General features: G+C 40.6%; 3 protein-coding genes across 6 annotated transcripts; all 3 read left to right on the top strand.

The window, feature by feature from the left end:
- Nucleotides 1–33,828: 33,828 nt before the first annotated feature.
- Nucleotides 33,829–65,486, top strand: TKTL1 (transketolase like 1). The gene is made up of 14 exons (XM_020977285.2): nucleotides 33,829–34,022; nucleotides 38,965–39,082; nucleotides 39,623–39,736; nucleotides 48,100–48,197; nucleotides 49,993–50,184; nucleotides 50,780–50,907; nucleotides 52,859–53,052; nucleotides 54,212–54,376; nucleotides 54,453–54,609; nucleotides 57,391–57,521; nucleotides 61,076–61,159; nucleotides 63,860–63,956; nucleotides 64,150–64,269; nucleotides 65,000–65,486. The coding sequence occupies exons 1-14, from the start codon at nucleotides 33,916–33,918 to the stop codon at nucleotides 65,170–65,172; spliced, it is 1,878 nt and encodes a 625-aa protein (XP_020832944.1). The 5' UTR covers nucleotides 33,829–33,915; the 3' UTR covers nucleotides 65,173–65,486.
- A 4,078-nt stretch (nucleotides 65,487–69,564) lies between these two features.
- On the top strand, nucleotides 69,565–113,003 carry LOC110201532 (protein bicaudal D homolog 2-like). Of its 4 annotated transcripts, XM_020977259.2 has the most exons (10): nucleotides 69,686–70,013; nucleotides 78,822–78,854; nucleotides 79,126–79,351; nucleotides 79,944–80,156; nucleotides 95,933–96,085; nucleotides 99,760–100,182; nucleotides 107,125–108,180; nucleotides 109,326–109,477; nucleotides 110,678–110,897; nucleotides 111,456–113,003. In XM_020977259.2, exons 3-10 carry the CDS (start codon nucleotides 79,148–79,150, stop codon nucleotides 111,459–111,461), a joined length of 2,427 nt encoding a protein of 808 aa, XP_020832918.1. In that variant the 5' UTR covers nucleotides 69,686–70,013; nucleotides 78,822–78,854; nucleotides 79,126–79,147; the 3' UTR covers nucleotides 111,462–113,003. The 4 variants fall into 4 exon arrangements, with proteins under 4 accessions (XP_020832919.1, XP_020832918.1, XP_020832917.1 ...); XM_020977260.2 differs by lacking the exons at nucleotides 69,686–70,013; nucleotides 78,822–78,854 and adding an exon at nucleotides 69,565–69,670; XM_020977258.2 differs by lacking the exon at nucleotides 78,822–78,854.
- Nucleotides 113,004–138,071: 25,068 nt separating this feature from the next.
- LOC110201544 (mortality factor 4-like protein 1) lies at nucleotides 138,072–140,185 on the top strand. Its single transcript, XM_020977283.2, is given in 2 exon segments — nucleotides 138,072–139,280; nucleotides 139,282–140,185. Coding segments are annotated over 2 exon segments (1,272 nt in total). The 5' UTR covers nucleotides 138,072–138,236; the 3' UTR covers nucleotides 139,510–140,185.
- The last annotated feature ends 2,874 nt before the right edge of the window (nucleotides 140,186–143,059 follow it).

The raw sequence follows: 143,059 nt of genomic DNA, 5'->3' as shown, positions 1-143,059 counted from the left end.
GCTAAAGCCTCTACTTCTTTAAGTAATCCTATTCTACCTTGTCTTCTCCAACAGATTGCTCCCTCTGTCATCTTCACTCTTTCATTTCTTTTTAATTTCTTCTTCTCTATTGTCTCCTTCTCTCCTGCCTACAAACATTCCGTTATTTCTCCCATCCTGAAAAACCCCCTCACTTGATGCTTCCATTCACACTAATTACGATCCTATATCTCTTCTGTCCCTTGTGGCTAAACTCCTTGAAAAGAATGTCTACAATGGGTGTTTTCCCTTTCTCTCCTTTCAGTCTCTTCTTAACTCCTTACAGTCTGACTTCTTTTTTTTTTTCTGGCTAGGCAATGGGGTTAAGTGACTTGCCCAGGGTCACACAGCTAGTAAGTGTCATGTGTCTGAGGCCGGATTTGAACTCAGGTCCTCTTGACTCCAGGGCCGGTGCTCTATCCACTGTGCCACCTAGCTACCCCATTCTTTTTTTTTTTTTTTTTGGTGAGGCAATCAGGGTTAAGTGACTTTCCCAGGGTCACACAGCTAGTAAGTGTCATGTGTCTGAGGCCAGATTTGAACTCAGGTCCTCTTGACTCCAGGGCCGGTGCTCTATCCTACAGTCTGACTTCTGACCTCATCATTCCACCAAAATTTCTCTCACCAAAGTTACTACTGATCTCCAAATCCAGTGGCCTTTTCTCAGTCCTCATTCTCCTTGACCTCTCTTCAGCTTCTGACACCATTGATCACTCTCTTCTCCTTGATTTTCTTTTCTCTCTAGGTTTTTGGGACAACGTTCTCTCCTAGTTCTCCGCCTACCTATCTGATAGAAACTTTTTGGTCTTCTTTGCTGGATCCTGGTACAGATCACACTCTCTAACTCAAGGGTTCTGTCATTAGCCCTTTTCTCTTCTCCCTCTATGATACTTTACTTGGTGATGTCATCACCTCCCATGGATTTAATGACCATATCTATGCTGATGATTCTCAGATCTACCTATCCTGCCCCAACCTCTCTGCTGACCTCCAATCCCACATCTCCAACTGTTTTTCAGACATCTTAAACTGGATGTTCAGTAGACATGTTAAACACAATATGTCTAAAAAAAGAATGCTTCATTTTTCTTCTTAAACCCTTCCTCTCTCCTACTTTCCCTATTACTGTTGAGGACAATTCCACCCTCTCACTGCTTAAATGTTATCCTGGATTCTTCACTATCTTTCACTCCTACCCGCCCCCCCCCCAATCTAATGTGTTGCCAAGGCTTGTTGATTTCACCATCTGAATATCTCTCAAATATTCCTCTACTCTCTCTTCTGACACTGCTACCACTATGGTGCAGGACTTCATCTCCTTATGCCTGAATTATTGCAATAGCTGCCGGATGAGGTGTCTGCCTGCCAAGTCTCTCCCCACTACAATTCATCTTCCATTCAGTCACTAAAGCACAAATCTGATCATGTCACGCCTCCCCCCTCAATAAACTCCAATGGCTCCCTATTTCTTCTAGTACCAAATACAACATGCTCTGTTTGGCATGCAAAGCTCTTCATAACCTAGCCCTCTCCTACCTTTCCAATCTTTTTACACCTTACTCTTTGATCCAGTGACACTGGCCTGCTGCCTGTTTCATGAACAAGCCACTCCATCTCTTGGCTCTGGGGATTTCTCTGGCTATCTCTTATGCCTGGAATGTCTTCACCTACTGACTTCTCTGGCTTCCTTTAAGTTTCAATAAAAATCCAATCTTCTGCACAGTGCCTTTCCCAATCTCTCTTAATTTCTAGTACCTTCCCTCTTGTCATTATTTCCCATTTATCCTGTATACAGCTGGTTTGTATATATTTGTTTGCTTGTTCTCTCCTCCATTAGATTGTGAGCTCCTTAAGGGCAGGGACTGTCTTTTGCCTCTTTTTGTAGCCCCAGCACTTAGCACAGGGCCTGACACATGGTAGGCACTTAATAAATGTTTATTGACTAAATGACTAGCTGAGACTACTTGTTGTCTTGTGGATTCATTTATATTAAAAATGTCAAAATTAGTATGATTTAGTTCTTCTAGTAGTTCATTCAAAAGCTACTGGACAAAGATCTCACATTTAGAGTGCCCACAGTCAAGTTCATGTTTATAGGTGGTCTAAGAACTATATGATCCTTAGCCCCCTTTTCCCCCTTTACTCTCACTCTGTCATTGTCACTGAAGAAGCATAAGGGGACACCCACGACTAAGTCATATTGTATTTGTCCTATAAATATAAATACATGAAAGATACTCCATGACTTTGAAGAGAGTTTGAATTAGAATTAGAAGGTATCACACGTAGGCAAACAATTTGTAATGTCCCTATGTAGCCACTTGGTGGTTCCTGTGAGCTAGTGTTCCTCGGCATTTCAAAGGTGGAGCTGATCTGATAGTATACAAAATTCACCCATGATACTTCCTTTGCCATTGATATATATATATATATATATATAGATATATATCTATATCTATATATATATATATATCTATAGATATATATCTATATATATATATATATATATATATATCTACAGCTAAAAACATAGACCTATCAATCATTTAGTTTTGCTTTTTCTCCTCATTCTGCTTAAATAGCAGTTGCGAATGATATGGTACTTGCATACCTCTCACTAGAGTAGTCATTAAAAAGTTTTAAAATGCTTGAATTTTTATATCACATTCATTTCCCAATAATCCCCTTTCCACAGTACCCTCTCTTATAACAGAAAAAATTAATTAACCAAAACCATCTGATACACTGATTGTGACTGAGGGTATGTAACATTCCACCTCAGTAGTCCACTAACTTGAAAAAAAATGTTCTAACATCAGTCATCTGAAACTAAAATTGATCATCACATTTGCTCCGAGTTCTGTTGTCTTTTAGTATTATTTTCAGTTATTTTATTGTAGTTAGTGTATATTTAATTTTCATTCTGCTTTCTGTATTTTATATCAGTCTTTTCATGTTTCTTAAATTCTTCACATTTGCCATTTCTTACAGCACAATAATATTCTATGTCATTCATATCCCACAATTTGTTCAGCCACTCCCCAACTGACAGGTGCTTACTTTGTTTCTAGTTTTGTGCTACCAGAAACAGTACTACTATGAATATTTTTGTTTATATGTAAACTATCTATGTCATTGACCTCCCTGGGTTATATACCCAGTGACAGGATCTCTGGTTCAACGAATAGTAACATTTTAGTCACTTTTTCTTTTTAGCTTTTCCCAAACTGCTTTCCAGAATAAACAAACCAATTCACAGCTCTATCAGGAGTGTATTGGTGTGTCTATCTTCCCACACCTCCAACATTTTGACTGTTTTCATCTTTTATTATCTTTGCCAATTTGACAGACAAAAGGTAAAACCTCAGAATTGTTTTAATTTATTTTTCTCTGATTAGAGCATTTTTCATATGGTTATTGATAGATTGTATTTCTTCTTTTGAAAATTGTTCATATCCTTTAGCATGGAATGGCAATTTTAGAAGGAATTCATATCTACCAATCATCTTTGGGGAGCACCTGGAACAAAATATATTACTTGTCTCTGCTATCTCCCTTCACTTCCAGTATTCTTATATAGGTGAAATCAGACTGAAATGAGCTCAAGGGCAAGCTAAGTAGGGAAGGATGTGGAAGGGGAAAAGCATGATTGCACACAACTCGCCTTTATTTTTATTTATTTATTTATTTTAATTAGGCAATTGGGATTAAGTGACTTGCCCAGGGTCACACAGCTACTAAATGTCAAGTGTTTAGTCTGAGGCTGGATTTGAACTCAGGTCCTCCTGACTTGAGGGCCAGTGCTCTATCCACTGCACCACCTAGCTGCCCCACAACTCACCTTTATGAAGAAATAAAAACACTAACATTAAACCAGCAACCCTTAGCATAGATAATACCCACCCCCTTCTCAGCTTTGTACAACAATCTTTTAGCCAGTAAAAAAGAAAAAAAAACCTTTGTCAAATTAGCTCTGTGTTATATTAGTGAGCATAGATATATCGGGTGACTGCATGTCACAGTTATCGTGGCCAGACTTTGGGTGTCACTTCCCTCTGGGAATCATTTTCTTTATCAAAATGAGGGAATTGGACTATGTGATCTCTGAAGACCCTTCCAGTTCTAGATTCTATGATTAAATTATTATTTTCTTTGCTTTGTAGCTTGGTGGGTCCTAAGAAGATATAGCTGAAAAATCAACACTAGATGGCTCTAGAGGAGATAATTTGATTGGCTCTACTGTTATGTTGCTAAGGCTTTCTGAGAAGAACATTTTTCTACAGAATGTAATCTCATTGAGAGCAGAGATAACTTTTTTTTAATCCCCAGCTTCTAACACAATGCCTTTCATAGAATAAGTACTTAATAAACATTTATTTAATTGAATTGCTCAACTAGACAGCCATTAGAGAGGCAAGAATCAATCAGCTATGTGCTGGCACTATGCAGGTGCTTGGGATATAAGTACAAAGAATGAAACAATCCTTACACTCAATGAGCTTACATTCTAATGGAGGAGTTTGAGCATGGCATTCTAGCACACTTCTGAGGAGTAAAAGAATGGAGATATCGAATTGGGGGCATTTATGTGTTGTCTTCCTGAATTAAAATATAAGCTCCTTGAAGTAAAAGACCATCTTTCTTTTTGTTTTTATTTTTATTTGTATTCCTGGTACTTAGCTGAGTGCCAGCAATATGGTAAGTGCTTAATAAATGCTTGAAGACATGGTCAATGAGAAAGAGAGAGAGAGAGAGAGAGAGAGAGAGAGAGAGGAGAGAGGAGAAGAGAGAAAGAGAGAGAGAAAGAGAAGAGAGAGAGAGAGAAAAGAAGAAGAAGAAGAGAAGAAAGAAGAAGAAGAAGAAGAAGAAGAAGAAGAAGAAGAAGAAGAAGAAGAAGAAGAGAAGCTAACTCCTTTTTCCAAGAGCAATTCCCTCTCAGAGGCCTGACTCCAACTCTGGAATCTTTAACTTCAGATCTCAGAGCACTTTACTGTTAACTGAGCCACTGCCTAACCCTAGGTCAGAGTTATGTCTGATTCTTTCAGCTCATCAAAATATGTTGGCTGTATGGTGTGTGAACCATTTTAAGCCCCCCATCCCCATCATCTGAGAAAGACCTAAAACTTGGATTGGCCAATCAAGAGAAAGATATTTTTGGCCCACGCTGAGCTTAACCTACCATAATGCCTTGTGTGCTCTGGTGTAACAGACATGCTTTGCTCTGCTCTCTGAGTGAACCCCAAATTCCCCTTCTTGTGTCAGCAACTACAAGGCTGATGAAGATGACCAGGAGCATTCTTCTGTTTATGGCTGCCAAGGACAAAGCACCTTGAACCAGACACTATCTTGAATAATGGGACTTTTCTTAACTTGGTATTTTATGGATACGTGTTATGTTATGTTATGTTATGTTATGTTATGTTATGTTATGTCATGTTAATGATAGAAGAAACACAGACATCCTGGAAGTATAATTTCAATCGACACTTTGACACCAGCTCAGAAAACCACCATGGGCAATGGCATTCTTCAGCAGTGAAATCACCCAGTGCCTCACCATAACTCTGGGAAGCACAACTCCAGAAGACAAAGCTCCAGGCTAACAGACATCCACCAGCAGCAAAACATCCCTGTGCAAGGCCCGGGTGAGCAGAAAAGAAGCTTGGGTAAGTGCCCCCTTCCCTCTAGCAGGAGAGCTCAACTTTTTTTTATAAAGTCAGGAAATAGGCAAACACCACGAACAAAAAGCAGAAATGGACAATGACCAAAGATTCTTATTATGGTGAAAGGGATCAAGATCAGGGAAATAAAGGGAAAAGATCAAGGCACAAACTCAGAAGAAGACAATATTTGCAATATGCCCACATCCAAAACCTCAAAGGGGAATATGAACTGGTCTCAAGCCCAAAAAGCCTTCTTGGAAGAGCTCAAGAAGGATTTTAAAAGTCAAGTAAGAGAGATAGAAGAAAAATTGGGAAAAGAAATGAGAGGTATGTAAGAGAGAGTCAATAGCTTGGAAAAGGAAGGACAAAAATTAACTGTAGAAAACAACTCCTTAAAAAGTAGAATGGGCCAAATGGAAAAGGAGGCACAAAAACTCACTGAAGAGAAGAACTCCTTAAAAAGTAAAATGGGCCAAATGCAAAAGGAGGTACAAAATCTAATAGAAGAAAACAACTCATTAAATATTAGAATGGGGCAAGTGGAAGCTAATGACTCTATGAGAGAGCAAGAATCAGTCAAATAGAAACAAAAGAATGAAAAAAATAGAAGAAAATGTAAAATATCTCATTGGTAAAACAACTGACCTGGAAAATAGATCCAGGAGCAATAATTTTAAAAGTATTAGTCTACCTGAAAACCATGATGAAAAAAAGAGCCTGGATAACATCCTTCAGGAAATCATTAAGGAAAACTGCCCTGAGGTCCTAGGACCAGATGGTAAAATAGTCATCAAAAGAATCCACTGATTACCTCCTGAAAGAGACCCCAAATTGAAAATGCCAAGGAATATTGTAGCCAAATTCCAAAATTACCAGATCAAAGAGAGAATACTGCAAGCAGCCAGAAAGAAGCAATGTAAATATCATGGAAGCACAGTCAGGATTATGCAGGACCTTGCAAGTTCTACATTAAAAGATTAGAGGGCATGGAATATGATATTTGACAAGGCAAAGGAGCTTGGATTACAACCAAGGACCAACTACCCAGCAAAACTGAGCATAATCTTTCAGGGGAAGAGATGGAAATTCAACAAAGTAGGGGACTTCCAAACCTTCCTGATGAAAAGACCAGAGATCAACAGAAAATTTGACCTTCAAATACCAGACTCAAGAGAGGATAAAAAGGTAAACAGGAAACAAAAAACAACAACATGTTATTAATAAGGACAAACTGTTTACATCACTACAAGAGAAGATAACACTTGTAACTCTTGAGAACTGTGATGTTGTTATAACATTTAAAAGGGGTGTACAGAGGGCATGGGTATAAGTTGACTTTGATGTGATGGTAAAAAATCTAATTAAATGGTGAAAAGGGATTGTACTGGGAGAAGAGGAAAGGAGGAGGCAGACAAGGGTAAATTACATCACATGAAAAGGCATAAAAGCCTAATACAGTAGAGGAAAGAAGGGAGGGAGATGAACATTGTTTGAACCTTACTCTCATCAGATTTGGTTCAAAGAGGAAATAACATAATCAGGTATAGAAATCTAACTTACCCTATAGACAGTAGAAGGGGAGAGGAAAAAGAAAAGGGAGGGGGTGAGAAGGGAGGGAAGAAGTAGAAAAGGTAAAGGGGAAGAAAGGGGAGGGGGCTAATAGAAGGGAGGGCAGACTGAGGGAGGTAGTGATTGAAAGCAAAACTCTACTGAGCAGGGAAAGGGAGAAAGGAGAGAGAAAAGCATAAATGGGGGGGGGGATAGGATGGAGAGGAAGACACAGATAATAATCATAACTGTGAATGGGAATTGCATGAACTCTTCTATAAAACAGAAACAGATATCAGAGTGGATTAAGAACCATAATCCTACAATATGTTGTTTACAAGAAATATATTTGTAGCAGAGAGATACACACAGAATAAAGGTAAAAGGCTGAAACAGAATATATTATGCCTTAGCTGAAGTAAAAAAAAAAGCAGGGGTAGCAATCCTGATCTCAGATAAAGCAAAAGCAAAAAGAGATCTAATTAAAAGAGATAAGGGTGGAAACTACATCCTGCTAAAAGGTACCATAGACAATGAAGTAATATCATTACTAAACACATATGCACCAAGTGAAATAGCATCCAGATTCTTAAAGGAGAAGTAAAGGGAGATACAGGGAGAAATAGACAGCAAAACTATACTAGTGGGGGACCTCAACCTCCACCTCTCAGAACTAGATAAGTCTAACCACAAAATAAACAAGAAAGAAGTTAAGGAGAGCAATAGAATCCTAGAAAAGTTAAATATGGTTGAACTCTGGAGAAAACTGAATGGGGACAGAAAGGAATATACTTTTTTCATGGCAGTACATGGCACCTACACAAAAATTGACCATGTACTAGAGCACAAAAACTTCACAATCCAATGCAGAAAGGCAGAAATATTAAATGCATCCTTTAAAGAGCATGATGCAATAAAAATTACATGTAATAAAGGGCCATGGAAAGATAGACTAAAAATTAAATGGAAACTAAATGAGTGGGTCAAACACAAATCATAGAAGCAATCAATAACTTCATCCAAGAGAATGACAATAATGAGACAACATACCAAAACTTATGGGATGCAACGAAAGTGGTCCTTTGGGGAAGCTTTATATCTCTAAATGCTTACATAAATAAAATAGAGAAAGAAGAGATCAGTTGAATTGGGCATACTACTAAAAAAGCTAGAAAAAGGATAAATTAAAAATCTCCAATTAAATACCAAGTTAGAAATTCTGAAAACCAAAGGAGAGATTAATAAAATTGAAATTAAGAAAACTATTGAACTGATAAATAAAACTAAGAGCCGTTTTTATGAAAAAACCAATAAGATAGATAAACTTTTGGTTAATTTGGTTAAAAAAAAGAAAGAAGAAAACCAAATTACCAGTATCAAAAATTAAAAGAGTGAATTCACCACCTATGAAGAAGAAATTGAAACAATACTTAGAAGCTATTTTGCCCAACTGTAAGCCAATAAATTTGACAATCTTAGTCAAATGGATGAATATTAACAAAAACATAAATTGCTCAGATTAATGGAAGAGGAAATAAAATACTTAAACAACTCCATTTCAGAAAAAGAAATTGAATAAACCATCAATGAAACTTCCTAAGAAAAAATCTCCAGGGCCAGATGAATTTACAAGTGAATTCTATCAAACTTTTTTTTCTATCAAACATTTAAAGAACAACTAATTCCAATACCATATAAACTATTTGGGAAAATATGTGAAGAAGGAGTCCTACCAAATTCTTTTTATGGTACAAACATAGTACTGATACCTAAACCAGGAAGAGCCAAAACAGAGAAAGAAAATTATAGACCAATATCCCTAATGAATATAGATGCAAAAATTTTAAATAAAATATTTTCAAAGAGATTACAACAACTTATCTCAAGGATAATACACTATGACCAGGTAGGATTTATACCAGGAATGCAGGGCTAGTTCGACGTTAGGAAAATTATCAGCATAATTGACCACATTAGCAACAAAACTAACAGAAATCATATGATTATCTCAATAGGTGCAGAAAAAACATTTGACAAAATACAACATCCATTCCTATTAAAAACACTAGAGATCATAGGAATAAATGGAGTCTTTCTTAAAATGATAGATAGCATCTATCAAAAACCATCAGCAAGTATTATATGTAATGAGGATAAGCTAGAAGCATTTCCAATAAGATTGGGGGTGAAACAAGGATGTCCATTATCGCCACTGTTATTCAATATTGTGCTAGAAATGTTAGCTGTAGCAATCAGAGAAGAAAAAGAAATTGAAAGAATTAGAATAGGCAAAGAAGAAACAAAGCTATCACTCTTTGCAGATGATATGATGGTATATTTAGAAAATCCTAGAGATTCAAGTAAAAAATTATTTGAAATAATAAACAAATTTAGCAAAGTTGCAGGATATAAAATAAACCCACACAAATCATTGGGAATTTCTATATATTACTAACAAAGCCTGACAGCAAGAGATAGAAAGAGAAATTCCATTTAAAATTACTGTGGACACTATAAAATATTTGGGAATCTACCTGCCAAAATAAAACCAGGAACTAGATGAACATAATTACAAAACGCTTTTCACACAAATAAAGTTAGATCTAAATAATTGGAAAATTATCAGTTTCTCCTGGGTAGGCTGAGCTAACCTAATAAAAATGACAATTCTACCTAAATTAATTTACTTATTCAGTGCTATACCAATCAAACTACCAAAAATTATTTTACATAGCTAGAAAAAACAATAACAAAATTCATCTGGAAGAACAAAAAGTCTAGAATATCAAGGGAAGTAATGAAAAGAAATGCAAGGGAAGGTGGCCTAGCCATTCCAGATCTTAAATTGTATTATAAAGCATCAATCATCAAAACTACTTGGTACTGTCTAAGAAATAGAGTGGTGGATCAGTGGAATAGGTTAGGTATGCAAGACACAATAGTCAATGACTATATGAATCTACTATTTGATAAATCAAAAGACTCCAGCTTCTGGGATAAGAAATCACTATTTAGCAAAAACTGCTGGGAAAACTGGAAAAAATGTATGGCAGAAACTGGGCATAGACCAACATATTATACCCTATACCAAGATAAAGTCAAAATGAGTACAGGATTTAGATGTAAAGACTGATACTATAAGCAAACCATGAGAGCAAGGAATAGTTTACCTTTCAGGTCTATGGAGAAGTAAAGAATTTATGACCAAAGAAGAGATAGAGAATATTATGAAATGCAAAATGGACAATTTTGATTACATTAATTTGAAAAGATTTTGCACAAACAAAGCCAATGCATTCAAGATTAAGAGGGAGGCAGAAAACTGGGAAAGATCTTTTACAACCAATGTCTCTGAGAAAGGCCTCATTTCTAAAATATATAGAGAACTGAGTCAAATTTATAAGAAAGAAGTCATTCCCCAATTGATAAATGGGTCAAAGTATATGAACAGGCAATTTTCAGAGGAAGAAACTAAAGCTATTTATAGTCATAGGAAAAAAATGTTCTAAATCACTGTTGATTACAGAAATGCAAATCAAAATGACTCTGAGGTACCACATTACACCTATCAGATTGGCTAACATGACAAAACAGGAAAATAATAAATGTTGGAGAAGATGTGGGAAAATTGGAACACTAATGCATTGTTTTTGGAGTTGTGAACTGATCCAACCATTCTGGAGAACAATTTGGAACCTTGCCCAAAGGGCTATAAAATTGTGCATACCCTTTGACCCAGCAATAGCACTTCTAGGGCTGTATCCCAAAGAGATCATAAAAATGGGAAAAGGACCCATATGTACAAAAATATTTATAGCAGCTCTTATTGTGGTGGCAAAGAAATGGAAATTGAGGGGATGCCCATCAATTGGGGAATGGCTGAGCAAGTTGTGGTATATGAATGTAATGGAATACTATTGTGCTATAAGAAATGATGAGCAGGCAGTTTTCAGAAAAACCTGGAAAGACTTGTATGAACTGGTGCTGAGTGAAATGAGCAGAACCAGGAGAACATTGTACATAGTAACAGCCACACTGTGTGATGATTGACTTTGATAGACTTGGCTTTTCTCAGCAATGTAGGGATCTAAGATAACTCCAGAAGACTCACAATGGAAAATGCCATCCATATCCAGAGGAAGAACTATGGAGTCTGAATGCATATGGAAGCATACTATTAGCTTTCCTTTTCCTTTGTTGTTTTGTTTTATTGCTTCATTCTCATGGTTCCTCCCATTAGTTCTAATTGTTCTTTACGTCATGACTAATGGGAAAATGTGCTTAATGTGAATATATAAGTAGAGTCTATATCAGATTGCATGCCATCTTGGGGAGAGAGGAGGAGAGAAAGAGGAGAAAATTTAAAACTCAAAATCTTATGGAAGTGAATGTTGAAAACTAAAAAACAAATAAATTACTAAAAAAAGAAAACCCCACATGGGGTCATGAAGAGTTGGATGTGACTTAAACAACTGAACAACATCTTTGAACCTACAAGCAGAAATTGATGTGTCCAAATTAACCTGAAGATATTGTACAGTATGCATGCATTTCCCATTCTCTATTGATCTTGGCAATAGCTTCATGTTACGAACAATATTTATACTGCTCCTTTAATTTCTGTGTTATTCCATGATATAGTCTTACTGCCTAGGGCTTTACCTTCAGCTATTTGTAACACTCTTACAATAGTTACCTTATTTTAAGCTTTTGGGCAATGATCCCTCTGGTTTACATGGTTCTCTTCTTTGCAATATTAAGGAACATATACTGAATTAAAGGGCAATGAGGTGGTGCTTCAGTGGATAGCACACTGGACCTGAAGTCAGGAAGACCTGAGTTCAGATCTGACCTCAGTCACTTACTGGCTGTATGACTCTGGGTAAGTCACTTCACCCTGCCTCAGTTTCCTCATCTGTAAAATGAGCTATGGAAGGAAATGGAAAACCACTCCAGTATCTTGGTCAAGAAAACTCCAGATGGGGTCACAAAGAGTCAGACAAAACTGAGCAGCAACAACTCAATTATAAGTCAGAAATACTATTATAATTGTTTTGAGCCCCAAATTAGAAACATTTCCTAACATTTAGGTAGAGGTTGGGCCCTTTGCCTTAATTTACATTTATATTTATCTCTTGCTAACACCTGTCCTCTTTTTTCTTTTTCTTTCTTTCTTTTTTCTTTCTTTCTTTTTTCTTTCTTTCTTTCTTTCTTCCTTCCTTTCTTTCTTCCTTCCTTTCTTTCTTTCTTTCTTTCTTTCTTTCTTTCTTTCTTTCTTTCTTTCTTTCTTTCTTTCTTTCTTTCTTTCTTTCTTTCTTTCTTGTGACAGAGGCAAAATTCAGGTTACCAAAAATGTTTGGGCAAAGAAATGGCAGAGTATATTACAGTATCTGTTAATAAGCAGGCACTGGAAGGAAGGAAGCTGAGGGAAAAGCCAGCCTTTTTTTTTTAGTACTTCCCTCAGTCCTTGAGAGGGTGAGGCAAACTGGTGTCATCAGTCTGAGTCTATTGCTTCAAGATATGTATAGATCCAGTCTTTCCCTTCTTTGCCACAGCTTAGTCCTATTTTCTCTTTCTCCTTTCATTATCTCCAGCTCAGGTCTTGATGCCTTTGTGGAGGAAATCTCTCCTCATTTCTAAATAAGTTCCTCCTTTCAGAAAAGCTCTTCTATAAGAAGCAGAGACCAGAGAAGGCCAGGGAGCAGCAAACCCTGACCGTACCCATGTCAGAGACCCACTCAGTCCTATGTCATATGTTTCAGACTGTATAGGTAGGAGCAGCATGAAGAATGGGAAAGGACAGTTGCTGGCTGGAAGTCTTCCTTGCTTCTCTATGGACCTGGACTTACATCCTTTCTGTGTCCATTAATTTGTAGATACAAGTATTTTATATTTTAAGTGTTTACTACAGGAATTCATTGATTCCCTTAGATACTGACTGCCTCATGGGTGCCCTGGGTGGAGACTAGAACCCAAGAAGCCAGAAGTCTTGAAAGTATACATAGGCCCTTTGTGTTAGGAGGGAGACTTTAATACAAAACATACATTGGGAGCCCACAAACAGTCCTTTGTTGTTTTTTTTCTCTAAGGCAGAAACAGAATGTCTCTATATAACAATCCCAGGAAGTAGGCTGACATCAAATTCTTCAAAGTGTCTGAAAGCAGGAATTTTAGGTACAAGTTGGTTCCAGGATGGAGTTACGATATTTGTGGTTGTCCACAAAAATATGTTGTGTTAGTTATCGGCAATTAATAAGCAAGAGTTGAGAGCTGAGAAAGCTTTCCACACAATATTGCCACAAAAATTGCCACAAAAGTTCTCTGGGCTGGCAACTTTAGAAGTCACTATAGATTGCATCTATGAGAAGTCAAAAGGAACAAAATATTAACAGGAACTCATAAAGAACAAAAATATGAATGTTGAATCACAGTGTCCTCATATAGATTAGCAGGAACTGGCGCAGCTAGGTGGCACAGTGGATAGAGCACTGGCCCTGGAGTCAGGAGGACCTGAGTTCAAATCCGACCCCAGGTACTTGACACTTACTAGCTGTGTGACCCTGAGCAAGTCACTTAACCCCATTGCCTAGCCCCCCCCCAAAAGAAAAACAGGAAATAAGACAGAAATATGTGACATTTACTGCGTTGAGTCCAATATAGGCTGCACCTACTCCTCCACAGCTGGCTTGTATAAGACCTGAATGTAACCTGTAATGGTTTTTGGTATAGCTTGTCTTGCTGGCCTCCCCCAAAGCAGCAAAAGCAATAGCAGTTTCCTCACAGTAAATATTGTTTGCGCTGTGAGATAAGAGAAACAGATCCATCCTGCTTTCACACTGGCAGTGAAGGTGGCCCTATATCTAAGGGACTCAAGAACAGAGATACAGGGCCACTTGGAAATTCAGAAGTAGCTGCGGACCTGTTCCAAGAGTTCAGATGAGGAAGAGCTTATTATTATCAGCACCAACCGGGGCTTGTTAGTAAGCTAGCATCGAGGAGCAGCTAGGTGGCGCTTGGCCTGGAGTCAGAAAGACCAGAGTTCAGATTTGACACTTATTAGCTGTGTGACCCTGGGCAAGCCACGTAACCCCTGCCTGCATAAAACTGGAGAAGAAAATGGCAAACCTCTCCAGCGTCTTCACCAAGAAAATCCCATGGACCCTTGGTCCCAGGGGTCACAAAGAGTCAGACACAACTGAATGACTGAACAAATAATGGCAGTCCATGAGCAAACTGCTACTTGCAAGCTCTTGAAAACCATCCGAATCCCAAAGAATTCCCATGATTTCTGGATCCTTCTTTGGCCAAAGGGTGAACACTCTTGGTCTGATCCTCTCTTGGCACTTATCATCATTTGTCCTTTCCAGTGCAATTATAACTGATTCTATGGCAAAAGGCCACAACTTGAAGCAAGGTTGGACTCCTTTTCCCCTCTTTCCCTTCTTATCTGTCTTTCTTCCCTACCGTTATTATACACTGATTTCCTTGTAAAAGACCATGACTTGGGAATCTCTGCCTCATTCCCTAATCAGTAGACATAGTAGTCCATGATGCATTGGGCTGAGCCATAACCACTGTTGCTTGAGGGGGCAAGGGTAGAAAATAGTCGCACCAGCTAGAAAATAAATAGAACTTCTTCCCTTTCTAGTATACAGGATTTACATTATTCTTTTTCTTTCTAGTTTTTTTCACTTCTTTTATTTAAGCCTGCTTACTGGGTGAGTTATTCACTTTGGAAAAACCATGACTAAAATAATTTATTAAGTACTTAATCAAATATGTTACAGTTGTAAGAGAAGATGCAATTCCTCTCTTGACAAATTTCCAAATGAAGAAGAGGTTTTGAATGCCATTAGGCTCCTCTCATGTGGCAAAGCACCTGGTGCTGATTCTATTTTAGCTGAGATTTACAAGGCAGGGGGTCCACTGTTCATACAAAAGCTCACTGAAATCTTCTGGGTTATAGGGCAAGAGGAGGTTAACGCCCAGGAGTTCAAGGATGCCTCCATTGTCCATCACTATAAAGGAAAAGGAAATAGGTTTTCCTGTGACAGTCACAGTGGGGTCTTTCAGTCACTGTTGGCAAGATTCTTTCCAGAGTCTTCCTTAATAGGCTGATCCTTCGTCTGGAAGACGGTCATCTACCTGAGAGTCAATGTGGCTTCAGAAAGTGTGAAGGAATGATCAATATGGTGTTTGCTGCCCGACAACTCCAGGAGAAATGCCAGGAGCAGAACAGAGGTCTGTACACAATGTTTGATGATCTGACCAAGTTATTATCACTTCTAAGGGCCTGTGGAAGATCATGGCAAAATTTGGTTGCTCAGAGTATATCAATATTGTATGCCAGTTCCATGACAGCATATTTGCATAGATTCTAGATAATAGACAATGCTCTCATGCTTTCCCAGTCACCAGTGGAGTGAAGTAGGGCTGTGTGCTTGCTCCCAAGCTTTTTAGCATGATGGGTTTTTTGTTTTTGTTTCTGTTTTTTCTTTCTTTTTTTTTTTGGCTAGGCAATGGGGTTAAGTGACTTACCCAGGGTCACATAGCTAGTAAGTGTTATGTGTCTGAAGCTGGATTTGAACTCAGGTCCTCCTGACTCCAGGGCTGGTGCTCTATTCACTGCACCACCTAGCTGCCCCTTGTTTTTTTTTTTTTAGCAATATTGTTGGATGCCTTCAATAAGGGCAAAAATAGCATCAAGGTTAGCTACCACACTGACAGTAAATTATTTAATTTGAAAAGGCTACAAGCTAAGACTAAAGAAGAGGGAGAGTTGATGCTTGATTTTTTTGTTTGCAGATGAATGTGCACTCAGTGCAGCCTCTAATGCTGAGATGCAACAAAGTATGGATTGATTCTCTGCTGCTTGGGCTGATTTTGGCCTAACAATTAACACCAAGGAAACACAGGTCCTCCACCAGCCAGCACCACCCCATCCATATGTGGAACCATCAGTTACAGCAAAGGGAGAACTTTTGAATGTTGTCGATAAGGTCACTTAGTCACTTATACTTTCCAGGAATATATACATAGATGAGGTTAATGCATGCATTGCCAGAACTAGCCCAGTGTTTGGGAAACTTCGAAGGAAAGTGTGGGAGATAATAGGTGTTAGGATGCCTACCAAACTGAAGGTCTATAGAGCCATTGTGCTGACCTTGTTGTATGCCTGTGAAGCCTGGACAGTCTGCCAGTGCCATGCTGGGAAACTGAATCACTTCCATTTGAATTGTCTTAGGAAGATTTGGAAGATCATCTGGCAAAATAAGGTACCGGATACTGAGCTCCTTTCTCAAGCTAAATTGCTTAGCATTCAAACTATATTGCAGAGAGATGGCCGTGTTGTTTGAATGCCAAATGCCTAAAAGATTATTTTATGAAAAATTCACACAAGGTAAGCACTCACATGGAGGTCAGAAGAAGTGATACAAGGACACTTTCAAGGTCTCTCTGAAGAACTTTGGAATCATTTGTGAGACATGGGAGACACTGGCACAGGACTACCTAGCATCGTGTTTCCACAGCAAAGAAGCTATGCTCTATGAGCAAAGCAGAATTTTAGTGGCTCAAAAGAAACGCCAGATATGCAAATTTAGAGACATCTCCACTCCCAGGGTTCAAAAATGTATTATTTGTGCCCCACTTGTGGTAGGGCCTTCCAAGTTTGTATTGGTCTGATCAGCCACAGTCATTCTGGTCCTCTTCAAGAACAAAGGACAACAATTAATCAATATGTATAGACACCCATATATGTAAAACTATACTGTGCATATTTCTGTTTATCAGTTCTTTTTCTGGAGGTGGATAACATCTTCATTCATAGGTCCTTTGTAGTTGACTTGAGTATTTACAATACTCAGAATAACTTAGTTGTTCACGGTTATTCTTCAAACAATATTACTGTTACTGTATACAACGTTCTCTTGGTCCTGCTTATTTTGTGTGAGGACTAGCCCTAAAGGAGTCTGATCTGGGTTTCACATCTAGGACAGGGTTTGACTCTCACCTGGTCTTGACCTCTAGGGCTCACATTATTAGGAAGCTGGCTCCCCAATTTCCCAAGCAAGGGAGGCTTTCTTGAACATTCCTTTCTCTCTTTGAACCCTTAGATTTATACACCACTCCTTTATGCAGGTAGCGCCAAGGTGCCTGGGAAAACCTTGGAGTTTACAGCCCAATCTAGGAACCCTGATAATGAGTAAATGTATGTTGTCACATCCTCAGAAGATGTTTGGAGGGTGTCTCACGGGGATGATCCTTTGAAGTTAGGCTAGCTTTTTTTCTATGTATGCTATACCCTCAGATGAATAAACTGGCTCAGTTCTTCACTGACCTGCCTGGCCCACGTCTTTCTTTATTTCACGCTTTCCCCTTTGGTGCATTGCTTGATTGCTGGCAACAATTTCACTCTTCATTATTTCATACAAATCTTTCCATGTTTTTCTAAAATCAACCTGCTCGTTATTTCTTACAGTACAGTAGTATTCCATCACATTCATATACCACAACTTGTTTAGCCATTCCCCAATTGATGGGCCTCCCTTCAATTTCCAGTTCTTTGCCACCACAAAGAAAGCTGCTATAAATATTTCAGAACATATAGATTCTTTTCCTTTTCCCCTGATCACTTTGGGAAACAGACCTAATAGTGGTATTGCTGGGTCAATAGTTTAATAGGCTTAATAACTTAATTAATACTTTAATAACTCTTTGGGCATAATTCCAGATTATTCTCCAAAATGACTGGATCAGTTCACAGTTCCACCAACAGTTAATCAATTTTTATCAGCAGTGTCCAAATTTTTCACATGCCCTCCAACATTTGTTATTTTCTCCTTATATAATTTTAGCCAATTTGATAGGTGTGAGATGATACCTCAAAGTTGCCTTAATTTGCTTTTTGCTAATCAATAATGACTTAGAGCATTTTTCATACGACTCTGTATTGCTTTGATTTCTTTCTCAGAGTTCTGAGAATCTTTATCCTAACTCACTTTCACAGACGAGTTTTGGGTCCTAAGAGCTTGGCTGCATTTCTCCTATATGATTTTAGGGGCAAACCTGAGTAGTCAGGAGTGATTCTGTAATATGATTAGTTTGAGCCCCACCCACCCCTCTACTCCTACCCCACCCCACCAGGGTGCTTCCTCCCAAGATTATCAATTGAGAATAATTCGATTCATCAGCCTTAAGCAGTTTTTAGAAAGAGGTATTTACTACAGTGGCACAGTGACAAGAGTGGTACAAAACATCCCTCCCTCAAAAGTCTGTGACACTGTCTCTCACACATATGTACAGAGTCTCGAGAAAAGTGGGCTCAAGATTAGAGGCACATGTGACGCAGGTTTCTTCGGGTGCTCAAGAAGTTCCTATAGGTGTAATAAAGTTTCTTTGCTGGTCCCCTTATGGCGCTGAGAATCCATGTTGAGTCTGTCTTTGACTACCAATGCTATCATCTGATCTGGTGATGCAATTAGGACACCAATGGGAAAACAGGGAGTTGAGCATTCTTTGTAGCCTTCAAAGTTTGCAAGGTCCTCATATGGCCAGCCAAAGTGAGTGGAGGAGACTCAAGGCCTAAGATGAGATCTCTCTTTCCCTCCAGTCTCATGATTCCTTCTCAGGGTTTTATTGAAATGCCACATGCATCCAATTTCTGGAATGCCTCTAGTTCAAACTGGCTTGAGAACCACTGAGGTGTGGCCAGGTTTTCTTGACCTCTTCTGAGCATGATTCTTGCACAATGTCATTCCAGTTCAAATGACTTTTAGCACTTAGTCTAAAGCCTATGATTGATTGATTGAGACATGTTCTCACCTAGTTAAGGCTAAAATTAGGCTACAAAAGGATATTTCACTATAAAAGAATTTTACAATCTAAGACTATAAGAAAAGAGTTATACCATCTAAGATGATATAAATATAGAAAACATGCTAAGGACAGGCAAAATTTTAGAAATGGAATGGGTTTTATTAAGGTTGAGGAAACAGATGTGGAGAGCTTACATGACTGGTTCAAGGTCACACCGTGAGTTAATTAGTGGTCAAGGGAGTAGAAGGCAGGTATCTTGACTCCCACTGCATTTATCTTACCATTCTACCATACTGTTTGAACACAATGAGGCATAGGGATTCAAAATGAGGAGAGACTCTTGAGTATCTTAGATATTTCACAGCCACTATTCTAAAGCCATCACCCTAGTTCAGACCCTGATCACCTCTTGCCTCACCTATTTCAATAGCCTCCTAATTGGTTTCTTAGCATTAAATTTCTTCTTTTCCTAATCTACCCTCCACATAACCATATACTTCTTTGCTCAAAAAGATCTGGTGCAGGAGTAGGGATCCTGTGGCCTTAAGGCCACATGTGGCCCTCCATGCCCTTCAGTGCAGCCCTTGGTCCACACATGGCAGGTTCCCTACCCTTGATCTGGTGGATCCCCATTGCCTGTAGGATAAAACATAAACTGTTATGTTTGACTTTTTAAAGTCTTTCCCAATCTAGTTCCTGTCTACCTTTCTGATCTCCTCATACATTACTTTCCTTCAGGCATTCATTCTCTCCTGGGAGAATATAATAGGAATTACAAATTACTACTTCATGTTTGTCTTTGTCAATGTGTGCTCCCTTTTGTGTTTTGAGCATTTTGCTGGGTGTGGAGGAAACAAATAACTGTTCTATACTTGATCTGCACTGTACGCGCAGAATCCCTTTCTGTTCTCTCTTTTGGGTTGATCCTAGATATGAGGCTAATCTCAGTTTTAAGTAAGTTTCTCCAGAATTCAGGGGGAGAGGCATAAAGATACAGAAAGTTCAAGAAATAGAATCTGACCCTTCTCTAAGGTCCAAGCTCCCATGTAACTATACTTAGTCCATGTACCCATAAGTCTGGAGGCATACCTACAGTTAGGGGCATGACATAGATGAAGACTCCACAAGGAAGACTGAGTAGCAGCCAGACACGGAGGAGGGAGAAGCAAAAGAGAGTGGTGCCACAAAACTAAGAGAGAGCCTGTAGAGAAGATCGGAAAACCCTGGGGAAAACTCAGAGGTAGGGGTGGGAAGTGCATGATGAACCTGCAATGGAGACCAAGAAGGATTGCTCCCACATGTTAGAAGAGAATTGGGAAAGAGCAGTGTCATGTGAACCCAGGGAAGAGAGAGGATTCAGAAACAGGGGGTGGTTACCAGTCAAATACTGTATAGAGATCAAGAAGCATTAGGATTGAGAAAAGTACCCTTAGGGTTAGCTATAAAGAGATCATTGGAGTCATTGGAAAGAGCAGTTTCAGCTGAGTTAAGAGGACAGAAGCCACAATGCAAGGGGTTGAGAATGTGAGCTAAGAACATGTAGGCACCAACATAGAAAGCGTTTTCTATGAGTATGGCTGCAGCTTGAGGAATGGTAGGGTCAAGTGAAGGCATGATTCAGTCCAATGCCTTTTCTATGTCTGACAGAGTTTGGGGTGGGGCTAACCTGTTCATCCTGCTGGCACCCTACCCCTTTCCCTATTATCTTGAGAGTGCCATCCTTCTAATCACTTGGGTTCAAAACCTTGACTGCTCAATCTCACTTGTCCACATATACAATTTGTTGCCCAATCTTATCCTTTCTACTTTCACTTTTCTCCTATGTGTCCCTTTCTCTCTAATTTCTACAAGGCTACAATCCTAGTCTGGACTCACATCATCTCTCACATCATCTCAGCAATAGCCTTCTAATTGATCTCCAGGACTCAAGGTTCTCTCAACTTAAATCTATCTTCCACACAGCTATCAAAATTATTTTCTTAAAATATAGGTCTGCAAGACACAGTAGTCAATGACTATAGTCATCTACTCTTTGATAAACCCAAAGACCCCAGCTTTTGGGATAAGAACTCACTATTTGACAAAAACTGCTGGGAAAACTGGAAAAGAATATGGTAGAAACTAGGCATAGACCACCTATATTTTTACACTCCATACCAAAATAAAGTCAAAATGGGTACACAATTTTAGATATAAAAACTGATACTATAAGCAAACCATGAAAGCAAGGAATAGTTTACCTATCAGATTTGAGAAAAGAAGAATTTATGAACAAATAAGAAATAGAGAAACATTATGAAATGCAAAATGGATGATTTTGATTACATTAAATTGAAAAGTTTTTACACAAACAAAACCAATGCAACCAAGATTAGGAGGCAAGCAGAAAACTGGGAAAGAATTTTTACAATCATTGTCTCTGATAAGAGCCTCATTTCTAAAATATATAGAGAACTTAGTCAAATTTATGAGAAGTCATTTCCCAATTGATAAGTGGTCAAAGGATATGAACAGGAAATTTTCAGATGAAGAAATTAAAGCTATCTATAGAAATATGAAAAAATACTCTAAATCACTATTGATTAGAGAAATGCAAATCAAAACAACTTTGAAGTACCGCAGCACACCCACCAGGCTGGTTAACATGACAAAACAGGAAAATGATAAATGTTGGAGAAGACGTGGGAAAATTGGAACACTAATGCATTGTTGGTGGAGTTGTGAAATGATCCAACCATTTTGGAGAACAATTTGGAACTATGCTCAAAGGGCTATAAAAATGTGCATACCCTTTGACCCAGCAATAGCACTTCTACTAGGGCTATATCCCAAACAGATCATAAAAATGGGAAAAGGACCCACATATACAAAAATATTTATAGCAGCTCTTTTTTTGTGGTGGCTAAGAATTGGAAATTGAGGGGATGGCCATCAATTGGGGAATGGCTGAACAAGTTGTGGTATATGAATGTAATGGAATACTATTGTGCTATAAGAAATGATGAACAGGCTGACTTCAGAAAAACCTGGAAAGACTTGTATGGCCTGAGCAGAACCAGGAGAACATTGTATACAGTAACAGCCACATTATGCGATGACTAACATTGATAGACTTAGATCTTCTCAGCAATACAAGGATCTAAGACATCTACAAAGGCCTCATGATGGAAAATGCTATCTACATCTAGAGAAAGAACTATGGATTTTGAATGCAGATTGAAGCATACTATTTGCTATTTTTTTCTTCTGTTTTCTTTTGTTTCTTCTTTCTTGTGGTTCCTCCAATTGGTTCTAATTCTTCTTTACAACATGATTAATGTGAAAATATATTTAATAGGAATGTATATGTAGAGCCTATATCAGTTTGCATGCCATCTTGGGGAGGGGGGAGGAAAGGGAGGGGGAGAAAATTTAAAACTCAAAAGCTAATGGAAGTGAATGTTGAAAACTAGAAATACATTGATAAATTTTTTTTTAAACAGCATAGGTCTGCCCAAGTCACCCCCCCCAACTCAATAAACTCCAGTAGCTCCCTATTATCTCCAGGATCAAATATCAAATCTTCTATTTGGCATTTCAAGCTCTTTACGAGCTGACCCATTCCTACCTTTCCAGTCTTCTTATACTTTACTCCCCTGTCTGCACTCTAGGATCCAGCCACAGCGGCTTATTTGCTGTTTCTCCTATACACCTATCCTTCATCTCTTTATGCGCTGGCTCAATCCATGAAAGTAACACTCTTTCTCTCATTTCTTTCTTAGAATTCTTGGCTTCTTCTTCTTTTTTTTTTTTGGCTAGGCAATGGGGTTAAGTGACTTGCCCAAGGTCACACAGCTAATAAGTGTCAAGTGTCTGAGGCTGGATTTGAACTCAGATCCTCCTGACTTCAGGGCACTGAGCCATCTAGCTGCCCCCTTGGCTTCTTCAAAGATAGTTCAAATCCTGCCTTCTCCAGCAGGCCTTTTCCAAATACCACCAGTTGCTAGAGTCTTCTCCCTCTTGAGATTATCATCCATCTACTATATATGTATCTTGTATGTACTTATCAGAATTTAAGGTCCTTGAGGACAGGCACTAATTATGCCTTTTTTTTTTTGTATCCTCAGAGCTTAGCATAGTGTTTTACATTTAGTAAATGCTTTTAATAAATTTTTGCTTATTAATTCTATGAGTTTTCTACATGTCTGCGTATGATAACTGCTTTCATACCACCTCAATCGAGGAAATTGTCATAACATTACCAAAGCCTGAATGAAGTTTTGAAGTCCAACAGCCTCTACTTCTGTCTCCAGCTAGATGTAAAGAATATCTGTAGTCCCTCTTAGGCACAGCTCTCTTCTGGGCTCCAAAATCTTTGTAAAGCTGCCTTTCCTTTAGAGTGTGTCTAGTTGGTCCTCAGCTCCTGAGGCTCCAACAGAAGCTGTTGGGAAGTCTAGATTTTCCCACTTTTTAAAGGTTACAAGGTCATACCTGGTCTTTGTGGTTGAAAGTGGAGATAGAGGGAGATTAGGTCCTTCCTCCTCTACCCCTTTAAGGGCAATTCCCTCTCAGAAAGCCTTCACCACTGGATTCCACCATCAAGCACTCAGCTCTCAATTGCTGGAATGTTCAAACTCCTAGACTGGTCTAGTGTTGTATTCATATCCCCACAGGGAGCACCTCATTCTCTTCAACCAATCATAAGATATTTCTTATGTGACATTTGCTTAAATCTGACTGGACTAGTAATGCCACCTTACCTGTTCTGGCTTGGACTGGGGGTAGAAGACCAGAATGCTTAATGAAACAGAATAGCAATAACAGACTAATTACTGATGAATTAAATGAGAAGCCTGTGTACTTGTCATTTAATTCCCTGTATAGCATTTGTAACCTTCCCCCCCTTCAACACAGGCCCTCCTATTGCAGTTGGACTTTTTATACCTCGACATGCCAAATATAGATTGTGTTGAGAAGGCAGAGTGACCAGAGTGCTCAGCTTGGCCGAGTAGGACCTGGCTCTTCATTCGTTTCAGACATGAGCTTTGTGATACTGGGCAAGTGACTTCATTTTAATTTCAGTTCCCTCACCTGTAAAATGGGGGAGAATGTCTACCTCATGGGATTGTTATGACTATGAGATGAGGCATTGTGTGTAAAGTGTTCTGTAAAAACTTAAACCACTATGGAAAGTTATTACTTAAGAGCCATTCTAGAGGAGGACTTAGGCAAAAAAAGCTATAAATCCAAGGGCATGATCTAAAGAAAAGAATTCCTGGGTGTTGGTGGCAGAAAATTACCACTAGCTGAACACCAGAGAACTGTCTTTTAGGGAATACCCTGAGCTTCTTTTATCCCATGCACTTTAAGGACACCAATTCCCAGAGCATGATACAGAGGTAGCATGGTCTAGTACAGGCGATGGTCTTCAAACTGGGGGCTTGGTATGACCCCAAAGGGTATGTGTTCAACCAATTGTAGGGTTGGAAGATGGGTCACATCCTACTTGCCCATGATAACCAATCTTGGGGCTTGTCTCCAAATCAGCCACACACAGTTTTTACCTTTTATCCTTCTAACACTCCCAACTCTGTTCTTTTCTACAGCTTTGCAGGCTCCCAACCTCCATTCTTCAGCAGCTGGATATTAGCCTCTCAAGCCAGTGGTAATCGAATTGAGACCTTTTCACCCACAGCAATACTAGCATAGGCAGCTGTCTTCCATTGAGAAAATCCTCTACTCTCTATTTGTAGCATAGGTATCCCCTGCTCCCTGAACACCTCATGGCTGTGGCAGGTGCCTCGAAGGGTCAAGATCTGTACTCAGGAATAAAAGCCTATAAGAACATTGTCCTATCCTTCCCTGTCCCCTTTCATTTTGGTCAGGGCAGACTACATTGCATAGGATGCCCAGGTATTGTTGGGTTGTGACCTGAATAGCACATCTCATTACATTATCTACACCTCCATCCCCAACTGTGTAATTATTTCTGTTGAGGTCACCACCATCCTTCTAGTCACCCAGATTTGCAATCTTAATGTCACCCTGGACAACTCATCCTAATTCAGCTCTGCCAAAAGCAGTTACCAAACTTTGTCATTTCCTTCTCCACAGTATCTCTCCTATCAATCTCTTTTCCACTCCCACAGCCACCACTGTAGCTCAGAAACTCATCCAAAGTGCACGTCAATCCCTTCCTTCCTCAATAAACATCAGTGAATCTCTATTGCCTCTGAGATCAAATAAAAACTCCTCTATTTGGCATTTAAAGTCCTTCACAACCCAGATCCAGGCCACCTCTACAGCCATTCCCTAAACATTACTCTTCCTTTCTCTTTTTCATACAAACACACAACTAAAGTATGTGAATACAATAGGAAATTCAAGTATCCATTAAGGAGAACCATGTGAAAAAGAAATAATGGATTTATAGCAAATTTTCTGTGGAGTTCGAATGAGAGGCTTTAGCTTGTTTTTAAGTCGAGCATGATGAATATCTACACAAAGAGAAAGAAGACTGGATGAAAAGTTGTTATATTGTTTATCTTTCAATGAAAAAGTATTGAAACAGGGGCAGCTAGGTGGCTCAGTGAATAGAGCACCTCTTAACCCCACTTAACCCCAATTGCCTCATAAAAAAACTATTGAAATAAAAAGAAATTCACCTGCTTGGTTCGCTAAATTGATAAATTAACTGAATAATTGATCAGTAACAAGTGATTATTATTTACAAGACTGCCCTTTCCCCTAGATACCCCCCCCCCCGGATTTTTTTTGAAAATAACAAAGAATATTTAATCACATTGCTTTCACTAAAGTATTATTTTTATTATTAAATGTTTCTGTGTTATTAATAAATGCAATTAAAATATTTTTTATTGGGGCAACTAGGTAGCACAGTGGATAGAGTGCCGGCCCTGGATTCAGGAGGACCTGAGTTCAAATCTGGATTCAGACACATAACACTTACTAGCCATATGACCTTGGGCAAGTCACTTAACCCCATTGCCTAGCCAAAAAAAAAAATTATTTCCATCCTTTTATTTTCTAGTGAAGTTGTGTCAAAACTGTATCTTGTTCTGGTCCCCCCGACCCCATTTTCTCCTCAGCATAGTAAGTTTATAAGTAACCAGAATGAAGTAGCAATAGCAGAAAGTTAAGATTGCAAAGGGAAAACCGGAAGTCATGTACAAACAGTCCCAAAGATCCAAGGAGCATAATTTACAAATTGTGTCATATATTAAACAAAAATCACATCCTGGTAATATGTGCTGAATTGGGGAAGCCATCTCGGTTTTGCTATCAGGGCCTTTTGGTCCCAATATGTAAATCTCAGATAAGTTCCAGACATCTGCAGTAAGACCAGCAGAACACCAAATGGGGCTGATAGTTTTGAGATGATGTAGACAGGTCAACATTAAAGCTTTACTGACAACTTTGAGACAATAAGGAAGTAACCCCAAGGTGGCATGAGTAGGAGTTAGTCTGTTCCCTACCAAAGGCCTATAAAAATGATACCCCACACTCCTGCCCCCTCAGCTGTCTTTAATTTCTGTCTGGGTCCGTGCTGCCAAGGGCTGTCAACTCTAATCCATAGTTACTTAAGTGGCCCATCCCCTCCCCATCCACTTCCCCGTGCTGCCTACCTTCCTTCACCACCGTATCCCCTGTTTCCACACCATCTGCTTCTGTACCCTTTCTGCCATTTGTCTCTAAACTTTCTTTGCCATTTGGCCCTGTACCCTGTATGCCTTATTAAAACGTGATTGCAGCCTCATTTCCCTTTGCCATCATGGTCTTTCCCAGCAAGTACCCAAAGAATTGCATATACCTATTCCATTTCATAATTTCATAAATTCATTAGCAATTCTGAAGTAGTGTAGAGGGAGAAAAGAAGAGGCACCAGGACAGAGCCCTGAAGGATGCCTATGATTAGACTTGTATGCCTATGCATACAAGTGAGATGAAGAACAGGGGAGAAGAGGGGTTCATGGCGAATGGCCTTTTTTGGGGGGTAGAATATGAGGCAAGGATCTCAGCTGAGAGAGTAGGGGCAGAGGGAGCCACAGGAAATTTGAGGAGGGATGAAAAGGTTTGGAAGAGAGGCTGTGGAGAGTGGGATAGATAGTTGCCAAGGGAGGTATAGTAGGATTGCCTAACATAAATGTGTAGTCGTCCTAGTCAGTATAGGTAGGTGAATTTCTCCCCCTTCATTCAGCAGCAAGTGTGTGGAAACAAAGGCAATGATTGGTGAGAGTGATTCAAGGCTGAGCCTTGGCAGTGCAAAATCAACACTATAACAAAGGAGTTAAGGATTCAAGAGATGAAGACAGTCTAGAGTTGAATTGCTTCACTAAGGGGTCAAGATGGAGAAGAGAGGAGAGAGTGGCTAGTTCAGGGGAGATGCCCTATAAGAGAACTGAAGGGTCAAGGAATTGCCAATGTGGACAAATAGTAGGGTTTTGTTAGGGAAGCAGAGGAAGAGGTGAAAAATCACCAGGTTATGATTGGATAAGGGGATTTCAGAATTCTTGAACATGGAGGTGGTACACTTGTAAGTGATAGAAAGATCAAGGGTATGACCATTTTTGTGTGTGGCTGAGGTGGGATGCAGTCACTTAAGGAAAGTGAGCAAGTTGAAGAACTGAGTGGTTAGAGTGTTTCAGGGAGAATCAATATGTATGTTGAAGGCCCCTACAATGAGGGCAGGAGTTGGGGAGGAGAGAATAATCGTGAGCCCTGTACTGCATTCATTGAGGAAAGAAAGGGAATGACCTGGAGGTCTATAGATAACAGTTACCAGGATTTTGATTGGGTGGTAGAAATGAATAGCATGAACCTTAAAGGAAGAGAGGTTACTGAGTGATGGAGGTAGGAGGAGAATCTGGAAATGGCAGTGGGGAGCAAGGAGTCTTCCAACTTCCCCACCTCAACCAGTGAGCAGAGGAGAATGAGTGAAAGTGCAGCCAGTACTAGAATGGGTGACCAGAGAAGCTGTGTCATCAGAGGGGAGCCAGGTTTCAATAAGAGCTAGTAGATGGAAGAAGTAGGAGAGGAAAAGATTTAGTATGAAAGGAAGTTTATTATCTATGGAACAGGCATTCCAGGGGGGACAGTAGAAGGACTGGGTGGAACTTTGGGGTGGATGATGATCTTCAGAAGTTCAGAATCACTGGGATGTGAAGGGTATGACGAGGTATGAGAATGTTTATTATTGAGTGGAAGGTACCACTCTTCTTCCCAACAGAGGCTGGAGATCAGGCGAGAGGCAAGTGCAATATGAGATGAGAGGTATGTGGTCAAATGGTCAGATGGGAGGCCCAGCTTCATTACTCCTCTTCCCTCTGATGGGTGGAGATTAGGAAGGAAAGTGTGTAGCAGAGGATGTTCGTCAAACCTACACAGTAGAAGGAAGATTGGCTCCCCACCAACTTTCCTCTTCTTCTTCCCTCAAGGGACAGGCATGCCTAGAGATGGAAGGCCTGAGGTCAAAGTGTGGGTTGCTCGTCTTTGCGCTGGAGGTTCTTCATATTCTGTTTGGGAGGTCTGGCTGGCAGCAAGTGGGGGAAATTGCCTTGCGGTAGTACTGATGGAAGTTGTTGCTTTGGAGTAGGGGGACGTCCTCTGAGGCAGATGGAGATGCTCCAAAAGTCCATCTCTTCACCACGTGGTTAGATGATTGGAACCAGTTACAGAATGTCCGTGCATGCTCCCAATTGGGGAGCAGGGACCTTTAACGAATCATCATCATATCTTTCTGAAAGTAGGCTCCCCAGCCTCTTCGACATTGGTGTGACAGTAGGTAGAACACACTGCACATGCTTTCAGAATGGATCTCCCATTGGTGAGGCCCCTGCTACACTATTCTTTGCTTATATTCTATAATGTACACATTAGTACAGTAGGACATGTATATAATTTATAAATTACTATGTACGTATATACATATATTGGGGCAACTGTGAGCCATCTTCTAAACATTCTGAAATGAGGCTAAAGATAACCTTAGTATTTATCTCATTGAGTTGTTGTGAGGCTCAAGTGAGGCAATGTCTGGAAAGCATTTTACCCCACCCTTAAATTGCTAGAGAAATCTTACTACCATGCTTTGATAGCCAACAGAATGGAATTGCTAAGGGGGCAGCTAAGTGGTGCAGTGGATAGAGCACCGGCCCTGGATTCAGGAGGACCTGAGTTCAAATCCAGCCTCAGACACATAACACTTACTAGCTGTGTGACCCTGGGCAAGTCACTTAACCCCCATTGCCCAACTAAAAACAAAACAAAAACAACAAAACCCAGAATGGAATTGCTGCTTCCAATTCGATGCTTCAGTTTATGTCCTGTAAACCTTAGATAAACAGGAGAGATCAGCATAGGGGCAATGTGGTGTAGTGGAAGGCATGCTAAATTTGAAGTCAGGAGACCAGAGTTTGAATTCCACTTGGACATTAATGAGCCCGAGCAGGTCACTTCACCCCTTAAACACCAGGTTCCTCACTTGTAAAATGGGAACAACAGCATGGTTGTCATGAGAAAAAGCACTTGGTAAACGCTAAAGTTTGGGAGACATGGGAGTTCATTCTTATGATCCTCATCTTGGCCTCCATGAGGCTGGCACCATGCTACGGACCTACTGTCATCAGGAGAATGCCTGTTTTTTTCCTCCTTACCTAGCTCTTTTGGAAACAGCTACATGTTTGTGAGACTGCAGCTTGGTTTCAAATCCTCCATATTCTGGTTCTATATTCTATATTCCAGGCTTGTTTCACATGGATTCCCTTTCACACATTCTGAATCACATCCAAGCTATACTACTAGCTGGCCCGTAATAATAAAAACAACTCACTTTTGTTATGGGGCTTTAAGGTTTCCAAAGCAACTGGCCCATGGCCACACAGCTATGACATGCCCAAGGTGGAATCGGAATCTACTTCCATGCACCGGTGGAGGCTGTTTGCTATGTCTAGGGGTCCAAGCGTTGTTTCTGATGCCAACAAAACTATGTGAAATGTGTGGAATTCACATCTCCTCTGTGGGCCTTGGTTCCCTCGTATGTACAATGGGGACAACAGGCTTGGTACTTCTGTCTCACAGGGTTGTTGGGAGGCAAGTGCTGGGTGAATATTACTGTAATTACTTTTGTAACTCTGGTGCTGGGATGAAATTCCTACTATGCTTTCCCGATCCAAGTAGAATGTTTATATTTTGTCACTCTGATCAAATTGGCAACCTGGAAAAAGCTGTGGGCCAAATGATAGTGATAACTTAAGACTAGATAGAAAGGAAGCTTTCAGTAGGCCCTTATTCAATCTGGTTGGCTGAAATTCACACCCCTCAATTATGCCAGAGTATGCAGAGCCACGGCTGGCTTCCAGGAGTTGACATTCTAACTATGCCACAGGCAAAGGGCACAACTGGATTCTTTGTGCATGGTGCCAGCCAAGAAAATCTGAGGGAATTACCAGCTCAGAGAGAGGCAGAGCCTGGGGACAAGCCGTAGGAAGAGGGAAGAGGAAGAGGGTCAAGGCAAAGGCACATTCTCCACATTCTATGCCAACTTTCTCATTTTAATTCATATCTGGAAGCATAGAGACACATCATAGAAAGAGGGGCTCCAGGGAAGTGTGTGTGTGTGTGTGTGTGTGTGTGTGTGTGAGAGAGAGAGAGAGAGAGAGAGAGAAACAGAGAGAGACAGAGACAGAGACAAAGACAGAGATAGAGAAAAAGATAGAGATAGAGAGAGACAGAGACAGAGAGACAGAGAGACAGAGAGAGGAGAGAGCGAGAGGGGGCAAACAGGAGCACTAGGAGATGAGTGAAACCCAGAAAGGCAAATACACTGGAGCAACTGGAAGGGACTGGCTATATGATGACAAAATACTTATATCCACTGTCACTTCAGAATACTACTGTCTTCAAAGGTCAATGAAAGAGCAAAGAAAGATAAATTCAGGATGTGGGTTTGGTTTTGTGCTTTTCTGAGTCTGATTTAAGAGAATTTCAAAGGAGAGGAGGAGACGACTACATAAGGAAGGAAATAATGAAGAGGGAGGAACTTACTCTTTCTCATAACAGGCATGTATCAGAAGAACATATAAAGATGGAAATGTGAGGAGTACAAGCATCCCATGAACCTCTCAAGCAAAAGATTTGATATTTGGTCCTGGAAGTAATCAAGAACTAATGGAGTTTGTTGAATTGGGGAGGGGGTGGGTATGTGAAGGGAGGAAGAGAGGCATTGGTGACATGGTCAGACCTCTGCTTTAGGAGGATTGACAGTTAAGTGCAAGATGGATTGGGGTGAGGAAAGACCCGAGGGACAGGGACACCAACTAGCAGGCTATTGCAATAGTCCAGGCATGAGGTGATGAGGGCCTGCCGCAGAGTGGTGGCAAGAGGTGTTAGAAGAGAGCGAGAGGCATATGAGAGATATATCATGAAGGCAAAATTGACAAGACCTGGCAACAGATTGAATATGGATGTATGTGTGGAGGGGTGGTGAGAGATAGTGAAGAATTGAGGATGACACTTAGGTTGCAAGCCTGGGTACCTAAGAGGATGATGGTACCCTGGAGAGTAACAGGAAAATGAGGAAGAAGGGAGGATTTGGGTGGGGAAAGAAAATGATTTCAGTTTTGGACGTGTTGAATTTAAGATGTCTATGAGATATCCAGTTTGAAATGTCCAAGATATAGCTGCAGATGCAAGTCTGGAATTTAGGGCTAGATATGTAGATATGAGAATGATCAGCATAGATATAATTGAATCTGTAAGATATGATGATATCACTAAGTGAAATAAATAGCAGAGACAGAGAAGAGGGCCCAAGATGACACCTACCTTTATGTTGACCCTCTTCCTGACAAATATTAGTCATACAAAAGAGCATCCTGCATAGCAGTAGCAAATAAACCTGTTTATCCAAGAGACTCAATAGAAGTGGATAGTAGAGTGACCTGGACAAAAATCTGACAAAGGAGCCTGAGGAGTAGTCAGGTAGTAGGAGAACCAGGTGAGAGTAGTGTCATGAAAACTTAGAGAGAAGAAAGTATCTTGGAGAAGAGGGTGATTGCTAGTATTAATGGCTGCAGAGAGGTCAAGAGGAATGAAGATGGAGAAAAGCCCATTGGGTTTGGCAATTAGGAGAGCACTAGTAACATTGGAGAGAGCAGCTTCAGTTGAATGATGAGGTTGGAAGCCAGATTGTAGAGAGTTTAAAAGAGAGTGAAGGGAAAGAAAGTGAAGGCAGTGATTGTAGACAGCCTTCTCAAAGAGTTTAGCCATAGAAGGGATGGATGAAGGGACTGAAGTTTTTTTGAGGATGGGGAGACATGGATATGTTTGCAGCTAAGTAGGAGGCAGCCAATAGACTAGGAGAGATTGACGATAAGTGAGAGGATGTGGATGGTGGAGGGTACAATCTGCTGGGATTGCACTCAAGATGGGATGGAACGGATCACTTGTGCATATTTTGTGCATTTACCAAGTCTATTTTGGTAAGGATAAGGGCCATATCCTGAGATAGGGGTGAAAGAAGGTAGAAGGCATCTAGATAATGTGAGATGAGGAGGAGCAGAGAAGAGAGAACTAATTTTTTTTCGGTAAAATATGAGGCCAGGTTCGAAGCTGAGGTGTTGGGAAGTGGAGCCATGGGAAGTTTGATGAGGAAAGATGAAAAGATTTGGAAAAGTTGCAGTGTTGAGTGGGACAAGGAGTTAATTAGGGATTGCTTTGTCACAATGAGGACTAGCTGAGAGACTGATCATCCCTCTTCCCAGTCTTCACCTGTTGCATTTTTTTTAAGGCAGTCGAAGTTAAGCGACTTGACCAGGGCCACACAGCTAGTAAGTGCCAAGTGTTTTGGTCTGAGGTCGCATTTGAACTCACGTCCTCCTGGCTTCAGGGCCGGTGCTCTATGCAATGCACCACCTAGCTGCCCCGAGCCTGTTGCATTTCTATGCACCTTTTATAACCCAAGTCCATTTTGCCTCCTCCATTAAGCCTTCTCTGATTCTTCCCCTCCTCCAAGTCTGCAATGGCCTTTTCCTTATTGAACTTCTTATAGTCCTCGGTTTTTCACCTTTCTAGTGTACTTAGAAATGTGTGATTTTGGATTATAACTATAAAGTCTTGGCATACACACACCCCTACTAGACTGTAAACTTTACAAAAGCCAAACTTTGTTTTCTTCCCTACGCGCAAATCTAGTAGTCTGCACACAGGAGGTGAATTGCAGAATTGTCCTGCACTATTTATTATTTATTTATCTTCTGTCCCCAGGTATTCCCCGCTGATCTCCACACTTCACCTAACAGGTAAGAAGTTCAAATAGAATTCCTGGGAGTGTGGATGGGGGAAGAACATTTCCTTAAGTGACTTGCCCATAATCCCACAGCAGGATATAAAAATTACAATACAGTCGCCTCCTTCTGAAGAATTTACTCTTTCACAAATGGCATGCATTTCCATGTGACGCAAAGTGTGCTTTGCAACTGAATTTGAATTAGGAACAATTCCGTTTGTGTTCTGAGAGTGGCTTCGGTGCTCAGAAGAGATGAGTTCAAATTTCGCCTCTGCCATTTACATGGCCGCAGCTCGGCTGAGGGGCTGCAATTCCTCTCTCTGGAGGTCCAGAAAGCAAGACGAGGGGCCAATTCTGCTGCGAAACTCGTCCCTGGCTCTGCAGCCGCTTTTGGCAGCATTCGCAGTAAGCGGCTCCTTCAGTGAGATGCGGTCCTGAACTCTGCAAGGGCTTCGCTTCTCCGCCACCCCCCAGCTGTGGTGAGATCATTTCCTCGAGGAGGAGGGGCCTGGGAGGCGTGAAGAAAAAAACGCAGAGAGAAGAAGGGGTAATTTGGCTCCTTCTGTTCTACGAGCAGGCGGCATCATGGCTAGCTATTCCCAGCCTCAGGAGGAGACCCTCCAGGCCCTCCGGGACATGGCTAATCGCCTGAGGATCCACTCCATCCAGGCTACATGTGCCTCCAATTCAGGGTAAAGTCACAAATTCTTTCTTCTGTGGGAAGGTTTAGCAAGGGAGAATGTGGTTTACCGTTGCCCTTCCCCTTACTATTACCCTCCCCTTCTCCCCCATTTTAGGTGGATCGATAGATTCGGACAAGCAGAGGGATCGAAAGGTCCGCTCTTTAGCATTTGAGCCGGGGATCTCTCCATCTTCATCCCCATGTTTTGTTTTATTGTTCTGTTGGATGCGGTGGATGGTGACAGATGATGGGAGCGGGGGGGGGGGAAGGGGTGTGCCATGTCGGCCACCGCCCCTTTAAGTCACCGCCTTGTGGAACCAGACGTGGGAAAAGAGTTTTATCTCCCTACAAACCCCGCTGCGGGCACGTTTTGGCCCATGAAAAGCCCTCCTGGGGGCGGCTGTCTTTGGCTGTGACTTGGCTTTAGCATCATCCCAACTTCAGTTGCCTCCTGACAAGGAGAAGGAAGCAGACTGGCAGCTTTCCAAGGAGAAACCACAGTTAATTTCATTCATTTTATTTCTTTTCTTGTTTTTAATTTTTTATATTTAGTTTTTTCTAGTCACATAATTTCATTCACTTCTGAGACGGGTGCGGGTTTCAGTTCAAATGCTTTTGGGGGGAGGCAGGGAAAACCTGTTTTCTCAGATATCTAAAGAGAGAACGAAAATCACCTTTATTTGGGATTTCTATCGAGATTCCTACTACTTGCCTAAGATAAAGGCAACTCTTGAGGCACTTTTGATAGATTTTTTTGATTTCTCTGATAAAGACTTTGCCTTTGGGCACTTCTACCTAAGATGGCTGCCGAAATAGAAAAAAGAAAAAGCAGGATGCTCACCTCCCTTACACCTACTGCTGCAAAAATCTGAAATCAGTTAGTCAACAAACATTTAGTAAATGCTTAGTATATTTCAGGCACTGTGCTAAGCACTGGAAATTTACACCACATGGAGCAATAATCAAGAAATTCAGTGAGAAACTACAGCAAGGGGCTTCTAACCCAGAACTGCACAAATAATCAGCCATTAGCCCACAGGAAATAGAAAAGGGACCCCTAGCAAGACCAACTCCAGTGCAGAGGGAGACTCCCAGTCCCAGTGACCAGAAAAAGGCCAGGAACATACATACATATACATACACAGCCTGCAAGGCCATTTCAGGAGGCAGCACAGGGTTCCCATGTAGGCCACGTAAGAAATTTGATATAAAAAAACAACTGATCTGGAAAACAGGCAAATGAAAGAGAATCACAGAATCGTTCGATTCCCTGAAAACCATGATTTAAAAAAACAAATAATAATAGCTAACATTTATATAGCACTTGCCATGTGCCAGGCACTGTGCTAAGTGCTTTGTATTTATTATCTCATTGGATCCTCACACCAACCCTGGGAGATACTGTTATACCTATTTTACAGACAAGGAAACTGAGGCAGACAGGTTAAGTGACTTGTCCAGGGTCACAGAGCTAGTAAATATCCGAGTTTAGCCCACCACTCTATTTATTGCCATCTAGCTGCCTAAAAAAAAAAAAAGCTTGAATACTATAGTTTAAGACATCATTAATGAAAACTGTCCAGATCTATCAGAACCAGAGGGCAAAGTAAAAATAGAAAGATTCCACCAATCACTTCCTGAAAGGAACCCCAAAAGGAAACAATCCATGTTAATGTCATAGCCCAAATCCTGAGCTCTCACATCAAAGAAAAAATACTGCAGGTATCTAGAAATAAGCTGTTCAAGTATCAAGGAGTAATAATAGTGAGGATCACAGAAAGCCTGGCAGCTTCTGCTGTATACCAGAGGAGAACGTGGAATATACTATTCCAAAGGTCAAAAGATACAGGCTTACAAACAAGGATAACTTGCTTGGCAAAGCAAAGTATAGTCCTATGGGGGAAATGGCTTTTTAATGGACCAGGGGACTTTTAAGCATTTCTGGTGAAGAGATTAGAGCTGAGTAGGACTTTGAAATGCAAACACAAGAATCCAGAGAAACCTAGAAAAGGAAATTTATTAGAGCAATTAGAAGGGGCTGTATGATAACGTACTGCTAACATTCTAAAAGGGAAAGGGTCCCTTCAGAACCTTAATATCTTCAAAGGATATTGAGGGAGTTGAATAAGAAAGACAGAAGACCCTGGAGGGGGGTGGGGGTGGGGGTGGGTAGGTTGGATTTGTTCTCAGGGTTCAAAGAGGGGATAGAGGAGGGAGGGTGAAAGGAGGAAGAGGATGGGACTTGCTGTTTCTTATAAATGAGGTAGAAGAAGAGTACCACAGAGTATTTTGTACACAGAGGAGAGGGTGGGGGAAATGGGCATCAGATGAACTTTACACTCTTATCTGAAATGGACAAAGAAGCATTGTATAGACACACATACAGACAAACAGTTTGGTGTAGAAATACATCAGACTCAACAGGGAAACAAGCAGGGATGGGGGAGTGGGGTTATGAGGGAGCAAGCTGAGGTAAATAAATGTAATATAATATTATTGCTCTGTAAGAAATGACACAAGAATCCTGGGTAGTATGAACTGATGCAGAGTGCAGTGAGCGGGACCAGGAGAACAGTTTATACAAGGACAGCAACATTGCAAAGAAAAGTGACTTTGAAAGACCTAAGAACTCTGATCAATGCAGTGAGCCATCATGTCTCCACAGAGAACCTATGATTGAAGCATGTTACTTTCTGACAGAGAGGTGATGGAAAGGTACAGAAAAACATACATTGTTGGATATGGACACCATGTGGATATGTTTTGCTTGGTTATTACAAGTTTTTTGTTTTTTAAATGGAGGGAGGTTTGGGGAAGAGAAGGGCTTAATAAAAGTGAAGCAAAAAAAAATGGGATCGATGAAACATTTAAAATGTACAGAAGAGAACAGAAGAAAGTACAGATCAACAGGATCAGTGGGCATTTTTTCTGGTTCTTGTCCATGTCTGGGATGCTTTCCCTTCTCTGCTCTTGACGACTGACCTCCCTGGCTTCCTTTAAATCTCAACTGAAATCCCATCTTCTACAGGAAGCCTTCCCCCCAACCCCTCTTTAAAAATGGGATCAATGAAACATTTAAAAAGTATGGAAGAGAGGGGCAGCTAGGTGGCATAGTGGATACAGCACTGGCCCTGAAGGCAGGAGGACCTGAGTTCAAATCCGCCCTCAGACCAAACACTTGACACGTACTAGCTGTGTGACCTTGGGCAAGTCACTGAACCTCGATTGCCTCACTAAAAAAAAAAAAAGTATGGAAGAGAACAGAAGAAAGTACAGACCAATAGGATCAGTCAACATTTATTAAACACCTACTATGTGCCAGGCATTATGCTAAGTACTGGGGGTACAAAAAGAGGCAAAAGACTGTTCCTGCCCTCAGAGCAGAGAAGGGAGGGTGTACCAAGCATGGGAGACAGCCAGACAGAATGTCTGGAGCTGAGAGATGAAGTATTCTGTTCATGGAACAGCTAGGAAGCCAGTGTCACTGGACTGAAGAGTCCATGTTGGCAAGTAAGGTTTGAGAAGACTGGTAAGGTAGAAGGGGACTCACTAAGTTATGAAGGGCTTTGAATACCAAATGGAGCATTTTGTATTTGCATTTAGGGTTGTGAGGATAAAATAATGTAATATGTAAAGCACTTTGTAAACTGGAAAGTACTATATAAATGCTACTATTTTTATTATTAGTAATAATGTTATATAATTCCATTATGTGGTAATGTAATTAATGTTATTACTTAATGTAAAAAATTACATTAGTAGTAATGTTGTAGTAATTAGTAGTAATTAGAGTTGAGTTTTGAACCTAGGTCTTTAGACTAGCAATCTTTCTGCACTACCACAAATTTCTTCTCAACATATTCAAGCCCATTCGAGTTTGTGGAGACATTTTGGCATCTCTGTCACCCAATGTGTTAGCTATTCTTCTATCTCTGTCTCTTCTAAAAATTGGAGAAGCGTCCTTGATGATAATCTTGATTCTCTAATTTAGGAGAACCTTCTCTCTGAACAGGCTGTACCTGGGTACAGGCTGAAATTCCTTACCAAATCGATGGTCCAGTTTTACAGACCCTTGGGGTACTTAGTACAAGGTGTGGTTATTTGCTTTATAAATATTTATCTAAATATAAAGTAGTATTCTACTCTCAGCCAATCAAGTGACTTTTAAAATTTAAAACACGACAAGTAGCCACTCTTATAATGCTAATGTATGAACTCTCCCTTCCTTTCCCTTCTTATCTTTGCAGAGAAGTTTTAATAAGAATGATGTGTTTTATGTAAGTCAGTGAACAGAAATAAAATTCAGTTCTCAGGATCGGATTTTTCCTTCTGTAGATTTTGAAGGGGGTGGTGGTTTTGCTCTTTTGTTCATAAATTTTGCCTATATAGTATTAGAGACCATTCTTAGAAACTTTCTAAGGACAAAACAATTAAAAGCACATTGATTTGTTAAGAAAGCTAGAGAAATATCCTTGATCTTCACAGTACATTCAGTACTTCCTGAAAGGTCAGTATTGTATATCTGATGTCATTCTAGTGGATTTGACGTTTCATTATATGACTGAAATAAATTTCTGGCCTTCTGAAAATGCCACAGATTAATTCCAGTGAGAGCAAACCCTTGATGCTTGTCAAGCTGTGTCCTAGAAGATGGAACTGCTTTGCATACTGTTGTTGCTTGATAAAGTTTTCTTTGATTTGAGAAGAATGCAGTGCACAAATTTGGTGTCTCATGATTTTAAAGTCCAAGGTGGTAGAGGCAGTAAGCTTATATTAGGGAATGGCTCTTGGTTTCTTGCCCCCTGGCTGGAGTCATCGTAGGCCTGGAGAAATGGCTTTTGTTAGTTACTCTGAGAAACCTTGTGCTGTATCAGGCTGATCAGTGAGTTTTTAGAACTTGTCATGAGTGGTTTAGTGTTGTATAAAAACGGAAAGAATTGTTTTCCTTTCAGTCACCCCACATCTTGCTGCAGTGCGGCTGAAATCATGTCTGTGTTGTTCTTCTACACAATGAAATATAAACCGACAGAACCAGGAAATCCAAGCAATGACCGATTTATTCTGTCAAAGGTAAGAGGGGCAGGGCACCTGGACATTGCTGCTAACAAGGGCTCTTTGAAGACAGATGAAGTTCTAGAAAAAAGATGTCTTAATAGCTGCAATGGACTATACCTTGCCCTTTTATGTTGATTTTAATAAGCATCTCTAAACCTGAAACCTTTCACCATCAAGTACTATTTTACACCAGTCCCTTCAATTTGACTGTTCCTACTTTGATTCTCTTAACTCAGATGAGACATACTCAGAAAGGTCACCTTCATCCAGGTTTTCTGACTTGAAATCTAGTACTCTTTCCAAGACCCCACAATTTTAGTTTTCAGCTGGAGTCTGAGAAATTTATGCAATGATATCTAGTCCTTACCTATCCTACAAGGATATTGTGAGTGTAATCCCTGTGATATTTTCTTAAATTAAAATCTTTATTGACCACAGAACTTTTTTAAAGTCTTCAATTTGGGCATGAGTGAACTTTATTACTCCTGGGATTCTTTAACAAATTCCACTAGAAGCTTTGAAGTGCTTTCCTTACAAATTCGAGTTCTTCTGCAGGGTCATGCTGCTCCTATCTTGTATGCTGCCTGGGCTGAGGCTGGCGATGTTAACCAAGATGATCTTTTGAACTTGAGGAAGATTGACTGTGACCTAGAGGGCCATCCTACTCCTGTAAGTTCTTTGTAAAGTCTCTGCTGGTTTGATCTGACACTCATAGTGGGGCATAGGGTACCTAGTGTTTGCTGATTCTTATAACAAGTTGGGGATGGGAGGAAAGAAAAGAAGTAACACACTCTGGCAGTGGTGCTCGTAGCAGGGAGATAAGAGAAGAAGTGGAACAGGAGATGTAATACAGAACATTATTTTGCCATTTAGGTAGTAGGGCCCTTTAAGCCATGGAAAGCAAAAGTTGGTGCTTAATCTTGCCACAGACCTCTTTCCTCCTAAATCTAAACAATAGTGAAATGTACTCTTGCATAGCTCAGCACAGCCTGTACCTCCAACGCAAATGGATAAGAAAGCTTGCAATATAATCGCTTTAGATAATTATGTTTATACCAGAGGCCAGGACACCTGGTCTGGTTTGTGTGATCTCTGACCTGTAATGATGGGGTGCTCGGGTGCTTGTGCTTGTACTTGTGCCCCAATTTCTCCCTAGTCTCAGAAACACTGTCTCTGACAACCACTCCCCAGCGCCAGGACCCTGTGCCTAGCAGTTATTCCTTGTGGGCCCCAGCACGACCCTTATCTCCCTCCCTGGTACAGCTACACAGAGCTGGGCTGCTCAGGCCCCAGCCCTCAGATCATGTCTCTGGAAGCCTCCCAATTCCTCAGTAAGTTCCTGTGTTGTGAGAAAGCTTTCCCTTATTGCAGAGCATGCTCTCATCAAGACAGAGGGAGAGGGGTGTCCTTGACCAGCCCAAGAACTCTTCCTCTTGTGAGACTTCAAAGATCCATCCCCCTCCCTGTCCTGTATGCTCCCTGTACTTTCCTATCCATAGCCCCAAAGACACCTGCATCTTTGGATTACCTCATCAGTGTTCCTCGCATTTGTTTCCCATGCTCTTTTCTATATAAACCCTAGCTCGACCCCTGATGGGGGCTGCTTGATTTGGATGTAAATAACCCTGGCAGCCGCATGCTAATAAATCCACATCTTAAATTACGCCTGGATTTCAACTCGCTGATTTCTCGGTACAACAGAGAAAATGTTTCCATCCCTGCCATTTGCTTACAAAAGCAGCAAAACGAACAACAAAAAAGGAGCCGAGCCAGGGTGTGGTTTGCTTTTGTACTTTGTGTTTTTGTTTTCATTCTATTTTTTGTTCTACAAAAAGGAAATTTCCCTCACCAATATTTTTTTTTTCTTAGTAACTTACACTTTTAAAAAGTGGCCTGGGGCACCGAGATGTGCCTGATGGGCTTGAACCCCAGTCTTCTTGACTCTGAAGCCTAAAATAGTGTTTTAGAAATCATCAGCCTTGGAAGTGTTATGTTACCACCCTGGCATAGTTTGTTATTTACATACTTACTTACATATTTTAATATTTACATACCAGGGATTAGCAATAATGCTTAAAGCACAGAATTTGTTTGTTGCATATCATGTTTCTTCCCAACAGCTTGAAATGCTCTGCATACAAGTTTAAACATTTAGCCTAAAATTACAAGTCGGGGTGATAACAAGAAAAGGGGGGGGCAATTATGGCTCACATTTTTATAGACTACTTCAGGGTATACAAAGTACCTTCTTTATAACCCCCTGAGAAGTAGATAGTGGGGTGAGGGGCAGGCACGGAAAAGAAACTGTGTAGTAAAGGTTCCCACAAGGAGAAAAGGTGGCAAAATTCAGGGTGTTAGGATCCACACTAATAAAATATATTGTAGTTGGAGTGCTTTCATTTGCCAAAACCAGGTCCCTGCATTCCTAATCGGTCCTCCATAGCTAAAGCTTGTTTTGCTTGCAACTTATTTCCTCCTCATCTACCCTTTTTCTTAGCAGCCCAGTCCTGCTCCTTCCTTCTCTCTATCCCATATTTCCCTGTTGACTTTAACATATTTCTGCACTTAACTCTCTGTGTGTGTTCAGCCTTCCTTTGCCTGGCTCAGATCAGCATGAGAGGTTCATGGGATGCTTGTACTCCTCACATTTCCATCTTTATATGTTTTTCTGATACATGCCTGTTATGAGAAAGAGTAAGTTCCTCCCTCTTCATTATTTCTTTCCTTGTATAGTCTTCTCCTCCTCTCCTTTGAAATTCTCTTAAATCAGACTCAGAAAAGCATAAAACCAAACCCACATCCTGAGTTTATCTTTCTTTGCTCTTTCATTGACCTTTGAAGACAGTAGTATTCTGAAGTGACAGTGGATATAAGTACTTTATCATCATATAGCCAGTCCCTTCCAGTTGCTCCAGTGTATTTGCCTTTCTGGGTTTCACTCATCTCCTATGTCTGCATTTCTTTTTTTTCTTTCCTTTTTTTTTTTTTGGTGAGGCAATCGGGGTTAAGTGACTTGCCCAGGGTCACACAGCTAGTAAGTGTCAAGTGTTTGGTCTGAGGTCGGATTTGAACTCAGGTCCTCCTGACTTCAGGGCCAATGCTCTATCCACTACACCCACCTAGCTGCCCCTCCTGTGTGTGCCTTTCAAAAATTCTACCCAACTCTGGTTTTCTCAACAGTAATGCTTTGAAGTCCTCTGTTCTACTCAAGGCCTTCTCCCCACCCCCCGAAACATCATATTCAATTTTTCAAGATAAGTTATTTTTATGACATATCCGGACCCACTTTTACAGAGTTAAAAGGAAGTAGATAGACTCTATCATGCCTCAGGTGAATCCATAGAAAGAGGGTTGGCAGTCATGATCTCAGACAGGGCAGTAATAAAAATAGACATGATTAAAAAAGATAAGTCTGGATCTACATTATGCTTAAAGACATGTAGCATAGCATATAAGTACTTAAAGGAAAAGATAATTGAACTTCAAGGAGAAATAGACTGCAGTTCAATAATTGTTGGGGACTTCAGTGGGCCCTTTCTCTTTTTCTCGAAAAGACTAGTAAAATAGATAAATCATTAGTTAATTTGATAAAAAAGAGGAAAACCAACTTACTAAAATTGAAAATGAAAAAGGAGAAATGACAAAAGATAACAAAGAAGTAAAGGAAATTGTTACAAAGGACATATGAAGGAAGATGCTATCTGCATCGAGAGAAAGAACTGATAAATAGAAATATATATAGAATGATTTTACACGTGTATGCATATTTGTGTCTAATGGTAGCCATTTCTAGGGTGGGAGAGAGGGACGAAAAAAAATAAATTTACACGATAACTTTATTGTATATTTAAAAGAATAGCAAATTGTACATAATAACATTTGCAGTTTCATGTGCAATCATCTTTTTTATTATACTGTGTTATGGAAATGCTTGTTTTATTCCATAAATTAAAAAAAAGAAATTTTGCCTAATTATGTGGCAACAAATCTTATGATTTAAATGAAATAGATGAATACTTGCAAAAACATAAAATGCCTAGATTAATAGGACAAGAAATAGAGACTTTAAACAACTTGATCTTAGTAAAAGAATTTGACCAAGCCATAAATGAACTTGTAAAAGAAAAAATCCTAGACCTAGATAGAATGCCCTTGTAAATGTCAAGAAGAATTAACTCCAATTTTATCTAAATTATAGATAGGGTGCCTTCTTTTCTCTATTTTTACAAACTCCTGTTAAACAAAAATGATGCTAATTCCCAAACTGGGAAGAAAGAAAGCAAAGAAAATGATGGACCAATATGTTTAATGAATACTGATGACTGTAGATATTTTGGAGGTCATTTTCTTTTGGGTTTGTTTCTTAGGTGCCCCTGTTTCCATCATAGCTCTTTGCTGTGGGAATCTTTTTTGGTTTATGTTTGTCTTCCAGCCTTTCTTCCTGAATTGAGACTTTGTGTTAGGTCCTGGCTCTGTTTATTTCTGGAGGGATATGTGGGCCTTATTTTGGGCCTTTCTTGTATTCTCCAAGCTTTTGCTGCTGATTTCTTCAGGGATCTCAGGGCTGACTCAGGGGAGGGACCTGCAGACTTTCAATACATCTAAATTGATACTGATTTAGGGCAAAATTTGATTGCTTTCCTGGTCTTTATTTTGCAAGCTCCTGACTCTGGTTTGGGTCTGGTTGCCCTTGCTTGGAGCTCTAACACACTTCTGCTGGCCCCATCCTCTTTTGTTTTCCTTCCACTTAATAGTATTTTATTTTTCCAATTACATGGAAAGATAGTTTTCAACATTCACTTTTATAAGATTTTGAATTCATATTTTTTTTCTCCCTCACTCCCTTCCCCCCTCCCCAAGACAGCATGCAATCTGATACAGGCTACACATGTACAATCATATTAAACATGTTTCCACATGTTGTGAAAGAAGAATCAGAACAAACAGGAAAAACCACGAGAAAGAAAAACAACAAAAAAAGAGAAAGTAGTATGCTTTGATCTGCATTCAGACTCCATAGTTCCTTCTCTGGATGTGGATAGCATTTTCCACCATGAGTCTTTTGGAGTTGTCTCAGATCCTTGTATTGTTGAGAAGAGCTAAGTCCATCAAAGTTGGTCATTGTACAATGTTGTTGTTACTATGTACGATGTTCTCCGGGTTCTGCTCGCTTCACTCAGCATCAGTTCGTGTAAGTCTTTCCAGGTTTTTCTGAAGTCCACCTACTCATCATTTCTTTTAGCACAATAGTATTCCATCACATTCATATGTCATAACTTGTTCAGCCATTGCCCAGTAGATGGGCATCCCCTCAGTGTCCAATTGTTTGCCACCACAAAAAGAGCTGCTATAAATATTTTTGCACATGTGGGTCCTTTTCCCATTTTTATAATCTCTTTGGGTTACAGACCTGGAAGTGGTTTTGCTGGATCAAAGGTATGCACAGTTTATAGCCCTTTAGGCACAGTTCTGGCCCCATCTTCTTTCAGCTGGTTGGATGGCTCTGTGGGTTCAGAGTGACAGAACTACAGGTTCCCTCATGGACTGTCTCCCTGCCCTGGTTACTTAGCTACAGGCCTAACACTAAGCTGGGTGCTGAATCTGGGACAGCACTCAGGGGTAAGAGCCACATGGCTGCTGCTTGTTTCTGTTCCAGCTCCTTGCCCAGTACATGTGCGGCTCTGGGTCCACAACCATTCCTTGCCGTAGTCAGGTACGGGTCAGTTGGGTCCCTTCCTCATCCCACTCTGGGTCCGCAACATAATTCTGAGACCAGAGGGACATGGCTCTTGTTCCTGCTTTCTAGGTAGTAGATCCATACCAAAAATATCTTCTTATATACTGTCTCAAATTCGATCAATTAGAAACTCACTTGGGTGAGTCCTAATTAAAAAATGCAAATACCTCTGGGGAAGGTTAAGGAAGCTTACTAATTCATATATTAGTGTAAATTAAAAAGACCTGTTTTCCTTCTAGGACCAAGATGAGATTAGCAACACTAAGATATTAAGAATTAGGTGATTTTGAAGCTTGAGGCACTTCAGGGGATAGGGAAGACTTAGGTGGACACATGGGGATTTAGATCAAAATAAAGTCACTGACTAGAGGCTGGAATTCTGGGTCCTGGAACAAAGGACCAAACTGGACAGAAAGGAGGAAAACAGCATGGGGCTGTTTAACGGTCAAATATGACAACATGTAAGGTACTTTATAAATGTGATATTAAAGTGCTATGCAAATGTCTTTATTCATATTAATGGTACTAATAATCAGGAGATCTGGGTTTGAATCCCTGTTCTGCCATCTCCAGGGTACAGGACACTAAGAGGTAGGCAGATAACCAAAGAAAAATAGTCTATTTCAAAATATTATCTAATGACAGTACTCTACCCAGGAAAGGGGAAGAAAAGACTGATCTTCCCTCCTGTGCTATGTGGTGCCTGGTGTCTAGGACCAATAACTTAGATAGTACTATTAGTACCATAGTTCAGCTGTATCTAGGATTATTATGTAGATAGACAAGCTTCACATACACCAAAATATATAGAGTAGCCCTTTTTGTGGTAGAGAAGAACTTGGATGTCCATCATTTAGGGATGGCTAAATAAATTGTTGTATGTGAATGTAATGGAATGCTATAAGAAATGATGAATATGATAACTACAGAGAAGCATGGAAAGACATGCATGAACTCATGCAGAGTGAAGTAAACAGAACCAGGAAAACAATATACATAATAACTAGAGCATTGTAAATGAAACTGAACACCATAATTATAATGACCCCAAAGTTGGCCCAGGGTGGGGAGAGACAGACACAGAGAAAGAGACGGAGAAATATGAGAGAGATAGGGAGACACAGAGACAGAAAAAGAGAAATATGAGAGACAGAGAGAGACACAGAGACAGAACAACATGAGAGAGAGGAAGCAGAGAGAGAGAGACAGACAGAGACACAGAGACAGAAAGAGAACTCAGAGAGACAGAGAACATGAGAGAGACAGAGTAATGAGAGAGAGAGAGAGAGAATATGAATATACTGTCAGTCATGGTTGATGTGTTAGTTGGTTTTATTGAACTACGTTTTTTCTCTCCTTTGTTAGATAGGATGGCTTGCCGGGCAGTGGAGAGGGGGGAGGGATATATGTGGAAATAAAGGCCATGCAAAAACAAAAGCTGTCACTAAAAATATTTCTTTTTTAAATCAAGGAAGGACATGTACATAAAGTGCTTTGTAAGTCTTAAGTCAGTCCATAAACATTTATTAAGTACTTACTGTGTGCCAGGAACTGTGCTAAATATAAGATTTATATTTTTATATGATAATCTACATTTTACTTAAAAACTTATGTTTTGTAAAGCAAAATTGTAACATTAAGGTATGATATGTGTCAGCTGTTGTTAAACAATAAAATATTAAACATTGAGTAGGAACTGTACTACTGGGAAAGAATTTGAAGGGAGGAAAGGGTCATGGGATAAAAGCCACATGGAATAAAACTGTGGGAGAGTAAAGGGGTCTAGGGAATAGCCAAGGCAGGGGGCAGATAAGAGGAAGGTGGGTTGGTAGGAACAAAAGTCCATATTAGCAATAGAGGGACTAGAAGAAAAGATAGGTAGAGAGATTGAATAGTTGGGAAAGAAACTAAAATGAATTATGTCCTATCAGTTGGTGGTGCTGACCCTAAATTTATGCTGGAATCAGGAAGACCTGAGAGTTCAAATCTGGTCTCAAACATTAGCTGTGTGACCTTGGGCAAGTAATTTAACCTCTGTCTGCCTCAGTTTCCTCAACTGAAAATAACAATAGCACCTACCTCCCAGGGTTGTTGTGAGGATCAAATGAGATAATATTTGCCAAAAGTGCTTAGCACAATGTGTGGCACATAGTAGGTGCTATGTAAATGCTTATTCTCTTCCTTTTCCCTTCTTGTCCTTTATCCTCATTTTGAGTTTTGGCATCAACTTTGCATCTGTGTCTGAGCTAGCTATCCTTGGAAATGGTGCTCTTGGCCTGCTTTCATACTAATTCCACATGCCTTTAACACACTGCTTATGTAATAAAACTCAGTTGTGCTTCATGCAGAGAATTGTATTCTATTGGGTGAACAGGTGAAAGGATGAGACTAAGACGATAAGATTGTCACATGACAGGCTGCACAGAAAGGAGAAGGCTATGCTCTCATTTCTGGAATAGTTATGCTTGTGTAACGTAAACTTCCAATATGCCATTTAATATGTGATTTTGAAAGTAGGCAAACGTGAATATGAGCTCTAAACCCTGCTTTCTTGAGTTCTTTTGGTTTCCATCTAAGAACCAAATTCTCTTTTAAAAACAAAAACCCAGGTGGCACAGTGCATAGAGCACCAGCTGTGGAGTCAGGAGGACCTGAGTTCAAATCCAACCTCAGACCAGACACTTGACACTAGCTGTGTGACCCTGGGCAAGTCATGTAACCCCAATTGCCTCAAAAAAAAAGAACAACAACAACAAAAACCTTTAACACACGTACTAGATACCTGGTTTGTGTGTGGTTGACTCTTGGGGAATCAGCAAGTATCTACCATGCTTTGCCTTTTCTTCTTGGCTTTTAAGTTCCATTTAAGCTGCCATCTGGAAGGGAAGCCTTGGGTTTGTGGAGGTGTGATGTAGAAAATGAATATCAATAGCAGTTTAGTGAGAGAGGGCATTTGGATTTTTTAAAAAAATGTGTGTATACAGAATACTGATCTATTGTGGGGAACTACTAGTCCACGAACTCTCTCTGCAAATGACAATCAGCAACTATTTCACAAGTCTTATAGTCCTCAAGAGTTTCCTGGGGTACTAAGAGGTAAAATTCCTTGCCCAGGGTAACACAGCTAGTATGTGCCAGTGCAGAGATTTGAACCCCAAACTTCCTGACTGTAAGGTCACTGTACTGCTTCTTTAGAATGAGCCAACCTATCTTGTCCACTGTGGCTTGGTAGTATGACAGCTGTGTTTCATAGCTGCCATTTAATTCATTTTGTCTTTCCTTCTTTCTATGACAGAGACTTTCATTCGTTGACGTGGCAACTGGTTCTCTTGGGCAGGGACTTGGTGCTGCCTGTGGAATGGCTTATACTGGCAAATATTTTGATAAAGCCAGGTGAGTGATTGTTTATTTGCTTCCTGAAAGAATTTTCCTTTTTATCTTTTTTTTTTCCACTGTGGATATCCAATGGATATCTTAAGGTTTAGATTATACTAAGTAAAAAGGTAATAAAGGGCGCTAACTCCTTAAACTGTTTCTAGAATCTCGGATTAGATTTTAAGTAATCTGTTTATAATGCAAAAGCTGGCTTCTGGGGCCATCTAACTCGCCCTGTATCCTTTCATTCTTGAAACATTGGCAAAGACATAGTTTAGACCAGAGATTCCCAAACTTATTTGGCCTGCTGCCCCCTTTAAAAAAATTACTCTGTCCCCTCCCCCTTAGAGATCTACTTTCTTTAACCCTTTAATGGTTATTTTGAAATTTGCATAATTTCAAAATATATATTTTAAAAATGACATATCTTAAATTTAGTAATTTCTTGTAAATTTGTGGTTTTTTCCCTGCATTGAAATTTTGATGGGGCAATATTGTGTCATGTAACCACATAGTACCATATTGTAAACAAATCATTACACTCACATTTTCCTGCCAGTGCATGCTGGACTTTGCGACAATATGCAATACTTGCCTGCCAACACTTGCTGTCGGTGGACTTGACCACTAATCGGTTATAACTTGCATTTTGTGTGTTTATTTGGAAAATAATGTAATCACTATGACTTTGAAACATATATGAATGGTTTTTCAAAATTTTCTTCTCTTCTTATGCTTCCATGGCCTCCTTATTTTTATTCAATACCCCCCAATTGTACCCTAGGCTACCGTCACCCCCCCTCCCCCCGGTCGTTCCAGCACCCCCAGGAGGTGGTATCGCCCACTTTGGGAACCTTTGGCTAGACTAAGCCTAAAAATATCACATCATGTTTTGTTAATGTATACAAGAGATGGCATAGTATAATGGAGAAAAGGCTGGCCTAGGGGCCAGGAAGACCTGGCTCAAGTCTTGCCTCTGACACCTGCTGGCTTTATGATCTTGGACAAGTTACTTAACCTCTCCTTGCTCTAGGTGACTCTTCAAGACATTACATTGCAAAGAAGGTGCCAGCCTGCATTGGTAGAGGAAGATTTCTTCATCTGGAAGCTCCTCATACCACTCCCTATCCTTATCTTTTGTTAATGTAGTACAAACCTCTTCTCAATTTCTGTCTTGCACTAAGGGGGAGTATGTACCTCTGTAGCTGAGTTGCTGTGGTCACAGGAAGTCATTGCCTAGCAGCCAACCTTTTGAATGCTTAGCTGTGCTGGTTTTCAAACAGCATAGAGTATAGTCTGTCACTATACTTGAACCTTTCTAGCTAGGCACAACCTCATGGAACTTACCCTCCATTAGACTGAAGTATATAGGCCCCTTAACATTTAAAGATAAGAAATACAAGGTGGTGATTTTCTTTTAAACCTGGAACTGCGTTAACCCAAGAAAAACATGTATAAATCCAACTGCCTTTCCTTTGTTCCTTATTATCATTTATAAGAATTGATTTTCTGGAGTATTGGATTTTTTTTCCCTTCCTTTGTGGCCCTGAAGTAGTAAAAACCCTAAGGATGAACTTTAGAATTCTGTTAGTAACTTAGAAAACAATCTACTTTGAGTGCCTAATTTTTTGTTTGCTAATATAGCTATTGAGTTTAAGCAGAGATGTCAGAATGGTAAAGAGCAGTGCGGGGTAAATGTCTTCAGGAAAGCAGCTTTTTGTAATCTGTTTCTGAGTTTTTCTCTTGGACTGAGTGACTCATCTTAACTTGGGTCCATGCAGGGATGATCTGACTTGTCTCTTTTGGGTTCTAGTTACAGGGTGTACTGCCTCATGGGAGATGGGGAATCCTCTGAAGGCTCTGTCTGGGAAGCTTTGGCTTTTGCCTCTCACTATGAGCTGGACAACCTCGTGGCGATCTTTGATGTGAACCGTTTAGGACAAAGTGAAGCTGCTCCTTTGCAGCACTGCACAGATATCTATCAGAAGCGCTGTGAAGCTTTTGGGTAAGGAATGACATTTCTTCTCCTCATTTCCTTTTCTTCTAGGTGCCATAAATCAACAAAGAGTCAGCAAACATTTATTAAGTGCCTACTGTGTGCTAAGAGCTGGGGATACAAAGAAAACAGTCCTGCCCTCAAGGAGCTCACAATCCAGTGGGTGTGGGGGTGAGACAACATATAAAAAGAAGCTGAAAGGGGGAGAAGGGGGACATGATGAAGTCTTGCAGCTGGGGTGGGAAATGATCTGAGGAGGTGAGAGTTTCAAGATTGAATTCATATTGCAGAATGATGAATTTTTTGAGATGATGAAGTCCAGGAAAGTAGCTGGGTAGGAAACGATGAGGAGAATTCCCTGGGTTTCTTCCTTAATAAAGGTGATCTGGGAGGAGGTCTCCAGTGGCCACCCTCTACCGTCTCCAATCAGGGAAGGAAGTTTCCAGGAGCAGGGGGCGCTGAGGAGTAGAATTCCGAGTTGGTTTCATCTTGCCAAATAATCAGTTTTTGAACATGATAAAGCTGGGTGGGCAATGCTAAGGCGAATCCTTGGTTGCTCTCCTTAAATGGTGGAGGTCTTCTATAACCAATTGTCTTTTATTAGGTGGAACACCTATGTTGTGGATGGCCATGACGTAGAGCAGCTATGTGAAGCTTTTTGGCAGGCAACTCAAGTGAAGGATCAGCCTACTGCTATAGTTGCCAAGACCTTCAAAGGCCGTGGTATTCCAAGTAAGCAAATGTGCCCTCTATCTCCACAACAGGAGAGAGTTGGCACAGGTTTGGCACTGACATCGACATTGGTTGTGTGACCGATTTTCCTTTGTGGCTATATGTAATAGAGCTCATAGATGCCATAGGTTATATGTGTATATATGTTTGCTGTTGGTATATACTGGTATTATCTTTCTATTTCTAAGATATGAGGGCAAACTCAGTTCCTGGAAATCAGAGGCTCACTCTATGCATTTAAGTAGAGAGAATGAATTTTTTTTTAGACAAACTGGTATTTCATATAGGTAGGGAGGTATTTCCAGAAATGATTGGCATTAAAAAAGAAGCATCAATAAAACTGACTTTAAATAGAGAGTAAGAGTTGCCTGGGACACTGAGTCACAGTATTGTACTCACACAATACCTCATTCTTTTTTTAAAAATTAATTTATTTTTCGTTTTCACCAATCACTTCCATATGCTTTTGAGTTTTAGATTTTTCTCCCCCTCCCTTCCCCCCTCCCTCCCCAAGACAGTGCAAAATCTGATATAGACTCTACATATACTTTCCAATTAAACATATTTTCACATTAGTCATGTTGTGAGGAAGAATTAGAACCAATAGGAGGAACCACAAGAAAGAGGAAACAGAACAAAACAGAAGAGGAAAAAAGAGCAAATAGTATGCTTCGATTTGCATTCTAATGTCATAGTTTTTTTTCTCTGGATGTGAATAGCATTTTCCATCCATGAGACTTTTGGAGATGTCTTAGATCCTTGCATTGCTGAGAAGGGCTAAGTCTATCAAAGTTAGTCATAGCACAACACGGCTGTTACTGACAGCACCCCATTCTTCTTCAGGCTCTTGCCTGCACTTTTTTTTTTTAGGCAGTTGGGGTTAAGTGACTTGCCCAGGGTGACACAGCTAGTAAGTGTCAAGTGTTTGGTCTGAGACCGGATTTGAACTCAGGTCCTCCTGACTTCAGGGCCAGTGCTCTATCCACTGTGCCACCTCACTGCCCCTTTCCTGCACTTTTGTGGGAGCCTCCTTGCTTCAAGTCTCGCAACTCCAAAAGTGATCCAAAGTATAGGTCTGGTTGTTGTCACCTCCCCTGCTCCATAAACTCCAGTGGCTCTCTATACTAAAGCCTTCTGGCATTTCAAGCTTTTTACAACCTAAGACCCATTTCCCAGCTCTTTGCCTTTTCACTAATTGTTTCCCATGCCTGGAGTGCTCTCTCTTTTTTCTCCTTTTCTTAGTTTCTTTTATTTCCTGTAAGACTCAGCTCAAATCCCATCTTCTTTCCGGGTTTACCTTTGCCTTTCACTATTAGAGTCCTCCCTCTAGATTACCTTTCATCTCCTCTGTAACTATCTTGCATGTACCTAGTGGTTTGTATGTTGTCTTCCCCATTAGAATGTGAGCTCCCTGTGGGCAGGGACTTGCTTTGAGCCTAGCACATAATAAGCACTTAATAAATACTCCTTGACTGACTAATGTAGTTGAAGTGGGCTGTTGGGAGCTCTGCCCCTTGGTGGGTGAGAAATGCAGATGTTTTATGTAATGATTTATAGCTTATCAGGTGCTTTATTTACATGTATTTTCATTTGAATGTCACAGCAGCCCTGTGTGCCACTTGTCCAAGGTCATGCAGATGGTAAATATGATTCCAAATCTACTACTCTTGCCCCTGCTAGCCCTGGTGAAGTGGTAACAAAAGAACCACGATTTCGTTGCTGAGCAGGCCACAGAGCTTTCTGCTCTTTTTTCTATCACCAGCTGCTGCTAGAAATTCTTGCTCATACAGCATCAAGCTTTTAAGCCTCAGTTATAGAGAAATATTCGGTGAGCTAAACTAGAAAACAGAGACCAGGTGACTCTTGAGGTCCCATCAATTTCTGACATTGAATAAAGGCTCAGTTTCCTGAACTAGAAAATTGGTGATCTGTATTTATTGTTTGACCCTAGGCATTGAGGATGCAGAAGACTGGCATGGCAAGCCTATGCCAAAGGACAAAGTAGATTCCATTATCAAGGCCATCAAAAGCCAGATACAGAGTCATAAGAACCTGATTCCTCAGCCACCTGTGGAAGATGTCCCTGAGATCAATATCATGAATGTGAAGATGCCTTCTCTACCTGCCTACCAAATTGGGGACAAGGTAGGCTGGGACTATAGTTGCTAAGGATTAACGGTAATCAACTAAGTCACGAATTAGAATTTAAATTCTTCACTTACCTCTCCCATTTGTCTTGTCAGTAGTCTACAGATGTTCATAAAGTATTCATTAGGATCTTTCACTACTGGTTAATGAACAATAAAGACAGCTCCTCCCTGTCTCTGTCTAGTATCTGCTCTGTGGGGTCCTATTTACTTGACTTTGAAATGTCTTTATGTGGATGAATTTGTGCATTCCTGCTGCTGGGTAGCTTCCTGCCATTACCTTGGGACCTAGAACCTGTTCACGTGCATTTAAACTCCTGTTTAAATGCTCAGGGCCCTGTCACTGCTGAGATGCTCGGGGCTCTGTTTTGATCTTTTGGAATCATATCTCCTACAGGAAGCCTTTCTCTATCCCGCCCCCCCCCCCACTTGCTAGCATTCTCCCTCCTCACAGGATCTGGAGGAATATTATATGCTTGACATGTTATAGCCCCAAGTTGACAGTAAGCTCCTCTAGGGCAAGGGGCCTGTATTGTCCCTTGTTTGACTCTGAATCCTTAATGCTGCCACAGCGCCTTGCACTTAGTAGGCACTTAGAGTTGGAAGGGGCCCTCCAGAGAAGGGAAGAAACTGGCCTAAATTCATAGCCAGTAAGTGACAGAGCTGATGCTGTGCTCCGTCTACTACCACTTGATGAGTTGAATCGTGTTGTCCAGGGATCAGGGAATCAAAACCAATTTTGATATCTGCCCTGCAGTTTTTGCAGCATGGGAGTTTCGAGGTTCCTATGTCAGAATTCTGCTTGTAGTAAGAAGTGAAATAAGCAAATATGCTTATTTCATATGCCAAGGACCTAAAGCAAATGAGTCCGTGACACATTAACATAAGATGGCACTGCTTTCTTTTCACATTTTTGTTTGCATGGAGAAACTGAGTATATTTGGTGTAGGCAAATGCTTGAATTTCCTTATCCCTAGTCATCTGGGTCATTCCTGCCCTAGTCATTCCTGCCACTCCCCCCACCTCTTAGAGCCTTGCAAATGAATGAATTTTAGTCGATTTTCTCCTAGATGGGGATTGACTAACGCTAACAGATTTAGTCTCTTGCTAAAGTCCCCTCAGTGTGCCTCTACAATTTAGCACCCTTTTTCTTCCAGGTGGCCACCAGAAAAGCCTATGGTACTGCCCTGGCTAAGCTAGGCCGTGCGAATGATCGGGTGATCGCCTTAGATGGTGACACAAAAAACTCCACCTTTTCAGAGCTGTTTAAGAAGGAGCACCCAGAGCGCTTCATTGAATGCTTCATCGCTGAACAGAACATGGTGAGTACATCACATGCTGCAGGTACCTCTCAGGGCACTCGACCTGTCCGCTAACTCTTTGCTTTTTGTGTTATAGGTAAGCGTGGCATTGGGCTGTGCCACCCGAAACCGGACCATTGCTTTCGCTAGCACCTTTGCTGCCTTCTTTACCAGAGCTTTTGATCATATCAGGATGGGGGCCATCTCTCAAACTAACATCAACCTTAGTGGTTCCCACTGTGGGGTCTCCATTGGTATGCACTGTCTTATAGCTAGTCAGAATGCTATCTTTTCATTGTCTTTTACTCTTAGTTACAGAGAACAAATTATAAAGTATATCCATTGAACCATGGGGCTGAATATGCTTTGTATTTTTGTGTGGGGGTGGGGAAGCTCCACTGTCCAGGACTGTGATTTTATTGATGCAGAGAACTCCTGAAGTGGAAACTCTCGCCACAGATATAGATCATCAGCTGATCTATAACTGAAAACCTCTCAGTACCCCTGGATGAGTCTCTAAGACTGTGTGATTTGCTCAGGATCACGCAGCTAGAATGTGTCAGAGGCAAGACTTGAGCCTGGCTTTTCTTGACTACGAGGCCAGCCCTTTAGCCACTATAGTATAGTATATATCTTTATGTTTTAACTAGGTCTTCTGAAAGAAGAAGCTATATGATCTTAGCCCATTAAGCTACAAGGCAGCCCATTAAACAGCCTATTCCATTATTTTCAGTAAATTATAAATTAACCTCTATTTATTAGGTGCTATATATGTGACCATTGCTGTGCTAGATCCTATGAATGGATAGAAAAGAAATAGGACAAGTCTCATGCTAGGTGGGGAGGCAGAGCTAAGTTAACAGTAGAGAAGAATTAAATATTTAAACTATTAAGGGATGGACTATAAGTACATGAAAGAGATCAATCAACAGAGGAGATGGGGTCTGAGCTAGGCCTTCAAGGCTTTTAGTTAAAGGGAGAAGGAAAGTAATCCATGTAGTGAAAATAGCATGACCAATGGCATAGAGGTGAACGTAGTGTTTTGGTGGGGAGGAGACCAGCTTTGTTGGAATGGTAGATATACTTCTGGTAGGGTAGAGTCTGATAATGGAGGCTAGAGGAAACCAAGTAGATGAGTTTGCACTCGAATGTGTGACAGACAATAAAAAGATATTGTAGACTCAAGCTAAGGAATGACATGATGGAAAAGGTGCTTTAGGAAAGTTAGTCTGATTGCAGAAGGGATGATAGGCTTAAGAAGGAAGAAGTGGGGAGTAGGGAGGCCAGGTGGGTAGGTATTACAGTTAGAAACTCTAGATTAGGTTGGTGGTGATAGGAATAGAGAACAAAGGGTGAATTTGAAACATGCTGGATAGATAAGATTTCTAGCCCAGGTTAATAGAAAAATGGCGACAGAAATATCGTTTGGAAGGTGAAGCAATTTTGATTGGGGCAGGGGAGTGAGTGATTGTGAGTTTAGTTTTGGAAGTGCTGAGATTAAGGTAATGGTAGGATATCCAAGAAGCAATGTCCTATAGGTAGTTTATGATCTAGAACTTGAGGATAGGTGAAGGAGAAGCTTTGGGATAGGGGTGGGGAACCTGTGGCCTTACAGGTCCTCGGGTGAGGCCTCTTGACTGAGTCTAAGTTTTACAGAACAAATCCTTTTATTAAAGGGATTTGTTCTGTGAAGTTGGGATTCTGTCAAAGGGCCGCACTCAAGGACCTAAAGGGCCACATGTGGTCTTGAGACCACAGGTCCCCCACCCCTGCTTTGGGAGGTCTCTCCATGGAAACTATGAGAGAAGATGCCATCTCCAGGTAAGGAGAGAAAAGAACAGAAGAGTAAAGACAAAACATTTGAGAACACTAGTTAGGTAGCAGGTGAATGGAGAGAGAAAAGAGAATATGGAGGAGGTAGGAAAATCAGGATTGTGCTGCCAAAAGAGGGAGATGGTGTGGTGGATATAATGCTATATTTGGAATCAGGAACTCCCGGTTTTGAAACCTACCCCAGACTCTTACTAGCTGTGTGACACAGATCCTCAGTTTCTTCATCTGTAAGTGGTGATAATAATAATAATTATTATTATTATAGTGATAATAGCTCCCTTACAGGATCATACATAGTCTCACAGACTTAGACTGGAATGAGAATACAACTAGTCTAGTATAGTCCCGCCCAGCCCGGAGAGGTGAAGGTGACATGCCCAGTCCCATAGAGCTGGGGTTCATCTCAAACATGGTGATTTTTTCTATTGTACCTACTGTACCAGCTTGTAAAGATCCACTAGGATAATGTATAGAAAGTGTTCTATACTTTCAAGAAATGCTAAAGAAGTATGAGTTGTGAGGGATCACACTTCAAGGAAGAGTGAATGTTCAGTGTCAATTCCCCAGAGTGTGCAAAAGTAATGACACTGAATTAGGTGGTTAGGCTATCACTCCTTGGTGAGCAATGACCAGTAGTGACCAGTGTAGACCATATATTCATGGAGTTGATAATTAATGATGATGATGATGATGATATTAGTTCACATTTATCTAGCACTTGGAGATTTGTGTGTACACTTCAGAAAAAATCATTTCAGAAGCAAACTGGATTTTCTAATACTTTTTAAACTTGGATTTGCCTAGGTACTCTTCCTAAGCCTGATTATATTAGAGGCAGAGAGCGCCACTATTTTGGGCTATGTGTCTACTTGGATCACATTCTGACCTTGCACGGGGTTGTGCATTATTAAATAAAAATGGTATCTTGTGAAGCTCAGATGGTGTGGTAGTTCAGTGGTTTGTCCCTTTCCATCATTTCCCTGAAGTTAGCTCATTGAAGAGAAAGAAGGTAACCCTACTTGTGAGGCAGGAAGACTGAAAATAATGAAAGCCTGAGACTTGAACAGATCCGTCACCTTTATATCCCTGGCACTGTACCTTCCACATAAAGTAGGCATTAAATAAATGTTTGGAGAATTGGATTGAAGTGGTTGGTGCTGGCCTGGGCTAAATAAATCTCTTTTTTCCTATGATTTTCTCAGGTGAAGATGGGCCCTCCCAGATGGCTCTGGAGGATCTTGCCATGTTCAGAACTGTTCCCAACTGCACAGTTTTCTATCCAAGTGACGCTGTTTCTACAGAAAATGCTGTTCATTTGGCTGCCAACACCAAGGTATATTTATAGTAGAGGTTCTTAACCTGGGATCTGTGGACTTGTTTTAAAAAATGTTTTGATAACTGTATTTCAATAGAATTAATTCCTTTTTTAATCACATATAATTTGTTTTATGCATTTAAAAATATCCTGAGCAAGGGTCCATAGCCTTTATTGACTGCCAAAGGGGTTTATGGCACAAAAGAGGCTAAGGACCCTTGATTTATTTTTATTTAAAAAAAATTTTTTTTTCCCAGCTCATTTTAAAAAATTTTTTATTAATTTATTTTAATTTATCAACAATCACTTCCATATGCTTTTGAGCTGAAAATTTTTCTCCTCCTTCCTCCCCCCCACCTTCCCCAAGATGGCGCACAATCTGATATAGGCTTTACATTTACATACCCATGAAACATATTTTCACATTAGTGAAGTTGTAAGTAAAAATGATAACCAATAGGAGGAGCCATCAGAAAGATGAAACAAAACTCAACAGAAGGTAAAAATAAGTGAGAGCGATTCGACTTCCATAGTTCTTTCTTTGAATGTGGACAGCATTTTCCATCCCGAGGCCTCTGGTGATATCTTAGATCCTCGTAATGCTGAGAAGGGTTCAGTTTAACAATCTTAGTCATTGCATAACATGGCTGTTATTGTGTACAAAGTCCTCTTGGTTCTGCTCACTTCACTCAGCGTCAGACCATATAAGTCTTTCCAGGTTTTTCTGAAGTCAGCCTGTTCATCATTTCTTATAGCACAATAGTATTCCATTACATTCATATACTACAACTTGCTCAGCCATTCTCCAGTGGATGGGCATCCTCTCAATTTCCAATTCTTTGCCACCACAAAAAGAGCTGCTATGAATATTTTTGTATACGTGGGTCCTTTTCCCATTTGTTTGATCTCTTTGGGATATACCCCTAGAAGTGCTGTGCCCTTTGGGCATAGTTCCAAATTGTTCTCCAAAATGGTTGGATCATTTCACAGCTCCACCAACAATGCATTAGTGTTCCAATTTTCCCACATCTTCTCCAACATTTATCATTTTCCTGTTTTGTCATGTTGGCCAATCTGATAGGTGTGATGTGGTACCTCAGAGTTGTTTTGATTTGCATTTCTCTAATCAATAACGATTTAGAGCATTTTTTAATATGACTATAGATGGCTTTAATTTCTTCATCTGAGAACTGTCTGTTCATATCCTTTGACCATTTATCAAAGGACCCTTGATTTAGAAGAGAAACGATGAACCTGTGGCCTCCAGGCCACATGTGGCCCTCTAGGTCCTCAAGTGCAGCCCTTTGACTGAATCCAAACTTCACAGAACAAATCCCCACCCCTGATTTAGAACAATGCTGGCTTAGACAAAAAATGCCTCTTAGGACCACAGGTTTAGAGTAAGAAGGGACCCTGAGAGTTCTTAGTGGAGCCCTCATTTAATAGATGAAGTCGAGGCCCAGTGAGGTAAAGCAGCTTGCCACTTGGAGGGAATAAGTGACTGAGCTAGAATTTGAATCCAGATCCTCTTAGCTTTGAATCAGTGCTTTTCCCCACTGCACCCTATTCCCTTTCTTGTCTCTGCTACTAATTTGGCATTAGTTTTTGTCTTTATAAGGCAGATCAAATAGCCACATTTGAGGGCCTTGTAGATGAGACATACTTTGTAGTTGGCATTGATTTTTTTTTCTTTTTCTATATCTTTCCTGTGATTTGCCATCTAATGGATTAGTGTAACACTGATCACTGGGTATCTTGTATGTATCTATTTATTTATATGCTGTTTCCCCAGCTAATTAGTAAGCTTCTTGAGGGCAACAACTTTGTTTTTATCTCCAGTGCAGGCCTGCATAACCTATGGTCCACTAGAGTATTTCAGGTGGCCCTGAAAAACCATCTTCTGCATTTTTTGTGGGCTGCCCAAAATCCTTTGGTGTGCTGCAAGCAGCCTGAAGGCCTGCTCTAGTGCTTAGCACAGTGCCTGGCATATAGTAAATAGTTAATAAATGTTTATTGATTGCTTGAGTGACTAGAAGCCTAAGCACTTAAATGAAGAGCACAGACAAGCATTCCATACTCTCATTGCAAAAAAATGAATTTTTAAGACTGAGAACTTTTCTCACTAAAGTCTGAACTATGGACTCAAGAGTTTTTAACCTTTAATTCTCAAAGACTGTGCAAGGGAAGCACAAGTTCTGTCTGGTGCCACCAAACTGGGCTCAATGGACTATGGCTGTCTTATCTGAGGACCAGCCAAGCTAAATTTGGAGAGGTTGGACACAGGGGAACTAACCAGTGAGCTACAGCTGCTTTTAAAGAATAAGTGTTTGAGGAATTATGACATATTACAGACCTTTGAGGTACTAGTTTGAGTATTGAGCTCTTAAATGTCCTAGGGTTCCTACTGAACATAAAACAAATCCCTGCCCTAAGCTTGTAGTCTGTGTTGACCAAACAATAGGGACATAGTAGTGAGAATGCAGCAGAGTGGAGGAGCCAGAAGAGGGTGCAGGTGGGCACTTTGCACGCTGAGTAGGAGATTTGCCCTCCACGTTCCTATGAGTTTTTGGCTCCAATGTGATTGCTGAATGGAACCAAGGTTAATCATACTGACACTTCTATCAGAGTATTTAGGGGAGCTACTGGGAATGGTGCCCATGTACCTTGGATCAGACTAGCCCCGAGGTGGGGATCCTGTGGCTTTGAGGCCACATGTGGCCCACTAGGTCCTCAGGTACGGCCCTTTGACTGAATCCAAACGGCACAGAACATAAATAAAAGGATTTGTTCTGTAAAACTTGGACTCAGTCAAAGGGCTGCACCCAGGGACCTAGAGGGCCACATGTGGCCTTGAGGCCCCAGGTTCCCCACCCCTGGACTAGCCCATACATGGTGAAATTGAGTATCATGTGTGCAGGTAGAAAGGGAATTGAAGCTAGGAAGAGCCTGGGATGCAGCTGTGGTGTTGGGGCCTAGATTTTTCTCCCCTCTTGTCTTTATTGTGATGTGTGGGGATGTTAATGGGTGTTTATACTTCATTTTAGCGAGGGGAGTCAAGGTATGTGCTATTCTGTGGCCTCCATACTATCCTGTACCAGAATTACATTAGTGATGGTAAAAGTGTTTTTCATTTCCATCCTAGAGATGCCTGAATTGTACCTACTGAGCTTCCACCCAGTTCCCCATCCTTAAAGGAGGCGGCTTGCAGATATAACAAACAGATCAATGTGTATTTGGAATATCACTCACCTACAGTAGATATTTTAGCATGTAAAGCTTATCCCTGATGGGATTCGCTGGGTGCCTCCTTGGTTTTGTGTCTGAATAGAAAGGCTGTTGTAGCAATAAGTTTACTCCGATGTTATTTTATGTTTTCTAAAGGTTTTAAGGTACCTTATTGCTGGTCAGTTTTTTGCCCAGAATACAGACTTCCTTCACTAAAAGATACTGGCATTAAGTCTTAATGACTTGTTCTTTTCTTCCCACCTTTTTCTTTCTAGCTAATAATTTTTAAAAAAGAATTCGTAACTTTGCTTTCTGAAATGTAACTCTCATTTTTATATTTACCCTAGGGAATGTGCTTCATTCGAACCAGCAGACCAGATACTTCAGTTATTTATTCTCCCTCTGAAAACTTTAAGATTGGACAGGCCAAGGTAAAAAAGGCTTAGGTTCTCACATATCTCCTCTTCTCTTCTCTTCCATTCCCTTCTCCTCTCTTCTCTTTTTTCTCTTCTCCCCTCTCCTCTCCTCTCCTCTCCTCTCTTCCTCTCCTCTCCTCTCCTCTCTCCTCTCCTCTCCTCTCCTCTCCTCTCCTCCCTCTCCTCTCCTCTCCTCTCCTCTCCCTCCCCTCCCTCCCTTCCCCTCCCCTCCCCTCCCCTCCCTTCCCCTCCCCTCCCCTCCCCTCCTCTCTTCTCTTTCCTCTTCTCTTGTCATCTCTTCATGTGGATGGTGTTCTGGACTGTTTTCTGTCCTGTGCCTTATGCTTTCTGCTTTCCCTCATTGCAGTCTTTGGCTGCTTCTCCTCATGGAGGGATATCATCCAAGCGAACAGCTCCCTCAAGTTTAGCTTGACTCGAACAGTTCTTTTACTTTCCAAATGGCCCACAAGAACAGTCTATGTTGGTCGAATTCTAGCTAAGCAGCATCCCCCAGGACAACTTCTGTGTTGGGGGGATTCATTTTCCTTGTCTCTACAGCAACTTCCAAAGGTATAACACATTCAAATGTTTGCTTCAGCTGTTTCAGAGCCTACAATTATTTATGCCAGTGCTCTGATTTGTGACTAAAATGTCAGGTGACTGTTTTAAGAGTTGCTATAAAAAAAGCGCAGCTTAAAAAAACAATGCCCTAAATCAGTGGTGTCAAACTCAATAGAGAGGGTGCCACGAATCTGTACATAAAGATCCCTGAAGTTGCCTATTGACCTCGTTTTAAAGTGCAATGTTATCTATGTTTTATTATATTTTTAAAAACATTTCCCAGTTACATTTTAATTTGGTTCAATGGTACTTGGGAGTGTTGTAGACTAATGGGTCACATGCTAGACACCTCTACCCTAAATATTTAATTTAGCATTTAGGATTCACGCTAATTCTAATTTTTGTATTATGTTACCTGTATCTTGGCAGTAAGCCTGTATCAGGTGCACGTTTTAACTTTTGTTTATGTAGAGATGGTGTCTGTCATTCAGGGCATCTGCATTTGTCTCTGCCACCACATCTTTTCTATTTTTAAACCCATCTAGAGATAAATTACTTGATAATGATTTAGGATGTGAATTCATGTAACAGGTTATGAGTTTAAGGTGAATGTGTATATGTGTGTGTATGCGTGCACAAATGAGAGAAAGAGAAAGAATAAAAACAAACAACAATAGGAATATAGATGTTTGGTCATGGGTGGCTTAAGTGCTATATAAAGAAAGACAGACTTTTAGAAAGACAAAAAGGACTGATTTGCAAAAAAAGACAAGTATATCTCCAAACTATGGGATGGCCCAATATGAGTCAAATGTCCATATTACTAGCTAGATATTGCAAGATCAGATTCTTGATTCCAGAGTAGATCACAGCCTTCTGCAATTAAATGAGCAGATAGCAGGGATAAACTGGTCAACAGCCCTAGAAAGTTGAAAAAAAAAACCCTAACAATTCTTTTAAAAAATTATTAGCTAGAAGGAAAAAAGGTAGGGAGAAAAAAAGAGAGACTTCGTAGTGCTATGTCATTTTAAAGGGAAATGGGTGGAAGCAGCAAGTGAAGAGGTCTCCTAGAAGTTTGGCAATTAGAGAGGGAGAGAGATGGATGACTTTGCCCTTCTGTTTCCTTGGGTTTTTTGGTATATGTGGGTAGGGTGTTTGTATTTCAGCATAGGGAAGGCTTGAGCACGTTTGTAGACAAAGGGAGTAGTAGAGAAGGAGAAATTGAAGACTTGAATGGCAAGAACTTCAGGGGAAAGGCAAGTTTAAATTGAAGGAAGAGCATTGCATAAGCTTGAGAATGTAGGGGAGTTTAAGGATGACAGTAGAGGTTCCAAAGGACAGAAGTGTAGCAAATGCATCCTGGGAGGGGATGTGGGAAGACAGGGACACTAATGCATTGTTGGTGGAGTTGTGAACTGGTCCAACCCTTCTGGAGAACAATTTGGAACTATGCCCAAAGGGCTATAAAACTGTGCATAGCCTTTGACCCAGCAATACCACTACTAGGTCTGTACCCCAAGGAGATAAAAGAAAAAGGAAAAGGACCTATGTGTACAAAAATATTTATAGCAGCACTTTTTGGGGTGGTAAAGAATTGGAAACTGAGGGGATACTCATTAACTGGGGAATGGCTGAACAAGTTGTGGTATATGAATGTGATGGAATGCTGTAAGAAATGATGAAGGGGACAGTTTCAGAAAAACCTGGGAAGACTTATATGAACTGATGCAAAGCGAAGTGAGCAGAATCAGGAGAACATTGTAATCGATAACAGCAATATTGTAAAGATAATCAACTGTGACAGACTTAGTAAAATGATCCAGTACAACTCCAAAGGACTGACATGATGAAAAATGTTAGCTATCTCCAGATAAAGAACAGATGAATTCAGAGTACAGAATGAAACATATTTTTTCCCTTGATTTTTCTTGCTTTTTTTTTTAACATGGAAGATATGGAAATGTTTGAATAATTTCATATGTGTAATGGGTATTGTATTTCTTGCCTTATCAAAGGGCTGAGGAAGGGGTGGAAGGAGAGAGAGAATTTGGAACTAAAAATAAAATTAAAAGAAACAAAACAAAAGCCTCCTAGAATATGAGATGCCATCCATATCCTAACCTGTGCCCCTTCTATTTCTAACATTTTTGCCAGGTGATCTATCAGAGTACCAATGACAAGGCCACAGTTATTGGAGCTGGAGTTACGCTCCATGAGGCTTTAGCAGCTGCTGCGGAACTTTCTAAAGAAGGTAATATATTAAGAACTAAGAATTGTATTACACACACAAAAATATTTTTAAAAGAATTATGTTACATATCTGAGTAAAGATAGCAAGACTTTGTGCCTGAATTGGTACATGCTTTGGCCGATCTTTTTATTTTCACTTCTCTCATTCCCTGAATATGTGGTGGTATCTCTTAGCCCCCTTTCTGGTCTTTCAGGTATTTCTATCCGAGTAATTGACCTATTCACCATCAAACCATTGGATCGAACCACAATCCTTTCTAGTGCCAAAGTAACAGAGGGGCGTATTATTACAGTAGAGGATCATTATAAAGAAGGTGAGAAACACTTTCACTCATGTTCCTGTCTGAAGGACTTTCTGGTAAAGTGGTACTGTGTATGGGAATGGTACCATAACTTCAGGGTCAACAAAGCAAATAATGGAATTTCAAGGGAACAATATAAGAGATAAACCTCTAGCATGTAAATGGTCAGACAGAAAGTCTAGAACTAATGCTGATTTTGGAGACTGATTAAAACACACTAATTCTTTGAATTAAAAAAAAATTGTTAAACTGGGCCCCAGACCTTTTCTCATTGATCACTATTCTGGAAACTATTTGTCATACCCCCCACAGCTACTAGGTAGGATAAAGTGGAGATTTCAGCAGGCAAAGTAGAATTGCTCCTAGAATTTGAAATGCCACTCACATAGTAACCTCTGTCTCTTCCATTTCTAACATTCTCCCAGGTCAGGGGTGGGGAACCTGTGGGCCTCGAGGCCTCATATGGCCCTTTAGGTCCTTAAGTACAGCCCTTTGACTGAATCTAAACTTCACAGAACAAATCCCCTTAATAAAAAGATTTGTTCTGTAAAACTTGGACTCTATCAAAGGGCTGCACTTGAGGATCTCGAGGGCCACATGTGGCCTTGAGGCTGCAGGTTCCCCACCTGTCCCAGGTAATATGTCAGAGTGCCAATGAGTAGTCTCTGTAAAGGCTGAGAAATTTTATAGTATTGTTATCAAGCCAACTTGGGCTCTCATGACTTTGTCCTTTCTTTTCTAGGTGGTATTGGGGAAGCTGTGTGTGCAGCTGTTTCTGGTACGCCTGGCATCAGTGTTCATCAGCTGGCAGTATCTGGGGTGCCTCGAAGTGGAAAACCTGCCGAGTTGCTTGATATGTTTGGTATTAGTGCCAGATATATCGTAAATGCTGTGAAATCAGTTTTGGCCAGCTAAAAAAAAAAATCAGCATTGTCAGCTTTAGTTTAAGAAGTTGACATCTAATTTTTTGAGGCCATAAAACAGGAATGAGAGCTTTTATGATGCACGGCTTCCCTTGCTGTATTCCTTTTGCTATATTCCTTCTGCAAGGAGATTATACAAAACAGACAAAACCAGTCCATTAGTTCTGATCCATCTCTGCCATCTTGTGGTTTTTATGTGTCGTGAGCTCTCCTGTTTCATTTTCTAAATCTCTAAGCTAAGACTACTTACTTAATTATAGCAACACACTTGAGGACATGAGTCACCAATAAAAAGGCGTTGAACAAGTGGTGTTGCCTTATTATTTTGGAAACTTTGCATTCTTGACTTAGCTCGACTTTCATTTTCATCTCAAGTGGCTATTTCTACTGAAGAGTGGAAAAATGAGGTTTAAGAATTGCTAATCAAGATTTTTTTTCTTTCAAGCCCAAAAGAAAAATGGGTTTTTATTCTTTTCCAAAAAGTTAAACTGAATAATTGCTGTATATTTATAATGACCTTGAATGTCCTTCCATGTGCCTCTTTGAAAGTGGCATTATACATGGTAAGGATCCATACTATTAAGCAGTGTTTTGATTGAGTACAGGACAAAGGTGGGACCTGTACCCAGGATTTTCTGACTCTAAACCTGGCCACTCTATCCACCATGCTCTGGCAGCCATGCTGCCTCTCATGTTTAAATAATGCTCTCCTGGTTTTTTTTCCCCATGCCCTTTGGTTCTTGTTAGTATTTTCACCTTGGGCCCTACAGTTGGTTAGCTTTTAAAACCAAGGATACATGAGGTTTGGCTACTATTCTAAGTAGAACAGAATGTGTACATGTAATAAAGCAGATGTAGCCATATAATTTTGGGGCAGTTAGGTGGTGCTGCAGTGGACAGAGTGCTGGGCCTAGAGTCAGGAAAACTCTTCTCTCTGAGTTCAAAGCTAGCCTCAGACACTATTTGTGTGACCCTGGGCAAGTCACTTTACTCTATTTGCCTCAGTTTCCTTATCTGTAAAATGAGCTGGAGAAGGAAATAGAAAACCACCCCAATATCTTTGCCAAGAAAACTCCAAAAGAGGTCTCAAAGTTGGACACAACTGAAGAACAACAAAAAACCATGTATTTTAAGGTTTGTAAAGTTCTTGACATATATTATTTCATTCAACATTCGCAACAACTCTTGTTTAAAGTAGGTACTTTTTATTTTATAAAAGAGGAAATCAGGGGCAGCTAGGTGGTACAGTGGATAGAGCACCGGCCCTGAAGTCAGGAGGACCTGAGTTCAAATCCGGCCTCAGACACATAACACTTACTAGCTGTGTGACCCTGGACAAGTCACTTAACCCTGATTGCCTCACCCCCCCCCAAAAAAAAAAAAAAGAAAGAAAGAAAGAAAAAAAGAGGAAATTGGAGCTGAGCTTACTGAACTCATTTGTCCTGGGTCACCCAGCCTGGTCTCGTTGACTCCAGTGCCAGCACAGAATATTCTACACTAGGATTCCTTTTTTCTAGTCCATTAAAGATATTCTTCTTTCTTAAGTCCAAAGCTGTTAAATGGTAAAGATTGTTATGAATAACATTTTCAAGGAATTCACCAACATCCTCAATGGTGGCATCTGTGGTTATGTTATTTACTGGAAGCAAATAAGACTCCTTGTGTTTGCTTGTGCAAGCCTTGTTCTGGGGGAGACCAGCTAAAGGTGAAGATAAACTAACTGTTGTCTTAGAAGAAATGGGCCGCAGAATGGGTAACTCAACTGTGTACAACTCATGTTGGCTTTGGCAGTAAGAGTGTTCATTGGTGCCCACCCAGTTTTAAGTGTTATCAGCTCAGGGAAGATAGACTATGTGAGAAAGGTTTCTTTCACTCAAGAAGCTTACTTGTTAACTTTGTAAGCAATGCTAATGGAAGACTGGGTGAAAGCCCACACTTTGCTTTCCATTTTATTCCTCCAGAGACTTTCTAATTGGCAGGCAGGATAGATCATTTGGGAAATAAAAATGACCAAGGCTTCTGAGGGAAGAATGGGCATGAGCTATCTATCTGTTCCTTAGGTATGGGGAGCAGCTTTCTCTAGTTTGGGCAATGGCCTTGCTCATTTCACCTCTAAGTTGACTGTTCATTGAGTAGCCAGGTTTCAGGTACTTCTTCCTAGCTAGCTGAAATCTCGAAAGATATCTTGGGGTTTACAGGCTAGACTTCTTTCTTAAGGACCATGTCTTAAACTCAAATCACTCTGGCTCTCATTGATTGGTCAACAGTAGGTCCCAGGCCAAGCCCCACTTGGCCATTGTTTGGGCCCTGATTGGCTTAGAGTAAATGTACAATTGTTTCTGTTTTGGCTAGAAACCCTGAGGGTCTTCCCCTCCCAGACTGATTTTTTTTTTTTGGACTAGGTCATAGGTTCCCAAAGTGGACAAAACCACTCCCTGGGGGGTGCTGGAAGGATCCAGGGGTGGGGGGGCAGTAGTAGCCTTGGGTGCAATTGGGAAGGTGTTGAATATGAATTCTTTTAATAAGGGGGCGGTGGAAGCATAAGGAAAGAAGAAAATTTTGAAAAACTGTTCATACGTGTTTCATCTGTTGTATAACTGAGTTAAAGTCATCGTAATTACATTATTTTCCAAATAAACACACAAAATGCAAGTTATAACTGATCAGTGGTCAAATCTGCCAACAGGTCTTAGCAAGCAAGTGTTGCGAATTGTCAAGAAGTCCAGCATTCATCAGCAGGAATGTGTTCCACGTAATGACTTGTTTATAATATGATACTGTATGGTTACATGATGCAATATCGCATCATCAAAATTTCAATGCAGGAAAAACCCCACAAATTTGCAAAAAAATTATTAAATTTAAGATGCATCATTTAAAATATATATATATATATAAAATAAATAAAATAAAATAAAAAATATATATGTATATGTTTTTGAAATGACGCAAATTTTTTTTTTAAAAGTTAAAGGATTAAAGAAAATAGATTTCCAGGGGGGAGCTGGATAATTTTTTTTCTTTGAAAAAGGGGCCATAGGTCAAATAAATTTGGGAACCTCTGGACTAGGTAAAAGCGGCCATTCTCTGCCTTATTTCTTATCTGGCCTTAATCACTGAATGGGCATTGCTTGAGTCAAACTGAGACCTGTTAAAGACCTTAGCTTAAAAAGGCCAAGGTCTCCCATTGCATCGTGGGCCATCTCCAGTCATCCTGATCTCTATCTGGCTACTGGACCCAGATGGCTCCTAAGGAGAAAGTGAAGCTAGTGACTGAATAGCCCTCCCTCATTTAAATCTAATTCACTTGCATGTCATGACATCACCTCCCTGATGTCATGGTTTTCTTCCAGAACAAAGGACAAACAATAGCAACAGCTGTGACCTAGGGTGTTACCTGGCGCACAGCGAGTTTTGGTTTTGTATGTTATCCTCAATGTCTAGCACACAGTAGGTACATAATAAGGGCTTGTTGATGGATTTGCTAGTGGTCTTGTGGAGTCCTAGGACAGCTCTCTAGCTACTGTCTCCCACTGCACCAGTGTTGTTATGCTAAGTGAGATGTTCTGGAAATCCTTCAATTTGGCCCCATTCTGCCTCCCTCCCAACGGGCATCCACTCCTCTAGTGGGGTCAGCACCCTTACCCTTGTGATCCTTCTCTGGGGAGCCTGGCAGGGGGCCCTATCCTAACCCCTAGGGGGTCGGGGATCTCTCCAGAAGTTACAGTCAGCACCTCTTATCTGGGCCTTGGATCACAGACTGCCTGAATCTTTTTCCTGTATATGCTATGGTTTCTACAACAACCATATGGCATGTGGGCGTGCAGAGGGTCTCTCACTTGCGCGGGGTCCCCTAACTCACCAGCACCCCCACCCCGCTCCTGGACCTCATAATAATTGGGCCAATTATACTAGCACTAACCCCCAACCCAAGGGGGTCTGGGCCAAGGCTCCGGCCACCCTATAAATGCGCCCCTCCACCCTACTGTTCGGGGCTTCGTCCCCACCGCCCCAAAGAGCTTGATCTCGCCCCAAACGGTCGCCCCCGGGGAACTGCGCAGGCCTCCCGCCAGCTTCTGGGCCCCGTTCCCACCCTCGATTCCTTCCCCATCACGTCCGACTGCGGGGGCGGGACAAGGCCTCGGAGGCGGGTCCAGACCTGAGGAAAATGGGGCCGACACTGCGGATAGACCATCGCACCAAGCGAAGCACTGCGGCATTCGGGTGGGGGGTGGGGGGTTGGGTGGGCCAGAGAGAATGCGCTTCTAATTGGTTCCCTCGACGGCGGCCTCCACCAATCAGTTTTCCTGCCCTCAGAAAGGTTCGCTGGGGGGGAATGGGGCGAGAGAAGGGGGCGGGACAAGCGAGCTGGCGAATCAGCGGCCTCGATGTGGCCCGAGGGGACCGTTAGGCGCTAGTGGAGTTTCGAACCACCGCTCAGGCTGCAACGGGCTGAGAGAGTGGCTGCAGCGGCTTCGGGAAGTATGCTAGTATGTACAAGTGGGGAGAGCTAGCTCCAGGCTAACCATCCCACCTGGCTCACTCCTTTCCCGGGCCTGAACAGTATAAGGAAGGCGAATCTGGCCCTTCAGTCTTGGGTGGAGCTCCAAGGAGGGCGGGGGAGGGGGCGTGGCTCACACCCTAGCTCCGCGCACGCGCACAGGCGAAAACCGCGGCTGCAGTCCACGCGGCTGCGCCGGCTACCTGTGGCTGTCAAGTCAGTCCGCCCACGTCTGCCTAGGCTGCGGGTTGGAAGGCTTGCCCCACCCAGGTAAGAGGAAAAGCAGCCGCGCAGCTTCTTTTGGTCTGACATTCGGAGGCCCTCATGAAAAGGTAAGGTGGCAGATTGGGACATGAGGGGGGCATAGATGCTTGTTAATTGATCCACAGCCGCAACCTCGTCCCAGCCTCCCCACCCAAGGTGGGGTGGGTTCATAGCACAAGAGACTCATTTTTCTCTTAAAACCTCCCAAACCATGAAACCAACTGGATTGGATATTGGCCTGGATTGGCACATAGTAAGCCTTAATAAATGCTTGTTGACTTTTATTTACCGACAGCTTCCTTTTTCGAGACCTCCCTCCTCTCTCCACCCCCCTCCCCCAGCTAATATTCCTTCCCTGAGACGCAGAAGGAAATGGTTTGAAAGTTGTAATCCTCTGCCATCTCTATAGCCAGCAAAATCCTATCGCCTTTAACCTGTAGCTGCCAGTCAGTCAATAAGCATTTATTAAATCCCTACTAAGTGCCAAGCACTGTGCTAATAGCTGGGGAAACAAAAACAGGCAAAAGACTCAAGGAGATCACAATCTAAGGGGGGAGAGACAATAAGCAAACAAATATGTGTAAATAAGCTATATACGGGATAAATAGGAGATAACAGAGGGAAGGCACTAGAATTAAGAGGGGTTGGGAAAGGCTTCCAGTAAAAGATGGAAGCCAGTAGCCGGAGATAGGAAGAGAGAGCTTTCCAGGCATGGGGGATAGCCAGAGAGAATGCATGGAGCCAAGAGATGGAGGGAGGCTTCTTGTTCCTGGAACAGCCAGGAGGTTAATGTCTCTGTATTGGAGAGTATGGGAATGAGGAATAAGAGAAAATGTCAGGTAATTAGATGTAAGAAGCCTGGAAAGGGAGGAGGGAGCTAGTTTATGAAGGGCTTTGAATGCCAAAAAGAAGATTTTGTATTTCATCCTGGAAGCATTTGGAAGCTTCTAGAATTTGAGTGGGTGAGGGTGATACGGTCAGACCTGCGCTATAAGAAAATCGTTTTAGTGGCTGAACAGAAAAGGGACTGCAGTGGGGGCTGCAGACATACCAGTAAGCTATTGCAATACATAATGAGTCCCTGCACCAGGGTGGGGGCAGTAGCAGTGCAGAGAAGAGAACATGTCTAAGAGCTGTTGCTAAGGTAAAATCTACAGTCCTTGGCAACAGACTCGATATGGGAGGGGTGAGAGATAGTGAGGAGTGGAGGATGACTCCTAGGTTTCAGCCCGAAAGGCTGGAAGGATGCTGCTGCCCCCTACAGTAATAAGGAAGGGAGGAATAGGGGAGGGTTTGGGGGAAAGCTAACGATTCAGTTTTGAACATGTTAAATTCAACATATTTAAGATGTCTACCTGGCATTTGAAATGTCAAGATTGGAGGTCAGCAAAGGGATTAGGGCAGGATAGGTAGATTTAGGGTTCCTCCTGGTCGAGATGGTAATTAAGGGGAGGGTTTGGGGGAAAAATAATGATTCGGTTTTGAATGTGTTGAGTTTAAGATATCTACCTGGCATTTGAAATGTCAAGATTGGAGGTCAGCAAAGGGATTAGGGCAGGATAGGTAGATTTGGGGATCCTTCTGGTAGAGATGGTAATTAAGGGGAGGATTTAGGGGAAAAGATAAGGATTTGGTTTTGAATATGTTAAGTTTAAGATGTCTACCTGGCATTTGGAAATTCGAGATTGCAGGTCTGTAGAGGGCTTAGGGCAGGAAAGGTAGATTTGAGATTCATCGGCATAGAGATGGTAATTAAATCTGGGAAACTGATGAGCAGCATTTATCAAAATGCAGTAGTAGGCATTTAATTAATTGGTGATTGATTGATTGGTCACCTAGTGAAGTGGTATAGAGGGAGAAGAGAAGAGAGCCCAGTACAGAACCACAGATACCGATGGTTTAGAAGATATGATCTGGAAAGCATCCAGTAAAGGAGAGGAAGAAGGAGCAGTCTGATAAGGAGAAGAGAGAGGGAGTGGTGTCCCAAAAACCTAGAGAGAAGAGAGTATCAAGGAGAAAAGAGTGACCGATAGTTTGAAAGGATGCAGAGAGAGTAACAAGAATGAACATTGAAAAAAGGCCAATTGGATTGCATTTGACAATGAAGAGGTCGTTGGAGAGAGCAGTCTTAGTGGAATAATAAACTCAGAAGGGGTTAAGAAGTAATTGAGAGGATGAGAAAGTGAAGGTGTCTATTGTAGATGCTTTTTTAAGGACTTTAGCCACAAAGGGCAGAAAAAAAATAGAGGATGGAAGGATCAAGTGAGGTGTGTTTTTTTTTTTTCAGGATGAGGGAGTCATGGGTATGTTTGTAAACTGTAGGGAAGGAACCAGTAGAGAGGGAAAGATTGAGAATAAGGAATTGAGAGTGGGGATGTCAGAGGGGGCAATCTGTTGGATGAGGCAGGATGGAATGGGATCACTTGAACAAGTAGCCTTGGTAGTGAGTAAGGCCACACCTTTTCACAGGAGACTGGAATGAAAGAGGTGTTAGTGGCAGAAAGAATTTAACTGATAGGAGATGAGGAAGAGTTGGAGAAGGTGAAATGCACAGCAAATGGCCTTAATTTTATTTGTCAAATACGAAGCCAGGTCTCAGCTGGGGGTGGGGGTGGGAAGGGAGGGGAAGCTGGGGGAGTTTTGTGGAGGGATGAAAAGGTTTGGAAGAGCTGCTGTGGATTGTGGGAGAGTTGATAACCTGGCTGACTGCTCCCTATTCTCCTTTGCAGGCCCCTCACCATGTCCTTGTATGTACCCTAAGGCCCTACTGTGGGCCTTCTTCCCTTTCTATTCACAGTGACCTCATCAGCTCCCATGGGTTTCATTTTCTCTAGACAGATGACTCTCAGGTCTCTGTCTCCAGTCCCACCTCACCAGCTGCCTATTGGACATTTCCAACTGGATGTCTCACAGACATCTTAAACTAAATATAAATATACGATAAATAAATAAACATAAAATACATATAAAATATATGTATAATAAATATAAAATAAAAGAGACCATACTATTTTTCTCCCCAACCCTATTTATGTCAAAGACATTTTTCTAATTTCCCGGGTTCAGAACCTCAATTCCTCATTCTCTCACCTCTTATATCCTTTCAGTTGCTAAATCCTATCCTTTCTACCTTAACATCCATCTCCTCACTTCTCACATAGCTACCACCTAAGTTCAGGCCTCTATTACTTCTTATCTGGACTATCACAGTAGCTTCCCAATTGGTGTCCTTGCCTGTAGTCTTTCTCCCCTCTAATCTATCCACCACACAGCTGCCACACTGATTTTTCTAAAGGACAAGTCTGATTCTATCATCCCCTGAATTATTCTTTTTGACTTTAAAAAATAATGTTTTGTTGATATGTTTTGTTTCTTCTGCTCCCCTCCCCGAGAGCCATCCCATATGAAAAATGGTATTTTTTTAGAGAGGAGTAAAAAAAAAGTCAGCACAATTAAATGATTGGTACATTGAGAAAGTCCGAAAATCTGTGTAATGTGTAAGACCTATGGAGCGCCACCCCACCTCCACAAAGGGGAAGGTTGGGGGTGTCTTCTATCTCTGTATGGAGTACCACTTGATCTTTTTGGTTTTGTTATGTTTACTTTTGATTTTTTGATGTACTCTTGTTTTTTCCATTTATATTTTTATAGTTCCTGTGGATATTTTTTCTTGGCTCTGTTATGGCAATTCACAAAAGCTTTTTCCATGCTTCTCTGTACTCATCACCTGTCATTTCTTATAGCCCAGAAATGTTCCATGACATTCATGTACCACACTTCATGGAGCCATTGCCCAGTTGATGTACCTCTGTTTTGTTTCCAATTCTTAGCTGTCACAAAAAGTGCTGTTATAAATATTTTGAAGTAAATGGCATCTTTTTTCCTTCTTTTTTTTGGGGGGGGCTAGGCAATGGGGTTAAGTGACTTGCCCAGGGTCACACAGCTAGTAAGTGTTATGTGTCTGAGGCCGGATTTAAACTCAGGTCCTCCTAACTCCAGGGCCAGTGCTCTATCCACTGCACCACCTGGCTGCCCAACTTTTTTTCTTCTTGATGGCTTTGTTGTTGAGTCATTTTTTCAGTCATGTCTAGCTCTTTGTGACCCTATTTGGGGTTTTCTTGGCAGAGATATACAGTGGTTTGCCATTTCTTTCTCCAGCTCATTTTACAGATGAGGAAACTGAGGCCAGCAGAGGTTAAGTGACTTGCCCAGGGTCACACAGCTAGTAAATGTCTGAGGCTGGATTTGTACTCAGGAAGATGAGTTTTCCAGACTTTAGGAGCTCTATGCACTGCAGTGACACCTAACTGCATTTATTGATGGCTTCCTTGGGGTATAAGCCCAGGCTTTGTTTTAAAGGGTATGGAGATTTTTGTCACTTTATTTACATAATTCAATTTGCTTTCCAAAATGGTTATACCATTTCACAGTTCCACCAACAATGTATTAGTGTGTATTGCCATTTTTTGTCTTTTTTTTTTTTTTGCCAATTTGCAGGTTATGAGGTCAAAACCTCAGGGTTGTTTTGATTTGCATTTCTTTTATTATTAGTGATTTGGTGCTTTTTCGTGTGGTTGTGAATACTTTACAATTCTTTTGATCACTGAATATCTTTTGACCATTTGTCTATTGGTGAATGGCAAATGGCACTACATATATATTTTATATATATTATATATATTATATATATATGTGTATTATATATCTATAGAGAGACAGACAGACAAAATAGGGGATCACAACTTCATGAAACTTACATGAAAGCCAGGTTTATTACAAGATAAATGAACATGCATGTGGAGTTCACAATCCATACAAAAGTTTGCCTTTTTATAACAGCAGGACAAAGGAAGGAGGAGAAAACACAAATCTCTACTTAAAGGGGAGTAGCATGGGAGGAGGGAAAGAGCAGTAGGAGTGGGAAAAGGACAAAACCCCTCCTGCAGGGGAGGAGCCAGGTAATGGCAAAAGCCATTCTTTTTCCCTTGGGAACTGCTAGACCATGAAGATAGGATGGTCTGCTTATGTACATGGGTTCCAGCTGCACAGGCAATTTCCCAGTCTAATGCAGACTGACTGGCCCCTGTTTTGACTCCCAAGGACACACAGGGAGTCCAGTTTGGGATGCAAACAACAAATTTTGTCAGCTGGGGTAGAGGCTTTGTTCCTGACACATTCAGGGCCTCCTGCATACTCTGGGTCCAGTATTTCTGGAAAATATGGCAACTCAAAAGACACCCCTTAACATTAACACACACACACATGCACATATCTTCCATACCAAACCCTTATCAGAGAAATTTGATACAAAGATTGTTTTCCCATTCAACCACTTGACTTTTTATCCTCAACGAATTAGTATTGTCTATGCAGAACTTTTTCAGTTTCAAGTAATCAAAGTTATCTATTTTAGCTTTGTAATTGTCTCCGTCTCTCATGTGGTTAAGAATAGATCTCTTACCCTTACCTGTAAGAGATATGTGATCTGTTTCTTTTCTAATTTTTTTATAGTATCATCTTTAATATTAAAGTCACATCCATTTAGAAGATATTATGGAACAAAGTATATGGTACTGGTCTAAGGCTAATTTTTGCCAGACCACTCTCCTGTTTTCCCAGCAGTTTTTAATCAGATAAGGAATTTTTTCGTAGGTGATTAATGTTTTCCACATTTTCAAACGCTGGGTTATTGAGTTTCATTGTTTCTGATGCTCTCGTGTCAGATGTTCCATTGATCTATATCTCAGATTTTTTAAACCAATATTAGATGATTTTGATGACTACTGTTTTATAATATAGTCTAAGGTCTGGAAGTGCTATTTCCCTTTTGTCTTTCTTTTCATCATTTGCCTTGATATTCTAGATATCTTGTTTTTCCAAATGAATTTTGTTATTATTTTATCAAAATCTATAAAGCATATACCCTTGGTAATTTGGTATGGCATTAAAGCTTTTTTTGATAGTTTTGTCATTTTTATTATGTTGGCATGGTCTAGCCATGAACACTGACTATTCTTCCAGCTATTTTGGTTGTCCTTTATTTCTTTAATAACTTGCAGTTGAATCGATATGTCTTTTGTGTCCTTTGAGAGGTTGATCTCCAGATATTTTATGCATTTTGTAGTTATTTGAAAGGAGAAGGTGGAAGAGGTCTTAAGGGCAGACCAGTGTTAAAGATGGTCCTGGGGCAGAGCCCCACTGGGGTGAGGAGTGGGCAGCAACCCTGTCCCCCACATAGGGTAGGAGAAGGCATGGGAAAGTGGTAGAGGTCTTTCTTGCCACCCTCTTGAAAGTAGACCTCTGTTAGGCAGTCTCCTTGGGAGGTAGGGATAGCAGAGGGGAATAATGATAGAAGTGGGCTGAATTGGTGATGGTGAGGATGGTAATGTTTATGATTCAGAAAGTGTCCCCTTATGGTCCTTCTGGGGAATGCCTTTGTGCTTGGCCATTAGAATAACCATTTTATATAATAAATGCTTATTGTCTGACTGCTATGTAGTGGTAAGGGGCTTTTTGTGCTTCGTTCCCTATTGTGAACTTTCTCTGTTCTAGAGAATGCTTAAAAGGAAGTGTCAGCATTTTGATGCTTATTTCGAGGGGAAAAAAAACCTCAGGCAATTCATCTGCAAAAACTTAGGTTTCTTGCATTGGATGAAATGGGATTATTAAAAAAAAATCCAACAGCAAAAAAAAAAATGAAGAAAGCAGAACCAAAATACCTTATGCTAAAATTCTTAGTGCAGCATTAACCTTTAATAACTTCAGAAGTAGAAATGCTACAAAGTTACAGAAAGTCATTTGAAAGTCTAATAATTTAAATTTATGAAAAGCTCCCCTCTCCCTAAAATTTAACAATTAGATGAAAAATTGGACTGGTTCAATTCATGACAAGCCTAGATCCAAGAGATATTGAGCCATGCTTTAATAACTTCAGGAGTATAAATGCCACAGATTTACAAAAAATAACATTTGAAAGGTTAATTGTTTCTCAATAAAATTCAACATAACCACCATTTTGTGTTATGCCTTGTTCTAGATGATTTTTGTGTTTTGTGAAAATTTTCTTCAACTCCTATTCATTCAAAGGATTGTATTTGTAATCCTACCCTGAATGTCATCCAAAGAACAACATTTTGATGCATACACAACAATTTTGACATGACTCTGGCCACACTGGAAAAAGTCTAATAAAGTCAAATCAGGTGGCCCAAGTTGACCCAGCAAGATGGCATCCTCTACAGATCCATTGGTCTGAGATACTGTCATCCAGAAAGTGTCACTCATACAATGCAATGACAGGTGTCCTGTCTTGTTGAAAATTGGTGTAATTCAATAGATGTAACCTCTGCAGCTTGAAAGAGAAAAAATTTGGAAGCACTGCTAAGTAAGATCCACTGTTGACTATAGACCCTTCAAATAAGAAAAGGCAAGATATATTAATGGTGTGCCAAACATGAACTTTTGGGGCATCTCTTATTGCCAGACTCCTTGAGACTTTTCTGCACCCCAAATGTTGCAGTTGTGATGGTTAACTTTGCCACTTCTGTGGAAAGCTGCCTCACCAGAAAATGTCACCTCGTCATGTCTGCCATTAGAATTTTCCATTTTTGATGCCATCAGTTGACAGCAGTCTAACTTTGTCTAGAAATCTTCTCTCAGGAACATTTGAACAGCTGTAACCTTGGCTATTGGAATTCTGTGCATCGTGGCCTTGGGAATGTTCAATTCAGCAAACACACAGCGTACTGATTTTTGGAGGGACTCTGTCCAAATGCCCTCTCGGTTTCAGCCACGGTCTTTGTATGTGCTTGATGTCTCTTGGATCTAGGCTCATCATGAATTGAGCCAGTTTCCTTTAATGTTTTCATTCAATTATTAAATTTCTGTGGGGAACCTCTTTTTTATAATGGGAAGTGAATTTTCTCCTTATTGCTGTTCAGCTAACCAGAGAATGCAATTGACTTTTTCTTTATTGTCCTCTTCAGAGGGACTGAAACAAAAAATTAATTTAATTTTCATAAAAAATTCATTATTTAAAAATTTTGAAACTAAATAAATTTTAAATAAAATTAAATAATTAAAATTTTAAATGATTAAAATTTTTTTTTGGTCTCATTTCTACTTCTGAAGTTATTAAAGCTTAAAACTACACTAGGTGGCACTGCAGTGGGTAGAGTGCAGGGCCTGGAATCAGGAAGACTCATCTTTGTGAGTTCAAATCTGGCCTCAGTCACTTGCTAGCTATGTGACCCTGGGCAAGTCACTTAACCCTGTTGGCCTCAGTTTCCTCATCTGTAAAATTAATTGGAGAAGGAAATGGAAAACCACTCGAGTATCTTTGCCAAGAAAACCCCAAATGAGGTCACAAAGAGTCAGACATGACTGAAAAATGACTGAACAACAAAACTGCACTTGTATTCAGCACATTATTTTAAAAATAACTTTGTATTTCCTTTAAAATATGGATAATTGAAAAGTTTTTTTTTTCAGTTTTAACTTGCTTTCTCACTTTTATCCATCAACAAACATTTATTAAGGACTTGTTTTATGGCATCAATTTCTCCCCTCTTGTACTAGCGGCTCCCTGCCGCACCACAATTCAGTGACCCATTATAGAATGAATGGGAAACATTTTGTTTTGCTATGATATCTGCTTATGAATCAAGATGCTCCACTTTTCTCTCTCTCCTCTACTCCCTCCCCCTATTTATTCTTTTTTTTTTAAGAGTAGTAGAGATGTTCTGAGTGACTAGCTTTCTTATATCTTAAAACTGCATTGTCAAATCTTCTCATTGGACTGCTTCATCCTTTGAACACTCTATTTTCCTGGACTCTTCTTATGCATCCTCACCCGAAGCCTTTTTTTTTTTTTTCAGCCAAAGACAAGGTTTATTAGAACACTGATTGGGGTGAGTGAGATTCCTCATGAGTCTGCACTATTGGCTAGATTTTAAGAATCTGAGTCCCAGCCTTTTTTTTTTTTAAAGCTGGTAACTATTGATATTAGAATTTACCTTGTCCTCTTGCCTGCCTCCCTTCCCCCCACCCAATACCAAGCTGTATGTTTAGGTTTCTTTCCACATGAATCTTGTGTTTGTTTAATGGTGTCCTCAGTAAATCTTCCCTTTCTTAAGGGCTTTTCTTGTGACAACATACTGATTCTTGGCTTGTGCTTGGCAGGCAGGGGCCCAGTTTATCCCCTATGGAACAGGAAAGGATCTTGGCACTTCTAAGAGCAGAAGTGGAGCGATTATCCAGCGAGCTGCAGGAGACAACCCAGGAGAAAGTCCAGGCCGCAACATACGGCCTGGCAGTGCTTGAGGAAAATGCCGATTTGAAACAGAAATATGGGGACTTGGAAACGGAGCTAGAGTCCCATAGGCTGGAACTGCATCAACTGAAAGAGGTAAACAGGATGTTAACAGCGACTCAGCCATCAGTGGCCCCTGGGGGAGGTGCCTTACTGAGACCTGACAAGGCTAGCTCTGTCTATGCTCCTTTTCTGGGTCTTTCTTCCTTTTTTGGGAAAAAATGAAAAACAGACAACTCCACTCCTCTCTCCCCTGAAAAAAAAAACCCAAAACTTTCTTTAGCTAACCACTTTGATTAATTCTCTTTGCTGAATTCTTTAAATATATTTAATTTATGCATAGAGATGTTTTTTGAGAGAGGGAGGGGTTAAGATTTTTATTTTATCAACTAAATTGTAAGCTCCTTAAGGGCAGAAACAGTGCCTTAGAATCTCATAAAATAGTGCTGGATTTTTAACTCTTAACATTCTTGTCTCTTCTAGTATAAGACACATGATAGGTATTCAGTAACTACTTGCTGACTAGTCCAGCAAAAGATTTCAGTCGTTGGAAAAAGTCATGTTATTTGAGAAGGAACATCCCTCTGGGTTACAATTGAATATTCATATGTCCTACACTACAGTATCTTAGTTGTAAATCCCATCTCTAGGCTGCCTCCAAAATGGCTGTCTTCTTTGTCCATTCTAGGCATTAGCAGAATGTCATAGCAACCATAAGCGGGCCACATTTGATGGAGAGAACAGAGAAGAATGCTTACTGCTAGAAACCGCTTCCAAGGAGGCAAAGCTGATGGAGAGAATTGAAGAGTTGCAGAACGACATTAAACAAATGAGATTTCTTGTGACTAATACATCTGCGGAAAATGATCGCCTTTCTTCCATAATCCAGGAGCTGAGAAAGGTGTGTGTCCGTATGTCTCTTGCTTCCCTGGGTGTATGGGCCCCACTCCAAGCTTGTGTGGGGGATATCTTATACATTTCCAACACGGTTCCATTGAGTGTTCCCATTATGAAGTACCTTGCTTGCTTAGTCAATAACCTTTAGCTCCCCAGATCCTAACCTAGAAAAGGAAAGAAAGTGCAGAAAGGTGTGAGAACAACCAAAATAGATGTGATTTAGGTCATGTCCTAAAACACATATACTTTATATACATGAAGAGGCACTCGTGGAAAACCTAGTAATGGTAATTTTAAATAAAATTTTAGCAGCTTTATAAGAGCAGGGAGGATACAGAAAAATAAACATGCCAAAAGACACAAGAACAAAAAAAGTTCCCTCCAAAAGCCCCATTTAATAAAGAAGCAAATGACCCTATATACCGCAGTGGCCTTTGAGTGCATCTTACATCACAGCCTGGAATAATAATTGATGCTTAAGAAAAAGAACAATGGCCTTGGGAGTCAGGAGAGACCTGGGCTTGAATTCTGGCTCTACCACCTTTAAACTGTGTGTGACTCTGGCCAAGTTATTTAAGGCCCTCTATACCTCAATTCCTTAACTTGTTAAATAGGGATAACAGTGCCTCCTCATAGGAGTGTCATGAAGACAGTCCATAGAAAGTTATCAAATACCATATAAAAGAATTGTTCTTAAGAAAAAGTTCAGTTCTGTTTGAAATCTTCTGTTTGCACACACATCCTCTGCTGGCTTAGTTTTAGAATTAAGTTTTAGATTTTCATCAAAATGATGAAAATAGGAAACTAGCAAAGATGACAGCATAAGAAGAAACATATAGTCCAGCTGTCTGCCACAATTGCTCCAACAAAGGTCAAGAAAGTGCTCTTAGCACCAGGTTGTAGAAGGTTATTTTTTTCAGCACAGAGAGATAGCCAGAGGCCTGTGGGCACTGGGAGGCAGTCCAGTCAGCAAGGTCCATACAGAGCCTTCTTTCAGATGGAATGAGGTTGGGACCTGAAGCTGTATCAGCATGACCACAGAACAGTGTTGAGGAAAAGTGGAGACTAGGCCCTGAATCTGTGGACCAAGGCAGGGATTGTGGACTGTGGGGAGCCTCTAGCTCTGTTTCTCTGACCCTGGAGCAAGATTGTGGTTCAGTTCATAGGCCTGCAGCTGAGTAACCAAAATGGTGAACAGAGACCAGGGACAAGCCTGCAGTTGTATTGCTCAGAATCTGCACATTCTTTCAGCTAGCTGACGGGCTGGGGCTAGCAGCTGTCTACTGGAGCTTCAACCAGAGGCAAGCCTGCAATTGTGTTGCTCAGAGGAGAACATGTGGGGAGAACTGAAAGTTGGCAATTCCCTGGTCTGAGCTGCTTTTAGCATCCTTGAAAAAATACAGCATTCAGTACCTGGAGAAGCAGTGTCAGGACCCCAGAGAATACAACTTGGGTCCAAACAAGGGCCTAATCTTCTCTCCAGAACTGTGTAGAGCCTGACCCTTACACAAAGTCCCAATTCAGGAAGTAAGGCTGGAATGGGTAAACAAACAAACAAAAACTCTCACTATAAAGAGCTGTTATGGAGACAGAGTCACCCAAGACACCAACTCAGAACAAGAGAAGAACATCACAACATATGTAAGCCAAAGCCTCAAAGAAAAATACAGCTTGGCCCCCAACTAAGCAACAAAGTAGAAATTTTGAAAATTAAAGAATAGATTAATAAAACTGAAAGCAAAAGACCATTGAATTAGTTAATAAACTTGGAGCTGTTGTTTTTTAATCTAATAAAATAAAGAACTAATCTTATTTCTTCAAAAAGTGGGAAAAACCAAATAATTGGTATAAGAATGAAAAAATATAGGTAAATGGTCAAAGAATAGGAGCAAACAGTTTTCAAAGGAAGAAATCCAAATGATCACCAACCATATGAAAAAAAATGCTTCAAATCACTAATAATTAGAGAAATGCAAATTAAAGCACATCTGAGGTTCCATTTCACACTCATCAGATTGGTAAAGATGACAAAAAGGTAAAGGACAAATGTTGGAAGGACTGAGGGAAAACAGGTACACTTGTGCACTGTTGGTAAGATTCCCAACTGCTCCAGCCATTCTGGAAAGCAATTTGAAGCTATGTCCTAAAAGTTACTCTAAATGATGTTTGCCCTTTGACCCAGTTATACAATTTACACTCCAAAGATATCAAAGAAAGAGAAAAGGGATCTGTATGTAAAAAAACAACTTAGGAAAGCTTATTTCAAAGTAGCCAAAAATTGGAATCTAAGGGGATACCTATTGGGGTATGGTTAAACAAATTATAATATATGAATGTAATGGAGTATTACTGTGCCATAAGAAATGATAAAGTGGACATTTCAGAGGAAACTGAGAAGACCTCTGTGAACTGATGCAGGGTGAAGTCAGCAGAACTAGGAGAACAATTTATGCATTGACAACAACATTATAAAAAATAAAACAACTTGAAAAGACTTTAGACTTCTGATCAATACAAAGATAAGCCATGGGTCCAGAAGCCTGAAGGTAAATCATACCACCCACCTGCTTCCAAGGAGGTGATGGAGTTAAAGTGCTGAATGAGACATTTTTAGACACGGCCAGTGTAGGAACTTGTTTTGCTGGACTATGCATATTTCTTTATGATAATTTTCTTTTCCTTTTTTTAAAATTAATGATCTTGAAGAAAGAAAGTGGAGGGGAAAAGGAGTATACTAAGGAGGAAGGGTAGGAGAATTTACTATTGCACATGATCAGGGTGTATATGATTATAAAAATGAGGAAGGGGTGGAGGGAATGAGTATTACTTAAGTTTCATTTTCATCTGAACCGATCTGAGGATGGTAGAATGAAAACAGATGCACACAGAGACACACACACACGCGCACACACACAGACACACACACACATATACACACACATATACACACAGAGTTTGGGATAGAAGTATATTTAAGACTGAGTGTGGTGGACCACTCCTGTAATCCCTGCTAACCAGGAAGGCTGAGGCTAGTGGATCGCTTGAGCTCGAGAATTTTGAGCTGCAGTGGAGCTAAAGCCTATCTGATGTCTGCAATAAGTTCAGCACCAACGTGGTGAGTCCCAGGGAGTGGAGGGCTACTGGGCTGCCTAAGGAGGGGTGCACCAGCACAAAACTCCTATGCCAATCAGTAGTGGGATTGGGCCTATGAGTGGCTGCTGTATTTCCAGCCTGTATGAGGTAGGAAGACCTGTTCTCAAACGAACACACAAATATTTAACTCAATAAACAAATAGGCAATAAGTGGGAGTGGGTCGGGGTGGGAGTAAGAAGGTGGATGGACTGCAATATGGATTAGTCATAAGCAAAACAAACTTCAGACTCAGTATTATTGGTGAGGGAGGGTGTCAAAAAGCAAAAGGAAAGAAAGTATAAAAACTTGTGATGGTAAATAGACAAGGGGGAGCAGAATGCATCAAGCAAAGGTCAGTAGTACTGAGTGTGCCTTCTCTCTCACCACCACCTTTGTAAAGAATAAAGCAGCATAGGTGGGCTGAGCCAATCTAATAAAAATGACAATTTTGCATAAACTAATCCACTTATTCAGTGCCATCCCAATTAAACTACCAAAAATTATTATGTTAAGCTAGAAAAAATGATAAAATTCATTTGGAAGAACAAAAAGGCAAGAATATCCAACTAATTAATGGAAAAAAATGTAAAGAAAGAAGTCTAGCAGTACCAGAACTTAAACTATTATAAGGTGGTAATTATCAAAACTGTCTGGTACTGGTTAAGAAATAGAATGGTGGATCAGTGGAAAAGAGTAAGTATACATTATATAGTAATAAATTATTATGGGAACCTTGTGTTTGATGAACACAATGGTTTAAGCTTTTGGGATAAGAACTCACGATTTGGTAAAAATTGCTGGGAAAACTGGAAAGCAGTCTGGCAGAACTAGGTATAGACCAATATCTTATACTATGTAACAAAATAAGGTAAAATGAATATATGACCTAGACATAAAGGGAGATATAAGTAAATTAGAGGAGCAAGGAACATTTTACCTATCAGATTTATGGATAAGAGAAGATTTTATGACTAAACAAGAGATAGAGATCATTATGGGATATAAAATGGATAATTTTGATTACATTAAATTAAAAAGGGGTTACACAAATAAAACCAATGTAACCAAGATTAGAAGGAAAACAGAACATTGGGAAAACATTTTTATAACTGGTTTTTTGGATAAAGGCCTCATCTCAAATATATAGAGAACTGAGTCAAATTTATAAGAATATGAGTCATTCCCCATTTGATAAATGGTCAAATGATATGAAATGACAGCTTTTGGAAGATGAAATTAAAGTCATATGAAAAATGCTCTAAATCATTATTGACTAGAAAATTCAGATTAAAACAACTCTGAGGTTATCATCTTGCACCTATCAGGTTGGCTAAAATGAGAGAAGGGGAAAATAACAGATGTTAGAGGGGATGTGGAAAAATTGGGACACATACACTGTTGGTGGAATTGTGAACTGATCTAACCATTTTGGAGAGCAGTTGGGAATTATTCCCAAAGACTTATAAAACTGTGTATACTCTTTGACCCAGCAATACTGTTATTAGGTCTGTTTCCTAAGATGATAAGGGGAAAAGGAAAAGAAACTATATGTTGGAAAATATTTATAGCAACTTTTTTTTTGGTGGCAAAGAGTTGGAAATTGAGGGGATGCCGATCAATTGGGGGATGGCTGAATTAAGTTGTGGCATATGATGGTGATGGAATGCGGCGGTGCTATAAGAAGTGACAAGCAGGTTGGTGTTAGAAAAACATGAAAAGACTTGCATGAAATAATGAAAAGTGAAATGAGCAGAACCAAGAGAACATTATATTCAGTAACAGCAATATTGTTTGAAGAGTAACTGAATGACTAAGCTATTCTGAGTAATGTGATCATGCAAATCAACTATGAAGGATTTATGAAGGAAAATGCTATTCATCTTCAGAGAAAGAACTGATATATGGAAGTATGTACTGTATGGTTCCACATCCATCTATCTATAGATCTGTCTGTCTCTCTGTCTGTCTGTCTATCTATCTATCTATCTCAAATGTTGGCCTTCTCTAATGTGGGTTTGGGAGGGAGAGAGGGAGACAACTCAGAACTCAAAATGTAACAAAAAAAAAATTTAGAAAGAAGAGTTAAGGTAGGGCCAAGGAAAGAAAAAAAACTGCCAGAGAATAGGTAGAGAGAAATATACAATTAATGATGATAACTGTGAATAGGACAAACTCACCTCTAAAACAGAAAAGAGTAGCAGAATGGATTAGAAAGCAAAATCTGCACTTGAAGCATTGATTCACACTGAGTTAAAAATAAGATGCTAGAGTAAAATCTATTATGCTTCAACTAAAACAAAAATCAAGTGTAACAATCATGGTCTTAGGGCAACAGCAAAAACAGACATTGAAAGAGAATTGGAAACAATATTATGCTCAAGGTACATTGGTGATGAATAAATATCAGCATTTAACATATATGTACCAAATGGTATAGCATCTAAATGCTTCAAAGAAAAAATAAGTTACAGAGAAATAGTAAGACCATAATAGTTGGAGGTAATTTCTTTAAAGAAAATGACAACAATGAACAGCATACCATTAATTTTGTGATGTAGTCAAAGTAGTCTTTAGTGGAAAATTTATCTCTCTAAACTCTTTCATCAACAAAAGAAAGAACAGATCAAAACTAGAAATAAACCCCAATTAAATATCAAAATTAGAATTCTGTACCAAAGAGGCTACAGCAACATATCAAAAAGATTATACGCTGTGACCATGTTGGATTTATGCCAAGAATGCAAGGGTTGGTTCAATATTATGAAAAAGAATGCTAAAAAAATTACAGGATGCATAAAAAGCTTTTGACAAAATATAACACCTGTTTTTGTTAAAAAACAAAACTTAACAAACCACTAACAAGCACAGAAATTAATGAATCTTTCCTTTATATAATAAATATTATGTATCTAAACCAAGAGCCAATATTATATGTAATGGGGACAAACTAGAGGCCTTTTATATAAGATCAGGGGTAAAGCAAGGATGTCCATTATCAACACTACTACTAATTGGTATAGTGCTAGAAATACTAGCTATAACAATAAGACAGAGAGTAAATCGAAGGAATAAGCATAGGCCCAGAGGAGACAAAATGATTTGCTTTTTGCAGATGACATGGTATACTTAGGATTAACTTGAGTTAGCTAAAATTAATTGAAACAATAACTCAGCAAATTTGCAGCATACAAAATAAATCCATAAAATTGATCAGTATTTTTGTATATTACCAACAAAATCCAGTGGAATGAGATAGAGAAATTCTATTCTGAATAATTACAGATTGTATCAAACATTCAAGAGTCTAACAGGATGCATGTAGGAACTTTATGAATACAATTATAAATATTCTTGATAGAAATAGGGCTAAATAACTGGAGAAATGTTCATACTTGACAATGCTACTTAATTTACTTCTTCAGTGTTATACCTAAGGGGTGGCCTATACATTCAAAGAGGCCAAAGAAAGAGTAGAAGAACCCAAAAGGACAAAAATACTTCTACCACCTCCTTTTGTTGACAAAGAACAAAGAAAATGCTCATTATTTGAGGAATGGATGAATAAATTGTAGTATATTCATTTAATGAAATATTATCGGGGTATAAGAAATGCCAAATGGGATGATTTTGGAGAAACCAAGTAAGACTGGCATGCAGAGTGAAGTGAGCAGCTCTAGGAGAACAATTTCTATATTTAACAACATTATAAAGACAATTTTGAAAGACTTAAGAACTTTGATCAATTAAATGATCAACTATGATTTTGGAGATGAAACATGCTACCTGCCCTCTGAGAGAGAGAGCTGGTGGACCCAAGATGCAAAATGAAACAGATTTTTGGACATGGTCGGTGTGGGAAATGGTTTTGCTTGACTCTGAATATTGGTTGCAATGGGTTTTGGTTTTTTTTGTTTTCAGGGGTTTTCTTTTTTCTTTTTTTGGTGAGAGGAGGGTAGGGATGGGGCTCTCTCCTCCACCCCACCCCCCCTAAAAAAGTGAACAGAAGTAAGTTTTGAAGGAATTGTAGACAAGTAACACTGCTTTGAAGGTCATGTGTTAAATTCATTATATACTTAGAAAAATGAGTTTTATGTAAAAGAATCTCTAGTTCATGGATAATATTATTTATTCTATATTATATATGGAAATGCTCATTTTATTTGATGGTTGTAAAGTTCAGAATAAAAAAAGGCAAAATAGTAAAATAAAATGGTATCAGATTAAATTTTTAAGGCCTTTTCTAGCTTAAAAAATAAAATAAATATGAAGAAAAATAATAGGTTTGGATATTTAAGTAAAGTCTCTGGAGAATAGACTATGCTTCAGGAACTTCCAACGTTAGTGGATACATTATGATATATTATAAAATATTTTCAATTAGGGCACTGGGAATGGGAGAGTTGTAACTGAACTCTGTCTAGCCTTTTCTACTAGCAAGTCTGTCACATGTCTGGGAATGATCACCTCTGGGGATTTGTATCCTTTAGAAAGATTGATTGTTTTTATTTTATCCAGGTGATCAGATCATGTGTTTAGCTCAAATGGGCTTTTGTTCCCTACCTTAATGCTTACCACCACTAATTTTTAGATTCATAATCTTTTTAAAAAATTTAAAAAATTTAAATTTGATGACCAAAAAAAAGAGGATAGCGGAGTACAAAGAGGATTGTATATGAAATTGTGAGTCTCAATTTCATACTGCTTGATATATATACACATGTATATATGTATACATATATATAAAAATTTAGTTAGCTAGATGGTACTGCAGTGGATAGAGTACCAGGCCTAGAATCAGGAAGACTCATTTTTGTGAGTTCAAATCTAGCCTCAGGCACTCACCAGCTCTGTGTCCCTGGGCAAGTCACTTTATCCTGTTTGCCTCATTTCCTTATCTGAAATATGAGCTAGAGAAGGAAGCAGACCACCCCAGTATCTTTGCCAAGAAAACCCAAAATAGGGGTCACAGAGAGTTGGACACAATCAAAAACCAACTGAACAAAAAAAATGTTACTTTCAAAACTGCCCTGCCTATCTGTGCTTCCGTTCTGTACTTCCTTCTGTTCTCTGAACTTTTTAAATGTTTCAGTGGCACTCTGATTATTATGTTTTTGGCATTACTATTCCTAATTCCATTCCCCTTCCCCCCAGTACCCTCTCAATTAAGAGTGGGAAAAGCCCTTATAGTAAATAAGGATAGTCAAGTAAAACACATCCATACAGTGATCATGTCCAACATGTTTGTCTCTTTTTTGCAACTTGGCTCCATTACTTCTCTGTCAGGAGGTGGGTAACATGCATCATAGGTCCTCTAGAGAAATTGTTGGTCGTCAGACTTCTCAAGGCTTTCATAGTTGTTTTTCTTTACAGTGTTGTTGTCGTCTTTGTATAAATTGTTTTCCTGGCTCCCAACACTTCACTCTGCATTGATTCCTACTTCCTAGGATTCTGTGAATTAATATCATAATTTCTTATGGTCAAATACAATATGGCACAATATGGTACAATTATCTCATAATATCTTATGGTACAATATGGTACAATATAAAATTAAGCACCTACTATGTGCCAGGTATTGTGCTAAGTGCTGGGGATACAAAAAAAAAAGACAATCCTTGCCCTCAAGGAGCTTACAGTCTATTAGGGGAGACAACTTGCAAACATAACAAAGTAAGCTATATACAGGATAAATAGGAAATAATTTACAGAGGGAAGGCACTGGAATTAAGGAGTTGGAAAAGTCTTCTTGTAGAAGATGGGATTTTAGTTGGGACTTAAAGGACACCAGGGAAGCCAGTAGGCAGAGATATAGGGGAGAGCATTCCAGGCATGAAGAACAGTTGGAGGAAATGTCTGGATATGAGAGATGGAATGTATTGTTCTTGAAATAGCCAGGAGGTCAGTGTCATTGAATTGAAGAGTATGTGTTGGGTAGTAATGTATAAGAAGACTGGAAAAATAGGAGAGGGCTAGGTTATAAAGGGCTTTGAATAAACAGAATTGTATTTGTATTTGATCCTAGAGATGATAGGAAGCTATTAGAATTGAGTAGGGGAGGGGGTGACATGGTTGGACCTACACTTTAAGAAAATCCCTTTATTAAGCAATGGAGGATGGACTGGAGTGGGGAGTGACTTAAGGCAGGCAGACCCACCCACAGGCTGTTGCAGTAGTCCAGGCATGAGGAGATGAGGGCCAGCATCAGAATGGGGGGCACTTCTCTCAGAAGAGAGAGGAGAAGATGTTGCAGAGGTAAAATGGACAGGCATTAGCAATAGCTTGGATCTAGGGGGGGAGAGATAGTGAGGAAATCAGGAGGATTCCTAGGCTGTGAGCCTCAGGGACTGGGAAGATGGTGTTGCCCTCTACAATATCAGGGAAAGTAGGAAGGGAGAGGGTTTATGGGGAAAGATAATGAGTTCCATTTTGTACACACCTAGTTTAAGATGTTTATTGAACATCAAGTTTGAGATGTCTGAAAGGCAGCTGGAGATGTAAGACTGGAGGTCAGCAGAGAGTTTAGGTAGGAAAGGTAGATGTGAGAATCATCAGTATAGAGATGGTATAGAAGAGGGCCCAAGATAGAATCCTGAGGGATACCTATGATTAGAGGGAGTGGTCTGGAAAAAAAGATCCATCAAAGGAGACAGAAAAGTAGTGATCAGATAGATAGGAGGAGAACCAGGAGAAAGTGGTATCCTGAAAACTTAGAGAGAGTGATCAACAGTGTCAAAGGCTACAGACAAGTAAAGGAGAATTAGGATTGACAAAAGGCCATTGGATTTTGAGACTAAGAGATCATCAGTAACTTTGGAGAGAGATTTTGGTGGAATGGTAAGTTTGGAAGTCAGATTTTAAGGGATTAAGAAAAGAGTAAGAGGAGAGAAAGTGGAGGCACCTAGCTTAGACAGCTTTTTTGAGTTTAGCTACAGAAGGCAAAAGAGATATAGGATGATAGTAGGGGTAGAAGGATCAATTGAAGATGAATCATCATCTCAGGATGGGGGAGGTGTGGACATGTTTGTAGGTAGTAGAGAGGGAGCCAACAGAGAGGGAGAGATTGAAAATAAAGGGAGAGAGAGAGAGTCGGAATGACAGGGGGCAATCTGTTGGAGGTAGAACAGGTAGGGGGGTAAGCCTTGGTAAAGAGTAATGCCACACCTCTTCCTGTGACACTGGGGTGAAGGAGGAATGTCAGAAGGCATTTGAGTAATAGGAGATGAGGAAGAGGGGAGAAGAGGGAGGTCATGGTGAATGGCCTCAATTTTTTTTTTCTGTAAAATATGAGGCAAGGTTCTCAGCTGAGACGACAGGGGAAGGGGGAGCCATGGGAAGTTTGAAAGGGGATGAAAAATTTTGGAAGAGCCTCTGTGGAGAATGGGACAGTGAGTTGTTAAGGAAGGTATAGTAGGATGCCTAGCAGCAGTGAGGGCCCAGTTAAAGCTGTGTAACATAAATTGGTAGTGGACCCAGTCAGAACACTTTCATGATTTTCTTCACCTTCATTTTCAGCAGTATATGTGTAGGTGCAAAGGCAACTAATGATGGGAGTGATTCAAAGCTGAGACTTGGTTGGGCATAATTGGGGATAAGGTAAAGGGACTAGGGATTCAAGAGAGGAGGACAGTGTAGAGTTGAATTGGTTCACCAAGGGGTCAAGATGGGGCCTGGGAGAGGATTTAAGGGTTAAGGGACTGGAGGTCACAATGCCAATGAAGAGTAGGATTTGGTAAGAGGAGGCAGAGAGAGAGGTGGAAAGCTAGTAGATTATAGTCAGATAAGGGCATTTCAGAATTCTTGAACATGGAGGTGGTACATTTGTGGGTAATGGCAAGATCAAGGGTACGGCCATCTTTGTGTGTGGCTGAGGTGGGGTGGAGCAGTAGCTCATGGGAGTTGAGTAGGTTGAGGAACTGGGTGGTTGGGGTGTTTCAGGGAGAATCAGTATGTATGTTGGAGTCCCCTAGTATTAGGGCATAAGTTGTGGAAGAGAAAAACATTTTCAGCCTGGTACCAAACTCACTGAGGAAGGAAGGGGAGTGACTTGGGGATCTGTAGGCAACAGCTACTGGGATTTTGATTGAGTGGTAGATAAGAACTTTATGGATGAGGAAACTGAGGCAAACAGGGTTAAATGACTTGCCCAGAGTCACACAGCTAATAAGTGTTTGAGGCCAGATTTGAACTTGGAGAGATGAGTCTTTCTGGTTCCAGACCTAGCACTCTATCCACTGTACCACCTAGCAACCCTAAAATGAGCTGGAGAAGAAAATGGCAAACAGCTCCAGTATCTTTGGGCCTGGATGGTGCAATGGGTAGAGTGCTAGGCCTAGAGTCAGGAAGATCTGAGTTCAAATTTGGCCACAGACGCTTTACAGAGAAGGAAATGGAAAACCACTCCTGTATCTTTGCCAAGAAAACTCCAAATGGGGTCATGAAGTGTTGCGCATGACTAAAATGTCTGAACAACAACAGATATGAATAGTGTGAACCTGGAATAATATTCCATTAATTAATGCATCAGTTTGTTGAGCCATTCCTCAACTAATGGTCACCAGTTCTTTGCTTTTCTTTCCCTTCTTTAGGATCAAGAAGTTTGTTTTGTTTGTGACTATTCCTTCACTGGTATTTTCCTCCCTCTTAATCCTTTCTTTCCCTGTCCTAGCCTGTTTTCCTGTTGTGTTTGATGCATGCCCACACCATACTCTGTGTGTGTGTGTATGTGTGTGTGTGTGTGTGGTGCATGTGCATGTGCACGTATGTGAGTGAGGCTCATCTGATGCTTGTTTTTCCTTCTCCGCCCTCCTCCCCAATGCCCTTCTCCATATTTGTATACTTTTCTTGCACACTCCCTTTTATAACTCCCTTCCTAGAATCGGTCCACTCTTGGGTATCTTCAGTTTTTCTTATTACACATTGAAAACATTAAAGTTCTAAAGGGACACATGGTTCTTCTCTCTCTATTAGAATGTTAACATGATATCATCATTATAGTCCAACAGTTCAAATAAATTTACGTATCTCGGTTTCTCTGGACTCTTGTGTTTGCATTTCATAGTCCTATTCAGCTCTGATCTCTTCATCAGGAATACTTGAAAGTCTTCTGTTCCATTAAAGGTCCATTTTCTCCTGTAGGATTTTGCTCAGCTTTGCAGTGTAAATAATCCTTTATCATAAGTCTATGTTTTTGCCTTTTGGAATATTGTATTCCAATATCTCCTCATTTTTAGTATAAGCAGCCAGGTCTTATGTGATCCTAATTGGTTTCTTGAACTCCTTGCTAGCTTATTACAATTATTTTACTTTGATGTGGTAGCTCTTGCTTTTGGCCATGACATTCCTGGGACTTTTCCTTTTGAGATTTCTTTCAAGAGGTGATCGGTGGAGTCTATCTTCACTTTACCCTTTGGCTCTAATAAATCTGGGCCACTTTCATTTATTATTTTTCAGAATATAGTTTCCAGGGCTTTAAAAATTTTAAATCATAAGTTTTCAGAGAGTTTAATGATTTTTAAGTGATCCCTCCTTGACTTGTTTTCCAAATCAGTTGTTTTTTCATTTGAGAGATATTTATTGATTTCTGTTTTGTCCATTCCAATTTTTAGGGAATCTAGTAGTTCATTAAGATTTACCCCTTTCCCCCATACCTCACTTATTTTTCTTTCAATTCTTTCCTCCAGCACTTTTATTTCATTTTTATCTTGCTCCATTTTTTTCCCTAGGTATTCATGTACTGCTTGTGGAAAGTCCATTTTTTCCTTTGAGTCTTGGCTTGTAGTTATGGAGAAACTCTCCACGTGGATTTTTGGGTATCTCTGATGTGTTATAGTGTTTTATAGTTGTCTGTATCTTCTTTGGTTTACTCACCTCTCCAGCTTTAGTTCTTGAATTGGGGCTTTGTACTGTTGGTGTTTGTCCTTCGTTCTCAAAGAGGACCAATGACATCAAGAGAGTGATGTCTTGACTTGCAAGTGAATTGGATTTAAGCGAGGCAGAGCTGTGCAAAGTCATCAGCCTTAACTTTCTCCTCCAGAGTCACTGGGGAGTCCAGTGGCAAGACATAAGTCAAGATGACACGCCATGGCTACGGATGCAGGGGGAGACCTTTATAAGCTAAGGTCTTTCCCAGGTCTCAGTTTGTCTGAGGCAATGCCCAGACAGTGATTAAAGGCTAGGTTGGAATTGAGATAAAAGATGGCCTAGTTTGTCTTCCCAAAAGAATCAATCTGGGAAGGGAAGACCCTCCGAGTTTCTGACCAGAACAGAAAACAATTTGCTATTTTGCACTCACTCTGAGCCATCAAAACCCAAACAATGAGCAAGTGAGGCTTGGGCTGGGACCTATTATTGGCCAATCAGTGAAAGCCAGAGTGATTTGGGTTTAAAGGCATAGTCAAGTAGCTTCATTTGAATTACCATGGGCTTTTTCAGAGCCTGTTTTTTCAGAGCTATATTTCAAGAAATCATAAATGAAACTACAACCAGACAAAAGAGCTAACTGTCCCAGCTTTTTGAAAAAATACTGATAGAATATATAAATACAGAAGAAAAGATTTAATCCTCAAATCCCAATAAAAGATTTGCAAGATACCTTGTGAAGTATGTGATCAAAAAATTATATTCCTTTGGACAAAGCACCCACATGTAAGGGTATGATTCCCCATGTGGACAGAAGGACAGAAGGAGGAGAAACAGGAGAAGGAGAAAGAAGGAGAAGAATGGAGAAGAAGAAAGAGGAAAAGGGAGAAGAAGGGGGAGAAGGAGAAGGAGAAGAAGAATGATAGCATCATTGCCCAACTTGCACTGACTGGCTGAGTTCCCAGGGAGCAGCTGCTACTACTTACGGATTGTTGTTTGTCCTTCATTCTTGAAGAGGAAAATGACATCAGGAGAGTGATATCTTGACTTGCAAGTGAATTGGATTTAAGTGAGGCAGGGCTGTACAAAGTCATCAGCCTTAACTCTCTCCTCCAGAGTCACTGGGAGTCCAGTGACAAGACATAAATCAGGAGGACTGGCAATGGCCCTGGCTTTGTGCTAGAGCCAAGCTTTGTCTCCTGTGCTTTTGGGTGGGGTGGCCAACCCTACTCTATCTTGACCTAGATCATTTGGGTTCTTGTGCTGATCTCCAGGGTTAGGCCACCTGGATCTTTGAGGGTCAGAGTGAATCTTTGGGGCTCTGTATGGCATCTCAGAGCAGACTGCTAGAGACTGCAGAGCTCCTTGGTTCTGGGTGTCCTTGTCAGAGTACTGGCTGCTGTGACCACTGTTTCTTGTCTCTCCTGGTTGTTTCTAAGGAACCTTCCATTTTTGCTGCTTCAGGATACAGACCCTTGCAGGTCACAGTATCTGCTTAAGCTGGGAGATTTCTGGTTTGATTTGATTGGTGGCTCTGGCTTTGGTAGTGGAGCCCTATTTTTTAATTGCTACAGGCTTCTGAATGACTTTTTGTGTAATTCTGAGGTGGATAAAGTTGCTTATTATAGTCTTCTCATTGTATTTCTTGATCATTATTTTAAACTTTTATTTGCTCGAATAGATGTGGTGGACCTGGGCTTTCTGCCTCCGTTCAGGCAGCTGTCTTTGCCAAGAGTCTACCATTTATTTTTTAGAGACCTTCTTGCTTGAGCTGCCAAGCTAAACTAGCCAATTCTCTTTTTAAAAAAATATCATAACAATGATCAACTATGAAAGCCTTAGCTACTCTGATTAATACAGTGAGTCAAGACAACTCCAAAGGAACCATGATGAAAAATGCTCTTCACCTTCAGAGAGAGAACTGATAAACTCTGAATGCAAATTGAAGCTTACTTTTTTACTTTCTTTTTTTCTTTTTTTTTTCTTTCTTTTTTTTTGGCAACATGACTGATATGGAAATATGTTTGCCTAACTTGTATAATTGATATCATATTGATGATATCTCAATGGGTGGGGGAAAGGCAGGGGAAATAGAGAATTTGGAACTCAAAATTTTAAAAAAGTGAGTGTTTTTACAAACAACATTTTGTAAACTGAAATTCAGTGACAAAAGAATTTGCATTTGCCTATTACTAATGGATTCTGTGCCTGAAGCAGGAGAAATAGCTAAGCCCAAGTTATTCTACTTAAGCCTAAATGTATGTACAGAAACACTGTGAATTTTAATGAACTAAGAAGTCAGAAGGCAAAAGTGAAAATGAGACCCTTGTAAACTCAGATGATTCTGATAATCAGTTGATAAGCACTTGTTAATTGCTTATGATGTTCCAAGCCCTGTGGTAAGCCCTGAAGATATGAAGAAAGGCAGAAACAGTCCCTGCTCTCAAGGAGCTTACATTCTAATCGGGGAGAAATCATATAAATAAATAGGTACATACAAGATATATACAGAGTAGATAAAAGGTAACCTTAGAAGGGAAGGGTCCAGCACCTGAGGGAGGACTGTGGTATAACAGAGCCTCAAAAATGTTTGGTGAATGAATAATGTTTTATCCCCTTCTGCCACAGCCACCAGAAAGATTAAGCATTTTTTTAAAAGGATAAGTTTCTGCCTTTTGTGCTTTTAGATCTAATACCTTCTGAAACATCTCAAAGCTCTCCTGACGATGGAAGAAGAGAAATGTTAAATTGGATTTGTCTTTTTCGTGACAAAGTTTTTTTCTCCCCAGGAGTGCAAATGTATAGAAACTGAAAAGGCCCTACTGAAAGATGAGATCAAACAATATAAGATGAAAGAATTGCGTCAGCTGCAAGACACTGCAGAATTGAAAGAAGAAAATCTCTCCTTACAGAAGCAAATTTCCTGTTTGAAGGAGACCCAGGTAAGTGGGTCTCGGATTCCATCCACTGTAGTTACTGGAAGCTCCCAATGGACTTTGGTCATCTTGTTATTTTCTTCTTGAAACCCTTGACAGATAGAAAGATGAAACATTTAATAAGTGTCTACTATGTACCAAGCACTATGCTAAGCACCAGGGACACAAATCCAGGAAAAGAAGACAGTCGCTTACTTCTAATTGGAGAAGAGAAAACAAAGGGGAGGTGCAGGGAGGCTAGGGGCAGCTAAGTGGCACTTCAGTGGCTAGAGCACCAGGGCCTGGAGTCAGGAAGACCTCAGTTCAGATGTGGCCTCGGATACTTACTAGCTATGTGACCCTGGGCAAGTCACTTCACCCTTTTGGCCTCAGTTTTCTCATCTGTAAAATGAGCTAGAGAAGGAGATGGCAAAGTGCTCCAGTATCTTTGCCAAGAAAACCTCAAATGGGGTCACGAAGAGTTGCATATGACTGAAATGACTGAACTACAATGACAGTGGAAGGGAGTTGAGAGAGGACAGAATTGCTGAGGCAGTGGAGCATTCCACAGAGTGAATTGAGCCTGAAGTAAAGTGAATATGGCTGGGGTCCCTCAAGCAATGGGTATCTGGCCAGGGACTCACCCATCAGGAGACCAGTGACCAGTCATTATGTCACTAGAGCAGAGCTGGAACTAGGCATTTATGTGTCTCATGCAAGGTTTGAAAATTGTGCCTTGGGGATTGTTCTCCCCCGAATATTTAGGGGCACCAAGGAAAAAACATGGCTTAGCAGCAGAAAAATAAATCCCTCCTTGCCATGGAAGATGGTATTGGAAGAGGATTGCTCATTGTTGCCTACTGTTTACCTGTTCTAGACACCTCACCCCCACGAAGCGGGCTCTACTGTAGAACATCCTTCTGACTTGAAGTCTTACTTAAAAATGAATTGTTGAGAAAGGATTTGGACTTTAAGATCTTTGAAAGCAGGGGCATCCAGCCTCTTGGTAGTAAGGTACTCCTGAAGCTTGAGATCACTACGCTGGTGTGGGCTTCTGGCCATGGTTTTGCTCGATTGGCTTTTGAGTCCCAAGGATGGGGCAAGGGTAGTAGCTTCCCCAAGAAACCCTTGGATGGGTGTTCTTCTTGGTCAGCTAGTGGGTGGATTGGTTTTTTTAAGCTATCTGGCTCTGAAATAGTCCCTATAGTTTTAAAAAGGAAATGCCCAGTGTTTTGGGAGAGGCATTTAAAATGATAGCACATGCATTGGAGAACTCTCCAAGTGCCCTGTGAATGTAAGGTGCAAAGTCTGGGTGTTTGACAGGTTTTATAGCAGATGTGATGATTTTGTTTTGTTTTGTTTTGTTTTGTTTTTGAGGGTGTGTGTAGGCAGATCACATGAGGCCCTCATAGAGCCAGTGATCTCTTCAGTCCTTATTTTTAAATTTTTTATTAAAGTTGTATTGATGCCTGTCTTTATATCAGCAATTTCCAGACAGTCCCTTCTTCTCTGTGCTTTCTCTCACCCCAACATAGCCAGCAAGTCATGGATATTTTTTAAAGTATCTCCCAAGGTACCAGAATTCTTATTAAAGTCCTTTCCTGCCTTAATTGAATTCAGTGCTCATTATGAGCCTGGCATCATGGCAGGGGCTATAATACTCTAAGGACAGCAATGAATGACTAGATTCTTCTCTGAGCCACTGTTGAGATGGAATCCTGATAATGAATTTTATTTTATTTTATTTTTAGACAATTGGGGTTAAGTGACTTGCCCAGGGTCACACAGCTAGTAAGCGTCAAATGTCTGAGGCCGGATTTGAACTCAGGTCCTCCTGACTTCAGAGCCGGTGCTCCATCCACTGTGTCACCTACTACCCCAATATCCTGATATTGAGCCTAGAGATGGGATTCTAGCCTTTTCTGCAAGTGCCATATGTTTACTATGCACTTTGGGTACATTTTTTGGTTTTGTGTCCCCAGAACCCTGCACAGGACTTGACACACAGGGAGGATGCACACAGTGCTGCTCATTGTACTTGACTAAATGTTCCCTTAGAGCAGTTTTCTCAGACTATTAAATTAGATCATAGGTGACAACAGGACAAGGCTGACCAGGAGCCAGTGTTCAGCTAGCCAGAATGGTGTAAGTCAGGTGGTCTGTCATCTAGAACAGAGAACGATGCAGCTGCTGGACATACATCTAGGCAGATAAAGTCAAACAGCAGACTTCAGGAATAGATAGGTCAAGAGACTCAGAAATAGGGGACTCGGGCAAGAAGTCTGAGCAATGAGGGTTCTGAATTCAAGCAAGGGTCTGTGTAATAGGCACCACCAGCAGGAATGGAACTTGATATCAAGCCACAGACTTGGAGCCAGGAGCTGTCTTGTAGACTTCCAGCCCAGAGTCAGAATTGATCTTTGACTGATTCTCCTTCCAAGGACAGACAGATAGGGACACCTGACTGGAGTGAAGAGGTAACAACAAGGTAATTTTTTTCTTTAAGAATTTTTTTTTGAATGCGAACCTAAACATTGATGAAGATAAGAATTTCCACATTCAAAGTAGAATAGAAAAAGAAGATTGTTTATAGAATATAACACTGTAGCTATTACTTACAGTTTCCCTTTCCTTTTAAGTATACGATAAATTTATCTTGTAACTTTCAAAGCTATCCTGCTTGTCTGCGTTTCCTTCTGGCCTTTTTCCTGTTTTCTGTACATTTAAAAAAATGCTTCAATGGGCCTCTTTTTTTCCACTTAAAAACTCTATTGCTATTCCCTCCTCTCTCCTCCAACTACGCCCCCTCCTCCAACACACACACACACACACACACACACACACACACACACACACACACACACACACGAAAAATAAAAACAGAACTCTTGTAGCAAATATGCACAGTCAAGCAAAACTAATTCTCACATTAGCCACCTCCAAAAATGTATATATCTCATTCTGCACCTTATATATAATTATTCTGGCTCTGTTTACCTTACTGCATCAGTTCATACAAGTCTTCCCAAGGTTTCTTTTTCATCATTTCTTACAGTGCAATGATAATATTCTATTGCATTCATATACCATAATTTGTTCAGTTCTTCTCCAAATGATGGACTTTACCTTAGACTGTGAATTCTTTGGGGACTAGGATTTTTGTTTTTTGTTTTTTGCCTTTTCTTTGAATCGCTGATGCTGAGCATAGTGATTGGCATTGACTGAATTTGTCCATGTGAGTCTTCATTCTTTGATCTTTTTGAGCTATAGGCCTGATAGCAGTATCACTGAGTCACAGTCACAATTTAGTGACTTTGGGGGCATGGTTCCAGATTGCTTTCTAAAATGGCCAGACCAATTCACAGCTCTCCCAACAGTGTATTAATGTGCCTGTTTTCCTGCAACAATTGTAATTTCCCTTTTTTGCATTCTTTGCTGAGATGGAACCTCAGGATTGTTTTACTTTACATTTCTGAAATTTTTAGTAATTTGGAGCATTTTGTCACATAATTGTTGATAGCTTGGATTTCTTCTTTGAGAACTACCTGTTCCTATCCTTTGATTCTTATCTGTTGGGGAATGGCTCTGCACAAGGTAGTTTCTAGCATAAGTGAGGTGAAATGTAAATTCACAATCATGAGCTGCACAAAATCATGAGCTAAATAACTGGTTTAGGAAAAGACATTTTACTTTCATTTCAGGCGGAGTATGAAGGCTTAAGACGCGAAGTTCAGAGAAGAGATGAAGAAATTGAGCTTAGAAACACTCGTCTGGCTGAAGTAACTCGACAGAAGGAGATCTCTGACCATCATCTAGAGGAGGCCTTGGAAACCCTCCAGAGTGAGCGAGAACAAAAAAATGAGCTGCGCAGGGTGCTGTCTGGGTACATCAACACCTACGATTCCTTAGGGACTCTGCCGACAAATTTCGATGACCTGAATCAGTGTAATGATGATGGCCTGGGCATTGGCTACAACAATCAAGTCTTCAGGAACCGCAGAGAAAACATGATGTCCATGCCTCAAAATAGCAACAGCTCCAGGCCCCAGCCTGGCTTAGTGTGTGATCTTTTGAGTGAGCTCAGTTTATCAGAGATTCAGAAACTGAACCAGCAGCTTCTGCAGGTAGGAGGGCTCTTTTCTGTGTGTTTGTCAGCTAGGCAGCATGAGGATCTAAACGTAAATGAGCCTCTTAGAAGAGTTCAGCACTCCAGTCCAAGGTGGCAAAATACTTCTGAGAAGTACTCGGCTGGCTTTCTTTTGCTGAGCTGTTTCTAGACTTCCTTCAGTGGAACAAACCTGGTGGCCTTAGTGTACCTTTGTCTCTAGGGCTTTCAAAGGTGAGATAGGTGAGGAGTGCTAGTGGGGCTCAGCAGTGGCAGAGACGCAGTGATGATCTGCAGATATGATGAAAGGGGACTAGGATGTGGAAAGTCAAAGGCATTTTCTCCACAAATGACTTTTCCTGAAAAAAAAAAGATTCAGACATTTGGAGCACGTCTTAAAATAAGCCAATGAGAAAACACCTTCGAGGTGGTCGAGGAGTTGTAACATTACCTCTCTGAGACTTGTTGCAGAAACAAGATGCCCTCGATTTTGCTCTCCTGACATTTGGAAGATCATATGATAAATTCTTAGCCATTTGGCAACTCAGACATTTTCTTCAAAGAGAGTTATCTGAAACATCTTGTTTCCCATGCTTCCATGGGTATTTTGACCTCTCACTCATTCTTGAAATAGCTTTGAGATTGGTGATTGGTAACAATTGCCCAGCTTTTCAGGAACAGGAAATAAGGTTTAGGATGAATTGGGAACTGCCTATCTCTGAGTCTGTTCCACTTGAAAACATGTACATGGCTATTATAAATGTTTGTTGAAATGAGTTGGCAATCATTCTGCCTCATTAGGAATATTCTGGGCTGAACAGTTTTTGCTAAATCAAACTGAAACCAGTGTGGCCCATGACAATAAACGAATTATATCCCAGCATAACATCATTAGATAGCTAGCTAGCTGGATAGACAGACAAATGACAGAGCAAACATTTATTAAGCTTCTACTGTGTGCCAGACACTACTGAGTTTTAGGGCTATAAATACAAGAACACAAGACAGTATGTGCCTTCCAGGAATTTATTTTCCAACGGGGGAAGACATTGCCAAAAGAATAGAGGATCGCCTTAAGCCTACCTGTTCTAAAAGGGCTAGATTAAAGTGCTGAGAACTTGGGCTCTTAAATAAATTGGATGGAGAAGAATCCACTATAGGAGGCAGCATGGTACACTAGAAAAAGCCCTGTCTCTGGAATCAGAGGTCCCTGGGGGGACCTGGATTCAAATCCTGCCTCTGACACTTACAACCTGTGTGACTCAGTAAGAGAGAATCTAGTTATGACCAGATAACCTCTGAGTCCTTTCTACCTCTAGATCTTGGAGCCTTTGAATCTGTCCCTTTAAGGAAACAGGCCTCCTGTCCCTTGTCTGTTGCTGGTAGCATTTGACTTGGCCTGGCTCTAGTATCTTAAAAGCATCTGAAAAGCACTTTCTCAGAAAATGGTATCCCTACCATCCCATGATGGGAAGGCTTTTTGCTAATGATAATGGGACCATAATGTGCCTTTGCTTCTAATGCGCTGTGTTGTACAGTAGCTGCTGACACCTCATTTAACAGTGAGTGACTCAGCTTTTCTTTTTAAGAGGATTCTTTTTTAAAAGAATATTTGCCTCTGGAAAATTACTTCCCCCGCTCTAAATCATTCCCACTTTTGTGGCAGAAAAATGTTCTTCTGCAGCACAGATAATGACTCTCTAGCAAGCCCATCTTGGAGCCGGAGTCCTGCGATGGAGGCTGAAGGTGCTCTTCTAGTGCCAACCAGGGAAGGGCCCATGTGGACAGGCCTCTTAGTGCTGAGGAACCAAGGTCAATGTGACTCAGGTCCATGCTAGTTGCACAATTATATTTAACCACATGTTTCTTCTGCTGTAGCGGGATATCGCTGAGACTTCGAAGTCGATAAACAGTAAGTACAAACCTACTGGGTGCTAGACGCTGGGGATCCAAGGACAAAAGGGAGAGACCCCCCCTGCCTTCAAGGTCTTCTCTGCCACAGGATGGATAAGCAAATATAGGATATGTGCAAAAGCAATACCAAGTGATTTGGGGGGTGTGGGGCAGGCCTGACAACCAGTGGTGCCAGGAAAGGTCTTTTGAAGGAAATTTCACCTGAACTGAGCCTTTGAAGAGATCCCAGTAGAGATTCCAAGAGGCAGTTTTTGGAAGCTAGAAGACAGGGAGAGCATTTCAGCCCTGGGAGAAAGCCAAAAGCAAACAAAAAAGTATAAAAAAACCCAGAGAGGTGAGAGAGAGAATATCATGGTTTAAAGAACAGCCAAAATGGCTGAATCCTGGAGGCAGTGGAGGGGCGGGGGAAGTGTGTGCTATGTAATCAGCCTGAGAAGGTGGACTAGAACTAGGCTGGGAAGTACTTTCAATGCCATGGGAGTTTGTATTTCATCCTTTAAGCACCAGAGAGTTACAGGGGATTCCTGAGCAAGGGAGTGACATGGGCAGACCTGTGCTTCAGAAATATCAACCAAACAGCTGTGTGGAAAGGGAACTGGAGAAAGGAAAAGATGAATAGGTGGCCCAAGTATTTCTTAAGCATTTACCTTGTGCCAGGCACTGTGCTAAGTGCTAGGGATGCAAATATAAGCTCTCAAGGAATTCCCTCTAATAGGGGAAGACAACCAGAGAGGGGATCTGGTAAGGGTGGCCGGTAGCTATGTACACAGCAGCATGGTATGGAGATGGTTTAGAAGTGGTATGGAGACCTGGTTTCTGGCAAGGTAAGGCTACAGCTTATATGTCAGAGCCAGGGGACTCAGGTGGAAAGCATGGTTCTGGAGCTGGGGAGAGCAGTACAGGGAAAGACCAGTGAGGAGGCCATTGCAGTAACACAGGCAGATGATAAGGGTCTGCTTGGATTGGGGTGCTTGGGAAGGCAGTGGAGGAAAGGGGGATAAGGACTTGGATGACAAGACAGAGCTGGCCACAGCCAGTAGTGCAGCCAGCCAAGAAAGTGTCAGGTGGGCCAGAGGTCAGGACCAGAACAGTCAGATCAAATAAGGAGGCTCAAGCAGCCTCCCTAGAGGCTAGACAGATAAAGGTTGGGTTCTGAGGGTTCAGGCTACAGGACTAGACAGGTTAGAAGACTGGAGAGAAAAGAATCATGGACCTACCTGATAAGTCTGAGCACTGAGGTGGGGACAGTGTCTGCATTCAAGTAAGGGTTCCCAGTAGCTGGCACCCAGAGCAAGAATGGAGCCAGGGGCTTAGGAGCTGGTCTCTGTACTTGTGGTAGACCTTCGGTTCTTAAAGGAATTGAAGTCCCAATCAGTTTACTTTAGGCTTGGGCTATCTGGTAAGAACCAACCCTACGTATAGGTAGACATCATTCATTATGAAGAGCAAAGAAAGAGGCAAAACAGGAAGTCAGGGTAATGAGGCAAGATGACACTGTGATCAGATCCTCTTATTGCTACTGGCAAGGTACTTTGAGAAATCAAATGGGTCCCAGTAGAGCATCTTATTGAGCTCTCATTGACCAGTTGTATGAATGAGTTTAGAAACTTGATTGGTCACAGCTGCTCTGCTCAAGGATATCCCTCTCCTCTCCTCTCCTCTCCTCTCCTCTCCTCTCCTCTCCTCTCCTCTCCTCTCCTCTCCTCTCCTCTCCTCTCCTCTCCTCTCCTCTCCTCCTCTCCTCCTCCTCTCCTCTCCTCTCCTCTCCTCTCCTCTCCCCCCCCCCCAGAGCGCTTCCAAGGTGGAAGCTGGCCATAGCATTGCCTACATAGCTGACTGCTGTCTGGCCCTGACTCTCTCTTAAAGAGAGAATGCTTCTGTCACCAAGGCCATCATGAACTGTGAACTTTATCGTTTCTCTCATTTCCTTCTTCCAGATTTGGAAAAACAAAAGTTGCTTGCAATTTTTCTTGATCTTCCTTGTCATATACTAAGCAGAGAAGGCCTACTACATCACCTGCTTGAGTGTTTAAAAGGTTTCTATTCTTTGGCAGGAAATTCTCCTTTAGAATGGAATAAACTGCCTGTGTTTTGTTGTCTTTTTTTAACTACAGAAGATTGGTGTAGTGTCTCATAGTCTAGATATTAATTTCCATCCGCTATTAGGTGATGCTCAAGGTATATGGCAAGAAAGTCTTCCATTTAAGCATTCATTTTATTTCTTTCACTGTTATGTGTGAAGTTCTTTGTCTCTGGCCTGGCTTTCACAACTGGGGTCATTCATACTCCTAGTACCTGATAGCAGCAACGCCTTAAGAAATAACTCCTTATAGTTGTTTGTACAAAGGGGACACACACACACATATATGCATACACACACACATATATATGCATATATACATATATACACATATACATGCACACATATTTATACACACACATAAGAAAATGGCCCTCTCCTTCTACCTGACGTTCTGCGAAGATTAGCAAAGGGAATGGAGGAGAGAGCCTGGATTTTAATATGCTTGAGCAGCTTACTGGTTACCCAGTTAATTGTTTTTAATACAGCATACTTTTAGATCAGGAAATGACTAAAAATATTCCCAAAATGCCACATCCTGGGGCATAGGGGTGATTGACACCATTTAAATGAGAACTGGCAGTGAACACAGACTAATGAAGCCTAGACTGCTCCCCCGCCAAAGCAGTTTCTGTGTTCTTCCTCTATTCCTTTTGGTAGACTGAAACTTTGGAATTTGCTTCTGGCAAGATTGGTACAATTGTTTTTTGTTTGACATTGTGACTGTCAGATCAAAGTAATTATTAATGAATTTTCTAAGCCAACCTAGTGTATTTTTTATTCCTAAAAGAGAGAGAGGTTTGAAATCTAGGTAATTATTAGAGGACTCTGTAATAAATCTTGATTATGCTCCTATTGTATGCAGAGTACCTGCTAGGCCACTAGGGAAGGTACAAAGTTTAGAGAAGATAATAGCTCTTGAGGTTGGGAGCTCTTAACATTCTAGTATGGATGGTAAGACACCTATAGGAATAGCCATACTACACCATGTGACGTGGGGACTTTGTCAAAGACCTGTAAAGCTCAGGGCTATGTGAGACTTGTAGAACAAGGTCATTAACAACTAGGGGAACAGGGAAGGCTTCCTGGAGAAGGAGGCTTTTCATTGGAACATTAAAGAAGTTCCTCGGACAAACAGGAGGGAGGCCATGCCATGTGTGAGGCACAAGAGTCCATATCAGGGCCAGGAGGCAGAGCCATTTAGTCTGATGGGAGCATAGAATTTTTGGATATAAGTCCCAATACAGCAGGCCAGAAAAAGGCATGGTGTTAAGCTGTGGTGGGTTTTGAAGAATGACAGCTAGAAGAGTGTCTTTTATTCACTCTTCCCTCTCTCCAAACCATTCTTTATGAAGCTACTTAGATAATGTTCTTAAGTCACAGACATGTCTGACCATCTTACTCTCCTGATCCAAAATGTACAGGGGCCTCTTATTGCCTTGAGGATAAATGACAAACTTTGTAGGCTGGCATTTAAAGCTCTCCCCATCTCCACAAGGCTCTGCTGTACCCCTAATGTCACAATATTCCCCTTTTTGTCATCTATATCCCAGCTGGACTGTACCAGCAAGTGTTCCTGCATTCAACACTTAAGAGGCCCCAATTCTGGGAAGATTGACCTGACTTGCCCCGGTGGTTAAGGTTTTCTTTTTAAAGCTTCCTAGATGAGTTTGTAAGAAATGTCCCTTGGTCCCCTTACTACCTATTGGAACTTAATCGTCAGGATATGTCTTGCAGCCCCTCAGCAGGACCCAAAGTCTATGAGGATAGGGCCTCCTTTTGTGTTCATCTGTGTACTCACAGTGCTTTGGAAAATTTTATTTTCATTTTTTAAATTTTGTTTTGCTTCCTTTTTTTCTTTCTTTTTCTTTCTTTCTTTCTTTCTTTCTTTCTTTTTTTTTTTTGGACAGAAGAGTAATATCACCAGATCAGTGCATTTAAAAGATTCTTTTGGCCTGAGGAGCAGAGAAGAGAGGTGGGAGTAAGCTATTATGAGTCTGGGTAGCTGATAAGGAGGCCCTAAATTATTAGCAGTACTACTGGGGGAATGGAGAGCATAGTAGACAGATGCAGGAGATGTTTGGAAGTGGAATCAGCAGGACCCTGGTAGCTGACTGGCTAGGAAAAGTCATGAAGACAGAAAAGTCCAAAGTTGACCCCAAGATTACAAACCTGGGAGGCTGTGTGTGTGAATGGTGCTACTACCAACAGAAACTGTAAAGTCAGGGAGAGTAGGTGGTTTTTTCCCCCTCCATAGAATCAGAGGATTTCAGAATTCAAAAGAGACCTCGAATCTAGTTAGTCCAACCCATATGCCCCAAAGGATCCCCAGTGCAGCATGCCCAACAAGTGATCTTTCATCCTTTGCTTAAAGACCTCCAAGGAGGGAACCAGTCACCTCTCAGGGCAGCCAATTATACTTTGGGACAGCTCTGTCGGCCTTTCCTTGACATTGAGCCTCTTTACAACTTCTACCTATTATTGCTCCTAGTTTGGTCCTCTGGGACCAAATAACAGAGCAAGTCTAAGCCCTCTTCTATATCACAGCTCTTCAAATACCTGAAGATGGCCATTTTGCCCTACCTCACCCAAGTCTTTTGTCCTCCTCATTTCCTTCAACCATTCATCATATAGTATGAACTCAAGTCCTTCCACTATCCTGGTTGTCCTCTGGATATTAACTAGCTTCCATACACTGTGGTGTAAAGGCCACAGAAGTTTTCTCCCCTCCCACGGGATTAAATCTTGATCTTGAGTCAAACAGAGTCCCATTCCCTTTTCCCCCTCTCCTTGACACCCTTTTCTAAACTCTAGAATCTCAGAGATTGGACTACGTGACCCCTAAGACCTTTTGAATCTCTTATCCAGGAAGGAATCCACTCTACAAAACAAGTGGTCATTCGATTCAAGGCCAACATTAGAAGGAAATTTAATTCCCGTTCAAAATTCTTTGCTTTATACCTACAGGTTGATCATGAAAAGTCATCGCTATTAAGTAGTATAAAAGAGTTGCAGACACAGCTTGATAGTACAAAGGATGCGCTGTCCAAACAGCAAGCTCAAAATAGCTACCTTCTTGAGCAAATCCAGGCTTTAAACAAACGGTACGGCAGTAATGAGCTGGGTTTGCTCTTTGGAAAAGATGGAGAGAAGAGCGACGGCAGTGAACTCCATAGTCTGGAACACAAATGTGCAGGGTCAAATTGCTCCCAAGTAGCCAAGCTGAAGACAGAACTTCAGGAGCTGCATCAGAAATATGAGGATTTTGAAGCCAAGTACAAGCAGGACAATGATGCCTGGCAAGAAGAGTCTCAAAACCTGACGGAGAAGATAAGATTCTGGGCCAAATCAGGTAAGCAGAAGCAAGAGATCATTACTAATCTAGAGAATGAGCTTCAGGCTTCAAGGAAACGGGCATCAGAATTTCAGAGCAAACTGAGCCTAGCCCAGGAGGAGCTGCAGGTGATTAATGAAGATCTGGCCAACATGTACCGCCGAGTCTGTGTCTGCAACAACCTGTTACCTGATCGTAGCCTATTAGATGGCTATAAAGATGGCCAAGAGGCCCCTGTCCATACCTGCAAAAGGCATGCCAATGATGTCGTGGCCAATGATGGCGTGGCCAATGATGACGTGGCCAGTGATGACATGGCCAATGCTCGTATGTGCCGAAGCCAGTCTAATGATCTCTTTGTGAAAGTCTTGTTTAGCCCTGACACAAGCAGTGTGAAAAGTGGCAGCAGCAACCAGTCTGTTAGTGATTCTCCTTGTGAGTCTGATGAAGAAGAGTATGAAAAGGAACCTGAGAGTCTTTCCAACCAGATTTCCATCATTGGAAGCCAGGTGAAGCAACTCCAGTCAGCCCTGGCAATCTCATTGCGCAACAAGTCCCTTGAAGCCATGTCAACAGAGTTGAAGGATAAAAACGCTCTTGTTGATGAAATAATGAAATTGAAGTCTTTGTTGAACACCCAAAGAGAACAAATAGCAACTCTGAGGACTGTCTTGAAGGCCAACAAGCAGGTAAGCTATCGGTGAAAATCCTGGGCACTTTGAGCACTACTCAGACATGTCACGTTTGCTTCTAGAGCAGAGGCAGAAAGAAACAAGCTAGGAAAAACAGATTTAAGGACTCAAAGATGACTTTTTGTCAGGTTGGAAAAAACAGGCAACTGGATGTATAGCATCCAAAAGACCATTTATTTCTTTTTCTTTTTGAAGTTAAAATAATTCAACATGTTAACTTGGAAAGATATAAGGAATAGTTGACTTTTTCTGGTTTCTACTGCTTTAAGGTGTTATTACTCCAACAACGTACAAAATTACTTGTCAGTGCCTGTGTGCAAGTTATTACTTGTGGTACCCAAGGCTTATAGTGATGGGAATTTAGCTAACTTGTGGACTAGCCCCCTGGGTAGGTTAATCTTACAGTTTTGGTTAAAATTAGTGACTATAATTATCCCTTCCACATCTTGACTTTCCCCATTACTGTTTTGCTATATAAAGGGTTGGCATAAGAAATTTAATGGGAATTTTTGGGAAGTTTTGTGGAAGCCACAGATGGCACTTGGAGGCCAGCAGACGACACAGAAAAATTTAGAAACCCAGAAATGCATAAAATATATGTATAGTATTGTATAACATCAACATATTTTATCTTTTAATACCATAATAATTCAGACTTCTTCTCTGGTACAAAGGGAGGGTCAAAAAATTTTATGTGGATTTTCTAGATTGCAGGGCACCACACTCCTAATCCCCTTGATATGGAAGGGATAACTGTGGTGGGTTAACAGTAAGTAACTACCATCACGTAAAGTATGTTGAGAAATTGGTTCACTTGGTTGGTAAAATCAAATCAATAAGCATTTATTAAGCATTCGCTATGTGCCAGGCACTGTGCTAAGCTCTAGAGAAACAAAAAAAAAATTTTTAAAGAAAGCTAAAATACAATTCTTGTCCTCTGGGTACTCACATACTAATGGAGTAGCCAACACACAAACAATTATGTACATGCAAGATAGACAAAGGGTAAATTGGAATATCAGAGGGAAAATACTGGCATTGGAATGGGGGACCAAATTGAACTACTTCAAGCTGTGATAGGGCTTGGCAAATTCTCCATTGCAGCTTGCCAGTAGACCCATGTTTTTTTCTTTCTCCCCTAGGCTGCTGAAGGTGCGCTTTCCAATATGAAACGCAAATATGAAGATGAGAAGCTTGTGGTGTCAGAAACCATGAATAAATTAAGGCACGAACTGAAAGTTCTGAAGGAAGATGCTGCTACTTTTTCCTCCCTTCGGGCGGTGTTTGCCAGCAGGTAAATTTCAGCTCTGTCTCTTCTCTGTTTCCAAAACTCCCCCAAGACTCTTGTGAACTCTCTTCCTGGTTGTGAGGCAACACAGAGCTTGGGCCGAGTGAGAGATTTCCAGTCTTTGATTGCCCTAAAGTGAGCATGTGCCCCCAAACTAATCTTTGCACAGTGTATGTGCGTATGTGTGTATTGTGTATGTGTGGCGTATGTTGATGAGGGGAGAAAGGAGAGACCATGTACTTTTTCTTCTCAGAGAAGACAATGCATACATAAAACTGTTCCTACCCATGTTATCCATACCTCCCATCACTAGTCTAAACACGAGACACTGTGTGAAAGAACCACCAAGTGAGAATTTGATTCTGACTTTGCTAGTAACATTCTGTGTGATAGTGGACAGATCAGTTGGCTTGCATCTCTTTGTTTTGCTTAACTGTAGAATAGAGGGGGGTGCTGCCTTCTTAGCACAGTGTGGTACCTGATCCCTTTCTTGTAAGCTACCTTCAGCAGGTGTATTCATATGAATACTTACTGCTAAAGCATTAAGAGAATCCCATCAAGAGAATGACACTGGTAACCTCGACAGTTGACCTTGCCTAGGAGCTTTCTTAAAACCACGACTGTGTTTGACTGAGTTTCCTCATGCAGCAGTTTTTTGATATTTTCAGTCAGAAGGATGTAGCAAAGAGCAGTGGACCCAGGGCTTAGCTAGGTTTGCACCCTTGGCTCATGCTTACTAGATGTGGGATCTTAGATGAGTCACATCCCTTTTGTGAGGCTTCCTTCATTTGAAAAATGGAGGCAACAATCCTTGACTAGCAAACTCAGTGCTGTGAGAAAAGAGCTTTGTAAACTTTAAGACACCACTCAGATAGGAGCTGTTATTATTTATTGACTGGAAGTTTGCCTTAAGATGGGAGTCTCTAGCCTTTTTGATGGAAGGATTGATTTCCCCCTCCCCCCTTTACTTCTCTGAATTGAGAAGAACTATATTGAGGTTATAAGTGGGGCAGAACTGTGTTCTTTACAAGGACAAGGAAACAACATGGCAGCTGCTGGCCCATGGGTGATCCAGTTGGTCCTTGATGATAAATGGGGTGAGTGTGATTGCCTGCTTGAGGACCCATGCCTGAAGGGAGACTAGAGATGTGTAGGTAAAGCGATCTGCGGGAGGTGCTGAATTACCTTTTTTTCCTTCTTTTGCAGGTGTGATGAGTATGTTTTGCAGCTTGGTGAAATACAGCAGCAGCTTGCTGCCGCAGAAGATGAAAAGAAGACCTTGAAGTCTTTGCTGAGCCTAGCGATTCAGCAGAAACGGGCACTGACTCAGCGCTTGGAGTCATTGGAAACACAGTCCACTCTGCCGCTGAACAGCCGGGCAAAGCTTATTTCTGACCCTAAAGGGAGACCATTCAAAAGTAACTGGGTATGACACATTTGCTCAAGTACTGAGCTAGGAGGTATGGAGGTGGGGCGCTTCTACACAGTGAAGATTGTGGCTGAGGGTAGCTGGTGAACTTTTCATTGGGTTTATTGATTGCCGTAACTCTAAGGGGCCTCTCTTGATGAGATTCTTCTCATAAGTGTGTTTTCGGTCCTTGACTCAACAACTGGTCCATAATTAAGCTGATGGCGTGTTCCCACAGCCGAGCTCCGTAGTTCTTTAATCATCTTACTTAGTTAAATACTTGACTCTTCAGGAGCTTTCTGATCATGAATCATGTAATCTGGCTGGGAAATTACTTTTATTGTGATATAACCTCATCACCTCTATAGTGGTTGTCCCAATAAATCTCTCCACTAGCCATAGAATAATGTTGCAGTGAGGCTTTTGAACTTAGAGTAGGAAGTCCCCTCTTATTTCTTAAAATAAGACAATTTAGAATTTTATATGCTAACATATTGAAAATATTCGGTCACAGATGCTTGCCTAATTTTCATTGCTGTGTTTTTATGTTGTTTTTTTCCTCCCAACCTCCACCAGCGATAAATGAATTAGCATAAAGAAGGAAGGATGCCCCCCCGTTTTCCAGCAGAGGGGAAGTAACAGTGTTTACAAGCAAACGGATCTGCACAAGACTGGCATTACCATTGAGATCATCCAGCTTATCAGCTTTAAATGGTTGTCCAAGAGTGTTTAGTGTCTTTTGGCAAGATATTCAATGTGTTATTTCAGTTATAGTGAAAATATCTATAATTATTTTGAAAATGCAGGCCATTTAGAAATGATGCTTGAGATTATATTGTGTTTAAGAGCTACGTTCTGCTGAGATATCAGTGGGCCTGCAGTTCCAGTTGCCAGTAGTATTGTCCTGTGACTCCTTTGTGAAGAGTACCATATTCCCTGTTCCCATATTCATGTGTGAGCCTGTCTCCTCAGAAAATGTTAAAAAATACCAAACCTTGATGTCGCTCCTCTACTATGACTAATTGCTGTTGGCTTTCGAGTCCATTTCAAGCAAGACATAAAACCTTGCATGTCTTTCTGTTTACAAGTTAGTTTCTGTATAATTGGACATACACTTGGTGCTATTTGTACGGTGTTAGAAATTGTCTGCAAAAGTAGTTTCTATCAGTGTACGAGTGTACTACGTACTGTTTTAAACTTTAAAAAATGTATTTGTGCAAATCCTAAATGGAATGGATTGTTCTAGGGGTATTCAGGCAAAGAGCTTTGTCATCTAAGGCCCCTGAATAAGTGACAGGTATTTGGGATGCTTGGAAATGCTGGAACTTGCTTTGATTCTTGGGTACAGGGGACGTTTTTGGAAAGGGAAGGTTCCAAATGCATGACTCCTTCTAGGTGAAAGCCATTTGAAGCCCAAAGAGGGTGGATTCTTAAATTCAAGGATTAATCAAGTTACCCTGGTAAGGGGCTGCTTTGTGTAGAGTCAGAATTGTATAGTTTTTGTGGAAAGGTCTCTGGGTTTTTTTCCTCCTCCAATCCAGTCAGTCCCTTTAAGGTTGGGAATTAGCCATCCACAGTTCTTAATGGGATTCTTTGGATTCTGCCTGTATCTTCTCTTGGGGGAAAAAAAGTTAAACGATGGGATATTGCATTCTTGCAGAGGATGTTATTTTGGTAACCCACTTTTTAAGCATCTTTAATAAGAGGGAACACTTTACTCTTCCTTTTCCTTTTTAAAGCGCATGCTGGGTACAGACTGAACACCTCAAGAGAGTTGGTGACTTGAAGGGTGGGTGGTGCTGTCAACCACACACCCCTAAACGCTTAGTATTAGTTTGTGAGCCTTTGAGTATTTTCAGTACCAGAATGTGTTCTTGCCAGACTGCCAGCTGGCTGCAAGGGGTACAGAAAGCTCTCTTTAACTAGATCAGCCTGGCAAGAGATGAGAGAATAGTTTAAATGGAATGAAAGTATATATACATATATTTTTAATGGAAATATTTAGAGATCTATTGTACTCTGTGTATGAAATAACACTCTAAATCTCCCCCCTCAATATAATGCATGTTGAAGAGTCTTTTGTGTAAAGAATGAAACATAAATAAATTGTGTTAGTTGTCTGCATTTCTGGTTTTCTGAGCCTGATGTCTTTATATTTGAGGCCACTGCCTCATTACATGTAATAAGCCACATTCTCATACAGCAAATACTGGGACCAAAAAGCAGTTAGAGCTAGGGGCCTGATATTGGGCACACTCCCATCCAGCCTAACTGGGAAACGCAAGCAGCCTTTTGGGTCGCAATGAACGTCGATTTCACCTGTAGCTTATTTACAGAGACTCTCCAACCTAGTGGGATGAGTGAGACTAGATGCCTTCACTTCCCCCCATTCACTACTGTAGGGTACTATCCATGAAGGTCTCCTTCTTGGTTCATTGTCTTTCGAATTTGTTTTACAAAAGACCAGCTAACTACCTTTCCTATCACGTGACCGAAGGGCTTTTTGACCATCACAAAGCCCTCCCTAGAAGGTGCTATTTGTAGTTTAGACACTCTGGTTTCCATGGCTGATGTCTTATCCAAAGAATTAGGAATCCTGTTTCCCAGTATTACCTACAAAGACAAAATCCCCCACCTTTCAGGGGATAGCTGTGTGAGTGTTACAGAAAGCTGGTGTTGGTGGGTTTTGTTGAAGAGGGGAAGGATTAAGCCGTGGGGGATAGGGGTGGGGAACTAGCTGCTTTTGAAAGGAGATCAAAGAGCCACCTGCCCTTCTCACCTGTATGTGAGGTACATTGAGTCTATTCCAGAAGAGTCAGTTAGTAAACATTAACTGAACACCTGCTCTAGGCCAGGCACTGTGCTAAGTGCTAGGCATACAAAGAAAGGTAGACAACAACTCCTATCCTCGAAAAGTTTATGGTCTGATGGAGAAGACAATATGTAAACCAGCTATATATAGGATACATTGGGGAAAAAAATCAACAGAGGAAAGGCGTCAGAATTACGAGAGATCAGAGAAGACTTCCTTTAGAAGGTGTAATTTTAGCTGTGACTTAAAGGAGTCCGGGGAAGCCAGGAGGTAGAGATAAGGAGGGAGAGCATTATAGGTAGAGGGGACAGCCAGTGAAAATGCCCAGATTCGTTCCAAGTCATGTGAACAACAAGATGGTGGACTAGAATTTTTCTCCAATCCCCACAACCTCTCAAACCTCTCCAAAACAGAAATGATGGACCAAAGATAAAGTGGCTTCATCTATTTCCATGGTCGAGGACACCTACAATCCGAAAGAAGGTTTTTTTTTTTTGAAAAAGAGAAACCCCAACCTCAGAAAACTTATGCTTGTGGATCTCTAGCTCACTCTGCATTTCTCCCCTACTTCCCAGGCTAAAGGCAGTGAAGTTGCACTGGCAGAGTCAAGGGCAGAACATCAAAATCCCCTCTTACACTTCAGTCCCTGATCCTTCTTTCCAGTACTGCAGTGACCTCAGGTTCAGGCTGTGGAAATTTCCTCAGGCCTTGATAGTCAGCTGAAAGCCCTTCAGGAGCAAAAGCCCACCCCAGGCTGCAACCTGGAAGCACCATCACTGCAAAGCTCTGAACTGTTGGTGCTGGGCCATTAGGACAAATATAGTCCTAATAAGTAAACCAGGGATCGATAGAGCACCAAAAGAAAACTATAGGTCAACATTATTAATGAAGAGTGATTCAAACATTTTAAACAAAATCCTATCAAACAGATGATAGCAATTTATCCAAGAAATCATTTATTATCATCAAGTAAGATTTATACCAGAGATGCAAAGATGGTTCAACATTAGGAAAACAATGTAATTAATCATATTAAAAACAAAAACATCCAAAACCACATAATCTCAATACATACAGGGACAAGTCTTTGAAAAAGCACATTTTTATGCTGAAAATCCTGTAAAGTATGGCCATAGAAAGACTTTTAAAAAATATCAAGCATCTATCTACAACCAAAATCAAGCATCATATATATGAGATACACTAGAACCTTTTCCAATAAATAGAGTGAAGCCAAGATGATCACTCCCCCCTACTATTATTTGATATAATTCTGGAAATGCTAGCAAAAGAAATAAGACAAAAGAAAGGAATTAAAAGAAAAAAGATAGGTAAAGAGGAGATAAAACTATGTTGATGATTATGATGGTTTCTTGGAAAACTGCAGGGAATCATTGAATATACTAATTAAGAAAATTAATAACTTCAGCAAAGTTGCAAGCTACAAAAGAGATCCTCAAAAATCAACAGCATTTCTATATCATAGTAACAAAACACAAGAAGCAGTAATAGAAAGGGAAATCCCATTCAAAATAACCACAAAAATGCATAAAATATCTGGAGATCAGTTTCCCAAAGCACAGAAAAGATTTGTATAGATTCAATTACAAGGCACTCCTTAAAGAAATAAAGGAAAACCTAAAGAGCTGGAAAAATATTCCATGCTCATGGCTAGACTGTGCCAATATAATAAAAATGACTATGCCCCCCAAATTAACTTACACTTTTAATGCTATACCAATCAAATTACCAGGAAGATACTTTACAAAGTTTGATAAAATAGTAACAATTCATTTAGAAAAACATGAGATCTAGAATATCAAAGGAAATGGTAAAAAGAAATAAGGATTAAAGGAGAATAGTACTTCCAGACTTCAGACTATATTACAAAACATCAGTCATCAAAATCATCTGGTATTGGTTGAAGAATAGAGAGATAGAGAGGGGCAGAGCCAAGATGGTGGAGTGACAGCAGTGACTTGCTTGAGCTCTCCCCCAAACTCTTCCAAATACCTATAAAAATGGCTCTAAACAAACAAAGCAGCAGAACACACAGAAAGACGGAGTGAAACAAATTTCCAGCCCAAGACAACTAGATGGTTGATCAGAAAGGTATATTGCACTGGGCTGTGAGAGGAGCGCATTTTGGCATTGGTGAACAGGCCTCAGCGAACCTGGAGCAGGCCTCAGGGGACTGAATCACGGGCAGCTGTGGCGGCTTCCAGACTTCTCAATCCAGGAATGTCAAAGACAACTTAGAAGGTCAGTGGGAAAAGTCTGTTTCTGCGGTGAGAGAGGAGCTAAGTTTCAGCCCCAGTTCCCTAGCATGGCCTGGGGCGGCAGCTGCTTCCTGAGCTTCCAGCCCACAGACTGAAGGGGAATCAGGTGGCTGATTAGAGGGGGATTGCAGGGATCTCTCTGCTGGTACAGGATTCTCTTGCTTTGCCAGTGCTTCGATCTGGGTCCAGTTCTGGGTGGTGGTCCTGGGGCAGGCAAGGAGGAGCGCTGGCATGGTGGAACTTGTAGTGGTGGTACAGAGAAAATCTTCCTCACAGTTTCAAGACAGAAAAGAGTGCTTGTGGTCACTCATAGACCAGAGCACAGGCCAGGAAAGGAGTAAACACCTTGCCCCTTATCATACCACCTTGGAAGAACTGAAAATTTACAGGTCCCTAGAAGTATCTCTGAAAACAGCTGTACAAACCCCCAAAGCTTGGGACAGTCTGTTCTGCACATTGGAAGCAGACTTCTACCTTAATAAAGAGTTTATAACTCAAGTAATTGGCTGAGATCATGAGCAAACCTCGCAAGAAGTGTCAGACCATAGAATCTTTTTTTGGTAACAAAGAAGATCAGAACATATAACCAGAAGAAGACAACAAAGTCAAAGCTCCTACATCCAAAGCCTCCAAGAAAAATATGAATCAGTCCTAGGCCTTGGAAGAGCTCAAAAAGGATTTTGAGAAGCAAGTAAGAGAAGTAGAGGAAAACCTGGAAAGAGAAATGAAAGTGATGCAAGAAAACCATGAAAAACAAGTCAGCAGCTTGCCAAAGGAGACCCCAAAAAATACTGAAGAAAATAACACCTTAAAAAATAGCCTAACCCAAATGGCAAAAGAGGTCCAAAAAGCCAATGAGAAGAATGCCCTAAAAAGCAAAATTGTCCAAATGGAAAAGGAAGTCCAAAAGCTTACTGAAGAAAATACTTCCTCAAAAATTAGAATAGAGCAATTGGAAGCTAGTGACTTTATGAGAAATCAAGACACTGTAAAACAAAACCAAAAGAATGAAAAATTAGAAAACAATGTGAAATATCTCATTGGAAAAACAACTGACCTGGAAAATAGATCCAGTAGAGATAATTTAAAAATTATTGGACAATCTGAAAGCCATGATCAGAAAAAGAGCCTAGACATCATCTTTCAAGAAATTATCAAGGAAAACTGCCCTGATGTTTTAGAACCAAAGGGCAAAATAGAAATTGAAAGAATCTGCTGATCTCCTCCTGAAAGAGATCCCCAAAGGAAAACTTCTAGGAATATTGTAGCCAAATTCCAGAGTTCCCAGGTCAAAGAGAAAATATTACAAGCAGCCGGAAAGAAACAATTCAAGTATTGTGGAAACACAATCAGGATAACACAAGATTTAGAAGCTTCTACATTAAGGGACCAGAGGGCATGGAATATAATATTCCAGAAGGCAAAGGAGATAGGATTACAACCAAGAATCACCTACCCAGCAAAACTGAGTACAATCCTTCAGGGGAAAAAAAATGGTCATTCAGTGAAATAGAGGACTTTCAAACATTCTTGATGAAAAGACCAGAGCTAAATAGAAAATTTAACTTTCAAATACAAGACTCAAGTGGAACATGAAGAGGTAAACAGGAAAGAGAAATCATAACAGGCTTATTAAGGCTGAACTGTTTACATTCCTGCATGGAAAGATGATATTTATAACTCCTGAGACCTTTGTCAGTATTAGGGTAGTTGGAAGGAAAAAAATTATATGTATGTATGGATATAGATAGATAGATAGATAGATAGATAGATAGATAGATAGATAGAGGGCACAGGGTGAGTTGAAGATGAAGGGGTCATATCTGGAGAATAAAATTAAGGGGTGAGAGAGGATTATACTAGGAGAAGGAGAAAGGAAGAGGTAGAACGGGGTAAACTATGTCACAAAAAAACAGAAAAGAAAAGGCTCTTACAGTGGAGGGGAAACAGGGGAAGGTGAGAGGGAATGAGTGAATTTTATTCTTATCGGATTTGGCTTAAGGAGGGAATAACATACACACTCAATTGGGTATGGAAAGCTGTCTAACCCTACAGGAAAATAGGGGGAGAAGGGGACAAGAGAGCAGGGGAATGATAGAGAGGAGGGCAGATTGGGAAAGGGGGTAATCAGAAGTAAACACTTCTGAGGAGGGACAGGGTCAAAAGAAAGAATAGAATAAAGGGGGGGCGGGATAGGATTAAGGGAAATAGAGTCAGTTTTTCACAATATGACTACTATGGAAGTGTTTTGCATAACTGCACATGTACAACCTATATTGAGTTGCTTGCCTTTTCAATGAGGGTGGATGGGGAGGGAGGAAGGGAGAAAATTTGGAACCCAAAGTTTTAAACACATGTTTAAAAAAATGTTTTCACAGGCAACTGGGAAATAAGAAATACAGGAAATGGGGTACAGAAATCTATCCTGCCCTATAGGAAAATAGAAGGGGAAGGGGATAAGAGAAGGGGGCAGAAAGATAGAAGGGAGGGCAGACTAGGGGAAGGGATATTCAGAATGCATGCCATCTTGGGGTGTGGGGGAGGGGTGAGATAGAGTGAAAATTTGGAACTCAAAATCTTGTGGAAGTAAATGTTGAAAACTAAAAATAAATAAATTTTTAAAAAAAGAATAGAGAGATAGATCGATGGAATAGACTAGACAAGGGAGATGCAGACACAATAGAACTCCATAGCCCAGTGTTTGATAAAGTGGAAAATATAAATTACCTAGGGAAAAACTCCCTATTTGTTAAAAACTGCTGGGAAAACTAGAAAGCAGTCTGGCAGAAATTAGGCTTAGATGAACACCTTACACCACTCTTTATAATGCATTCTAAATGGATACATGACCTTAATATAAAAGATCATACCATAAAAAAAATTAGAAGAGAAACAGATCATGTACCTCTCACAGCTATAGGTAAGAGATATATTCTTAATAAAATAAGAGATAGAAGCATTTACAAAAGATAAAATAGATAACCGATTACTTGAAACTGAAAAGCTTCTGCATGGACAATATTGATGAATTTAGGATAAGAAGGCAAACGGTTGAATGGGAAAACAGATCTTTGTATTAAGTTTCTCTGATACACAATCAAATTGTATAAACAATAAATATAAGACTAAGAACCATTCCCCAAAGGTTAAATAGTCAAAAGATAGGAACAAACAGTTCTCAAAAGAACTGCAAAGTATTCACAACCACATGAAAAATGCTCTAAATTATTAATAAGAGAAATTCAAATCAATGTGACTCTGAGGTTTTAGCTCACAACCTGAAAATTGGCAAAAATGACCAAAAATGGCAACAGTCAACATTGGAGAAGTTGTGGGAAGATAGACACACTAATACATTGTTGGTGGAGCTGTGAAATGGAACAACTGTTTTGGAAAGCAACTTGGAATTATGCAAATAAAGTGATCAAAATGTCTATACCCTTTGAACTAGAGACTCCATTACTTGGGTATTAACCAAGGAAGCCATTGATAAGAAAAAAGTCCTCACATAGTCCAAAATATTTGTAGCAGTACTTTTTGTACTAGCTAAAAATTGGATGCCCCCAAAGTATATGCTCATCAGTGGGGGAATGGCTAAAGAAATTGTATATGAATGTAATGAAATGATACTGTGTGGTCAATACTACCAAAATGATGTATTTGATGCAGAGCCAAGGAAATAGTCTATGCCATGACTAAAACAATGTAAACGTAAAGAACAACAACATGCCAGAAAACCAAAAGTAAATATAACAAAATTATAAAGATCAAGCACGATTTGGATGAAGAGATATGAGAAAACACCCCCAACCTCCAAGGTGAGCTTCAGGAAAAGGCAGGTCTATGCGGGCAGGAAAGGCTTTTCCAAGTCCTCAGAGGGGTGATCTCCCCAGATCTAGTATCTCCTTTGCAGACCACAAATAACTAATAATGCCCATTGTTCTACCTCACTCTGTCTCACACATATCAATATGTGAGGGAAATAAGGTTGGATAGAAGCCTTTTGGTAAAAAAAGTCCTGTGTCCCAAATCGTGCAGTCCATTTCAACCTCCTACCCTCTCCATGATTGTTCTTGTTGGCCATTCTATCGCATATCTGGGTTCATGTTCCCTTCCTCCTTTACCTTTCTGGGTACTAGCAGCTCTAGGAGCTCATATGTCCCTTCTCCTAGGCCAAAATATTGTTCATGGAGATAACACTCTTGGAGAAATTAGGAGGAACCCCCTCTCTCTTCCACGTTAGATTGAGACCTTCCCTTTTAATTTTTCCATAATCAATCCTTTTTCTTTTCCTGCCACCTTGCCCATTCTCCTGCAGTCTTTTGTCTTATCAAGAAACTATAGGAAACATCATCACTTCTGTGTGGAGCCATCATCTTGATAAGGGCATTTTCCTCTGCCCTCCAACTCCCCTCACCCTGTTTATGCATCCTCCCACTCTGAAATTCTTTCTCACAAAATACATTGATTTACTTGTTGAGGGGGAGGGGCTGTGGGATTTAACTCACGGTGCTTTAGCTTTGCTCCTCCACCCACATTTCTCTTTCTTGAAATTCTATTCACATCTTTATTCCCTTATGCACATTTTTTTTTAGGCAGTTGGGGTTAAGTGACTTGCCCAGGGTCACACAGCTAGTAAGTGTCAAATGTTTGGTCTGAGGCCGGATTTGAACTCAGGTCCTCCTGACTTCGGGGCCGGTGCTTTATCCACTTTGCCACCTAGCTGCCCCTCCCTTATGTACTTTTAAAAAATATTTTAAAATTTATTCAAATTTTTTTAGCATTCATTTTTTTGACTTCCAAATTCTTTCTCTTCCTCCTGCCCCTCCCTCACCCACTGAGAAAGCAAGCAATATGATACTTACTATAAGTGTGAGGTCATGCAAGCCATATTTCTCTAGTAGCCATGTTGAAAAAAAGCAAGAAAAATAAAGAAAGTTAAAAACAAGATGTTTTATTCTGCACTCAGAAACAATCAGTTCTCTCTCTCTGGAAGTGGGCAGCATTTTTCATTATGTTCTCCTGCTCATTGTACATAGCAACAGCAATATTGTGTGATGATGATCAACTATGATAGACTTAGCTCTTCTCAGCATACAACAATCCAAGACAAATTCCAAAAGACTGGTGATAGAAGATGCTATCCACATCCAGAGAAAGAATTATGGAGTCTGAATGCAGATCAAAGGATACTATTTTCACTTTTTTTCCTTCTCATGATTTGTCCCTTTTGTTCTGATTCTTCTTTCACAACATAACTAATGTGGAAATATGTTTAACATGTATAACCCATATCAGATTGTTTGCTGTCTTGGGGAGAGGGAGAGAAGAGGAGGCGGGATAAAAATTTGGAATTCAAAATCTTACAAAAATGAATCTTGAAAACTATCTTTGCATGTAATTGGAAAAAAATACTACTTGTCATTTTAAGAAAGACTCCATTTATTCCTATATTTTCTAGTGTTTTTAATAGGAATGAGTATTGTATTTTACCAAAAGCTTTGCCTGCATTTATGAATATGATCATATTATTTTTGTTGTTTTTGTTATTGATATGGTCAATTATGCTTTAGTTTCCTAATATTGAACCAGGCTTGCTGCATTCTTGATATAAATCCCACTTGGTTTATGATCTTTGAGATATATTGCTATAATTTCCTTGCTACTATTTTATTTAATAATTTTGCATTGATATTCATTAGGGAAATTGAACTATAGGGTTTTTTTCTGTTTTTGTCTTCCCTTGACTTCTTCTTTGCCTATTTTTTCTTCTTTTTTAGGCAATTGGGGTTAAGTGACTTGTCCAGGGTCACACCACTAATAAGTGTCAAGTGTTTGATCTGAGGACAGATTTGAACTCAGATCCTCCTGACTTCAGGGCTAGTCCTCTTATCCACTGCGCCATCTAACTGCCCCTTGCCTATTTTTTCAAATAGTTTATATGGAATTGGAATTAATTGTCCTTTAAATGTTTGGTAGAATTCATTTGGGAATCTATCTGGTCTTGGTGATTTTTTTCCTTAGGGAGCTCATTGATAGTTTTTTCAGTTTCTTTTTCTAAGATAAGATTATTTAAGTATTCTATTTCCTCTTCAGTTAATCTCAGCAATTTATATTTTTGTAAATATTCATCCATTTTACTTAGATTATTAGCATATAATTGGGCAAATAACTCCTAATAATTGCTTTAATTTCATTTTCATTGGTGATGAATTCACCCTTTTCATTTTTGATATCGGTAATTTGGTTTTCCTCTTTCTTTTTCTTAAATCAAATTAACCAAAAATTTATCTATTTTATTGTTTTTTAAAATAAAACCAGCTTCTAGTTTTATTTATCAGTTCAATGATTTTCCTACTTTCAATTTCATTGATCTTTTATTTGCAGGATTTCCAATTTGTTGTTTAATTGGGGATTTTAATTTGTTCTTTTTCTAGTTTTTTAGTTACATGCCCAATTCATCGATCTGCTCTTTTTCTATTTTATTGATGTAAGTATTTGGAGATATAAATTTCCCCTTAAGTATTACTTTGGTTGTATCCCATAAATTCTAGTATCTTATTTTATTGTTGCCATTGCCTTTAATGAAATAATTAATTGCTTTTATGATTTCTTCTTTAATCCACTCATTCTTTAGTATTAGATTATTCAGTCTCCAGTTAGATTTTTAGTCTATGTTTTTATAGCCCTTTATCGAATGTAATTTTTATTGAATTATAATCTGAAAAGGATGGATTTAATATTTCTGTTTTTCTGCATTTGGTTATGAGGCTTTTATGGCCTAATACACGGTAAATTTTTGTGTAGGTGCCATGTACAGATGAAAAAAAGGTAAATTTCTTTCTAGTCCCATTCAGTTTTCTCCAGAGGTCTGTCAAAACTTGACATGAAGTGCCAGTGCCATGAATAACTCCTGTCCAGTCAGGAGTGATGCACAATACCCAATGTTTATTGTAAAGCCATGTGTAAATGCCTAGGGCTGGGTACGGTGTTGGGCAAGACCCATGGGAGCTGTCTGCTGGGATCTTCCCATGTTTACAGGGGACTGTGGATCTCATTGGGCAAACTCAAGTCGACTACCCCATCCCACTAGTGAGTCAGCCTCAGTGACCAAGCTGGCTAGTCTGCTCTGGCTAAGGCTGGCTACAAAACCATGGACTTTTTATACAAATTTTAGAAGGGTGTAGCTGTGTATAAGGGGAGAGGTTGGAGCCTTATTTGGGGTACACACACAGTGTGAGCTCAGACAGTGCCTTGGGGCCACCTAAACTTATCTTCATGAAACTTATGCCTAAAGAGTGTAACCAGTGGGCACAACTATGACTGTGCTAAATATATGCTTCTTTATATTAAAGGAGTTATTTTGCTAAGAATGGAGGGGGGGGCACATGCCTTGCAGTTACATTCACACATGATATGGGGGCTTTAGAAATTTCTTTACACCTGCTTATCAACTTTTTTTGGAGGGGATCATAGGTTTCACGTTCCCCCCTTTCAGCCAAGAGCATAATGTGCCTCAATGGCTAACCGTTGCTAGATCTGAGTTTTGATAGGGGTCATCTAATAAACTAGGCACTTCCCTTAAGGGTTATTTTACCAAATGAAAGAGAGGAGGTGATAGAGGTGGTTGCTGCATTGTTGAATGCATTGACAGGAGCCATTGGAGACAGTCCCCTTTGGCTAGTAGGATAATTACAGAGGATAATGGCGCAATCGCTTTCTCAGTAATCCATTCCTTCTTGTCCATTTTATCAGTCCATCATATCTTAGGCTCATCTCATATAGCTGGCTGGCTTCCGAAACATTTCCCAATGCAGCCCTCTGGAGACATCTGAGAAACCAAACAACTCCTCTGGAGATTTCATCTCTTAGGCATGTTGGAATGGATGAGGCTTCAGAGCAAGCTTCTTGTAGATTTTCTTCTCTAGTTCAGGTCACTTGCAGAAATCCCCTTTTCTGTTAAAATCTCTGACAGAATAAATCTTAACACAATTTAGCACAGTCCCTTCAAGTTTTCTTTGTCAAAAACCAAGTCAGGTAGTGAGAGCTAACTGAAACCTTATAACTCTAATAAAAACATCACTGGACCAGATAATTTACATTTTTAGGTTAATAAATTCAAATGACAAATGAAAAATTAGAAAATTTTCAACCCAATTTTTTTTAGCATATGTAATTGTCTAATCTTGTTCTTAAAAATTTCTTCAACCAAGAGAACATTGTAGACAACAACATCCATGTTGTGCGATGACTAATATTGATAAACTTAACCCTTCCCAGCATTACAAGGATCTAAGACATCTCCAAAGGCCTTGTGACAGAAAATGCTACCCACATCCAAAGAAAGAACTATGGAATTTGAATGCATATCGAAGCATAGTATTTGCTATTTTTTTCCTCTTCTGTTGAGTTTTATTTCCTCTTTCTGGTGGTTCTTCCTATTGGTTCTAATTTTTACTTACAACATCACTAATCTGAAAATATGTTTAATAAGAATGTTTATATATAGCCAATAAACTGTTGAGACATTGTCTAATTGTTCCCGTAACATTCTGAGATATTTCAAGGACCTTATTAGATATGTAACAGGCAGATAACATGGCCAAATACTCATTTATTCAAGTAGTTTAGAGTGTAGAAATGACTTTTTATGGAGTAACTGATCTCGAATTTTTATTTTCACCAAACATAGTTTGCTGATAAAGCACATCAACATAACTTCATAAAACATCCTAATTGTAATTGAGAAATGAAAGAAATTAATCATTCCTTTTCCACAAATTTGGTTTCTAATTTTTTTTTTGGTTCTTAGTTTTTGATAATCATTTAAGATCAATTGAGCCCCAATAAGGGCCAAAAAACCTGAATTAATCTTTTTCTCTCTGAGTGAACTAAAAGCACCCCTTCCTGTGTCAGCAAATTCCAGGACCAGATGGAACTGACCAGCATTCCTGCTGTTCGTTATCACTGGGCCCAGGATGTCTGGGACCAGATACTCTCTTGAATAATGGGACTTTTCTTATCTTGAGTTTCTATTGACACTTTGGCATTCTTCTGTTAAACAAATATATGGAGGCTGTATTTTTTTTTTTTGGTAACACAGACATCCTGAGTCTGATCACTCTAAACTGTATACAAGTTCTCTCATTTTGCTTAATCTCTGAGTCAGAATCACATTCTGGCTTCCATGTTAACATGATTCGCTAGCTAAAAGGGAATAAACTATATAATCATGTATCACCTAACTTGTTTGTCTTCTTTAACCAAACTTTCAGGTTAACAGTAATGGTGCCGTGACTTTGGATTGGAACTGAAGGAATGGGAGAAAACTCCAGCCCACCCCGGCAACGCTTTAGTGGCTCAGGCGCCTCAGGATCCGTTTTTTCCTGGAGTCCTAACCTTGACGGGGTCGGGTAAGTTTCTCTTATTCCCAGCTTCCATGGACCTCCCACTAGTTTGGTTGAAGTCCGAAAGAAAATTCCCCGACCCTCGGGGGTCGGGGATCCAGTCAAGGTTCAGAAACTCTGGCTACTGTATCAGGTCCCCTCCGGTAAGGATCGATCTAGGCAAATTGGCTATGGGTCAGTCAGAAACCAAAACTAGAAATCCGGCTAACAAGACCGCCGCCTCTTATATGTCAAGCCATTGCCAATCTGGTGATCACAAGTACTGCTAGCACTGATGTCAGTTAAACTAAAGATAACCCGAAATTATGTTGGTCACAATATGGGGTTCTTTTGACCGGTCAAAGTTACTTTATCTTAAAGAATTATTAATTAAGTTTAAAGGCCAACAAAACATCTAGCCAGGAGTGGGAATGTTTTCATCATTGGGTTGCTGAGGTGGCTGGGGAGAAGGAAAGGCAGAAGCCTCTTCCCTTAAGGCTCGCAAGGCCGCTTCAGCACTCTTTCCCAGGCTCCAAATAATCCCCTCCTCCCCCTTTCCCTTAAAGGCTATGGTCCTGACAGGGACTCAGATCCCCAAACTTAACTTTATTGGGACTTGCCCCTTTAAATCTGCAATCTCAGGGGCACTCTGAGGAAGGCTCACAGGATCCAGTTACACTATCAGGTCTTGGATCCTCGCAAATTCTCCAACCCTTTTCCTCAGAATAATAATAATAATAGCCAATTCGTGTGGTGGGGGCTTTCTAACAAGCCTTTAATTCCCTCTGTCTCTGTCATTAAGTGCGCACTATGTCATTATGTTTGTATTGTATTTGTCCTGTCAATTTGTCTGTCGGTTTGTGTCTCTGTATCTGTACCTTATAAGATTTTAAATGCAGCCAAAGACTTCTAAGGGCTGCAGCTAGGGAAACAACAAATTGTAAAACTCCTTTCTTGTGGGTCCAGGCCTGGCCAGCCTAGACCTACAGTGAAAAGTTAGATACAGCTAAAGACTTCTTAGCAGATTCTAAAGGTTTTGAGATTAATCATTAAGAAATTGGGAAGTTGTTCATTTTGGGACTGTTGGAGAAAACTTCTGAGACTGGGGGTGATTCCAGGAGCTCACCCTCTGCTAAAACCCTCCTTCCAATCCTGATTCCTCAGCATTCCCCTCCCCCCTCAGAGATAAGCATCTCAATAAGGGGACTGAAAAAGAGAAGAGAATGCTGGAGAATTGTAGGGAAAACTTAAATCAGCCTTCCCTATCTGGCAAAAGGAGGAGAGGGGCAGCTAACACAGACTAGCAGTGATGGTCTGCTATCAGCCCTATGCCCCTGGGCATCTTGCAGCCCACCCTTCTAGGCAAGACCTGGGACTAACGTCCAGGTTCAGTACATTCTGCCCAGCCTGCCCCAGCAGCTGCAAACGGCACCAGCCTCAGTAAATTATGCAGCTGTGGGGAGGAGAGAAGTGGACAGGTCAGAACTATGATAAGATTCCATATGCCCTGCCACCAAGAATTATCACCACTGGCAAAGCCCTGGCATCAGCCACCCAAACCCCTGGAAGGCCTGGCAATAGCATTATGAGGTGAGAAGCCAACTTCTACTCTTGGTAAGCCCCATACTTCTCTGTTCCAGTTTCGGAATTTATGGCAAGTTATTTTATCTCTGTTTGCCCTGATTCCTGATTTGTAAAAGGAAAAATAATAATGGTTGTTGTTATGGGATCAAAACGATATAATGATTGCAAAGTGCTTAACACAATGACATATGTTAGACAACATTATTATTATCTCTCTAATTTAATGTAATTGTTCCATACCTGATAACTTTGAAGTGGTTTTTAAATACCATGAGTAATAAGATCAATAATTTCTATATGTGATAATCTGGAAATGCAACTGATGTCATCTGAAGTTTATTGTTTGTGTTGTTAGTATGTTTCTAAATTGTATTGTATTTCTAAAACTTTCTTAGATTGTAAAATTTGAGAGATCATTGTGAGGTAGAAATGGTACATATGGTTTGTCTTTTAAAAGGATGTGATAAAATTGGATAATTTGAAAACTGTTAACATTTAATGAGGTATATTTGGTTGTAAGCAGGTAATTAATTGGTTCGTTTCAAGTTTTAAATACCTGATAATTGTTTATGGTATAGTTATATTTCTGAGATTTTTTTATATGGTGTAATCTGGTAAACAAATTGTATCAGCTATACTGTTGAAAAAAAAGCAATTTCTCTTATAATCCAGAGATGTTAGATCAAGAATTGTCACCCCTCCCAAAATAATAATAATAGGGGAGAATGAATGGTTTAGAATAAACTTCCAAGTTTTATTTGCTTTTAAGAGGAAGTTTCACCTAAAATTCTTATCAAATCTGTGTAAAAGTTTCCTGTGTTGTGAAATTCCTGAGTAAATGAGAATCCTTGAGATATGTTAATTTGGAGATTTATGGATTACCACATTCACTATCTTTGTGAGATTCCAGAATGTAATAGTTTTTCCTAACTTCCAGTGATATATTTAAAGACAAAGGAAAGAAAAAATACTGAGTAAATTTTTAAAGGCTTGATAATATTTTTTATTGTGATAAGGCTAATTTAAATGGGTATGTTCTTTATGCATTATAAAAACTGAATTTTTTTCTCCATTACAAATATCTTTTTGACTAAGGAACTTTGTGATATCTAGGAATTCTGTAACAACTAGGAATTTAGTTTGTTATAGTACTTTGGGAAGTTATTTATGTTACTTAAGGACATTTTACATCAACTTAGTTTTAATAAATTCCAATGTTAAAGGTTTATTTTTACTTTAAGGTGGAAAGGAAAGATATCTATCACTTTAAAAATTTCTAACAAATGTTCTTCATAAAAGTTTAGTGATTATTCTTCTTAACATCAGGACAAATTTTAAATTGTTTTTAAAGAAGGGAAATACTTTTAGAAGATATGTCTTGTTTGATTTTTTTTTGAGGCCTACAAAATTTTCATTTGCAAGATAACTTACTGCTAAATTATTGTAATGAGCTGTAAAGCAGAAGAGATCTTGCTGTTTTGATCTGAATCTGTAGTCACTTCATGGCCTAAGCAAGAGTTAAATTAGTGTTTGAACTTATATGTATAAGATTCAAATCTTGAAATATCTCATTCTTTCAGAGTGAGTATAATTAGAGAAGAATAAACAAGCTTGTGAACAAGGACATAAATCCATCAACTTCTGAGGTTAAAGTTAGTAACCTCTTTGTTTTGTTTAAGGATTAGGATTCCAGTGCAGTTATGTTAGTGAAGAGTAGTAATTTATGAGCTCTTTTGTGTTAACTTAATGGGAAATCTAATATTATTATCAATCTGGAATTCGAACATGTGCAGAAATTTATACAAACTTCTGAAGACTCACCTAAAGATGTTCCCATTGTTTAAAGGAATTATGAGAGCAGTAGTATTTTTCTGTGATCAGTCTCTTACTGTTACAATGTGAGATTAAATTCTTATTATCTAGGATATGTGACTTTATGGGACAGAAATTTACTATTGTTTTGAGCTTTGATTACCAGGATAATTGTCTGAGTTGTCATGAAGCCAATAGTAGGATGGCATGTGCTGCAGGCTGAGAACTGATAAAGGTGGATGTCTGTGTCTGGGAAGAGTTTTGAGGACGACCTTGGACACAGCCTAGGTAGGATCTTCCTGACTCTATTTCCCAATTGTACTATTTCCTTTCTGAAAAGGAAAATTCCCCACCTAATTAATCCTAAGCCCTGCTTTTAACATCCAGTGACTACATGATTGGCTATCAGATATGACTCATGCCTGGAATCAAATAGAGCTAAGGAAGTTCTTTCCTTCTGATATGATATATGACCTTGTCCTCTGGAACATCTCTGAGTTACATAATAGATGCAAGTATGAATAGCTTACAATTTTAACTTACATTCATGGCCAAGTAATAATAATATAGGAATATCATCCTCCTAAGGAGGAAATGTTTAGACAAAATAATAAGACAAAGATGTAATGTGACAGATGTCTAATTAAATAGGATAGCAAATTTTGAGAAAAGCAACAGGATTATACTGATTCCTCTAAGAATTATATACAGATGTATATGATTGGCTTCCAAAATGTATCTATCATAGAAATCCAAGCTTTAAGCATGTTTAGGTAAGGACCTCAAATTTGGATTTTTACACAAAATTGTATAGGATAGTGGTAAAAGTAAGTGAAAATTCTCTTTATTAAAGTATCTGGTAATTTTAAAAGGCAGGAGAGCTCATTTTATGGTTGGATCTTCACGTTTTAAACAATCCTTATACCAGGTACAGGATGTAGTTAAGAACAGAAGCAGCAGATGATATCAAAAATGAAGAACCAAATTTAACTGACTATACTAATTCATACTAAGTCAAAATTATCTGGGAACTTCTACATCTAAACCAGAGAAACAGAACTCCCTTTTTGAACTGCCTATGAATTAAACCTATTGTACATGAGCAAGGAATTTAATGTTAGTTAACATTGGTATAATGATTGTATTGCTTTGTATGATTCATGTTTAAGTTTTCTTGGTTATCTTGGTTACATGTAAATCCCTCTTCTCAAAGCTAGTCTATTGTGGACCCTCTAATAATTTAATCTGTACCTGACTTAATGTAATTATGTGATTTTGTGAATTATGAGAAAACTTTGTTGTATTGTTTGAACCTAGTCCTGTGTGGCTGGGAAACTGAACCATCTCTATGTGCCCTTAACTAAAGACTTACGTTATGCTATTTTCTCTCAGTTATCAAGTCATACATCTTCTATGAACCTCTATCAGGTCTACGTGACTACTGCCATAGCTGCCAACTTCTGGATGTGGACTCTGGGATCATCTGAAGATGCCTGCTCCAAGTGGACATCTCTTTCCATCCCCTGAAGAAGAGGAAGGTTTTTCTCACACCTTTCTTGGTCTACAGGTGAAGCCTTCGGCTTACCTTTGACCAAAAGGAGGAAATGATAATCATTTAAGATCAATTGAGCCCCAATAAGGGCCAAAAAACCTGAATTAATCTTTTTCTCTCTGAGTGAACTAAAAGCACCCCTTCCTGTGTCAGCAAATTCCAGAACCAGATGGAACTGACCAGCATTCCTGCTGTTCGTTATCACTGGGCCCAGGATGTCTGGGACCAGATACTCTCTTGAATAATGGGACTTTTCTTATCTTGAGTTTCTATTGACACTTTGGCATTCTTCTGTTAAACGAATATATGGAGGCTGTATTTTTTTTTTTTTGGTAACACAGACATCCTGAGTCTGATCACTCTAAACTGTATACAAGTTCTCTCATTTTGCTTAATCTCTGAGTCAGAATCACATTCTGGCTTCCATGTTAACATGATTCGCTAGCTAAAAGGGAATAAACTATATAATCATGTATCACCTAACTTGTTTGTCTTCTTTAACCAAACTTTCAGGTTAACATTTTCAATTAATTTCTGTACATGTTTTTCATCTTGGCAATCTCCAACATGGCCAGTGTTGGAAACAGAGAAGAGAAAGAGATTTGTCTTCTTTTAAGACTTTTTTGGAAAGGTAATTTTTTTATAGCCTGTTCTGTTTGGTTGAGCTCATCAAAAGAAAAGGCACAGGTAAAACACCTGTTGACTATGGGTTATCACAAAGCATGGAAAACATAGCACAGACAAAAGAGACACTGACACAAGTAGGCCCTTTGAGGAGCAGTGGACATATTCCATAGTAACTTTCTAAGGGCAGAATAATCAAAAGTAATACTTTGGCTAAAACAATTCCCCTGAATCCTTCACATTCTCAAACCAAATTTAACCTATGGGTATCCCCACTTAAAAATTCCTTTTCCTTCCTCTCTACTGTGGAGATATCTCCTAATAAAGGGCTTTATCTGGAAAAATCCTTTCATTCTCATTGCTAGTGAGGTCCCACTTTTGTAATAGGCCATATTGACTTTTGTTATGAGGCTACCCTTCCACCCTCTGTAGGGGGAGTCCTTACTGGGCCTATCCTAACCTTCTAATCCCCTTATTCTGCAGAATCCTGGGACCAGGGTATCTTAATTCTTATGCACACATTTCAAAAGAAAGAAAAAAAGAGGAGAAGGGGAAGGGGAAGAAAGGCTAGCAGGTTGTTTTGCCTGGTGGCTGGTTCTCCAAGAGGCTGTGTTTCTTGGATCAAGCTGTCACAGGTCAGCAACAGAAGCTGGCAGGGGGAAAGTCACTGGTGCTGAAAGGAAATCATCAAGAAAAAAAAAAAAGGAAATCATCCCACTTCATAAATCAATTTGTCAAAACTTGGTGTGAAGTACCAGTGCCAAGAATAGCTCTGGTCCGGTCAAGAGTGATGCATAATACACAATGTTTATTGTATTTTGTTCTTTTTTTGTTTGTTTTGTTTTTGTGTTGGATAGGCAGTGGGGTTAAGTGACTTGCCCAGGGCCACACAGCTAGTAAGTGTTATGTGTCTGAGGCCAGATTTGAACTCAGGTCCTCCTGAATCCAGGGCTGGTTCTCTATCCACTGTACCACCTAACTTCCCCCACAATGTTTATTGTAAAGGCAAGTATAAATGCCTAGGACCAAGTATGGTATGGGCAAAACCTATGGGAGCTTACAGGGGACTGTGGCTTCCTGTGGGCAGAGTCAGGTGGGCTCACCCATCCCCCTGCTTTTTTTAATTTCGGCTGAAACATAATAGGTTCTGCTCCAGCCCCTTACTTTGCACGTGTCTCTCTGCCTCAAGTGTGTTTCTTGTAAACAACATATTGTAGAATTCTGTTTTTTAATCCAGTCTTCTATACACTTCCATTTTATGGGTGAGTTCATCCCATTCACATTTACAGATATGATTATTAACTATGTATTTCCATCCATTCTGCTTTCCCTCTTTGTTTCTCTCTTTCTCTCTCTCTCTCTCTCTCTCTCTCTCTCTCTCTCTCTCTCTCTCTCTCCCTCTCTCTCTCTCTCTCTCTCCCCCTCTCCCTCCCCTTTTACCCTGTTTCTCCTCAAAAGTGTTTTGCTTTTGGCTACCACCTTCCCCAATTTGCCCATCCTTCTATCAGCATGCCCTTTCTCTCATCTTCCTCCCTTCCTACTTCCCTGCAGGGTAAGATAGATTTCTATACCCAACTGAGTATGTATGTTATTCCCTTTCTGATCCTATTTCAATGAGAGTAAGGTTCAAGCATTGTCTGCCAAGTCACCCCCCCCTCCAATCTTCCCTTTTATTATAAAAGAGGATTTTGGGGGAAAGATAATGAGCTCAGTTCTGGACATGTTGAATCGAAGATTTACATGTAAAGATAGTTTTCAACATTCATCTTTATAAGATTTTGAGTTGCAATTTTTTTCTCCCTCCCTCCCCTCCGCCTCCCCAAGATGGCAAGCAATCAGATACAGGCCATATATGTGCAATCATATTAAACACATTTCCACATTAGTCATGTTGTGAAAGAAGAATCAGAACAAAAAGGAAAAACCATGAGAAAGAAAAAACAAAAAAGGAGAGAAAATAGTATGCTTCGATCTGCATTCAGACTCCATAATTCTTCTTTGGATGTAGATAGCATTTTCCATCATGAGTCTTTTGGAATTGTCTTAGATCATTGTATTGCTGAGAAGAGCTAAGTCTTAATTAAAGTTGATCATTGTACAATGTTGTGAATTAAAGATTTCTATGGGACATGCAGTTTGAGATGTCCAATAAGCAGTTGGGGATATAAGAGACTGGTGGTCAGGAGAGAGGTTAGGACTGGATAAGTAGATTTGGGAATCATCTGCCCAAGGATGACAGTTGAAACCATGAGACCCGATGAGATCAACAATTGAAATAGTATAGAAGGAGAAGAGAAGACGGCCCAAGGCAAAGCCTTTGGGTTCTGGTAGCGGGCATGATGTGGATTTAAAAAATAGCAAAAGAGACAGAAGGATCAGTGAGACAGGAAGAGAACCAGGAGAGAGCAGTGTCATGAAAATAATCTAAAGGAAAGTGAATATCAAGGAGAAGAGGGTGATTGAAATTGTCAGATTACAAAGAAGTCAAGAAAAATGAGGGTTAAGAAAAGGCTGTTAGACTTGGCAATTAAGAAATCATTGATAACTTTGGAGATAGCAGTTTCAGTTGAATGATGAGGTCAGAAACCAGACTGCAGAGAGTAAAGACAAGAATGAGAGGAAAAGAATCGGGGACACCAATTTTAGTTGGCCTTCTCAAGGAGGTTAGCTTCTCAAAAGAGGAGAGATATAGAATGATAGCTAGCAGGAATGGTGAGATCAAGTCAGATGGTCAGATTTTTTTGAAGATGAGGGAGACATGGATATGTTTGTGGGCAGTAAGGAAGAAGCCGGGAGAGCGGAAATGCTATAAGAGGCAATATGCTGGAGAAGATGGGATGGAATGGGATTGTGAATTCCACAAGGGTTAGCCGTGGCAAGGAGAAGGGCCACCTCATCAAGTGAGACAAGAGAAAACAAAGATAGTGGGAGAAAGCATCTGAGTGACACAAGTTAAGGAGGGAAGAAGAAGGAGCTCTTGGTGAATAGTTTCATTTTTTTTCAGAGAACTATGAAGCCAGGTTCTCAGCTGAGAGGGTGGGGAGTGGTGGAGCCATGGGGGCCTTGAAGAGGAATGAAAAGATTTGGAAGAGCTGCTGTAAATATGACTAGAAGGCATAAAAGGATTGTCTCGATCCAGTGAGGACCCAGTTAATACTATATCACAGAAATTTGGAGTGGACCCAGTTTCATGATTTTCTCCAGCTTCATTTAGTAACACTTGAGTAAGAACAAATACAGCAGCAGATGGTGATAGTAATCCCAGGCTGAGGTTTGGCAGGACAAGGTCTTTGATAGGATAAAAGGTCAAGTACTAGACAGAAGAGGATGATGTAGAGTTGAACTGGTTCACCAAGGGGTTAAGATGGGGGAAGAAAGAGAATGTAGCCAGGGGCAAAAGTGGGAAAGAAACTGGGAAAGAACTGAGGGGGTAGAAGGATTGGTGGTCATGGTGAGGACAAAGAACAGAATTAGAGGGTATAAGACAGAGGGAGAGGTGAAATGACAACAGATCATGATCAGATAAGGGAATTTCAGAATTCATATGAAAGTAGAATACTTTTGGGTGATGGCAAGATCAAAGGTATGACTATTTGTGTGTAGCTGAGATGATTTGGAATAGTTCTAGGAATTTAGTAAGTTAAGGAATTTGGAAGTTAAGGTATTTGAGGGAGCCTTGTTGAAATCCCCTACTATGAAGGCAGAAGTTGGGGAGGTGAGAAAGACTGTAAGCCATACACTGAACCCACTGAGGAAGTAAGGAGAAAGGACAACCACCAGAATCTTGATTGGATAAGTATGAATTAAATGAACCTCAAAGCAGGAGAGGGTACATAACTCACACCATGACCAGTGAATTGAGAGGAATTGAGTGAAATTTCAGCTAGTGCTAGAAAGGATGACCATTGTGTCATTGAGAGGAAGTCAGATGGAGGGAATGAGAAAGGAAAACATTTAATAGGAAAACAAGTTTGTTACCTATGGAGCAAGCCTTCCAGAGAGTATAGTAGGAGAAATGGGTAGCTTTAGAGGGAGTGGTTGGGAGAGTTGGATTGAGGGATATGGAAATAAGAAATCAGTCAGTGGAGGACAGAGAATGACGTTTGAACAGGGAAAGCTGGGGGCTTCAGAATCATTGGGATGCAGAGGATATGAGGGGATGAGAGTATATTCATTACTGAAGAATGAGTTCAAGCAGGTTATCATTGTCAATAAGGGTTTGGCCTTGAGGTGGAGCTGTCCCAGAGTTTCAAGCAGCTGGGTGTGGCTGGAATAGGGACATGTTGGGGTTGAGGGGGAGAAGCAACTGCTATGGAGTTGTAGGAGACCCCTGAAAGGGTTCCTTGAGCACAATGGAATGGAGGGTGCTAAGAAGCTCCCCTCCTAACTTATGAAGATAGTTTTTCAAACTCAATTGTAAGACATTACATTTGTTTTTATTGTAGTGTGTGCCCTTCCCCTCAACCCTTTTTGGAGCATTCTCAGTTACCATTTCTAGTGATCACATTGAAGCTTGGGTCATGGGACCAATTTCTGGTTGTGTTTAACATCTCTTCTGAGAGTCTGTTGACTGAGAGTCCTAGGTGCATGTCTAGGCATGGTGGACAGATCTTCTCTACATTGACATTATGGTGGTGGGAGTCCACAGCTCCTTTCACATGAGTAAATACGTCACCTTGTGATATCATTGGTCCCCCAAACAAAGTCCAAACAACAATATGCATCATGGATTCAACTAGCCTGACTTATACTGGAGTGCCTCAATACCTTTCTCTATTTTGTGTTTCCTTCCTTTAGCATTGATCTTGTGATCAGTATTATGATGGAATAAAGAAAACCAAATAGTTATATCCAAACAACAATTTATTTAGCAATACATTTGATTGCAAACCAGGTCTTAAGGCTCTCAGTAGCCAATGACCCAGAACCTTGGTTTCTATACAGTTATACAATTTTGAGGGAGTGAAAAACAGGAAAAACAGGATTATAGGGATTGAGACACCTGGTTTCTTATTGATGGAGAAGATGGGAAGACACTGAGGTGAGACAGAGAGTAGTTTTGTGACATTCCTCAAGTAGAGTGACCTTTGGTAGGGGGGAATAATTTTGTGATCTCTCCAAAATCAGGTGACTTACAAGCAGCTAAAACTTAACTTCACAAAGTGGTGGTCACAAATGCTATTTTTAAAAGTATCATCATTGACAGGTTGTGAGAGATTGCAGTAGCTGATGTCTCCCCCTTATCTGGCAAATAAGCAGCAAGGGAGAAACAGAACACCTAAGCAGTGGTAGGAGCCGGTGGACCTCAAAGGAAGAGTGGGCATGGGAAAAAGATCACCAGAGAGAAGATCATACTGTGCTCACTACAGGTGAAATGTGAAATGGCCAATCCTGCCTTGTAAAAAAAGGTTTCATGTCCCAATGATGCTTGGATATTGGCCTGTTAATAGTAACGAGTGAGCTACAGAATTCTGTTCTGGTCATCATTCTGTAATATGCCTATGCCTCTTTTGGGCTTTCTAAGAATAAATCACCCGTTCTGGGTCCTTATTCGTACACTGAGTACCTTCTGTGGCTTTCCTTTTTTGGGAAGAAGCCCTAGACAAGAAGAAAAATAGACTCTTCTCTGGGGTAGTGAGGGTGGGGGTGATGAACCAGTGGATGTGAGAATAGGTAACCCAATCCCCTGAGGAGAGTTCAGGCTCTCCTAGAGCCAAACCTGGGCAAACCACGATGAAAGGTAAAAGTGATCAGCACCATAAGGGTGGGGGAGAAAGGGATAGCCCTGGGACCTCAGCTGAACAGCTGCCTCTACCACGAAGGTGGTATTCTACTTCATCTGACTGGATTCAGGCCAGGGTTCTAGCCTGTCTACATCCTTTTTGATCCTGACTTTGTCATCTCCAAGATTAGCTCTCCCTTCTAGCTTGGTGTCATGTGTACAGGATCATAGGGTTGAGGAGGTCATCTAATGCAAACTGCTCATTTACAAAGGAGGAAAAAGAGGTGAAGAGAGGGGAGGGGGACTTGTCCCAAGTCACACAGCTAGGAGGTAGCAGAGCTTTTATGTAGACTTAAATCCTCTGATTTCAGCCTAATGTTTTACCATGTTCTGATGGAGCCTAGGAATGGAAGGTCCCAGTATAACCACCTGCCAAGATCAAAGAGGTCCCAGGATCCCAGAACAGGAGAACTGAGTGTAGAGCATCCCACTTTCTGTCACTCAGGGGGTTCATCCAAAGAAGAATGCACTGGCCATTTGTCTGGATGTCCAGATTTGTTTCCATACAGGCCTTTCCCCCCTATATTTGCCAGATAGAATGGAGGTGCTTGACGATGACTCTGGGACCCAAAGCAGACCAGAAACACTGAACTTTGTCAAAAATCAGTGCCCACCAATGCCCCCACACCTGCTGAAATATAATCCCAGGACTAAATTTCAGCATAATATGTGTGTATGCTGTTTCTCAAAATAAATGGTGGGAACCACTGAGCAGGACTATAAATATATCAGGAAAAGGCAACTTTATTATCTTACCTTTTTTATGGAGGGAAAACTATCACTGCTATGGAAGAATGTCTCAAACTCGGCTGTTTTGCACACTCACTGGAAAATGCCTGTTTAAAAAGTGCCTTTTCAGAAATGATGAACGAATGCTAAAATAAAACATTTTTGTAGGATAACAGAGCCGTCTCTCTCATTCCCCCCCCCATTACACGCTCAGAGACACCCATGCATGGTGGTGTAACGTCTGCTCACACTTGCTGAGAAGGAATTTATTTAGTCCCAAGATGCCGGGCCTCTTCCACATTGTCCTTAAACCCAAGCACAGGCTTAAGCCCTCATCTGTAGTTTGGACGTTATTGACCAAACACTCTCCATTTTACAGATGGGGAAACTGAGGACCATGAAGGGGAAGAGACTTGATCAAGAAGACATAGCCAGGAAATGGCGGCGCTGACATTTGAATTTAGACCCGGGATGTTTCCACTACATTGAAAATTCAGGCAATTCTCCCCCCCCCCCCCCCCCGCCCCATCCTCCACATCTCTCAAGCCCTTTCTCTGGGCAACTACCGTTAGGTGATGGGCTGAAAAAGGCGGGTCTTTGACCCCGCCCCCATCGCACACCCAGCCACACTGCTGAGGAGAGTGAAATTGGCGGTGGTTTCTCGGCTCCACCACCCGGACCACAAACCCTCCAGCCCCCGTGCCCTGGCCGGAGATCAGACGAGGTGGGAGCCGGCCAGCTGTCCAGGGAAGCAGAAGCCTCACAAGGAGGTGCCCCAGGCACGAGACAGCTGAGTAATGGCCTCTTCCGAGCCCGAGGGTAGGCCGGTCAGGAGCTTACCGTTTTTCCTAGAGGGGGAGGCGGTGCTGACTTTCCAAGGACCCAAGATGCGCGTGGCCCAGTGTATCTGGGTGGCTGTGGAGAACAATCAAGTCAAATACCTAGTCTGTTATCCATCTGAGAGCACAAGCAGTCCAGCCAGGAGAGGGGCTGTGGCCTATCCCAGTGCGCACCTCTGGTGGCCCCCGTTATCTCCGACTGGGCCCGCTCCAGGTGGCCCAAGGTTCTGGTCTAACCACAGCGGCAGCCAAGGCAGGGCCATGCCCCTGGGAGCTCCCAGTGAGAGCAGCTACAGACGTTCCATAACTCTGGGAAGAGGGGACAGCAGCCTCAGAAACTTGGACCCTCTGCCTGTTGTCCCCAAGATGTTCTCTAAAGAACCGCTCTACCCCGTTGCCCCCTTTGGTTGGGACTATGAGTGGATCCCCGAGGGCAGCGTGCTCCGGTACTCTGCTGCCTACATGGAGAGGGACAGATATGCCTATGTCCTCCTCCAGATAGCTGCTGAGAGGAAGCAGCACGGTGAACGCCCGGTTACTGCCTCCTGGGGCAGCGACCATTGCAACCCAAGCGAAGGCGGTATCGCTGGGGGTTCCGCGGCACAACAACCAAGCCCAAGCCCGGAAATAGTTAGGGCGTGTGCTCAAGGGAGAGGAAATAGGCCATGGAGAGACGGGGATGCTACTACAGAGCCAGAAAAAAAATCCCTGGGCAGACAGGAAGTCCAGGTCCACCTGCCCATGGTCCTGAGGTCCCTGCTAATACAAGATTGGGAGCTGGTGACCCTCGAGAAAAAGCTCTTTATTGTGCCTGCCAGGAAAACGGTAGCTGCCATCCTGATTGAGTATGCCACCTTCCAGCCAAACCACCACTCCAGCGACAAGAAGTGTGCCATCAGTGGACTGGTGGCTTTGATCAAAGAGTACTTTGACATGGTGCTGGGCACCCAGCTGCTCTACAGTTTTGAGAGACCTCAGTATGCTGAGGTCCTGGCCCATTATCCCCACTTGTCAGATGTCCCGGATCTATGGCGGTATTCATCTGCTACGCCTACTCCCACAGATGGGCTCCGTGCCTGCTTGCTCTCCTCTGAATGAGGGCAGCCTCAATGTGCTAATGAGCCATTTGCAAGATTTCCTGGAGTATCTGGCCGGGGATCCTTCTCAGCTATTTACAGCAGCCACTGATTACCAGGTGGCTTCTGCTGAGTACCAGCAAAAAGCTAATTAAAGGCTTGGTGGTCTTGGCTCCTCCCGGATTAGCATTTCTTGGAGCCAATCTATTGAGTCTATCAGTCCATATCTTGCCAAAATGATCTGTTCTTGTATTGTGCTTGCAATGTTTCAGGGTTGATGTTTGTTCCTTTAGATTTTCCATTAATTACTTCCATGGAGGAAGCCTCTTCTCCCCTTGCAGAGCAGTAGCTAGTGTTTGCAGTAATGGACATAGAGACTGGGATGCTGAGTCGGAGCTTTCCCTGCCTGCCGAGATGACCACAAGGCATGAGGTGTGCTTTGCATTCTGGTGGTTCCACACTTCAGCATTTATGACCTGTGTTAATGCTCAGTGACCAAAGATCTTGATTGATGTTTGTTAGTGCCAAAGATATTGCCACTTTAATCTGGTGTGGGTGGTGGGGTTATCTGGTACCTGGTACCTGGTTACCTGTCCCTTCTTGCAATGTCACCATGCTTCTCTCTTCCACATGCTTTATTTCTGTGCCCCAATTACTGATGTTTTTCTGTGTTGATTCCAATGCATAATTAGATGATAGGAGAAAACCCCTCATCTGTATTGATAGATGTCTAGGAAAATTGCTCTTTCAAAGTTCTTTTACAAGTGTTGAAAATATATCGAGTTTGCTGCAAAAAAAGGTGTGTGTATTTTTATGATTCTGTTAATTCCAATAGACCCCAGGGATCCACCCACTTATAATCACTTTGCCTTTGACTTGGTGTTGATCTACTTTGACCCCGTAAGACCTAGGCCTCCCAGAGAGAGGATGGGTTCAGAAATGGTGTGTGTGGAGGGTATATTCCCATTCTTTCAAGGTGATAACACCAGGTCTTTACGGTGGTCTCAGGGGCCTGCTGCAGCTAGTGGGTCAAGGTGATAGGACTGGTTTCTGCTGATGTCAACTATCAAGAGAAATAGAGGTAAGCTGGGGATTTCCTCCTGGGCAGGGATGGGGTGGGGGTGGGGATGTCTCCTCAGGACTTCTGTTAGGGCCACAAAGTCTTACTTTTGAGGCTTCTATCTCAGAGCCAGAGACCCCAGCAGTAGGGCTGACATCAGTACCTTATTTAGCAACTTCCTGTTCTCATGCCCTTCAGAAGGTGGTTCCCTTCATCAGTAACTACCCTGGTGAGCCAATGAGTTGGGAGGAACCAGGGATGAATTGGCCATAGCTTTACTAGGGCCCAGGAAACATTGCAGTGTCTTCATTGCTAGTGGCCAGCCTCAGTCCTGGGTCCACTTCACACATGCTGGCTCCCTTCTGAGCCCAATAGAAAGGGGCAGTACTAGACCTCTTCAGTGACAATACTTAGGATCAGAGACCTACAGTTGGTAGGGGCTCTAGAGGTCACTTAGCCCCTTCTTGGCACATAGAGACCCCGAGACGGGAGCAACACTGATCTTGGACAGACGCCTGAGTCTGAGGCCCCTGCCTGGCCCTCTCCTATATAGAAATCCCAAAAGGCCAGTCCTGCATCCACTGACTTCCAGTGTGAGAGTGCCCCCAGGATTTTGTGGAAGGAATAGCTCTTTTTTTTTTTAAAGTGAGACAATTGGAGTTAAGTGACTTGCCCAGAGTCACACAGCTAGGAAGTATTATGTGTCTGAGGCTGGATTTGAACTCAGGTCCTCCTGATTCCAGGGCCGGTGCCACCTAGCTGCTCCAAAATATCTCCTTTTTAGGTCCATGTGATAGGTAACTGCTACTGAAATAAATTTACCACAACACAGATATTATAGAGGAAAAACCTAGGTTTTCTTATGCTTAGGCAGAAGTTCAGAGTAGAAAAATAACCCCTGCACCTCAATTAGGATTTTAACAAGGCTTCTTGTAGACAAAATTACATCAGAGTGACAGAGAAATATATATATATATATATATATATATATATATATATAGATAGATAGATAGATAGATAGATAGATAGATAGATAGATTTACATATTGCAATCTTGTATGTTCTTTTAGGCTATAAAAGTTAAAAAAAACCCATTCATAATCCCATGCTTCCTTCAATGTCATAAAAGTTGAACAAACTTATTTAAACAGAATCATAATTTGATACCTCCCTTAAGGAAATAAACTTAGTTAATCTATAGGTAAACTGAGTCAGGTTGCAGATTAAACTACATTTAGACGGTTCATAATGGACTGATTGAAAGGGTATGAATTTACATATCACCAAGATAACCAACAAAACTCAGGGTCAAGGAAATCCTTTCTTAAACAGTCAGCTAGGGGAATCCTTTCCGCAAATAACTAAATAATTTTTTGGGGATCTCAAACTCCCTATTGGCTTCTATCTGAGGAATGTCAAGCAGTGTTCCCTTTAACACTTTTATTTCATAAGTCAGGTTTATCTCAAGTGAGGTTAGTATTAACAGGAAATAGGCTTTCAGTTCAGCCAAAGTTTCAGGAGGAATGGTCCTGAGCCATGAACAATAAAACTTAATAAAAAAGAATCAAAGATGAAAAATTATTCTCAGTCTGTCCAAGTCTTTCCAGATGCCACCCCCTGACCTGAGCAGCCCAACACCAGGTGGCGCAATTGTGTCTGAACTGCCTTTCTCCAAGGCCGTGGCCTTGCCTAGCTCAGTAAAGGCCCACAGCCAGGAGTGTGCTGAAGCCAACTGAACTTGGCTCAGGAGACCAATAATTACGTTTTCAGTGTGAGCATTTATACCTCATAAGTTGGCAAAGACTACGAATCGGGGCTGGATTTCTTGTTTGTCAAGACAAGAAAGGGATGGAAAAAATTTTAATAATGTAGATTCAACTTAAAAGTGTATCTACAGGGGCAGCTAGATGGCGCAGTGGATACAGCACCAGCCCTAGAGTCAGGAGGACCTGAGTTCAAATCCGCCCTCTGACACATAATACTTCCTAGCTGTGTGACTCTGGGCAAGTCACTTAAGCCCAACTGCCTCACTAAAAAATAAAAAAAGTATATCTACAAAGGCTTGGGTTGGGTCTGACCACCACCACCACTAACAACAGTATACCTAGCCATACATTTTTTCCTGGAGGGCTGGTTGTTTAATATTTACCAGCACATCCCTGTCGACAGCCCTGTCTGGTTGGCCCAGCAATGGGCCATTCTGGTAGCTCTCAAGACTTCCTGACTAGTACCTCTCAGTCAGAGGTCCTTAGTTCTTACTCCTAACACCATTGTGTGTTTTGTTTCTATCCATCTCTTCCCTGCCTCACGCCTCAGGTAGAGTTCAGTGTCTTGCACCTGGAATTCCACATGCATTCATTTCTCTTGTAACAAATTCAATTGCAACACTTGTCTCATAGACTTGTGATATATATATTTTTTGTTAACAGGGCTTCGCTGGCACCAGATCGTGCAAATTCTCAGAAGCCTGCAGGAGCCTCAAGATATAATAATGATAACATTTATAAAGCACTAACTGTGTTAAACTCTTTACAAAATCTCATTCAATCCTTACAACAACCCTGGGAGGTAGGTGCTATTAATTATCCCCATTTTACATTTGAAGAAACTGAGGCAGAGGTGAAGTGACTTGTTGAGAGTCACAC

The sequence above is a fragment of the Phascolarctos cinereus genome, unplaced genomic scaffold (genome assembly GCF_003287225.1).
Source record: "Phascolarctos cinereus isolate Bilbo 61053 unplaced genomic scaffold, phaCin_HiC Scaffold_8;HRSCAF=390, whole genome shotgun sequence".
Lineage (NCBI taxonomy): Eukaryota > Metazoa > Chordata > Mammalia > Diprotodontia > Phascolarctidae > Phascolarctos > Phascolarctos cinereus.
The sequence above is the reverse complement of the archived record's forward strand: the minus strand, read 5'-3'. Positions and strand labels throughout refer to the sequence as shown.

Coding starts and splice junctions, on each gene's coding strand:
- TKTL1 (XM_020977285.2), top strand. CDS start 33,916: ATGGCTAGCTATTCCCAGCCTCAGGAGGAGACCCTCCAGGCCCTCCGG. Junction 39,083..39,622: donor ACCGATTTATTCTGTCAAAG/GTAAGAGGGGCA, acceptor GTTCTTCTGCAG/GGTCATGCTGCTCCTATCTT. Junction 54,610..57,390: donor CCACTGTGGGGTCTCCATTG/GTATGCACTGTC, acceptor TGATTTTCTCAG/GTGAAGATGGGCCCTCCCAG.
- LOC110201532 (XM_020977258.2), top strand. Junction 79,352..79,943: donor AACTGCATCAACTGAAAGAG/GTAAACAGGATG, acceptor TGTCCATTCTAG/GCATTAGCAGAATGTCATAG. Junction 108,181..109,325: donor TCTTGAAGGCCAACAAGCAG/GTAAGCTATCGG, acceptor TTTCTCCCCTAG/GCTGCTGAAGGTGCGCTTTC.